Genomic DNA, 144,179 nt, shown 5'->3' with positions numbered 1-144,179 from the left:
TTTTGAGATAAGCCACACTTGGACCGTCCAAGGAAATAGCTTTTTTCTCAGAGGATCATGCCCCAGATACTGCATTGATACTGCCTGGTCACTCCCAGCACATTTACTACAGATGATACAAAACTTTAAGGAAAAGGAAGGCGAGTCATTTCTACCTGATATTGAAGCTAAATATTCTGTGGAACCTTTTTCTAGAGTGTCTAGACTTATGGATCATGAAAACACTGTACTTATAATTACTGTTTTATTATTATTACTTTTTTTTTTTTTTTTTTTTTAGGGAGAGAGAGAGTGCAAGCAGGGAGAGGGGCAGAGGGAGAGAGAGAGAGAATCTTAAGCAGGTTCCACACTCAGTGCAGAGCCCAATGCAGGACTCAATCCTATGACCATGGGATCATGACTTGAGCCGAAATTGAGAGTTGTACACTCAACTGACTGAGCCACGCAGGCACCCCTAATTACCATTTTATTATAAAGAATACAGATCAGGACCAGCCAAATGAAGAGACACATAGGGGAAGGTGTGGGAGTATATCCACCCCAGAGCTTCTGTGGCTTCTTCTAGTGAAATTAGGGCATGTTACCCTCTTGGCACATCGATGTGTTTACCAACCAGGAAGCTCTACTGAGCCTCAGTGTTTAAAGTTTTTATTGCTGCTTCACTCTGTGAGCACAACTGATTGAATCATTGGCTATGTAATTGAACTCACTCTCCAGCCCCCCTCCTACAACCTCTCTTCTCTGGAGAATGGACTGATATCACGTGGCTCAAAGCCCCAACCCTGGGACCACATGATTGATCTTTCTGGCATGAGCAGCCCCCAGCCTGAAGCTCTAGGGGCCCACCATATGTCACCTCATTAGCATAAACTCTGGTGTGCTTGAAGAGGGGTTCATGACTAATGAAGATACTTCTATCATTTGAGAAATTACAGAAGTCTTAGAATAGACATACCAGGAACCTGGGACAAAGATCAGACAAATTCATGCTTATACAATAAATGTTTATTCAGATTTTTTGCCTGTTTTTTGTTTTCTTAAGTTTATGTATTTATTTTGAGGTGGGGAGGGGCAGAGAGAGAGAGGAAGAGAAAGAATCCTAAGCAGGCTTTGCAGTGTCAGCATGGAGCCTGATACTGGGCTCGATATCACAAACTGAGATCACGACCTGAGCCGAAATCAAGAGTCGGACACTTAACTGACTGAGCCACCCAGCCGCCCCTCTTTTGCCTATTTTTTTTTTTTTATTATTTTTTTTTTTAAAAAAAAATTTTTTTTTCAACGTTTATTTATTTTTGGGACAGAGAGAGACAGAGCATGAACGGGGTAGGGGCAGAGAGAGAGGGAGACACAGAATCGGAAACAGGCTCCAGGCTCTGAGCCATCAGCCCAGAGCCTGACGCGGGGCTCGAACTCACGGACCGCGAGAACGTGACCTGGCTGAAGTCGGACGCTTAACCGACTGCGCCACCCAGGCGCCCCTCTTTTGCCTATTTTTTAACTGGGTTGTTTATTTTCTTTTTTAAAACTGTTTATTTATTTTTTGAGAGAGAGAGAGAGAGAGGATGTGCATGTACATGTGCATTGGGGAGGGGCAGAGACAGGGAGACAGAGGATCAGGAGCAGGCCCTGGCTGTCAGCGCAGAGCCTGACTCAGGACTCAAACTCATGAACCATGAGACCATGACCTGAGCCATGACCTGACCCAAAGTCAAATGCTTAACTGACTGACCCACCCAGGTGCCTTGGGTTATTATTTTCTTACTGTTGAGTTTTAAGTGTTCTTTGTATACTTTGATACAAATCCTTTATATGTCTTACAAATATTTTCTCCAAGCATGTGGCTTGTCTTTGTACTTTTAAGAGTGTCTTTTACAGAGCAGAATTTTTAATTTTAAAAGTCTGACTTACCAATTTTTTTAAAGTTTTTTTTTTTATGTTTATTTATTTTTGAGAGAGCTGTAGTGGGGGAGGGGCAGAGTGAGGGGTATAGGATCTGAAGGGGGCTCTGCGCTGACAGGCTGACAGCCGTGATGCCGATGATGCGGCTCGAACTCAAGAACTGTGAGATCATGACCTGAGCCAAAGTTGGACACTTAACCGACCGGACCTCCCAGGTGCCTCTTAAAGTTTTGTTTTGTTTTTTTAATGTTTATTTATTTCTTTTGAGAGAGAGAGAGAGAGAGAGAGAATATCCCAAGCAGGAGAGAGAGAGAGAGAGAGAGAGAGAGAGAGAGAGAGAGAGAGAGAGAGAATATCCCAAGCAGGCTCTGTGCTGTTAGCTCAGAGCCTGATGTGGGGCTTGATCCCACAAACCATGAGATCATGACCTGAGCCTAAATCAAGACTCAGACACTTAACCAGACTGAGCCACTTAATTTTTTTTTCATGGATCATGATTTTGATATTTCATGTAAAAATTCGTCACCGAATCAAGGTCACCTAAGATTTTCTCCTGTGTTTTCTTCTAGATGTTTTAGGGTTTTACTTTTTATATTTAGACCTATGGTCCATTTTGAGTTAATTCTTATGAAATTGTAAGGTCTTTGTTTAGGTTAATTTCTTTGCACGTCAGTGTCCAGTTGTTCGCTCGCATTTGTTGAAAAGACTAGCCTGAATCCACTGCATTGTCTGTGCTCTTTTGTCAAAGAGGAGTTGACTGTATTTGTGTGGATCTATTTAAGAGCTTTCTATACTGTTGCATTGATGTGTCTGTTTTACCGATATCATGCTGTTTTGATTTCTGTAGTTTTGCAGTAAATCTTGAAATTGGGTAGCGTAAGTCTTCCAGCTTTGTTCTTATTCATTGTGTTTTGGCTATTCTTGGTCTTTGCCTTTCTATGTGAATTTTAGAATCAGTTTGTTGATATCTCCAAAATAACTTGGTGTGGTTTAAATTGAGATTGCATAGATTCCATAGATCAAGTTGGGAAGAATTGGGAGGATAACAATATTGAGTTTCTTATTCCATGTACTTGCAATATCTGTTACTTGGATCTTTTAAAATTTATTTCATTGGAGTTTTATAGTTTTTGCTTATAGCTCCTGTACATATTTTGTTAGATTTATATCAAAGTATTTCATGTGAGGTATTGATTTTTCTAATTTTTCTAATTATTCACTGCTGACTTTTATACATTAACCTGATATCCTCCTGAAACCTTGCTATACTCACATATTTTGTTGATTCTTTGGGATTTTCCACATGGGCAATCATCTGTGAACAAAGACAGTTTTATTTCTTCCTTTCCAGTCTGTATACATTTTATTTCCTTTTCTTGTCTCATTACATTAGCTAGAGCTTCCAGTACGATGTTGAATAGGAATAGGGAGCAGACATCCTCTCCTTACTCCTGATCATAAAGGGAAAGTGTCTAGTTTCTCACAAGTGTGATGTTAGCTGTAGTTTTTTTTTTAATGTTCTTTATCAAGTTGAGGAAGTTCCTCTCTCTAGTTTGTTGAGAGTTTTTAATCGTGAATGGGTGTTGGACTTTGTCAAATGTCTTTTCTACATCATATAATAGTACCAAATGATTTTTCTTCTTTAGTCAGTTGATGTGCTGGATCACACTGATTGATTTTCAAATGTTGAACTGGCTTTGAATACTTGGAATAAATCTCATTTGATTGTGGTGTATAATTCTTTTTATATATTGTTGGATTTGTTTTGTTAATATTTTGTGGAGGATTTTTCCATCTCTGTTCATAAAAGATACTGGTCTAGAGATGCTTGGGTGGCTCAGTCAGTTAAGTGTCTGACTCTTGATCTCAGCTCAGGTCTTTATCTCAGGGTGGTGAGTTCAGGCCCTGCTTTGAGTTCTGTGTTGTATGTAGAGCCTACTTTAAAAAAAGATACTGGTCTACGGTTTTCCTTTCTTGTAATATCTTTATCTGGTTTTGGTTTTCACGTAATGTTGGCCTCGTAGAATGAGTTAGGAAGTGCTCCCTCTGCCTTGGCTTTGCTGGAAACTATTGTGGAGAATTTGTGTAATTCCTTCCTTAAATATTTGGCAGAAATTAAGTGTGAAGCCATCTGGTCCTGGCATTTTCATTTCTGGAAGGTTATTACTTACTGACTGAATTCCTTTAACAAATGTAGACCTACTTAGATGATCTGTGTCTCCTTGTGTGAGTTTTGGAAGTTTGTGTCTTTCAAGGAATTAGTCATTTCCATCTGAGATATCAATTTGTGGACAGAGTTGTTGGAGGTATTCTTTTATGGTCCTTTTAATGTCCATGGAGTCAGTGATGGTTTCTCTTCTATAAGTCATGTTAGTAATTTGTGTCCTCTCTCTTTTTCTTTGTGAGCCTGGCCAGAGGTTTATCCATTTTATTGATCTTTTGAAGAACCAACTTTTGGTTTCATTGATTGTTCTTTACCGTTTTCTAGTTGTAACAGTGTCATTGCTTTCCTGTTTACGCGGGATCATTGACTTGCTGGCTTCTTCTTATTTGTTCTATATTTCACTTTCTGTGGTCTCTAGTCAGAGCTGAAGGGACAAACTTGTGACCTGTGGGATTTGCCAAACTTACTGCTGGATGGTGGAGATGTTGTAACTGCTTTTCATTCTCTGCATTGCTATTTTTTTCATCATTGTTCTCTGTTTAGCATAGCTTCACAAGCAAATCACGTCATATTTTGCTTTGCCTGTAGTATTCTTTAAAATGTTTAGAGGCGCCTGGGTGGCTCAGTCAGTTAAGCATCATGATGTCAGCTCAGGTCATGATCTCGCAGTTTGTGAGATTGAGTCCCTGCGTCAGGCTCTGTGCTGACAGCATGGAGCTGCTTGGGATTCTCTCTCTCTCTCTCTCTCTCTCTCTCTCTCTCTCTCTCTCTCTCTGTGTGTGTGTGTCCCTCTCCAGCTTGTGCACCCATGTGCACTCTCTCTCTCTCAAAATAAATAAATAAACCTTAAAAAAATTGTTTTAATGTTTAATTCAGTGGCCCCTCAGTGTTTCTGATCCCGTGAGCCTGGCATTGGTTGATCCGGAGAGGGACGTCAGGAAAGTTGGCTTCTATTCCTCAATAAAAGGATTTGAATCAGAATTTTCATGAGGAACCTTAGAAGTTACCTGGTGTGAGCTTCCCACTTTATAAATAAAGAAATTTAGGCCCAGGAAAATAAATTTCCAAGATTATACAACTGGTTATTGGTGGGGCATCTTGTGATTCCTGGTCCTGTTTTTTCATCTTCTTACTACCCTCTTCTGATTTAGTATAACTTGATACTGCATTTTCCCCAACTCTAATCTAAAAAGTCATGGCTCCCCAGAGCACCTGGGTGGCTCAGGCGGTTGAGCATCAGACTTCAGTTCAGGTCACGATGTCACGTTTCAGGAGTTCAAGCTCAAGCTCGCTGCTGCCGAGGGAGGCACAGAATCAAGCAGGCTCCAGGCTCTGTCTGAGCCATCAGCCCAGAGCCCGATGTGGGGCTCGAACTCACGGACCGCAAGATTGTGACCTGAGCTGAAGACGGATGCTTAACCGACTGAGCCACCCAGGCGCCCCTCAACTTAATTTTTACTTTTGACATTAACCAAGATGAAATGTGATTCCTCTTTAAAAAAAGTTTTTTTTTAATGTTTATTTATTTTTGAGAGAGAGAGAGAGAGAGAGAGAGAGAGAGAGAGAGAGAGAGACACAGTGTGAGCAGGGGCAGGGGAGGGGCAAAGAGAGAGGGAGACATAGAACTGGAAGCAGGCTCCAGGCTCCACGCTGTCAGCACAGAGCACAACGTGGGGCTCAAACTCACAAACTGTGAGATCATGACCTGAGCCGAAGTTGGATGCTTAACCGACTGAGCCACCCGGGCGTCCTAAATGTGATTCCTTTTTAATGAACCAGCACTTAATAGTATGTATGGTTTATTTTGGCTATGTGCTTTTGTTTCAGACAGAACCAAGTTGTATTACTAGACACACTGGAACAAGAGATTTCAAAATTTAAAGAATGCCATTCTATGTTGGATATTAATGCTTTGGTAAGTATGATGTGAGTTGACATAGCTTAATGACATCTTGGCTTAGAAATAATTAGGTTTTTCCTGTGCGACGTTGTAGTTTGGTATGTTTAGGATCTTTTCCTCTAAATTTTTTTTTAACATTTTTTTAAAAGTTTATTTATTTATTTTGAGGCGGGGGGGGGCGGGGGGAGAGAATCCCAAGCAGGCTCTGCGCCAGCAGCACGGAGCCCAATGCAAGGCTTGAACCCACAACTGTGAGATCATGACCTGAGCCAAAACCAGGAGCTGGACACTTAACTGACTGAGTCACCCAGGCACCCATTTTCTCTAATTTTTAAATTTTAGAATTTGTCCTTTAATGGGAAACCTTGATTTACTTTACTAGAACTTCTGTTGTCTTGACTTGTTATCTTTCAGATGTTGAGCCTATAGTAGGAAAAGGAACTTATTTGTGACAGTCTGGAATAGATGTGCTCATAGTTAAAGACTTCTAAAAGGGAACTAAAAGTAAGGAACTTTTGGGGTACTGTTTTCCCTTAAGGAAAGTGCATCTTTCCTAATCAATTACATGGCTTTTTTAAAACCAGCATTTTGTTTAATTGTATGGCCCATTCATAATGCCATCACAAATTAATACTGAAATGGACTCTTTGGGGATCCTTTATAGACGCTTTATATCTTTCAGTATATATGATAGTAGTTGAGTTTCATCAGAAGCTTTATAGTTTTTTGATGAGAGGAACTGCTACTCTTTATTTTAAGAAACAGGGAATTGACAAAAATAAGGAACTTGTGGCTACCTTTCTCTTCACCTCAACGTGAAGCAGTAGCTTGGTTTGCATGATTTTGTAGACTTTTATATGAATGTCAAAAAATGAGCTTTCTGTTGGACAAATGTGGCTCATTAATTTTTCCCTTTATTATAATCAAAAACAAGTCTGTTTTCTCTTGCATTAGGCAGAAGCCTGGGGTAGTAAATGCAAAGTTTTCTGACTTGTGAAGGAGGTGGACAAGGCTACACTGACCTACTTGTGTCTTCCCCACTGAGTTCATATTGCAGCAGAATGAGTATTTGCTGAGTGAATGAATGATAAATGAATGAACCAAGCATATGTAATAGTGTTGCTTCAGTCTGAAGGGGCAGAAACTGTCTTCCTGTTTTTTCCTCTCTCAGCCCAAGTGGTTCGATTATCATTCAGGAACTGAAAACTCTGAGGCCCAGAGAGAGAGGGAGAGGGTCTGGAAGCTCTAGAGCTCATCAGACTAAGACTTTACTTGTAGATACATGAAGGCTGCTAATTTCTCTACTGACACTCCTCTTATTACCTGGTCTCTGTCTGTTACCCTTGGCTCCTGAGAATGAGGTGCTTTTTTCTTTCTCTCCCATCCCTGGCTGAGATGGAAAAGTCTATACATACCATGGCTTGGGAAGACAAGTGTCCTTACAGAGGTTGTTCTGCTTGGTCTCGCTTTAGAAGCCCCAGGAACATGACCAGATTTGTCCACAGCCCTCCCAGGATTCTCTGACCACAGCTTGGTTTTTCCTGATGGGCGGATACTTTACTTCAGTTGTCCTGTTCTCCTTTGTGAAGACAGTAGAGTGTTGTACTTTTTCTCAAATGAAACTCATAGCATTATTGGATAGTCTTACTAAAAGTTTAGGATTATATTGCATGTTTTTAAAGCACAGTGTTACCTGTACACAATATAAATGTCTATTTTATGTTTAGTAACTTTTTTTTTTATCAGTTTGAACTGAATCAAGTGTTATCAAATACCTACTAAAGGCTTAAATAAAATTTGAATTTTGGAATGAAAATGTGGAGATAATTAAGGCTTTAAAAAAATGTGGCCAATTTAGGCAGAGTGAACAGTAATTTATTATTCATCCATCTTACTCTTTCAGTCTATTTTTTTCCCCCCTTTTAAACAAACTTTGGCCTATTTGAACTTGACTTTTCATTTCCTTTTCCATATTTAGTTCACTGAAGCTAAACACTATCATGCCAAGTTGGTGAATATAAGAAAAGAGATGCTGATGCTTCATGAAAAGACATCGAAGTTAAAAGTGAGTTGAAAATTGTTTCACATTCTTTATAGAAGTGGAGGTTTAATTGTTTTTTCAAGTATTCATTTTCTGACTTCTTATGTACCCATATGCAATAACATAATTCATGGTACATTGTTTTCCTTTAAAACATACTCTTTTGAACCCCACTCTGGGCTTTTCTACTAATAGCTGGGCTGAGGAGCTCATATTTTCATTGTCACAGCAGTTCTCAGTCAGTAAGAGTTTGGAGTAAGAAATTAAATTTTGTGTGTGTGTTGAGGGGGACTTAAATTACCCAGAACAGGCTTAAAAGTTAAATATGAAACTCAGTAATGCCTATGGATTACCTCAAGTCAAAGCACTGCTACTTTTAAATTAGGCCATAACAGATAAGCTTTGATTGTTCTCTTGGTTTAAAATTTTTTTTGACATAGAAAAGAGCACTTAAACTGCAACAGAAGAGGCAAAAAGAAGAGTTGGAAAGGGAGCAGCAACGGGAGAAGGAATTTGAAAGAGAAAAGCAGTTAACCGCCAAACCAGCAAAGAGGACCTGAGAAGCTGAGTGTGTCTGTGTTCTTCCTCCCCCTGCCCCCCGTTACTTGCATGCAGGGCAGCCCAGGTGTGGGCTGGAGTGAAGGTAGTGCCTTACACCATCGGCCCGGCTCACGTTTGCAGTCCTTTTCCCGGGAGTGCTGTCTCCGGATCTTCATTTCCACCATCAAGGAGCTTTTTGCCCCAAGTAGAGGACAAAATGTCACTCGCTTTGAGTCTTTGAATGTAATTTTTCAACTTCTGTTTTGCATCATTTTTAAATTCCTTACTTTGGCTTTGCATCATTTATCAACGGGAAAATGGTTTGATTGCTTTAATAGTCTAGACTCTAAGTGATTAAAAACTAGTATTTTTTAGCTTCTTGAGAAGTGTGGATTGAAAAGATTCCATTTCTTTTATGACTTGCCTTTCTGGCAATATAGTGCTGGTTTTTGGTAATTGCTTTATCGTTGCTTGGTTCAGAAGAAATGCCAACCGTTTAAGCACATGTGCCCATGGAGAAGAGGTGGTGTAAGCCTTTGTGAAGAACACGATAGAGAAATGCATAATGGGAAATAATAGCATCTTAGACGTCGGACAGATGGGCAAGATTCCAGATAGATTCTGCTAACTGTATGCTCTGTCTGCTTCCTAGCGTTGTTGCTCTTTAGTTTTTACGTATTCTCTGCGTTCAGAGTCGATTCTCTCTACTTCTAAAGTTTGGCAAGGCTGGTAGAGCTGTCACACACACAAATATGCTGAAATATTTCGAATACTTAGTAAGAGTCATCACACACTGAGATACAGTTGCCAGATTGATAAGATACGAGTCCAGCTTTCCAAATGGAAGTTCTCGCTAGCTCTGTCCATCCACTGATTTGCTGTGTGGCCTTACATGTAGTTACTTTTTCTGTGCTTTAAAAAAAGTTCTTAAAGTAGAATGATATCTTTACCCACTACCCATGTTATAGATAATGACAAGAATGGTGGAAAATTAGCAAATAGCTTCTTCACAAGAGACAGCATGATACCTTTAGTATTTGCTAGATTTTCCCCCTCAGTAGTTTCAGTAGGAACTTATGTGAGGAAATATTAGGAAGTTTCATTTTCTAAAATTGAGAGTATATTATTAATTGTTTTAGTATTATTTAATATCCAACTGGTCTCCAATCTATATTACATAGAGACTGTACAGAACCTATAAAGGTGTATGCTTAGAATGTGTATCTTTTATAGTCTCTGTTACATTTTGGTAAGCTGGAATCACTACCTCTGATCTCATATCAGGCTAATTAATGATGGAGAGGGCATTAGATTTAAGCTGATTGCTAAAAACTGGTCTGTTTGAAGGTTTACAGTTTTGGGAAAGCTGTTCCCTTCTTTGATGAATGAATTATGATCTCACAATTTACTTGACTTTGACCTTATATTAAGAATATAAATACATTTTATTTTAAAAGGCTACATTTGTCCTCAAACACTAGCTAAAACTGCCTAGGGCAGGATTCATTAGCGCTTGTGGGAAAATGTCACTTAAATTGCTGAATGAACTCCTCTGTAAAGGCTGTGCACTGTTTCTCAGAGTGTTTTATGGGCCAGCTGCATTAAATGCTGGTTCCTGGACACCGCTCTCAATCTGCTGAAGCAAATCTGTTTGTTTTGTCTTTTTTTTTTTTAAGTTTCCCCACATGATTCTGATGTACCTTAAAAGTTGAGACCACTGGTCCAGTGGTCTAGGTCAGAGGTTCCCACACTAGACTGTATGCCACTGTCACCTGGGAACTTAAAACAGACATTCTGGAAGATTCTTACTCGTTAGTTCTGAGGTGGGGTCCATGCAAATTTTGAAGAGCTCCCACATAATTCTGATGCGGGGAACCACTGGTCTAGAATGTCTAGTGATTTATATTTATAAGAAATGAAATAGCTTAAAAGCTACCCAATAACTCTTGGGATTAATCTTATGAAATAAATTCTGAACTGCTTTTGATAGAAAGTTAGATTTAAGACTGAAATAGATAGCAGGCAGGAAATAGATATAGAATTCTGGTTAATTAATTGAACTTTTGCGACCTATGTTAAAATAAATCATGCTTATTGAATGAGTGACAAGGCACATATACTTTTAGAATTGTATTTAAGATTTGAAGTTTTTTTTTTTTAAATGTCAAGGACATATATTAGCAACCACTATTTTTAGGTCAGTTGTAAATCAAAAGTACTGTTACATTGGTAATTACAATCTAACACTTGAGCTGTATTTCAGTAGCATAGAAACATATCTTACTGACTAAACCTAAATGGAATCCTTCTAGTAGTCTTGCTGTATTTTTGCACAGTATAATGAATTGGTACTTGGGTTGGTTGTTTGGTTGAAAAAAATTGCCTTTGTTTTGAACTATATCACGTATGTACTGAACTAAAATGATGAGAGTTAATTTTGTATTTACTTTGCAGTAGGTAATATGTAAAGATGCAGACATTGAATGTAATATGGATTGTGTCTGCAGTGAGTTTTTGAGTGGGTACAGTTTATAAATATGCCAGTTATACACCCTTGTACATTTGTCTGATTTTGAACTTGTACAATGAGAACTACTTTTTACACATTTAATAAAAAAAAAAAAAAGTCTCTGAACTATCCCATGTCATTTATCCAGCACCGTTTTGTTCATAGCACTGTATACCTCCCTTTATGTTTCTTATTTTAAGCATTTCACTCCTTTGCTTTCCCCTCCTGTCATCTTTCTGTTAATGTTCTCTGTAGATTGTATCACAAAATGAGTGGTCCACTCATGGAATCCTTTTCAGAAAGGTGATAGAAAGTGTTGTGAAAAGAGTCTGGGTGAAACAACCCAACTTCATAAAGTTATTTACTATCTGAGAATAGAAATAATAACTACACATTTTAGTAATTTGGTAGGAAGTGCTTCATAAGGATCCCTGCATGAATCGCCTGTAAATAATGAAAATTTCTAGCTAATAGGATACCTGGGTGGCTCAGTAAGTTAAGCATCTAACTCTTGATTTTGGCTCAGGTCATGATCTCACGGTTCGTGGGTTTGAGCCCCACTCTGTACTGACAGCATGGAACCTGCTTTGGATTCTCTCTCTCTGTCTCCCTCCCTCCCTCTCTCTCTCTCTCTCTCTCTCTGTCCTGTCCCCCACTGCCCTCTCAAAAATATATAGATATTTAAATTTAAATTTGTGTAACCCGTGAGTCCGTGGACTTCTGTGGATGGCCTTTGGAGGGGACATGAACTCTCATGAATCCCTTGTAGAATTTTGTATGTGTTTCCCAGGATTGGGTCTGTAGATTTCATTAGATTCTCTTATGTACATGTAAAATTTCCTTCAAAGCAATGATCCTTAATCATTAAACCTCCAAACTTCACTGTGAATATTAAAAAAAAGTTACTTAGTTTCTAGGTTTTCCTTTTGGATGAAGATAGTTCAGTTTTTTTGTTTGTTTGTTTTTTGTTTTTCAAACTCACTCAAAACCCAGAGATCAAGAATTGCATGCACTACCAACTGAGACTGTCAGGCACCCCGATAGTTCCTGTATTATGTACTTGTTCAAAGACTGTGTTTATACGGATTAATCAGTTATTTGAGATTTGCTCTGTTGCACATTCATACTGTTTCAGCTCTGTTTTGCATGTATGTGGCCAGATGCCACCTAGTCTTCAGGTTAGCATTTGGGTGAGGGCAGGTTTATTTCAAAGCCATTGAGAGAGTGAAGAGAGTAGTCAAGGGAGACAGTTTTAACGGCTAGTTTAAAAAGCACTTAAAGCAAAAATTCCAAAAAACGCAATGTGAAGGAAGGGCAGTCAAAGAGAGGGTAGGGAAAATTTGGAGCAGTGTGGGAGTGGTAATCAAGAAAGATGGTTGTTTTTCAGTAGCTCGATGTCGGGAACTGGAAAAAAAAAAAAAGGAAAGGCAAGAGTGAAGTAGAAGGGGAGGCAATGTATCTTTTGTAGACCCGTGTATCCTGAAAATAAGGGAAGTTGATAGGCATGTACAGAATAATAAATTAGTAATATTCACCAATTTAGGATAAGGTCGCCCCCTACTGTCACTTCATTGTAAATTGGAGAGAAAGTTCTAGCCTGCTGTTCCTTCCGGTTTCGATCATGAAGACACTCTGTTCTCAATGTGTTTCAGGCCTGCAGTGCTCAAATCTGGATAAGGATGGGGCTGAAAATGTCTGAGTGCGTATGGGTGTTGCTCACTCCTATTCTAGGCTTGACTTTTATTCCAACTTTGGAAAAGACAGTCAAAAAGTATATTGAACACTGCAAGGGAATACTAAGTAACAAAATTGTGATGTGTGTTTAGACCTGAACATTCCTGGCCTCTGCTTTGATCCTAAAACTTTGCAGTATGTAGGGCCTTAGAAGTAGTCGTTAGGATTGTGGACTCTGAAGTCAGACTGCTGTGGTTTATATTTGGGCTTGGACTTGCCTGACCCCTGTGTACCTTACTTTCCTAAGCTGTAAGGTTGGGATAAATGTTTCTGGGTTTATAAGTTAGAAGATTTTACGATATCCACAGGAAAACAAACTAGTTAGAGCTCACGAACTGTTGGACGTTGTAGTATCTTGATGGCACATATCCACGTGGGGGTCTTGGTGCTTATTTTGCCCCTTTTTACATGTTTTTTGCTCACAGGGTTTCTGTTGCCTAGGATCCTTCATCCTCTAATGTTTATTACCTGTTGAGACACCTATTCATTCTTTGCAACTCAAATGTCATGGTTTTTCAAGCCACTTCCCAAAGACTTTCTTTTTTCTTTGTGTTCTGTAGTAGTTAATAATACATTTGGCATTTACATTATTAGTTATGTGCTCACAAGTCTCTTCAAGATCAAGGATACTTCATGGTCATCTTTTTATTCCATGGTGCAGTAGTGGACCATGGTCTACAGTTGGTGTATATTAGGGTTCTCCAGAGAAACAGAACCAATAGGATAGGTGTGTGTGTGTGTGTGTGTGTGTGTGTGTGTGGAGAGAGAGAGAGAGAGAGAGAGAGAGAGAGAGAGAGAAAGAGAGGAGAAAGAGATTTAAGGAATTGGTTCTTATGATTGTGGGGGCTGGTAATTCCAAAATCTGCAGGGCAGGCTGGAGACCCAGAGAAGAGCTGATGTTGCAGCTTGAGTTCAAGGGCAATCTGGAGGGAATTCTCTCTTCCTCAGAGGACCTCAGTGTTTCCCTCTTGAGGCTTTCAACTAATTAAGGGCCACCCACAGTAAGCAGGTACTCTTACATCTAGACTGGCATTTGACCAAATACCTAGATACCATGAACTAGCCAAGTTGCCACATAAAATTAACCTCAGTTAAGAGATTGACTTGAATCTAGTAAGAGAGAGATATACAGATATTAAAAGCAGCTATAATAAAAAGCTGGCTTGCAAGAATGTGAGATAAGGAATATTGCAATAGAAAGATCAAATTTCTGCAATTCAAACATGCCTCGGGAGCCTGTAATCCTTGGATAATCCATGGTACCTGCTTCCATTAATTCACTTAGACTAAAACAAGTGATAGCCAGTTTTAAGACCTTGGGAATCAAATGAGCTCAGAGATCATGAATGTACTGTTTAGATTTATACTTTCTCTATCAAGTACGGCTGTTTCAGTCTCTTAAGAATAGCTTCAAGGAAGGAGGTGGATGGTTTTAGAGCAGGCTCAACGGATGAGCACTTGCTTCGATTTCTAATCCGATGTGGCACAGATGGGATGATGCTGCCATCTTGTGGTACTTTTTGCTCCCCTAGTTCTATAAATTCTAGTATTGTCTGATGAAATTTGGCCTGTTTTCGACTATACTTTTAGGTAAGTCATGATTTTCTGTATGGTCTGAACTTTTGTTTGAACAGTGAGGTGTTTGAAAGTAATCTCTGTGAAGCAGCTGATAAAGTTTAAAATTACATTTTTCTAACTTTTTTGAGTCTTTTAGTTTTTGGGTTTTTTTTAAGATTTAAAAAAGAATTACTTTGACTACAATCCACCCCCCCTATATGGGGTTTGAACTCACGACCCCAACATCAAGAGTCACATGCTCTACTGGCTGAGCCAGCCAGGGACCCTGAGTCTTTTAGTTTGATGGTGGGCTTGAGGGCTTTTTTCTTCTTCAGTCATGTAATCTATCATCAACCATACTCAGCATCCTGTTCTAAGGCTAAAAAGATTTTGCTTTGGGAAATTTCTGTGTTTTTATTCCCCTGAGCCTCCCTCAGCTGATAGGATTTGGGGTGGGCACTTGACCCAAGGGCAGCCAACCTATAGGCCACTTGGTGAAAAATTAGCCTGGCATTAAAAACTTTACGTAAATGGGAATTACATAGACTCTCGTTGGTTTAGTTGATTATTGTCTTGGGACTATGTGTTAGAATACTCAGAATCAGCCCTTTAGTAATTGAAGGAGGAATAAAAAGACACATAGATGCAGACAGAGAACAGCTGAGTGTCAAATGAGGAGGAGTAGGGAACCATGAACTTCCACTTCTTGAAAGGGGTTGAGGTCATCAGACCCCTAACATGCCTTGGATCCTGAGAAGTTTTCCTGCAGAAGGCTCTGTGTGACTCACGTGCTGGACTTTTCTTGGGTTCCTACGGGATTTGATTCCTAAGCTAAGTTTACTATTTCCCACAGGGATCTTACAATACCACCCTCCCTCTCCTACCTTTCCCACTTATGAGGTAACCTTAACAAATCTCTATTTATTGCAACTAGAAGCCCCTAACACTGTCATTGTTTTTCAGGTTGTCCTAGCATTTTGTATTTTTCAAAGTGTTTTAATATGCATTATCTAATTTAATAATAAGGATGCTACTTAGGAGTGTATGTATCTCCCTGCCTACTTACCCAGGAATTCAAGGAAGAAGATGACGATGACCAGCACCCAGATGCGGTCCTACCATCAACCACACACCTGTTCTCATTGTTCATTGGGTTTTTTTTTTTCTTCTCTTGTTTTGTTCAATTTCTTAGAGTAGTGTCATCTCTGACTGGATTGCTGATCGTGCTATATTTGCAGCTCATTCTCAAGCCTAACATTCTGAGCCCCAGTTCCGTGGCACATCTGGTACATGCAGGTGCATTACTACACATGTTGTATAACCGCGGTAGTAGAAGGTGATCACCGTAACACTGTATTCTTATCACCGTGTTATAGATGAGGACAGGTGGTGGAGCTGGGATTTGGTTTGGAGGAACACCCAAAGCTACCCCATTGCTGGGGAACTTTCTTGGGCTGGAGACCCTAGAAACAGAGATTAAATGCTCTAACTTGAGAGTTTAACTCTTTTGATAAAACTATACCAGTGATGGGGAGTTACATGGATGTACCACTTCATCTGCTAATTCCCTTAATCGAGTCTGACAATACAGGAAGAACAGAAGTGGAAGAGGCATGCGTTCCTCCATTAGGAGAGAGCCGAGTGGGAGGAAGGCACAGAAGTCTTTGATTTTCCTCCAAGGCTGTTTTAATTCTAGACTGACCGTGAAGTTCCACACCTCTCGGAAAGAAACAAGCAACAGAGAGACGAACTGGGTGGGATGTGGTTCACAAGCCTTGCCTTGAGAGGATGACGAGGACGAGGATGGAGTTGACAGAAGACAAGTCACACTGCTAGGAGAAATGAACAACTCCTGTGTGGCCAGGACATTCCCGTTATGGCTGTTCTGAGACATGTCACCATCGCCACCTCAAGAAAGCTTTTTTTTTTTTTTTAACGTTTATTATTTTTGAGAGAGTGTGCACCAGCTGGGGAGGGGCAGAGAGAGAGGGAGATAGAGGATCTGAAGCGGGCTCTGTGCTGACCACAGACAGCCCGACGCGGGGCTCGAACTCATGCACCGTGATCGTGACCTGAGCTGAAGTTGGACGCTTAACTGACTGAGCCACCCAGGCGCCCCAAGAAAGCTATCTTTGATGTGGCCTTGCTGAGCCTGCATTTCTGGATCTTCAGCCTACCTCTCAGCTCCGTCTGTTCTGTACTTTAATAGCTTTGGGGGAAGAGCACAGCTAGAGTTAGAATCCCCGTTTTCTCACTGGGGGGGGCCCTAAGTACTTCAGTTTCCCTTGGGGGTAAACGTGCAGCCCGGAGGTGAACCCTAACACTTTTCCAACATTAATTAACATTATAAGACACCTCGTATTCTGTGGCTGTCAAGTAGCATTGACTCCTGGACTGTCGTTTTCACTCAATAATGACACCAGTGTATTTGTTCAGTGCGGTGGCAGCATCCAGGCAAATGAATTCATCTCAGATGAGATGTTTCTGGCTGTTAACTACCTCACAGTGTGGGCCTCACACAAATCCTGCGGTCCATAAGTTTACCCTCTCAGAACAGGGTGGGGAGGGAGGCAGAGAAGAGATTGCTTGTTTGCTTGTGACTGAGGGCGGATGCCCCTTTCCTGTCTGGATTATGATGGGATAAAAGTCTAATGGTAAGTACAGGAGGTGAGGCATGATGAGTCACCTCGCCTCTCTGCAGTCCACCCTGGAGTTTTCTTACCCTACTGACTCACCTCCTCTCCCCAGAGAGCTGTCACACTCAGCAGCAGCTTGTGGCACCTTACAAGTCAGACCTGATGTTAAGGATGGAGACTGGCAATTAAATCAGACTGTGCCACATCCACCTCAGTTGAGGGTTTCCATCGTGGCCATGAGAACATGCCTGGCACACCTCTACCTACAGGGACCATCACTGACCAAGGGCCCCCAGCTGTGGTTCTCCGAGACCCATCTGCATTTGCACTGAGGCGGGCTTCCCATGGGCTGCTCCTGGGAAAGACAGGACTTCTCTGACGGTCAGCTTTGGCTAAAGGACTCCCCATGGGTATCACTGAAGTTCTGCTCAGCAGTTTAGGATCCTCCCCTCCCCACCCCCCACAACTTCCTTCCTTTTCTTCTTCATTCTGGCAGGCAGTACAAGAAGGAATAAAGAGGTTGACGGAAGTAGACATGCTGGAAAGGCTGTATCATGTAAGGCCAAAAGATGCACCGGAGAATATGTGCCATGAGAGAGCACAGGACATATCACCAAGTCATCACAATGCGCTGGTGACAGGGCCACCAGCATCACTAAGAGGTTTTGCAGGCCAGGAATGGTGGAGTTTCTGAGAAGTGATTATAAACTGAGCATGTTAGCACATGGGAGGATTGATAGAGGCCAGGGGGGGGGGCTCTTAACTGCTGAAAGCCCCGAGGCCAGACTTCCCTTACTCACCAAAAGGCAAGGTTGGAGGGTAGTCCATGGGCTTTACGGCAGGGGGTTGTGGAGATGGTTAGTGGACCTTGGTGTCAATTTTGCATCAGGGGACAAAATAGGCAAATAGTCAACAAGGTGCCGCTTAGCATCCGTAACAGGGGTCAGCAACTTTGTAGGTAATGGGCTATATAGTAAATATTTTAGGTTTTGTAGGTCACATCAGCTGTTACAGTACAAAAGCACCCACAGACAATACGTAAACCAATGAGTGTAGCTATGCGTCAATAAAACTTCCTTTACAAAAACAGGCGGTTGTTTGATTTGGTCCATGGGCCATTGTTTGCTGATCCCTTATCTCTTTTTTTTTTTTTTTTTTTAAATCAAAATTAGAGGAGCAACAAGCTGGTGGCAGTCACTTCAATACGAAGTCATGATCTCTTGGGGCGCCTGGGTGGGACGGTTGAGCGTCTGACTTTGGCTCAGGTCATGATCTCACAGATCATGGGTTCAAGTCCCGTGTCGGGCTCTGTACTGATGGCTCAGAGTCTGAAGCCTGCTTCGGATTCTGTGTCTCCTCTCTCTGTCCCTTCCCCTACTTGTGTTCTCTCAAAAATAAATAAACATTAAAAAAAAAAAAAAAAAAGAAGTCATGATCTCTTGCTCAGTTCCCAGACTTGAGTCAGTTTTGAGATCTGGAGCCCACTGATTAAAGAGGTGTCTGGAGGAAGGACCCTGCAGCACTCTGGCTTGTACAGACTGTGACAATTCCCCCAGTCCTTCCTCAAAGGAACCCATGGCCATTTACTTAGGTGACTGTTCACTAGGACTGTTGGACAAAAGATTCTGAGTTGATCCTGATACATAGAGACCTAAAGAGGCATCATGGCCCCCCTGTTGGAAAGGGGGCCTATGAGGACCAAGTAAAAAATTAGGTCCTGCATGAAGTCCAGTTTACAATGGGTCCACTGGGGCCACAGCCTCATCCAGGGGCCACACTAGATCTTTTCCCATCATTGACACCCCTAACACAATGGGGGCAGCTAGCAGGGGTGACAGCACCGGGTTGAACCTTTTGCAACACCCTTTCCTGCTTCAGCTCCACTCAAAGCGGCAGCCTTCTGTGCCACCCAACATATGATCCAGAGGAATATCCCTGGGGTGGAAAGTGTTGCCTCTAGCACACAAAGAGGTCTACAAGGCACTGCACTTCCTTCTTTGTGACGGGATAGTATGATGTAGCAGTTTGTTTTCTATCTCAGAAGGGGATGTCCCAGAATACCCCTGGCCTCTGGAACTCTAAAAATGTCACTGAAATGGCCTGTTCCTGACTCTTCATAGAGTTTTCTCCCATCCTCTGAAGTGAATGCATCTTACTGAGACCTGTAGCATTTTAGCCTCTCTTACTCGACCTGTCAGTCAGCTGGATGTCATCAGTGAAATGGGTCAGTGTGCTCTTCTCTTACATGTCTAAGAAGCCCAGAGCTCTCAGACTGTATAATGATAGGAAGTGGGAGATTTTTTAAAAAATGTTTGTTTTTGAGAGAGAGAGAGAAGGAGCAGGGGTGGAGCAGAGAGAGAGGGGGACAAGGGATCTGAAGCAGGATCTGTGCTGACAGTAGACAGTCTGATGCGAGGCTTGAACTCACAATCCGTGAGATCATAACATGAGCCCAAGCCGGATGCTGAACTGACTGAGCCACCCAGGCACCCCGCAAATGGGAGAATTAACATAACCCTGAAGCAAACTGTAAATTGAATGTTGTCTATTTTCCCTGCCCACAGAGTCCCAGCCAACACTTGTCTCTGGGGGCTTAAGAAGTGTCTCATCCACAGGTCTGGAATCCCATTCAGCAGAGCATCGAACCAGGAGATCTACATCAAGTGAAGGAGGTGTAGGAGAGGGTCATAGCTATGAGATCCTCTGGCTGTGTCATGTACTGCACCACCCAGAAGTAACTGGTCTTACAGATTGTTGGAATGGCCTTCTAAAAGCCAACGGAAGCTCCATCTGTGAGAAAGCACTCTGAGAAGGTGGACTGATGTCCTTCAGGACATGGTGTATTTATTAAATTAGAGACCTCCACATGGTACTGTGTTCTCACTAAGAAGGATACAAGGGTCTGAAAACCAAGGGGTGGAAGCAGGAATGGCGTAACTTACCATCATACCTAATGACCCCCAGGGAATTTATGCTTCCTTTCCTTGAAACTCTGGGCTCTGCATGATTGGGGTTCCTGGTCCCAGAGCATGGGTCCTGGTCCCAAGTACTTCATGGTTGGAGCACCCTTCCCAGAGGCACAGTGAAGGTCCCACTGAATAAGAAGTTATGACTGCTGACTTTGGAGTTTTGTGTCCAGGGACAAGCAGGCAAGAGAGGAGCTGCTATACTAGCAGGAATAACTGACCCTGATCCTCAGGAGGAGGGGAGCTACTTTTACATAACAGGGGCCAGGAGGAATGTGTGTGGGACTCAGGTGGGCACCTCCTATGCTCCCTTGCCCAATTAGAACTGTGAATAGGACACATGCAGCAACCCAGCCTGAGAAGGGAAGGTATGATTATCGTGTTCAAACCCCTCAGGAATAAGGTCTGGTCACACCACCAGTGAAGCCCCAAGACCTGCTAAGGTGAAGCTGAGGCTGAAGGCGGTTTAGAATGGATGGTGGAGAAGGGAGAAGGTGAGTATTCACTGTGGCCTTGAGATCAATTGTGATGATCTTGGGGGTCTGTAGTTCATCCAGTAAAGGCCTTCTGAATTGTTTCACAGGAGGAGGGAGGTCAGGAGGCCCATGGTAGAGCTGCTCTCTGCACCTTTATGGAGAGGTAGATCTGTGTGGCCCAGGAGGTACACAGTGGGGCCAGGAGACCAGGCCTCACAGCCCGCCAACTATAGGGAGCATAACTGAACAAGGACCCCAACCACTTCACTCTGAATTCTAACACCACATTTTTGCTAAAGTATGCTTCCTTCCCATGGGCTGCTCCTAGTCAATGACTGAGTTCAGCAGGGATATTAAAGCAAGCCCAAGGCCTCTTGTTCAAATTTTGTTAAGAATTTCAAGACGGCGGGGCACCTGGGTGGCTCAGTCGGTTAAGTGTTTGACTCCTGATTTCTGCTCAGATCATGATCTCACGGTTCATGGGATCGAGCCCTGTGTATGGCTCTGTGCCGATAGTGCAGAGCGTGCTTGAGATTCTCTCTCTCCTTCTCTCTCTGCCCCTCCACCCTCAAAATAAATAAATAAACATTAAAAAAATAATTTTAAAACAACAGCAGCACAGCATTAAACCAGGTGTGGGTCCTGTGTGGCTACAGGTCATATTCTCATTAAGCTGGCTTTGCCTAGGAGATACAGGTATCCCCCAGGCTGACTTTGGCTTGATAACTTTGTTGAAACTTCTTTAGACTATACAGCTGTCTAGAAAGCTTCCATTCAACCTTCCTTCCCTCTCTTCTTCTATTAGGGTCAGACTTACATCATACTCTGATGGTTATCCCAACCTTCTCCAGCTTCCTCCTCATTTTTTCTCCCAAGAATTTCCTAATAAAATCCTTGCATGTTTAATTTAGTACTGGTATCTGCTTCTCGCAAGGCCTAGACTCACACAGCCTTTTAATCCTGCTATGCTATCACATATGTATGTAACAGACCCTTCAGCATGACTTTGAGGGTTTTCTTCCCAGCAATAAAAACAAGTCAGGCCCCCTGTCTCCTGGGTCACAGCTGGATGATACTGCTTATGCACAAAATGGCCTGCTTTCAGTATTTATTCATTTTTGAGAGACAGAGAGAGATAGAGTGTGAGCGGGGTAGGGGCAGAGAGAAGGAGACACAGAATCTGAAGCAGGCTCCAGGCTCTGAGCCGTCCGCACAGAGCCCCACGTGGGGCTCAAACCTACAAACCGCGAGATTGTGACCTGAGCCAAAGTCAAATGCTTAACCAAGTCACCCAGGCACCCCCAAAATGACCTGATTTCAAATGGGCAACACAGGTTATACAGAGGCTAAACTTTTTTTTTTATCCCATTTTCACCATGACTTCTCTCCTGTTTGACAAGGCTGACTGTATTCTGGGCATGAGTTTGTAGTAGAAGTTAAAACTCCTGCAGGAGAAAGAGATACCAGATAGAAAAGGGAGATATCAGTAACAGGAGAGAGGATGCATGTAAGAAACAAGGACAAAAGTAGGGAATAGTTGAGAGAGAAAACAAGGAAGCCTAAAAGTGGCATTTTCTAGAGAAAGACTCTGAACAGGGGTCCCCTTGGATCTTGGATGTTGGTATTCCCAGGGCCAATGTCATTGGCTGCTGGAAAGAGGCTGCTTGCTTTCACTCACTCACTGCTCTCTTCAGGTCCCCAGCCACTTTTTCAGGGTTGTGTCAATCGCCCAACTTTAACAGAGTTACCACAAACCAGGCCCAAGCTCATCCATTCTTCATGCTCCATCTGGAGCTATGGGAATCCCCCAGTCCTCCAGGGAAATGCCTGTTGCGACTTCATAGCCCCTAGAGCTCCCTTCTAAGATGGACTGTTCCTGTGTTACTCAAAACATGTGTAAAAAGTGGTAAGTGAACAACTAGGAGAATTGCTACCTGCTCCAGGGATCAGGAAGACCTTAGATTCCCATACTCCCCCCAGTCCTGAGCTTTTCATCAAATTCCTAGCCCTCCAGGTGCTTATCCATTGTGAGTTATAAGTTTACTGGATTTTTAACACTCCTTTGAGGCACCTGTTTGAACTGTTTTGGTGCTTCTACTCTTACCTAGAGACCATTCTGCTGAGCCCAACACACTTTTATTAGATAAAAGACATAGTGCTAAGCCCTGGGAACAAGAAGATGACACAGTTCCTGTCTTCAATGGGTTTATATTTTTCTTGGAGAGACACAGTTTGTCACATTATACATAACTGTATTCGTGGGAGCAGTAAGTAATGATGACTTAAAAAGTGTGAGAGGAACTGAGATGGGGAATGAGGAGACTCACTGCTTGGGGAGGCTTGGGGAGAAAAGGATCTTTGACAAGGAGCTAACCATCAACTCCATAGAAAAACACTCACTGCATGTATGTGCCCCTGAGGATGGACTGTGCCCCTTCCCCCCTTTTGCTTCGTCTCTTGGGAGTATCACTCCCACACTCAGGTTTAACTTTATGTCTAAGGGGCATTTTGGGTGCAGTATATCTGCCTGTAGAGCAAACAGTTAGCTTTTCCACGTCTCAAATCCCTCCCATCTTTGAGAAACTGGGTTTAATATTCATGCACCAGGGCAATGTTTGTACCGTTCCATTTGTCTTCAGGCAGGCACGTTGAACTTCTTTCTCTCCAGTACCCAGTATAACACCTGCCTGAACACTGGATAGCAACAATAAGAAAAACTATAATACTATAGTTACTTTAGTAATTACCACTTACAGAATACATATTCTATGCCACGTATGGTACCGATCACTTTATATGTATTAACTCTTTTAATTTTCGTAAGGATACCATGAGGTAGGCGCTTTAAAACATACCCATTTTACTGATACAGTTAACTGAGGTATATTAATACATTCTCTTTGAGACTGGTGGTGTACAAACCCAAAGTATATGGGTCCTCATAGTCCCACACACTCTTAAGTATTCATGGCCTAAGAGACACAATGTTTATTCTTCTTGTGTATCCTGGAGATAGGAGGGCAGGTTTTATCTCTATTTTATAAACAAGGAAGTTTGGGCAAAAAAGAATTGCCCCAAACTGAGTCTGAGACTAAGTCTCTGAGAAAGACTTCATTCCGGATCCAGTATTATTTTTCCATCCTAGGAGACTCCCATGGATGGAGAGTCTGATCCCGCCTGAGCCACACCTTCACGCCACAGCATTCGAACACAGGATTCAGCAGAACCCCTTGTTGCTGTAGGACTGTGGGTTTCCACTATCATACCACCTTGCTTATGTATGTAGAAGCCATCTATATTAATAAGATCTTATATTTGTGGAGCCGATAGTAAACAGCTTTTTTTTTGTTTTGTTTTGCTGCCCAGTATTCATCCCCTTTCCCCATGGCGGGGTGGGGTGGTGGTGGGGAGGCGGTGGGGGGAACGCCCAACATAAGAATACTTGTGGAATTCAGAGGGGCCGGATGTGCTCGCTCTCTGCTTTGATAGCTACAATGCTGGCCTTTGACATAGATTTGGTCAGTGGACACTCCCACCGAGGACTGGAATTCTCATTCCCTTTATATTTGTGTCATTTGTGAAAGCAGTTGGGAGCATTCATGTGGTGCCAGATGGTGTTGTGTTTTCTGGTTTTTTTTTTTTTTTTTTTTTTTTTTTTTGATTCTGCAGAGCTGTCTTGATTCCTGTCCACTTCTCCTGCCATTATTACTTCATCATTCTGGTAGTTCTATGAACCCCCCTGAGAGCCTTTATTTTTTATTTTATTTAAAAAAAATTTTAATGTTTATTTATTTTTGAGAGACAAAGTGCAGGGAGGGGCAGAGAGAGAGGGAGACACAGAGCCCGAAGCAGGCTCCTCTGAGCTGTGAGCACAGAGTCCTATGCAGGGCTCGAACCCAGGAACCACAAGGTCATGAACTGAAGTTGGGACGCTTAACCGACTGAACCACCGAGGTGCTCCCCTGGGAGCCCTTAATATCCCTTTTCTACACGAGGTCTCCTGCTTGTTACCAAGAATGTCGACTGAGATAGAGCCCTTTGTAGTGCGTGAAGTGCTTCTGGTCTGAAAAACAACTTCATCTTCTATGTAACCGATGAGGAATCTCTAGCTCTCCTGGAGCCTGATAGCAATTTTAGTTCTTATTTGACATGGAGGATGGCTCTGAGGAAAACAGCACATTTGGGAGAGGTGGGGGCAGCTTTTAAAAACTCAGCATGACTCTATCATTATGCCCTGTTTGCCGCTGTGGGTCTGTGGCTGCCCGGCGGCGGTCTGGCTGGATGATTGCTGTGTGTGCCGCTCTGTCCCAGCAGTGGAGACCCGGGAGGAACCCAGCCCCAGTTCCCCTATAAGTGTCACTGCAGGCCCTCAGAAGCTGACGTCACCTTCACCTCAGCCGGGCTGCTGTCTCAGCTAGGGAGGGTGTGCTGGGGCCAGGGAGTGAGCCTTTTCTCTAGCTACTCTTCCACCCAGGGAAGAGCGGGAAGGGACAGGGTGGGGCTTGCTGGGGAGCTGAGCGGGGCGTACTATTTACAGCTGCCTGTTTGCAGGACCGGCCTCCCTACGTGCCCTTCCTTCCCACCTTCCCTTTCTTGTTCTCCAGAGGCTCCCTTTCTCTGTTCCATTCCCTATTCCCGCCCATTCCCGTTGCTGGCCCTTCCTGCTCAGGAGCCTGCACTGTCTTCCCAGAGCCATGTCAGTTTGCTTTTCCTTCTCCTAAACGTTCCCGAATTGGGTTGAGTTCCTCTCGGTGTGAGTCCTTCTTCTTCCCACCTTTAATGATGCTTTTCCTAGACCCCCATCTCCACAAGTGCACTTTGACTACTTAGCGAGCCCCACGTGGGGAGGAACCAAGTCTGTTTTGTCAACAGCATATGACCAGGGAGCAGGCAGAAGGCTTGCTTGACACCTCGAAGGCAGGGACTGGGGAGTATCCATCATATGAAACAATGACTGCATGAGTGAGTGAGTAACCTCTTAGCTCCTTCCTGGCTGTCTGATGTTACAGTCGGTCACTGATCTTCTTGGAAGAAGGAAGGGTGTTAGGGGAGGCGTGATGCCTCCAACTTTATTCTTTTGTCTCAAGATTGCATTGAATATTCTGGGTCTTGTGGTTCCCTACAAATTTTAGGATTGTTTGTTTTATTTCTGTGAAAAAAGAAGTCATTGGAAGTTTTGTAAACATTGTATCGAACCTATAGATTGCTTTGGGTAGTATGGACATTTTAACATTAATCCTTTCAAGCCATGAGCATGGACTATGTTTCCATTTGTGTCTTCTTCTCTTTCATTCATCAGCGTCTTGCAGTTTTCAACGTCTTCTAGCTTCAAATTGCAGTAAGGCCTTGGGGACACCCCATATTTATCATGAAAAGGTGCCGCTCCATCTGATTTGGTGGAGGACCGCTCATCTACACTTTGCAACCCCCTTGAAAGAGCAGCCAACTGAAAATGTCCAGTTATGAAGGTAATATGGAAGACGGCGTGAAGGCTAGTGGCTGAAGCCAGCTGACCCCAGCCTGTGCCTTGAGGTGAGAGCGCGGCTCCGTCGTTTACCAGCGTTTACCAAAGCAAGCGGCTGGGCTTCTCTGAGCCACGGTGGCCTTATCTGTGAGGTGTGCGCGAGGGTAGCTGTTTTCCTGGGACGTCCTGGGAACCGGGCGGGAAGCACGCACCCTAAGTGCCTGGCTTCAGTCCACAGCCCTGCCTCCACCTTTGCCCCTCCCAGTTACGCAGTGCAGGTGGCACAGGCCGAGAGAGTGGGTGGGGAAGGAGGACTTGAGGGAAGGGGGGGGGCGGGAGTGACAGGTGGCCCCAGTGCCCTTCGCAGGCGCGCGCTAGGACGCCGGCCAGTTTCCAGAGCGCCCCAGGGGTAGGGGCGAGCGTGCCCCGCGGGCAGAGGTCTGGGCCCGCGGGACCCCGCGTTCCTGGCTCTGTCCTCTGGGCGCGCTCAAAGCCGGGGTCCTGTCTGCACTTGGCCTCGGCGTCAGGCTGCGGCGGCAGGCGGGGCAGCGGCAGGGCCTTTCCGGACCTTTCTTGCGGGGAGCCCTGCTCTCCCCGCCTCCAGCGTCCGCCCCGGGGCCGGGCAGGCGGGCGGGCGGGGCCCCAGCCGCGGCGCCCAGCCCGGGCAGGGATCCGCCGCTTTTGCTGCGCGGACACTGTGGCCGGAAGCTCCGCTCGCCCCTGGGTAAGAGGCCTCCCGCGGCCGATCTCGGGCCCTCGGCCAGGGGAGGGGGACCGGGCGGGGACACGGGTCACCCCAGAGGCTGGTTGTGGGCCCACCTCCGCCCACGCAGCTGGCACCGTGCGTCCCATCCCGCTTCACACCCTCTCCCCACCCGCGACCCCCGCCGCTCTCGCTGCCCTAGTCTGGAGCTCGGGGGTGGTGCTCACGCTTCCTTCCCGGAGCGTCAGGTTTCGGGGGCGCGGAGGGGCCAACCTGCGAGGGGAGGTTGAAAACTGGGATATCCGTGGGTTTGGTGTGTGGGAATTTCTGGCGCCTTCCACTTGTTGAATGTGCCACTTAGCACCGTCCCGGGACACCAATAAGTGCTCAGCCTCGGGGACCGGAGGTTGACAGCCCGTCTGAACGCAGCGGGGACCCATTTATCCTCTGACACTGCGCGTGGGACAGAGGGGGGACTCAAGGAATCAGCTTCGCCGGGAGCAAGCAGAGGAGAGCATTCAGGGCTCGTGCGGAACGGGAATTGGTGGAAAGGAGAGAAAAGTTCTTTGGTGGAATCGGGCGTCTTAGCATTTGCTCTTCATCTCTCTTAATTAGGAAAATCCCAGCCTAGCTTTTTGCTCAAAGACATCGGGAGAAGAGCCTCTGCGTCTGCCTCGGCTTCTTATTGCTGTAATGTAGGGTTCTGACCCACCTTTGTGCCATGTACCCCTTTGGCAGTTCTGGGGAGACTAAGGATGCCTTCTCAGAAAAATACTTTTTAAAAGTTAAAAAAATTTTTTAAAAAATATTTATTTATTTTGAGAGATAGAGCACAAGCTGGAGAGGGGCAGAGAGAAGGAGAGGCAGAATCCCAAGCAGGCTCCACATCATCAGTGCAGAGCCCGACTAGGAGCTCGAACTCACAAATTGTGAGATCACTATCTGAGCTGAAATCAAGAGTCAGATGCTTAACTGACTGAGCCACCCAGTCGCCCCTGAAAGGCCAAGCATTATAAAGAAAGCTATTTCCAAAGCTCTTGTCAAAATATTAAAAAGAATTTATAATGTAGTAATATATGTGCGTTTAAGAAAACCTAATGCATTGGGGCACCTGGGAGGCTCAGTCAGTTGAGCGTCTGACTTCAGCTCAAGTCATGATCTCACGGTTTATGGGTTCCAGTCGTTTGTGGGTTCGAGCCCTGCATGGGGCTCTGTGCTGACAGCTCAGAGCCTAGAGCCTGCTTCAGATCTATGTCTCCCTCTCTCTCTGCCCCTCCCCTGCTCGCGCTCTGTCTCTTTGTCTCTCTCTCTCAAACATAAAATGAACATCAAAAAAAATATACCCTAATGCATTAAAGATCTGGCCTCAGTCCACAGCTCTGCCTCCCCCTTTGCCCCCCCCCCCCCCGTTATGCAGTGCAGGTGGCACTGGCCGGGAGAGTGGGTGGGGAAGGAGGACTTGGGGGAAGGGGGGGCGGGAGTGACAGGTGGCCCCAGCGCCCTTCTGGGGATCTGACAGCTACCATAATTTTGAAGTAGTAATGAGCATAAACTGTATTTCAAGATATAGGCAACCCCTGTAATAAAAGAGAACATCTGCAGTTTCTTTTGGCGACAATCATAGGTATTGCTAATGCTGCTGTGGTTTTTGCCAACACGTACAATTGAAAAAAATGTTAAATTTCAGTTAGAGATTGGTGAAAGTAGAGATGTGATTTTTTTTTTTTTTCCATTCAAGTTCACACCTTAGGGTAAGATACCCCCCTGATAGTGGGAAGGACAGTGCCCAAGGTCAGGTGACATAGCTGTGGTCTTGACACTTCCATTGACCTAGCAGCATGACCTTGGCTTTGAACTTCTTTGCACCTTAGATTCTTCACTGCTCAGTGGGGATAATCATGTCTTCCTGCGTGTTTAGAGTACCCAGCACTGTACCTGACACAGAGATGTGAATGGTTACATTCGTTAGAACTTGTGTGTCTTCCTCACTGGACTACAAGTTTATGGCCGTCACCATTGGTATCACCAGTCCTGGTACATGGAAGGTACTCAGTAAATATTTATTGAATGAATAAGTGGGTTGGAAAGGGTTGCTTATGATTATATCTGAAAAAAACAAAATTCATCAAGGAGACAGCTGGTAGTTTGAGATATGTCTAAAATTTGGGCTTCTCCTCCTCCTCCTTCTTCTTTTACTGGTTGAACAAATATATAAACACATCTGGAGTTGGTGAGCTTGAGATATCATTCAGGACGATAGGTTGTGTGTGTGGGTCTGTGCGGCTGGTGTTCTACCAGAGAAAATGAAATTGAATGTTGATAGGAAACCAGGATTCCTCTGCAGAGCAGTTTCTCTTCCATCTTGCCTATGTCTAGGCCTGTTAATCCTATGTGTTGCAACACAGGAAATGTCTAATAGGGAACGGAGACAGACCCATGATGAGGCATTTCTGGGCATAGATACACATTTCTTTTTCCTCTTTGCTTCTTATCTTTCCCTGCCCACCACCCATTATGTACCTCCTCTGTGACCCTGAAGATTTGGTAAACAGCAGTAGAGGGGGTAAGTTGCTAGAAGCTGCCCAGACTAGGCCGGAAGCAAACTAGTTGCTGCTTAATTCCCAGCCTTAAAAGTCTATGTAGCAACAATTGTGGATGGTAACAGGAAGAAGAAAAGTAGGTCCAGCCAGCCCTGAGGTTTACTTTGTAAAAGTGCTAAATTGGGGCAGGAAGATGGGGAGAGAACTTTGAAAGGAAGAAGAAATTTAGACACACTATAGCTAACTATGTATGTAACTTTGGGAAGGGCAAATACTGGTGTTATGGACTGAATTGTGTCCCCTCAAAATTCGTGTGTCGAAGCGTTAATCCCCAGTGCCTTGGAATGTGACTCTATTTGGAGATAGGGCCCCTAAAAAGGTAATTAAGATTAGAGATGATAAGGGTAGGGCTTAATCCAATATGACTGATGTTCTTATAAGAGGAAGCGACACCAGGGCAGGCCTGGTTAATACCTTTGTCATTCTCTGCTGCAATAATTTACAGCACTGATCAATCTAAGGAGTTAGTACAACAAGTATTCCCATTTGAAATATCTTTTTTTTTTTTTTTTCTGAGAGGGAGTGGGGAGGGACAGAGAGAGAGAGAGGGAGGGGCAGAGAGAGGGAGACAGAGGATTGAAGTGGGCTCTGCGCTGACAGCAGAGAGCACAATGCAGGACTCAAACTCACAAGCGCCTGATTTCATGACCTGAGCCCAAGTCGGATGCTTAACTGAGGCACCCGGGCACCCCGCAAGTGTTCCCATTTGAGTATTGCTTGTGAACCTCCGTTTCCCTTTCCCCCTCGTTTAGAAGATCACAGCATTTTGGAAAAGGAAGGGACCTTTGAAGCTTCCAGTCCAGTCCTTTATCCTTTGCCGAAGAAAGTGTGGCCCAGAATGGTTAAGGACGAGCCCTGCCTGGCCCTGCCTGGAATGTGGACCCAGTCTCCCAACTCCCTGACTCCTGACACGCCCTCAGACAAAGCTTCACCAGGACGGGGAACTGTGCCATTGGTCAGACATAGGACAGACATGGGCTTAGGGAACCCGGCACACCTGTTACCCAGCCTACCCCTCATTCTGTTCTAACCAGTAAAGGATTGAGTTTGTCATCCCTTCACTCACATTCAAACAACAGATATATAACTTGTAATTAAAGAGTCTTTTCTCATTGCGTGAAGACCTCACACCCTGGATTCCAAGGAACAATATGAGAGATTAATTGGCCAGTCCCTGTTTGTAATGAAATTCCGTGTATGTGGGACTGAGCCAGAATCCCAGCACTCCTGAGGCTGATGAGTAATTTTATGGTGATCATTTAATAGACTCTGCCTAAGCTGACCCCCTGCTGTGTGACTAGGAGCAAATTAATTCCTCATCAGGCCTTCCTCCCCAGTGTGTCCCATCTACAGTCTGGGGATGGGCTCACACATGCATGTGCAGATGTTGAAAGGAAGCCTGCAATATACTTGACTAGAGGCCAACTGTGAGTGATGGACTTGAAGGAGAGCTAAATTATGACTATTTATACCCCAGAGCATGAGCCACACTCCCATTGGCTAATGCGAGCAGAAAAGCAAGGCACCCCCTGTCCCCCGCCCCATATAATTCAATCAAAACTTTTTACTTTCAGTTGAAATAATCCAGTTGACTGACTTATTTCTTCCTTTTCTGAAGCCAAAGTGTAAGAATTTTCCTTTTGTAAATAGAATTTTTATCTTCTGCGTAGCAAATATGAGGCTGGTGAAATTGTCAGTTCCTCCCCCCTTATTAGGCTTTCTTGATTGTAAAATGCACGTAGCCTAGGGAAACTTGTAGGACATTTTTCGGCAGCAAAGGGGGCCCAAGTCCTCATTAGTAACTCTTTTTCAGTAACTCTTCAAGGACATTTATTTTTTTAATGTTTATTTATCTTGAGACAGAGAGAGAGAGAGAGAGAGAGAGAGAGAGAGAGAGAGAGAGAATCTGAAGCAGATTCCATGCTCGGCACAGAGTCTGACACAGGGCTCCGTCTCTCCACTGGGGGATTGTGACCTGAGCTGAAATCATGAGCCGGACACTCAACCGACTGAGCCACCCAGGCGCCCCCAAAGACATTTCTTATGCTTTGTTCCTAAAGAGTTAGGGAACTAAAGAACCCCACTGTGGCTCTAACCCTTGAATCATCAGGAGCAGTACATGATATTTGTTTTCTGGATGATTTGCTCCTGGTCCACTACCAGAGCACTTGCTCCACAGCTTAATATTTAATGTTAAAATATTAAAATATTTAATTGTACAACTCTGTAGAGTTCCAACATGGTCCTGCAGGCCTAAGTGAAGATTGCTTAATTTTGTTCATTTGTTAACAATAAAGTAATCCAGTCCCTGAACGCACAGGCCGCGACAGCACCTCCATTACTCAAGAAGAGGTGTGCCAAGAGGAAGGGTGCGACCTGCATTACGCCTTTGCAGAACAGCGCTCACTGGACTTTTAGGGGGTGTGGTTTCCTTCTCTTCCACCTTGCTTTGGACCTTTACCGCTCTTTGACTAATCCGACACTGTCACTTACACCCTCTCTCATTGTATCCACCTGAGCAAGGTCATGTCCACCTCCTTCCTTCTTTATCCCCTGTGGCTAATTTGTCACAAAAATTCAGTAGGCATGTGTATTCACACCTCCATCTCTGTTGTCACCGTCTTTTCCAAGCACCACACCCCCCACCCCACCTGAGTTTCCGAAACAACCACTTAGGGGATCCTTATGCTCCTGGTCTCTCCTGTTAAAACAGACCACTCTTTTATCGTTGCCGTCTCCCCAGCATCTAGCTCAATGCTTGGCACATAGTAAACACGCGGAAATGCTGAACTCAATGGACTTGCTTCAATTTATCCTCTGTACTTCCCCCTGGGGATCTTCCAAGACATCAGTTGCATCGAGAACGGCCATTAGCAGGGACCATGAGTTCAAATGCACGCCAAGGCGGAGCAGGTGACACAAATGAGTAACATAGACCAGGTGGGGCTGGGGAGAACTGTAACCTTGTGTGGAGTATAGATGAGCAATGACTGCTCAGCTTCAGCTAAGGGTTGACATGAGAGAATGTGGGCCCAGTGTTGTAAGGCCAAAAATCTGGAGGTTTGTTTTGGTGTGATAACCAAAAATTTTACTGTTGGCATTAATTCAAAATTTGAGAAAACTCTGTGAGTTAACCCAAATACATCTCTGGTCTGCATTTCACCTGCACATTGCTGCTCTGTGACCCCTAGATGGGATTGCAACTGTCCGGGGTTAAGCTCCCAGCCGAAACTTCAGTCATGTATGCTTATCCAATCTTATTTCTCTCTTCCCAGTGGACATCTATCTGCTGTAGTCTGCCCTCTTCCTTGTTCACAGTTATATGATGCTCATTCTAGGTGATTCTGCTTGCCAAACCTCAAACCTAACTCCCTGAAACTACCCCAAACAGGCTCTTACCTTGCCCTCCATGTTTCCTGTTTCATAGAATTCTTTCTTCTGCCACTCGAATGTCAACTTTGCCTTTTTTTTTCCGCCCAGGGTGCCCTTCCCACCTCTCATTCAATCATTCCTTTTCCTCTACCTTGTTCTTATCTGATTCTTTATTTGCATTTCTAATGCCCGCCCCTAACCAGGCCCTTGTCATTCACACGTAGACCACTGCACTAGTCTCCAAAATGACTTCCAGAACTGGTTTGACGCTCCTCCTATTTAATTTGCTCCCTGACACCAGATTCATTTTCTCATAACTTCCCACAGTTCCCCATTTCTCAAAATGGATTTTCAGTAGAAAGCCTCAGTGTGGCCCTTTATTTTATCTTATTATTATTATTTTTTAATGTTTTTATTTATTTTTGAGACAGAGAGAGGCAGAGCATGAGCAGGGGAAGGGCAGAGAGAGAGACACACACACACAGAATCCGAAGCAGGCCCCAGGCTCCGAGCGCTCAGCACAAGAGCCCGACACAGGGCTCGAACTCACAGACTGTGAGATCATGATCTGAGCCCAAGTCGGACGTCCAACCGACTGAGCCACCCAGGCACCCCATCAGTGTGGCGCTTTAGAATCAGGCTGTGATATTTTTTTCTTGTCTACTTTTCTACTCCTCTGAACAGCAGCCAAATCTGGTTGGCCTTCCATCGCTCAAACACATTCTGGGCCTTTCCACCTTATCAGCCAGCATCTCTGGGAAACAGTTGGCACACTCAAACATGTTATTAAGAAGGATTTAATAAAATAACTATTTGTAAAGGTGTGGGCAAGGTTAACAGAAACCAACGAGAAGTGAAGCAATCGTATTGATTTGAGGCCTGAAAAAAGCAAAGAGAGGACGTGATTACCAGAACCCTGAGAAAGAGCTGTAGCTGAGGGCCACCCCACAGGAAGTCAAGGCTTTTGGCTGAGCAATACACCCAAGTCGAAGTTAGAAGACAAGAGAGGCGAGTTGATGCCTCACAGGTCAGCTCTCAGGTCTCTGAGCAGGGCAGAGAAGGTTGGAGTGAGGTGTGCAGGGAAGTCACCATATCATTGATTCATTTACTTCTGCTATTCCCTCCTCTTGGTGCACCCTCCCGTAGTGTTTCCACTTGTCAAAATGTTGCCAGTCTTTTGCCTCCTGCTCAGATTCTGTCTGTCCCACAAACTTTCATTGATTACTCTTTCATCAAAATACCTAAGGTGTTTGGCTTGTACTGATTACATTGCACTATAGTCACTGAAGTTAAGGGTAGTAAGAAGTGTGCACGCCATTCTCTTACTAGCTTGGGAAGGGATACAGGCTAGAACTTTGCGTTTTTCTCCACACTCAGTAAATTTTTTTTGGAATGAATTGTCTCACCTTCATTCATTGTGTGTGCATCTGGCATATAAGGGTATTGAATAAATCTGCTCATCTCTTAATTCATTTTTTAAAGCAAATATTACTGCTGTGGTTTGAATGTCTGTGTTCCCTCCAAAACTTATCTGTTGAAATCCTGGCCCCCAAAAGTGATGGTATTAGTTGGTGGGGTCGTTGGGAGGTGATTAAGTCATTAGCCTTCAGGAATGGGATTATTGCCTTATCAAAAAGGGTCCAAAGAGATCTAGAGCCTCTTCTAACATGTGAGGACATGGGAAAAAGGTCCTCACTCACCATGCTGGTGCCTTGATCTTGGACTTCCCAGCCTCCAGAACCGTGAGAAATAAATTTCTATTTATAGGCCACCCTGTCTCTGGTATTTCATAGTAGTCTGGAAGGACTAAGGCAATTACTGAGATCCTTCATTGTGGCAGGTGCTGTGCTAGGTGCTGGGACTAAAACAATGAGCATGTTACATGAGGTGTTTGTACTGACAGGGCTTACTTTCCAGGGGAATGGAGTACATGGTATTCCTTTGTCCCCTTATTATATTATACCCTCCTGAAATGCCCTGCTCAACGTCCAGCCCAGGTCCTAGCTGCTCTAGTCCCTTCAGCCCAAGTCGATTCTGTAAGTCATGTTGCCTTCCTTGCCCTTCTCGGAACTTTCTTGTGGTCACTCAGTCATTTGTTGGCATTTTGATGCATCTTTTTTCCCAGAGAGATTGAAACCTCCTGGTGGTTTTGGACTCTGGTGCTAGACTCTGGTCTTATCTATCCCCACTGGACCATTCCTGTCATCCTCTGGGATGGTCAGGATAGTTGGTGGTAGCAGGCAGCAAACCTCTGTAGTCTACCAAGAGGGTAGCACTAAACTCTCTGGCCACCTCCGTAGGAACAGTTGCCAAAAAATTTGGTACCTTTATTTTCTACACGTCCACCATCTCTGGGTTAGTGGAAGGAGTGTTAGGATTGACTTCCAAAAATCTAGGTTTATATTCAAGTTCTTGGATTTAACTAGAATGTTACTTAAACTTCTCTGAACCTCATTTTCAGCATCTATAAATGGGAATAACAACACCTTCCTCTTGACATGGTTGTGATGATTAAGTAAGAGGATGCATTAGTTTCCTATTGCTGCTATAGCAGATTCCCATGGACTTGGTGGTTTAAACAATACAAATTTCTGTTCCTACAGTACTGTAGTCCAGAAGTCCAACATGGGTCTCACCATAAATCTAAGTGCCAGCAGGGCCACATTCATTTTGGAAGCTCCAAGGGAGAATCTGTTTTGCTCTGTTTTGTTTTTCTTTTCCAGCTTCTAGATGTTGCCCACATCTTTGGTTCATGAACCCCTTCTTCCATCTTCAGAGCCAGCAACTTTGTATCTCTCTGACCTTTCTTCCAAGAGTCATGCCTGCCCTCTGGCCACAGCTAGGAAAGGTTCTTCACTCTTGAGGATCCATCCTATTCATACATGGGCCCACCTGTATAACAATGCAGACCACTTTCCCCATCTCAATATCCTTACGTTAATCGCATCTGCAAAGTCCCCTTTGCCTGCAATGTAACATATTCATAGATTCCAGGGAATCTTTGGTGGGGGGGGGGGTTATTCTGCCTGCCGCAGCTCATACTCTGGCTCCCCAAAATTCAGACTTATCCCATATACAAAATATATTCCCTCCAAGGTCCCTAAATAGGTCCCCTATTAGAGTATTAACTATGGCACAAAATCCAATTTGAGTCTCATTAGCTCCGAAGCCTCAATTTCATCTACTGAATAATCTAAATTACGTGTGAGGGAGGCTCTAGGGATGATCCATCCTAGGGTTCAATTCCTGTTCATCTGTGCGCCTATGAAACTAACGAAACAAGTTATCTGCTCCCAAAATACAGCGGTGGGGTAGGCATAGGATAAAAGTTATATAGGCATAGGATAAAGGTTCTTTTTGAAAAAGGGAAAAAGTGGAAGGGAAGAAAGGAGTCACTGGTTCCAAGAAATTTTAGAAATCCAGTTGGACAGGGGCCCCTGGGCGGCTCAATTGGTTGGGTGTTCGACTTCAGCTCAGGTCATGATCTCACAGGTGGAGTTTGAGCCCTATGTCGGGTTCTGTGCTGACAGCTCAGAGCCTGGAGCCTGCTTCGTATCCTGTGTCTCCCTCTCCCTGCCCCTCCCCCACTCGCACTTTGTCTCTCTCTCTCTCTCTCTCTCTCTCTCTCTCTCTCTCTGTCTCAAAAATAAAATAAACGTTAGAAAAATAAAAATAAAATCCAGTTGGACAAATTACATTCGGTTTCAAGGCCTGGGAATAATCCCTGCGGCTCTAGGCTCCACCCACTGGGCCATCCTTGATTTGTCACCAAATATAGTGTGTGGTTGCCAGTAAGTAGTCCTAGTTCATTTTTGCTGAACAATTCTTCCTTTAGTTTATCTTTTTTCTTTCACATTTTCCTAAAGGAGCAAGAAGAAATCTGGCTGCACCTTCAACACTTTGCTTGGGAATTGCCTCAGCTAAATGTTCAATTTTCTCTCTTACAAATTCTCCTTCTCACATAACTGTAGGACAGAATTATCTTAAGCTTTGTGCCCCTCTATAACAAGGATCCTTTTTCTCCAGTGTTCAGTAATATGTTCCTCACTTCATTCTAAGCCCTCACCATCAGAGCCTTTAATGTTTATATTTCTACTAATTGTCTGTTCCTGGTGCTCTAGGCGGTCTCTAAGATGATTTGTTTTTTTTCTCTACTGTGTTCCTTACTTCTTTCTGAATCTTACCCAGCATGGTGGTAATTGTGGTACACTAAGAAAGATTTTTTTAAAAAATATTACTCAGCAATGATGCCAATGGTCCACTTAAAATTTCTTCTAGCTTGGGGTGCCTGGGCGGCTCAGTTGGTTAAGCATCCACCTCCTGATTTCGGCTCAGGTCATGGTCTCACAGTTCATGGGTTTGAGCCCCGTGTAGGGCTCTACTCTGACAGCATGGAACCTGCTTGGGATTCTCTCTCCCCCCCTTTCTCTCTCCGTCCCTCCCGTGTTCACTCTCTCTCAAGATAAATAGATAAATTAAAAAAAAAAAATTCTTCTAGCTTTTTCATGGCTTATTTTTAACATTCTAATATTTAAATTAGACCATATCATATCAAAAGAAAAAACTATCCCCTGGAATTTGGCTCACCCTTATTCTTGGCCTACCTTATAATTAGGTGGCAAAGCTGTGCTGTTCTGCCCTTAGCACCTGAAGCTAATAGACTGGGACCAGGACCAGGACTGGGGTGGGGAGGTGTCTGTCCAGCAGCACAGGTCCTGGTGTGTAGTAGATTCTCAATAAGCACTTGTGGAAACAGTCTTAGCATCATATAGATTTCATGTAACTCTACTCTTTCCATAAAGATATACTTACACATTTAGCACAGCTAAATATAATTTAATTTGCAGACCTGTTGTGCGGGAAATAAATCTGTAAATAAAAAGGTAGCTTAGATTATGTTTCCTGATTTTTGGCTCTGCAAATTTAGCCACTGCATGATTGAGACAAATTTAGTATAGGTGTGAATGTGCACATGTATTTCTATCCTGTAGAAAACTTGTTCCTTAAACCCCTTTCTGAGCAACTCTGGCTAATGACACTTACCCTCTATCAAGAGTAAAAGGACAAAAAGGATGGGAAGACTTTCCTTGGTGGAGAAGATCGCTCGTTTTGGTAGAGCAGGTGATAAATATATGACAAAGGAAAGGAAGGTCCAGTGCTCTATTCTTCTGGAGTAATTATTGCATTAAAAAATTATACTGTAGCTATGTTATTTACTTGTAAAAATTTGACCCAATCACCCACATAATTATAACATTCCACAGTAATATATAATTAAATTGCTTTTTAGGGGAGCCTGGGTGGCTCAGTCGGTTAAGCGGCCGACTTCGGCTCAGGTCATGATTTCGCGGTCCGTGAGTTCGAGCCCCGCGTCAGGCTCTGTGCTGACAGCTCAGAGCCTGGAGCCTGTTTCAGATTCTGTGTCTCCCTCTCTCTGACCCTCCCCCATTCATGGCTCTGTCTCTCTCTGTCTCAAAAATAAATAAACGTTAAAAAAAAATTAAAAAATAATTCTCCTCTCCCTCCCTGTCTCCCTCCCTCTCTCCCTCTGTCTCTCCCTCCCTGTCTTCCTCCCTGCCACGTGCCACCTGACAGTTAAATGCCTGCCACCTGACAGTTCAACGGATATGTAAGGAGGAGCAGAGAAAAAAAATTTGTTACACATATAAAATCTTCCAACACATCAGGAGATGACCGCTATGAAGGAAGAAATTGTTCCTCAGAGTTCCCTGGGAACAGGAGCAAGATACCCCCCATTGGGCCACACGGGGAAGCACCTGGTGGGTCAGTAGGCAGGAAAATTGAGGGGAAAGCATGGGCAAAATCTATATTTTTTATTATTTATTATTTTTTATTTTTAAAAAAGTTTTTTATTTTTTATTTTTAAAAAGCACTTTATTTTTAAAAAATGTTTATTTGTGAAAGGGAGAGAAAGAGAGTGCGTGTGTGCACGCAGGGGAGGGGCAGAGAGCGACGGGGACAGAGCATCTGAAGCAGGCAGCCAATGTGGGGCTCAAACTTTTGAACCAGGGGATCATGACTTGAGCCAAAGTCCGATGCATAACCGACTGAGCCACCCAAGGCCCCACAAACCTATATCGTAGTTTTTGTGAGGCAGGGGGAACGAGATGACCAGGTTTGGGGTTGGCTAATTTGAATAAATTTTAGTGGGCTTTGGGGTATAGGGGCTACCCCAGTTGTCTGATGTCTGGTGGTAGAATAATTAGGGCAGAAGGATACTGCTTTCTGAAGTGTACAGCCAGATGGGGGAGGTGGTTGGGAGTATGGGCTCCCTATGGGTTGGTTTACATAATAGAGGGGTGCTCCCAGACAAGTTATTTACTGTCTTAAGGAGTTAGCTAGCACTGGAGGGGCAGTCTCTCTAGGATTAGCAAGATCCCCCAGATGTCAAACAATCTTAAAATACAAAAAATTAAAAACATTGTTAATACAGTAGGACTCAAAACACCTCCAGAAAGATTTCATGAAGTGTCTAATCCAGTGCCTTTGATATGTACCACAAATATGACTGCATCATTTACTTGAATGCCCTTCAGATTAAGATGAGATCATATTAAGGAACCACAGTATTTATGAGACAATGTTTGGCATTTTCTTGAGACCCAAAAGTGGTACTAATACAATCGTAGTAACAGTTTCTTTCCTAAGATTTTTCTAGATTTGGATTTGCCGTTTTATAGGTTAAGTCAGAGGGTATGATAGGTAACTTTATGTGTCAACTTGCCTGGGCCACAGGGTGCCCGCACATTTGGTCAGACATCACTCCCGTGTCTATGAGGGTGTTTTCTTGAGGAATCCTTATGCAGATTGCCCTTCCAATGTGGGTAGCCTCATCCAATCAGGTGAAGATCTGAATAGAACCAACAGGCTGACCCTCCCACTAACAGAGAATCTTTCCTACCTGATTGCCTTGAGCGGGAACGTTAGTTTTCTCCTGCCTATACTTGGAACTGAAACGTGAGCTCTTCCTGGGTCTTGAGCCTGCTGACCTTTGGACAGAAACTGCACCATTGGCTGTCCTAGGTCTCCAGCTTGCTGACTGAAGATCTTGGACTTGTCTGCTTTCATAATTGTGTAAGCCAGTTCCCAGGAGTATTCTCCATGTCATAGGGAAAATGATGATGTTTGCTTTCATTCTCTTCCTTACTCTTTTCCGTCTCCTCTGGTTGAATCCTGATTCTATTCTATTTTATTTTGTAATTTAATTTAATTTAACTTAATTTACTTATTGGCTGTGTGCCCTTGAGAATGTAATCTATCTTCTACAACTTTTTTCAGTTGTAAAATGAGGATAATGTGTCCACCTCAAGGGCCCAGCACAGTGCCTGGCACTCAGGAATGTGCTGTAGGGCAGTGATGGACCAGTTTTACATTAGGGATCCGGATGTAGCTTCAGATTGTTCAGAGAAGCCGTGTTGTGTTGGGAAGGGGTGGGAGGGGGATTGGCAAAACTCAGAACTGGTAAAACGAAAGGTTGGCAAGTTGTGAGTCCCAGGCAGGTGGGTGGGCAGTGTGCCCTAAAGAAGTGCTGTAGGCACTAGATGTGGATTTACCCAGAAGCAAATGGAGTTCAAGCTTCAGGGGCCATCTCTTGTATAGGTCCACCTGCATGCAGAGCGGGGGGTTCCAGGAGGGGAGGGGTAGCCAGGCTGTAACCAGGAATTATTTCTATGCTTGTATTTCTGATAAGTTGCCTCAAAGACAGATCAGAAGAAAGAGTCCTGAGTCACCAAGAATCCAGACATTTATTGTGATTTATTTTCTCATTCAAAGTTAACATTAACTATCATATCTAATTTTGTATTTGTAACTTCAGTCCCTAAATTGTATAGGCTTCGATGGCCATAAAACCAGGACTGGAGTCCTGCCCCTCTGGGAGATGGTATGTGTGGCCATTTGGGGGTGCAGGATTCTTCTGCCCTGCCCTACCCAACCCGCACAGAGGCTGTCCCGGGATCTGGAGCCCGGAGAAGGTCCCTCTTCTCCTCTGAACTGTGAGCTCTGGCTAATGCCTGCCTTTGTACCCCAGGGGATATTCAGAAAAAGTTGTTGTTCACATAAAGTATTCATCATGGCTCCAGCCCTGATGCGGATTCATTGTGTGAGTTTTGGAGGATCACCTTGCCTCTCTGATCCTCAGTTTGCCCATTTGTAAAGTGGTATCCATACCTCCCATGCAGGTTCCGGTGTGGGCCCTGTGAATTGTACAGCTCTGTGCACGTGGGAGGGAAGTATGATTATAATTATGTTGCTGTTACCTGTATTTCTGTTATCTTGCTATTACTTGAAATATGCCCACAACTTACCATTTCAGGAACTAAAGAGCAAAGTCACTGCCCACTCTGACACACCGGTGTTTTTATTTATTTATTTATTTATTTATTTATTTATTTATTTTATTTTTTATTTTTTTAATTTTTTTATAAACATTTATTTATTATTAAGAGACAGAGAGAGACAGAGCATGAGCATGGGAGGGGAAGAGAGAGGAGGAGACACAGAATCCGAAGCAGGCTCCAGGCTCTGAGCTGTCAGCACAGAGCCCGACGGGGGGCTCGAACTCACAAACTGCGAGATCATGACCTGAGCCGAAGTCGGACGCTCAATGGACTGAGCCACCCAGGCGCCCCTGACACACTGGTTTTTAATTTTTGTTTTTTGCTGTTTCTTCTTCTTTTTTTTTTTTTAAGTTTATTTATTTATTTTGAGAGAGAGAGAGACAGACTGAGAGAGGGAGAGGGAGAATCCCAAGCAGGCTCTGTGTTGTCAGGTTAGAGCATGATGTGGGGCTCCAACTCATGAACCATGAGATCACAACCTAACCTGAAACCAAGAGTCAGATAGGCAACTGACTGAGATACCCAGGTGCCCATTTTTTATTGTGGAAACTTTTCAATATGTACAAAAATACACTACCATGGGGAATGCCCTCATATATCCGTAGTTGGCTTCAAATTATTATCAACTCATGGCCAATCTTGTGTCTTCTAAGCCCCTACCCACTCCGCCTTAAGCAAATTCCAAATCATTTCAACTGTAAGAATTTCAGTATGTATTTATAAAAGATAAGGGCTCTTTAAAAATTATATCAGTATTATTGTTGTATCTCACCCCTCTCCAAGAAATGTGATTTTTTTACTTTTAATTTTGTAGATTACTTCCCACCCCTCTCCATGGGGCAGAAGTTACTTTAAATTTGAACATAAATAGAATTCAGCTGTGAGGCATGTTCCCTCAACTATCTCTTAGGTCTAAAACTGTGAGAACATCCAACTGAAGAGTTAGTTTGAATTAAACTCTGCGGCTTAAATTAGTGCTATAACCTTAGGTAAGTTCTCTAACCTTATACTAAACCTCAATGTTCTTATCTGTAAAATGGGGATACTAACATCTCTTTTTATAAAGTTATTTTAAGGAGTCTCTGAGACGGTGTCAGTAAAGTACAACCAGTAAATACTCAGTAAATGTTAGCTATTATTTATTTTTATTTTTTTATTTTTTTTTTTAAAATTTTTTTTTTTTCAACGTTTATTTATTTTTGGGACAGAGAGAGACAGAGCATGAACGGGGGAGGGGCAGAGAGAGAGGGAGACACAGAATCGGAAACAGGCTCCAGGCTCTGAGCCATCAGCCCAGAGCCCGACGCGGGGCTCGAACTCCCGGACCGCGAGATCGTGACCTGGCTGAAGTCGGACGCTTAACCGACTGCGCCACCCAGGCGCCCCTAGCTATTATTATTATGACAGTTTCTCCCCACTTCTTCCTATCAAATCCTGTCTTCTGGGAGTAATTGGTTGAGAGCTGTAACTGATGATAGATAGCCTAAGGGCTGACTTAAGTAAATAAGCCTAGAGAGCCCAAGGGGGAGGAGCAGATGGGAGAGGAGGAACCTTCCAGGAGTCCTACCACCTGGGCACTAGGGGAAAGCCCCACCTGTGCTGCGTGGACAAGGCTCACTTGTGTCTCGGAGACTGGGACCCACAGGGATTCAGACCATCAGGACATAACAGCTCGGAGTAAGTTTGGCCCAGGGAAGCTGGAGGCCGAGAGGTAGGGTGGGAGGAACAGAGTGGGTGACCAGAGCTGGAGGCTGTTCGTTATCTATTTTTTGCTTTGATTTTGGAAGTGTTCTACAAAGCCGACAAGTTGAAGGTTGGCTTTGTGGTTATTGAAACCCGAAGCAAGGAGGGCCCTGCTTGATGTCGGCTTGAGGTAAAATAATTGTGAACCATACAAAGACCCACTGTTTCCTCAAGAGCAAAAGTAGCCGAAAGGTTAAGTACAAGTCTTGCTGGCCCCATGGATCTTTCATTAAGAATGCTCTGAATAATCCTTACTTAGAGGCCCGCTCTGTTTGAACTCAGCCAGGTGTCCTGACACCCAGCGAGTGTCATGTCATGTGCCATGAGATTAAGGAGATTTTGACACAGGCGATCTGCACTGCCTGTGCAAGAAGGGCCAGCAGTGGGAAGGCGTGGAGGCCCAAAGACTTGTCTGGACCGTGGCCCAGAGCCCACAGTCAGGGATGTAAGTAGGAGATGCCGAGGAGACCGACTTCTCCTTTCAGGCAGCAGGGATTTTACTTTGCTAGTTAGGCTACAGATACAGCAAAGCATTTATTTTGATCCCTTAAAGGAGGCACTCGATTTAGGATTCACTGAAGACTGTTTATCTAACTTCAAATAATGAAATTATTTAATTATAAAATCTATTGCATGCACATGTTAAATGAAAGTTAAGTTTGCCTTATTTATTTTTTAAATTTTTTTTTTTCAACGTTTTTTATTTATTTTTGGGACAGAGAGAGACAGAGCATGAACGGGGGAGGGGCAGAGAGAGAGGGAGACACAGAATCGGAAACAGGCTCCAGGCTCCGAGCCATCAGCCCAGAGCCCGACGCGGGGCTCGAACTCACGGACCGCGAGATCGTGACCTGGCTGATGTCGGACGCTTAACCGACTGCGCCACCCAGGCGCCCCGCCTTATTTATTTTTTAAAAGTGTGTGTTTCACCTCTTAAGAATGTAGAGATAAAGTGGCTGTATTCTTCTGTATCATTGGTAGTTAATTCTGGTTTCTTTTTTTTAATTAAAAAATTATTTATTTTAGAGACAGAGAGAGTGTGCACATGTTGGGGGAGGGGCAGAGGGGAGAGAAAGAGAAAGGGGGAGAGAGAGAGAGAAAGAGAGAGAGAGAGAGAGAGAGAGAGAGAGAGAGAGAGAGAGAGAGAGAATCTTAAGCAGGCTCCACTCAGGGCTTGATCCCATGACCCTGGGATCATGACCTGAGCCAAAATCAAGAGTCAGATGCTCAACCAACTGAGCCCCCCAAATGCCCCTTAAAAAATTTTTTTTTGTCATTTTATTTATTTTAGAGAGAGAGAGAGAGAGAGAGAGTTAATTCTTATTTCTTAACCTCACCAGTTTCAGGGTACCTTTTCAAGAGACTATGTATGAAATCGTGTAAGATTTATGCTTCTTAGTTATTTGGTTGACAGAAATTATCTGTTTCTTTTCTGATCTGATCCAATGACTGTCATAAAAGGCCAGGTCAGGCCTGGCCTTTCTTTTCTGTTTGCTTTCTGGTTAAGATTGTGTGACCGTTGCTTCCTTCGATTGTCTGGTTGTTTTGGTTGTTGCTATAGACTTGATTTAGGTCAATGTCAGACCTTCTTATTGGTTCCTGTGTAATGTTTTCTGACACCACTTCTAGCACCAAATATATGGTTTTTCCAACACCAATCAGTTCTCTGATACCAAGTGGGTGTCCAAAAATTCAATTCTGATGTTAATTCCCAGAATTAAATCAGACCCCACAGGTTAAGGGCTCAGCCACATAAGACTGCCCCCACCTCAGATGTCAGCTGCAAATGGGGGTCCCAGGGGACCCACACTTCTGCCTGGCTGACTAAAGTTTGGGGTCTCCCATGATCCCCACTCCTTAAGTTTTGACAGTTCACGAAAATGATACACGGAACTCAGGAAAACACTTTACTTATGCTTACCAGTTTGTTATAAAGTTTGTTTCAACATGGAAACAGCCAGGTTGAAGACAGCATAGGTACCAGGGTTGGGTGGGGGCTAGGAGCCAGGTAGCGACCCCCGCCCCCAGCACTTCCACGTGTTCACTAACACAGAAGTTCTCAGAATCTTGTTGAAGAGTTTTTATAGAATCAGTCCCCACGACATTCTGTTTGATGACTGTTATTAATGAAGCTGATAAAACTGTTTGAGAGGACTTTGCGTTTATAAATATCGAATCCAGAAACAGCCTATGGGTAGCTGCTGAAATAAAACAGAACTAGCTTTCTTGGCTGAATGAGGGAAATATTTGCGTGGACTCTTCCTCTTTCAAGAGAAAAACCATGGCGTGTTAGGCTGGAAGGGAATGAGGAGGTTAAATGATGTTGGATGGAGTGGCTGGAAACCAGGAACTTAGCCAGGCCTCCTCCTCGATCGCTATTGTTCAACCCTTTCCAGGAGGTTTTAAGATGTAGTGTCAAGACCATGAAAAAATGGTTTCTCTTTCTGGGAAGTGAAGGGTTTTGCTGTGATTCTGTCATTTTGTGGATAATAGGAAAAGGCAGAATGTGACAACTGTCTGTTCACCATAAAACATCCTCTTTCCCTACCAAACAGCAACATCCAACTTGGTGGTTTCCTCCGCTCCTCAGTCATTTAAAAAAAAAAATCAAATTGAGTGATTTTTAAAATTTAAAAATCTAGAGTTCATTAAAGAACACTTGAGAAAAGCACACAGAAAGAAGAGGAAAAAGCCAATTATAGTTATATCAAAACATTAATATTGAGGTGTCAGTACCATAAAAAAATAGTTTGCCTTCTCTGGGAAGTATGGAAAATATATGTCTGGATTTTTTTCCTTTAACATCATCGCATAGGCAGTGTTTTGTTGCTGTTGATAAAGATCACAGAGACAGTAGAGTACAGTGGTGGTTTAAAACAGAGGCTGTGGCACCAAAGTGCCTGGGTTCAAAATCATGGCCACCCCTTACGGGCTATATCATCTTGAGGAAGTCACTTACCAGCTCCCTGGCTCGATTTTATCATCTGTAAAATGGAGATGATAATGGCATCCAGGTCACAAATTAAATGCTTGTGTAAAGGACTTAATAAATGTTACTTATCAAAATAAAGATTTTATTATAACATTAACATATGTATGTAGTAGACACTTTATAAAACACAGAAAAGCGGAAGAAATCAAAATCACCCATTATCTTACATAACCATACTTAACCTTTCTCCCTGATGTTTTGACGTTCAGACTGCTATTCCCTGCCCCTCCCTACCACATTAAATTGAGTCAGTCATAAATTCACGTTAGTTAAAACTGGGCCCCGAGCCTTCTCTGGCCAATGTGGAGTCCGTAGTTTTTTCTGTAACCAGGATGTAATCAGAGCCAGTCCACAAGCCACTTAACTGAGGGTTCACCATATTAGGAATAAATATGTGAGATATACTTGTGTAAAGGTTTTTTTTCTTTAGCATTATTAGTTATTTCCTTAGTCTGGAATCCCAGAAATGGAAATGCAGGGGCAACGGCTGAGAAATGTTACTTTCTAGAAGGGTCACACTGATTTTAAACTTCTAGCTACAGTTTATGAGCCTGCCCCACTTACTGTGGGCACCCAAATCCGCCCACCTCCCTCGCTTGGAAGTTGTGTGTTTGTGGGGGGCGGGGAGGGGGTGGTGGTGGGGTGGGTACCGAAACCCTGGAAGAGTTAATTCTAATTAAAATCAGCACTTGGCTCCTCCTTCCTACTAGGTTGATTCTGCCTCCTCCAGAGCCTTTCTTGCTTCCTTTTACATCCTTTCCCCCTCTTGGCTTTGTTTAGTAGCCTTCTTCTTCTTTTGTTGGGGGAAAATCATATCATTAAATCGTTCCTAGTAAGAAGTTAGTGACCTCAGCAGCTGGAAGTGTTATCTCTCAGCTGTGTTTGCATTTTAATAAAGGGTTGTTGAACCCAGAGGACTAAACTTGATGGCCGAAATTTGGGCCTCGGAATACCCAGAGGAGGTGATATTTTTGAGTCTGGGCCCTTCACCTATTGGTAAGTAGGTGGCATCCAAGGTGTAGGGCCCCTTCTGTGGATGGGGTGAAGCCAGGGCCAGTTTCTGAGAAGCTTTCACTTTCTCACTGCCACTGCACTAACGGCTCAGCAAAGAGACACCTTTGCCTAAAGGTAAAGTGTGTCTCTGGGGGGAACTGGGAAGGAGAGATTGTTTACTGAATTGGATATAATAAAAGACCAGTCAGCAGCATGTGCAGATTCTTTACATAAAATATAACTTTATGATACCAGGCAGGGCTCCTTTTATGGCCTTTTAATCATCGGGTTGCAATTACCAAGGGTGTGGAGGGCTTTTGCTTATGTGCAGCCAGTGATTTGATTACACTGCATGTCCGTGAGCAGGCGGAGCCACGAGGCCTCTGAGTGGGGCCAACAGCCCTAGTTACCTTGCTCTGAACTCCAAGTTGTAGAAGGTGGGTTTCTTCTGGACTGTTTCTGTTTCATCAAGATCTGGGGTGCCCTTTATGGCAGGGAATGGTACAGGTGTCTCTTCGTGGACTCCTACATCTTTGATGGGCTCAAAGGTCAAAGAAACAGTTGTAGTTGGGGCGCCTGGGTGGCGCAGTCGGTTAAGCGTCCGACTTCAGCCAGGTCACGATCTCGCCGTCCCTGAGTTCGAGCCCCGCGTCAGGCTCTGGGCTGATGGCTCAGAGCCTGGAGCCTGTTTCTGATTCTGTGTCTCCCTCTCTCTCTGCCCCTCCCCCGTTCATGCTCTGTCTCTCTCTGCCCAAAAATAAATAAATGTTGAAAAAAAAATTAAAAAAATAACAAACAAACAAACAAAAAAAACAAAAAAAAAAAAACAGTTGTAGAGTGTGCCTGAGAGGAGAATGGGTGACACCCTAGGTTTATGGATGGACAAGGATAAGCGTTGGCTAATTATTATTATGATTATTATTATTTTAAGTTTATTTATTTATCTTGAGAGAGAGCAAAGGAGCAGGGGAGGGGCAGAGAAAGAGAGGGAAAGAGAGAATCCCAAGCAGGCTCCATGCTGTCAGTACAGAACCCAATGTGGGGCTCCATCTCATGAAATGTGAGATCATGACCTGAGCCAAAACCATGAATCAGACACTTAACTGACTGAGCCAGCCAGGCGCCCCAGTGTAGGCAAATTATTAGAACTTAAAAGGTAAGTTCTAGTTCAAACAAAAGTCCTAGGGGTCCTGAAAGAAGGAGGGAGAATAATAGAAAGCTTAGCCAATTATTAGCTATCAGTGGAGTGTTCCCAGGAGACTTCTGACCACAGCTGGATGGGAATATAAGGGTCTTGAGAATAGACAGTGGGAACCAACTAGAGCTGGTCAGACGCCAGCCCCCCCTTCCTGCCTGAAAGAAAATGTTTTAGTCCCATAGGGTCCCTACCTTACGCACAGCCTTGTCTGCTCCTTTCCAGCCTGAAGATGACCCCATTGGCCACTGTGGTGTCTGGCCCCCGGGCCCGGCTCTTTGCCTGCTTCCTCAGGCTGGGTACTCAGCAAGCTGGCCCACTTCGGCTGCACACAGGGGCCAGCCTTGCAGCCAAGAACCACTATGAAGTGCTGGTACTGGGTGGGGGCAGTGGCGGGATCACCATGGCTGCCCGCATGAAGAGGAGAGTGGGTGCAGAGAATGTGGCCGTTGTCGAGCCCAGTGAGGTAAGTGTCCTTGTTCTGAGTACGTGAGTGTGTGTGCACGTGCACCTGTGTGTTCAGGGGTAGGTCATGGATGGCTGTCAGGCACTGTGTCGTCACGTTCCCAGATTAGTGCTTCTCCTTCTGGGCACAAAAAGCAGGCTGTCTAAAAGGACTGGGAGAAGGTGGAGAGAGGGAGGGAGGGAGAAAGAGAAAGAGAGAGAGAGACAGAGAGAGAGGACAGATCTCTGGGCTGTTATGGTCTTCTTTGTATTAGTTTCTGAGCATTGCTATAACAAATTATCACAAACTTTGTGGCTTAAAACAATAGATTTATTTGTTCAGAGTTCTGGAGGCTAAGGTGTTAGTAGGGTGATGCTCCCTCTGAAGGCTGTGGAGGGGAGAGGGAGTCAGTCCCAGGCCTCTCTCCTAGCTTCTGGTGGTTGTGGACCATCCTTGGCATGCTTTGGCTTGTAGCTGCTTCATTCCAGTCTCTTCCTCCGTCTTTGCGTGGCCTTCTCTCTGTCTGTCTTTAGTGTCTTCGTCTGACCTTATTATAAGGACACCAGTCTTTGGATTTAGGGCCTATTCTAATCCAGTTTGACCTCATCTTAACTTGATTACATCTGCAAAGTCCCTATTTCCAAATAAGATCACATTCACAGGCACTGGAGGGAGGACTTGAACATATCTTTTTGAGAGAGACAGTTCAACCCACAAAAGCTTCCCAATTCCAACCTAGCATCCAGAGGAAAATCAGTGACCATTGTACTTTCCTTTCTCTGTTCTAGTCTGGAGAACGGGTGATGAGTTGAGCAGCAGGGAGCCCTCTGGGAAAGGTGTTAGTGGGTTTGGGAAATTTAAATGCGAAGGTTTACAAATAGATAATAAAGCAGAAAAAGGTAGAGATACCAGAAAGGAAGTTGGGAAGTGTTTGTATGGCACTATTTCATGCACAACATTTTAAGGTGGTCCTCAAAGCTTCAGCAAAGCTTCAGCAAAATGATTCCAGAGTTTTGGGGGTTTGACTAAGGTTTCCTAAGGTACTAGGTATGTACCCATTGGGGCCTGTGCCCTTGGGAGGGAAGCAAAATGGATCCAATGCCTGTTTGGTGGGGAGGGTAGGTCAAGAAAAGCACACACCTTTTCAAGAAGTCTCCCCAGTTCCTCATGCACTGCCTAGGGCTTTGTTGTAATCTCTGTTGTAATCACTGTATGCTGTGATCTGAGAGTAGAGTAGAGGGGGTGTGCCCTACCATTTTCCTTTCTAAAGTGATTGATTCAGGATCCATGTTAAAAAAAAAATTTTTTTTAAATGTTTATTTTGAGAGAGAGAGAGAGAGAGAGCAAGCTGGGGAGGGACAGAGAGAGAGGGAGACAGAGGATCCAAAGCAGCCTCTGTGCTGTCAGTGTAGAGAGGGACGTTGGGCTCCCACAAACTGTGGGATTGTGACCTGAGCTGAAGTTGGCCACTTAACTGACTGAGCCTCTCAGGCACCCCTGGATCCGTGTTTTAAATGACAGTGATCTGAGAGCTCTGTCAGGGGCCTGTGGTGTATTATAGCTAAGCCATGGGCAGGTCTCCCATTGGGGTTACTCTTTGTATGAGGGCTCTTCTGAAGCAATGGGCACAATTTAGGAGGCCAGAATCCTGGCCTCCTGGTCCTTCCCCATGAGGAAGTTTGGGACAGGAGTCTTTCAAAGGTGCTGCCAGGGGCTCAGGGGTTTGGTACTTTCCCTCCTGTGTCCTGTGTTGTGATTGGTGGAGCTGATGCTTGTGTGTAGTCTGAAAAAGAGTCTGGGCTTCTATTTTTATTCCTTTTTCTGTTCAAGATGGAGTTGAAATGAGTAAGTTCTCACCATTGGAGGCGTCTGCCCCCCTCGTCTTTGATCACATCCATTACTGGCTGTAGGGAGATTGCAAAGCCATTTGTCATATCCTCTTTACTGCTCTGTGGCTGGCAACTCTGTCCAGCCAGATTAAGGCGTTTTGACAGTGTTGAGAGTTCTTGGTCCCCCAGGCCACTCCATGAGTGTATTGGGATTCTCAGAAGCCATTAGATCAATCTGTCCTTTGCCCATGAGTCTAGAACTTTCGAAACTAACTTATATCAAGAGAGGAACATCTGAAGCAGGAGAATTCCAGGACACAGTGGGAATTTGGCATTATAAGGTAGAATCTGGTGCCTACCGGCTTCAGGTGTAAAGCCTCAGAGAGAAGAGGAGGGTGTACTGGGGCTGATAGGGAATGTATGTAGTCTTCCATGGGCTTGGGAAACACAGTTGGAAGTTAAAGAAGTTTTGAGGGGCATCTGGGTGGCTAAGTCGGTTAAGTGTCTGACCTCAGCTCAGATCATGATCTCGTGGTTCACGAGTTCGAGCCCCACATTGGGCTCTGTGCTGACAGCTCGGAGCCTGGAGACTGCTTCGGATTCTGTGTTTCCATCTATCTCTGCCCCTCCCCCACTCGCACTCTGTCTCTCTCTTAAAAATAAATAAATACTAAAATTTTTTTGTAATTAAAAAAAAAAAAGAAGTTTTGAGACTCCTCAAAAATGGTTATAAACTTTCCAGACTTACTCTAGTCTCCAGATGCTTCTAAGGAACCATATTTAGGATTCTAGGCTTGATTTTCCTTTATGTCTGTATGCGTAAATGTATCCATCATGTATATGTATGTATGCATGTATATATAACATGTACGTGTTAAGCACCATGTCAACTTTGAGCAATAAATAATACAATGGTCATGAAACATAGTTGATGGCTTTTTTTTTTTAATGTTCTTGGCAGAATTCTTATGTTGGGTGACTGCCTTTCAGAGCTTAGCATAATGGGAGACACCAATGGAGGGAGGAGGCTAAACTTCTAATACTTCTACTTGTGATGATCCAAGGGTTGGAAGGGAGTAACTGAGAGTCTAGCTCATGTGCCTTTAATTTTAACCCTTTTGAATCGCTGAATACTTTGCTTCTCAGAGACATTTCTACCAGCCAATCTGGACGCTGGTGGGTGCAGGTGCCAAACAGTTATCCTCGTCAGGCCGTCCCACCGCGAGTGTGATACCATCTGGAGTAGAATGGATCAAAGCCAGAGTGATTGAGCTGAACCCGGACAAGAACTGCATCCACACGGACAATGGCAAGGAGGTAACCACTGGGGGCCTTTGGCTTTTGTTAATCAGGGCTTGTGTTAATGCACAACAGTTACCAAGCTAGACAGCTTCGTGGAGAGAGAGCAACATATATGAATGTGTGTTCATGGATGTATGTGTGTTGATACAGCATGAGGTGGGAAAGCATGTGGTGATTGGAGGATGGGGTAGACAAAAGGACTGAGTGATGCTGAATAAATGAACAACTAAGACATGTGTTTGTTGAACACCCACTGTTGCTCTGTCGCCTGGTACGGTATCTTGCATCTGAATGTTTATTCAACAAATACTACTGCTATGTGTTAAAATAGCAGGCACCTCCCTTCTTTCACCTTTGAAACAGCCAGCTTCTTTACCTGATGGCTGACCTCCCAGAGGAAGGAGATGTGGGAAAATATCCATCCCAGTTACACCAGGGGTTGCTATGCCAGAGTGATGAGGGACTGTGTGAGTCTGGATTGTACCAGGGCTAAGAAGATTTTCTGCGGCTAGAGCTTGAGGCTCTCAAGTGTTCAGTACCATTTAGAGTCTCCTCCCATCACCCAGAGATCAAAGCCCCTGTGTTTGACTGAGGGGATGAGGGCGGATGGTGAGATGATGGGCTCAGGAGGCATCTGCAGTGTCATGTCCTCTTGTCTGTTGCCACGCTCATGGCTGTGGCAGGCGGTGCACTCTGGCATTTTCACAGAGCTGTAGAATCTGGAAGTGGGTGGGGATCTGAAGGGTTTCAAGTCCAATCCCTTCCTCTAAGCAGGGGCTCATTGGTGACAAGCATTTGTAACCCTTCCTTGGGTCATGGATTTTTCTGAACACCTGAAAATAAGCCCTGTCTAGAAAATTCACATACATACCAAATTTTGCATTTAATTTCACTGAGTTCAGAGATTCTTTGTAGCTTTTTTCTAAACCCAGATCAGGAGTACCTGCCTTATAGCGTTATTGATCTTTGGCTCTCTAGCCAGCCAGCCAGCCTGCTTGTCTGTCTGCCTGCCTGCCTGCCTTCCTCTTCCCACAAATAATTATTAAGTATATTTTCTACTTTGAGAGAGAGACTGTGAGCATGATTGTGTGTAAGCAAGAGGGGGAGGGGCAGAGAGAGGGGGGTGGGGAGAGAGAATCCCTAGCAGGCTCTGTGCTCAGCACAGAGTCTGACTCGGGGCTCAATGATGACCTGAGCTGATATCAAGAGTTGAAAGCTTAACTGACTGAGCCACCCAGGTGCCTCTTTCCCTTCCCTCTCCTTCTCTCCCCTCCCCTTCTTCTTTCATAAGCTCTATGCCCAATGTGGGGTCAAACTCATGACTCTGAGATCAAGAGTTGCGTGCTCTACTGACTGAGCCAGCCAGGTACCCCTATTAAGCATCTTCTATAAGCTAGATACAGATTTAGGCATGAGTGAACAAAAAGAAACAAAAATCCTTACTGTCCTTGATTTTATATTCAAGTGGGGAAGGGCATCCGATAACTAATAGACATAGTAAATTATGTAGTGTGTTAGAAGGTGATGAGTATTAATGAAAATAAATAGAGCAGAGTAACTGAGATTGGGGCACGTGGGGGAGGGATTGAATTTAAAATGGGCTGGTATTTACATGTCCCAGGGTCAAGGAGCTCTCTGATAACAAGTGATCCCTCTCCATTTTTTAGACAGACAGACAGACAGACAGACAGACAGACAGACAGACATGTTATGTGAAATTTTTGCCTTTACTGAGTCAGAATCCATTTCTGTAACTACTTTCATACTCTTTGTTAGACCCCCAGGGTGTTATTGGCCTCAATAATTTCTTGTCCCTTGTTTTATCCTGTAGCCTGGCCAAGAATATCTTTTCTTTTCTGTGGGAGAATCCTTCAACTATTTGAAGATGGCTCTTATCATCTGTGTAAATCTATTCTTCAGGTAGATTTGTGCCCCGTCTCCACTTTCCTCAATTCTTTCTCCTGTTTTGTGGTCTCTGATCCTCTCACTGTTCTCTCTACCCTGCTTTGGACATCATCTGGCTAGTTAGTGCCCCCATGAAAAACGTTGCCTGGAAGAATAGGCAACTTTACAGAATAGCCCAGAATAGAGTGAGATCATTCTCTCCCACAACTGGATATAGCCTAAGTTAGCATTTGCCTTTTTAGCAGGCAGTTACCACAATGCTGATTCATGCTGGGCTTGAGGTCAGTTCAAACTTCTGGGTGTTTTTCTCATATGAACCAATGTCAAGTCAGGCTATATATATATATATATATATATATATATACACACACACACACACACACATACATAAATGTGCATATATTTACATACATATATGTACATGTATGTATATATATGTAGAAAGCCATATATGGATATGGAAATATGTAATGGATTAGAATATATATGTTCTATGTATTACAAATATATATATCATATTCTATACATAATATATATATGCATACATACTTAAAATTATTTATCTCTCCCTGTTGATGAACTTATTTTCTCCAGCGTCTCTAAGAGAACAGACAGAATTAAACGGAAGATTATTCATAGTTCACAAGTTTGAGCTTTGGGGCTCATTTCCTCTGCCAGTTCACTGCTTGTGGGGCCAGGGCACCTGTCCCTGACAACATATATCATCTCTTTGGTACAGCAGTGCTTGCCTCCTTGATTAGACCCCTCCATATTACATGTATGGCTCAGAGTCCTCTGTGGTTGGATTTGTGCATATCTTAAGAATCATAAACTTGTCCCATGTCTTAAGAATGAAAGGCACTGGTAGGTGTTCTCACTTCTGAGCCTTAGACATGTAAAGCTCAGACTCTTAGGAAAGTTGCAGGGTTTTGTTTTAGGGCTGGGGAAGAAATTGCCGTGAGCTGGCAGAACTTTCTTCCAAGATTTTATTAAGTATGTTAGCCAGATATCAGAGATCTGCATAAAACATCTCATGGGGGAGATGTTGTCTTGTTGGTTTTAGTTCCTCTTCCCAACTTGCCTGGATCTTTTGGATTTGTGACTCTGTCATCCGATTAACATTTTTCCCCTAGCCATTATCTATGATAGATTCATTTAAGTTCAGGGTTTTAATCTGGTAAAACCAAATCTCTGTCTCTAGAGAGCTTTTTCTAGCTCGCATAAATGAATCAACATTCTTCAGCAAATATTTTTTGCTAAAAATTTACCAAAATTATTCCATTCTTAGTTTACACTTCACTATTTTTTCAAGACTGAGTTGAAGGGATTGCTGAAATCCAGCCTCGTTGTGTCTCTGACTCTTCCCTGATGGAAGGGTCTCTGTCTGGAATGTGTCCCTTAGGCTCTGTGTGGGCTGGCCCTTGTCCTTCTCCAGACTTAACTTGATTCTGGTTCTATTCTCTGTCTCATTTCTGCTCCAGTAGATTTTCCTTTCATTTCACATGCCTTGGCCTCCTTCTTCCCTAGGACATTTTCACATGCTGAGTTTATCTCTTTCCCTAGCTAACTCCTACTTAGCTTTACCTTAGCTGCACCCCTTCAGGAAAGCCTTCTTTAACCTACTGGACTGGGTCAGGTATCCCCTGGACACGCTATCACAGCATTCTGTGATTTAGTAACTATTTGTGTGATTATCTGGTAATACCTATCTCACCCACTAGGCTGAGTTCTTGGAGGGGTAGGAAATGTATCTTTCTTGTTCGGTGTTATCTGTCCAGGACCTAGCACAAGATCTGTCACATAGAAGGTGCTCCATAAATATTTGTGAACAAATTGTGTCTCAGTTTCTTTATCTGTATAAAATGGGACTAGTAATACCACCTCCACCTCATTGGGTTATTTTGAGGATTAAACGGATTAAGACATGTGAAGGATTAAAAAAATTTGTTTTAATGTTTAATGTTTGTTTATTGTGTGTGTGTGTGTGTATGTGAAAGAGAGAGAGAGAGAGAGAGAGAGAGAGAGAGAGAGAGAGAGAGAGAGAAAGCATGAGTGAGGCGGGGACAGAGAGAGAGAATCCGAATCCAAAACAGAATCTAAAACAGTCTCCAGACTCTGAGCTGTCAGCACAGAGCACCACATGGGACTCAAACTCATGAACCAGGAGATCATGTCCTGAGCTGAAGTCAGATGCTTAACTGACTGAGCCACCGAAGCACCCCAAAACATGTGAAGGATTTAGAGCAGTGCCCTGCACAGAGTGCATGCTCAAGAAATTGTTACTGTTATTATTTTTTAAAGAATACCTGAAAAAAAGGAACAGGAAATTCTTATTAAGTACCTACTGTGTGCCAGCATAGTTCTTGACTGCTGACTGACTGAAAGCAGTTTACAATCTGTGAACCTGTGTTGGAGCTCTTTTCCCAAATCACTAAGAGACATTTGCTTAGCAAATGAGCCTAGAATTTTGCAATGGAGGACATCCTATCTACTAAGTTATTAGTATCAGAGTTACTGCCCCCATTCCCCTGTATAAAATTAGAACATTTGCCTGTATTTAGCCTTCTGGCATTGTCTAGACTGTTCTCTGTCATTGCTCAAAAGTCTACAAGTTTTTGAAATTCCTTAGAATTTAGATCATCTGGCCTCAAAACTTGAATTCATTCAGAAGGCTTGAGGCTTTCTTTTTGTTCTTTGCTCTCTTAGGGTTTATTCTCCCTTAATGATTTTTTTTTTTCATAATCTTAAACTTGACAGTTACTAGTCCTTAAAAATAATCAATATTATGCTCTTATTAGACAGTCAGGGCAGACACAAACCAAAGGTTTTTCTTGTTGATAGTGTTCAAGTTTTGCCTGTAGATCGTCACCTCCCGCTCCGACCCCATGTCCCATCTGACCTCACATACCCTGAAGACTCAACATAGTTCAGTCAGGTAGTTAATGGGCCTGGTACACTTCCCTACAGAACAAGGAGTTTCAGGGCACAGCTGTCATGAATAGACAAATCATATGGAGGAAGATGTGTATATTATCCACTTTGAAAAATCATATATTTCTTTTTTTTTTTTTTTTACATTTTTTTAAATTTATTTTTGGGACAGAGAGAGACAGAGCATGAACGGGGGAGGGGCAGGGAGAGAGGGAGACACAGAATCGGAAACAGGCTCCAGGCTCTGAGCCATCAGCCCAGAGCCTGACGCGGGGCTCGAACTCCCGGACCGCGAGACCATGACCCGGCCGAAGTCGGACGCTCAACCGACTGTGCCACCCAGGTGCCCCATGAAAAATCATATATTTCATAAACAACTGAAACCATCCATCCATCCATCCACCCATCAAACATTACTGAGTTCCTCACTTTAATTTAGTGGCTGTGCTAGATTCTAGGAATATAAAGAATAAGACCTAACCTTTATCTTCTGGGAGTCGTCAATGTAGTGGAAGGAGACATTACTCCTATATAATAGCACCAGTGCTATAATGCATCATGTACACCACACTAAGAGAGCTCCCAGAAGGAGTCAGTGGGGAGGAATCATTGGAAGGCCTCACTGTAGAGGTGACCTTGGAGCTGAGCCTCCTGGATCCCAGGGCAAGACCTCTGCAGAAGCTTGCTGCCCATGGCTCCCCAGCCTGAGCCAAGCACTCTCTGGTCTTGGAGTTCTCTCTCTTCAATTGTGACCTGCTCCGCTCGCTGCTCTGCTTCTCCATTTAGTACAAGATTGTGATAATTAATTACAATCCATTTCTCCTTTCTGGGCTCCTGACTTTCATTACAATCCTTCTCCACCTCTAGTTTTCAGGGCAAGTCCCATTTCTTTCTTTCTTTCTTTCTTTCTTTCTTTCTTTCTTTCTTTCTTTCTTTTTCTTTTATGTTTATTTATTTATTTTGAGAGACAGAGAGACAGAGAGAAAGGGAGAGAGAGAATTCCAAGCAAGTTCTGTGTTGTCAGCACAGAGCTGGAGGTGGGGCTCGATCTCACGAACCATAAGATCATGACCTGAGCCAAAATCAAGAGTTGGATACTTAACCGACTGAGCCACCCAGCTACCCCTGCAAGGGTTCTTTATATCCTTTTTACTTACACTCTTCTGGCCTCAACTTGTCTTCCTTCTGATCTTAAACCCACATTTCCATCATGATAAATATGGATACTTTGCCCTTGGCATGAGTGATCACAATACCCATGTTTAAAGAGGGAGATTTTAGGTTATAAATAGACCATTAAGTAAGATCAGGTACATTATATCACATTTTTTTCCATGGCCCTCAAAAGAGCAGTTTCTCACAATGTTGGTCCAATCCACATGACCGGTCAGATTTGCTTGGGATTCACACATCACTCCATAGATTTTAAGGAAAGTTGATTGTCTTTTTTTTTTTTTTTTTTAATTTTTTTTCAATGTTTTATTTATTTTTGGGACAGAGAGAGACAGAGCATGAACGGGGGAGGGGCAGAGAGAGAGGGAGACACAGAATCGGAAACAGGCTCCAGGCTCCGAGCCATCAGCCCAGAGCCTGACGCGGGGCTCGAGACCTGGCTGAAGTCGGACCGCGAGATCGTGACCTGGCTGAAGTCGGATGCTTAACCGACTGCGCCACCCAGGCGTCCCGGTTGTCTTTTAAGATGAGGAAGTGATTCTCCCACCCCTCAGCATGAGAAAGTGTTAACACAGGCACCATACAAATAATTGTGACTTCTTTGTATCGCTGTCCACTATGTAAAAATACAGGAGTCTCAAGCCCTGGGGGGGGGGGGTGGTTATACAATACAGTACTTGCGAAACACTGAGGTGTGAGGTGACAGAGAATGGCAGACATGATGGCAAACTGGAGTGTGCCTCCCTCCCTGTGCCCTGCCCATCACCCACAGCCTCAAGGCATACACATTAAAAAATGGAAACATGATGGTGGCCACACAGGGGTGGGGCTGAGGGCTGCCGCTCCTGGGATCCTGGTCTAAAATATTACTGTTTTGTGTTGCAGATCTCCTACAAATATCTTATTATTGCTCTTGGAATCCAGCTGGACTATGAGAAGGTACTATTTTAAGATTTATTTATTGACTTTTGAGAGAGAGAGAGAGAGAGAGAGAGAACACAGGGGAGGGGCAGAGGGACAGGGAGAAAGGGAGAGAGAATCCCAAGCAAGCTCTGCCCTGACAGTGTGGAGCCCACCACAGGTCTTGAACTCAAGAACTGTGGGATGATGACCTGAGCTGAAATCAAGAGTCCGACGCTTAATGGACTGAGCTACCCAGGCACCTGAGAAGGTACTGTTTTAAACTACTTCTGTGTTACACTGGCTTACTTATGCTAAGATCAAATGCTGTATTTAGTTGCTTTGTATTCGTTTTGACAAGAAACAGTTCTAAGGGATCCTTTTAGTTTTGTTTTTTTTCTTCTCAGTGGTCGTTTTATGGTTTTTGAAAAATCATCTCTAAGATTCTGTCAGTGATAATGATATATTTTAGCTTTAAGCTTTAATCTGAGTTTAGTGTGTCCATCCCTAATGGCAGTTCTTGCAAAACAGCAGGCTTTTTCACACTCACAGGAAAACTACCTTGCTGTGTAGGACTGAGTTGCCTCTTCCCCTCCCAAGCTCCATGGAGTCCCTGCAGTGTGAGGTCCTGCTCCCTGGCCAGCTCGGCCAAAGGGGGAGTGAGGTCTCCTCTCTTTCTGTGACTCTCCCTGCCCCTCTCTGCTCCCGAGTTCCCAGGGAAGCAACTTGAATTGGACGAGGAGTCATAAACGGCCCTTTGTGACCAGTCTCCCTAAAATAAACCTGGTTACCACTTTGTGGCACCTTTTTCCTTGACAACAATGTCTTCGAACTAGAGAAAAGTGATGAGGGAGATAAAAGATCAGCTGTTTGTTTGTCTCTTGGATAGTGCGTTTTGCTTTGGGAACCAGGAAGTATGGAGGTCGTGTGAGAAGAACCCTAGGCAGTGGTCAGGAGCCTCGGCATCTGGTTCTGTAAGATTCTAGGTGGGTCTCTCAACCTTGCTCTCCTCAGTTTCCTTGTCTGTGCCTAGGAGCCAGTACTGTTTTCCCACCTGCCTCAGAGGCGTGCAGCGAATATCCACTGTTAGCATGGGGTGAAACTTCAGAAACATTAAAATACAAGGTGATCCTATAATAATAATGATAATCATAATGATGATGATTGTTGAGACTGCTGATATTAAAACTACTTAAACTGCAGCAGGAGATATGATCGGAGAAATGGTTGCTTTTTACACTGAGGAGGAGACCATAGCCCTCTGTTTCCTTGAGAGCTGAGGGATGGGTGTCGAGTGGTGGCCCTATGGCCTGGAGAGCAGCCTGGCAGGGTTCTGAAGGACCAGTGCATCTTGATGACTGTTGTTTGACAGTTCTCTGCTCTTGCTGGAAGAACTGGTGCCTGAGTCTCAACTCAATCTATTCCATCTTCATTGTCCTCTATCAACCTCCTAACATTTAGGACAAGCGCCCAGGTAATCTTCCTGGCAGGAATACACTAACACTTATGGAGCACTTACTGTGTGGGTGTTATTTTCCCAAGCGCTTTCCATGCATGGTTTCACATACTTCTGCCAACAACCCTCCAAAGCAGTTACTTTTATCCCCATTTTACAGGTGAGGAACATAAACTTCTTGGTGTTCATTAGAACCACCCAGAGATCCTGTTAAAACAGGTTTCTGGGCTTGTCCCTGAGTTTCTGAATCAGTAGGTCTGGGTAGGGCCTGATAATTTGCATTTCTAGGAAGTTCCCGGGTACCATACTTTGAAACCCCACTGGCTCAGGGATATTAGGTAATTTACCCAGGGTCATAACACTTGTAAGTAGAAAAGCTGGGACTCAAGCCAGATCTGTGGGGTTCCCAAGTCCATGTTTTTAATTACCTGCCCTTACTGCCTTTGCCAAGAGTCTGATATGGTACAACCTTCGATAATGGGTAGTTGACATTTGCGATTATTGACAGTATGGCTCTTGGTTCTGTCTGTCATTCTTCTTCTTCCCAGGATGGCAGCTCGTTCTCCAAAAGGGAAGTATGGCTGGCTTCTTGTCCTCCCTGTGATGGTGGGAAGAGGTCTGTCCAAATCATGGTCTCAAGGCCAGGGAGGCGAAGGGGTTCCCTGGGGCTGGGCCCATTCTGCAGGTTGACAGTTGACTTCAGGCCCCACAGCCCTGGTCTTAGCAGATCCCTCACCCACCTACCTACCTGCTCTTATGTGTGTGTGAATACTGGGGGCTAATAATTGGACTGAAATACTTGAGAGGTTATGGAAACGGCAGAGAACAAAGGCTCTAAACAAGAGTTTTTGCACTTTGGTCAAAAAATTTACACTCCTGTGAATTTGCGCTTTTGTTAAAAAACTAGTTTCTTGGTGTGCTTTCTTGCAGATTAAAGGCTTACCTGAAGGTTTTGAGCATCCCAAAATCGGGTCCAATTATTCGGTGAAGACAGTAGAGAAGACGTGGAAAGCTTTGCAGGACTTCAAGGAGGGCAATGCCATCTTCACCTTCCCGAATACCCCTGTAAAGTGTGCTGGGGCCCCCCAGAAGATCATGTATTTGTCAGAAGCCTATTTCAGGAAGGTATGCTTCCTGTCCAGGGACAGAGACAAGGAGGGCAGACGGTGCTAATAAAGAGATGCCAGGATTCCATTTTGTCCTTGTCACAATACCATTCTGATTTCTAAATTTTTATTACATATGTACAAAATTATATAACTGGTGGCTTATAAACTAGAAAAAAAGGAAGTCCCTATAATCCAATTACTCTGATATAGCTGCTGTTATCAATTTGACACATCCTTCTATTTTTTTTCCTGTACATTTTTTAACATGGTTACAATCATACCATGCAAATTTAGATGTACTCCTTGTTATTAAATAGTCTTTGTAACATACTTTCTAATGTGTATATAGAAATCTACTGGGGAGCCGTGTTAGACATTGTTTAAATATTTCCATATAGTTGGACAATTTGTTGTACATTGTTTGTTCTTACACATACGGTATCCTCAATTGCTCCCGCTTAAGTTCAAGGTTATGTATATTTTCAGGTTCTTAATAAACATCATTGAGAATACAGTAGGCAAATGCCAATTCTAAAGACAAAAAAAAAAAAAAAATGTTGACCTAGAACTTCAAACCTTAGTGGAAAGAGGTATTTGGGTGGGGACACTCCCAGCATTCCTCAAAGATACATGTCAGAGCCAGTGTCCACAGCTTGAGTATACCTGGCATGAAGCTCCGGGAAGCTGCTCTCGCCCTCCGGCCCTTGTGTGACATGTCACATGTGGTTTACCACAGCATGGTCTGACTTGAGGCAGTGTCAGGATTCAAAGCAGTCTGTGGTTCTGTAAAGGGACAGATGAGAGAAGGGGAGAGAAGGGAAGGGGCAGGTGGCACCAAAGAACCTTTGGACGTGTGCTTGGAACCACACTGGGAAGCCTTCATCTGAGTTATGCAAACCTGCGCCAACCCCCCCGGGGAATTAAGCAACAGTCGGACTCATCATTTCTCTTTCTTTTTTTAAATGTTTTTATTTTTTATTTTTTTTAAATATGAAATTTATTGTCAAATTGGTTTCCATACAACACCCAGTGCTCATCCCAACAGGTGCACTCCTCAATACCCTTCACCCACCCTCCCCTCCCTCCCACACCCCGTAAACCTTCAGTTTGTTCTCAGTTTTTAAGAGTCTCTTATGTTTTGGCTCCCTCCCTTTCTAACCTTTTTTTTTTTCCTTCCCCTCCCCCATGGTCTTCTGTTAAGTTTCTAAGGATCCACATAGGAGTGAAACCATATGGTATCTGTCTTTCTCTGTACGACTTATTTCACTTAGCATAACACTCTCCAGTTCCATCCACGTTGCTACAAAAGGCCAGATTTCATTCTTTCTCATCTTTTCTATTTCTAAGAACTGGCCTTCTGATTCAAGAGAATTCCTGGATGGCACAGCCTTTGGAGGTTTTCACCCACCTCACTTCTTTCAAATAGTATGATTCAGCTGAGCAAATCTGAAAAGAAACTGAACAAAGGAAAAGGGGAGGAGACGAGTTGTTTCTTCCTTCCTGGAATTGTCTCTGCAAAACTCTTTTCTTCTAAGTCTTGGACAGCTGAGAGGAAGTTTCTCTTTCAGGCACCATAAGATCTTAGGCATCTGGGAGAATATTAGCCTCTGAAACATACGAAGAATTCTAGTGTGTATGAGCCAGTGGGACGGGAACTTTGTTCACTACTGTTCCTGCAGCACCTAGAACAGTGCCTGACCAGCTCTAGGACCTCATTAAGTATTTATTGAGTGAATGAACAAATGAGTATATGAATGAACAGTTCAGCCCATCTTTCCCTGGACTTGACCTTCATCTCTGGCCTGCAAATAAGCAGTGCCCTCTTAACCCCCCAACTCAAATGTGCCCTTAGTTGCTGTGTCACTGGCAGAAAGTAAGAAGGAGGCCTCGTCCCACCGGTGCCTAGTGATAGAGAAAGCTGGTGAGCTCTCTTGTAAGGGTTTTAATTCTTGTGTAAGTTAAAAAATGAAGTGGCTGAAGTAATGCTTTGGTGTCGGCTGTTTCTGTCCTTTCCTTTTTTCCCAGACAGGGAAGCGATCCAAGGCCAATATCATCTTCAACACTTCCCTCGGAGCAATTTTTGGGGTTAAGAAGTACGCTGCTGCACTGCAGGAGATCATCCAGGAGAGGGACCTCACTGTTAACTACAAGCAAAACCTCATCGAAGTCCGAGCCGATAGACAAGAGGCCGTTTTTGAGAATCTGGACAAACCTGGAGAGACCCAAGTGATTTCAGTGAGTGGTGAGGTCCAGCTGTCAGCGAAACACTGCCCTAGATGCCGACAACACTGTGGCTCCCTCCTCCCTGTAGCCCGTTGCATGCTGGGGGAGGCTGGTTACAATGAGCATATTAGGGCAGTAATAGGAGAGAAGGTGGACTAGAATGGATGGGGAAGAGAAAGAGGGGGGCTGCATGCATGGGAGCTGAGGAGGGTTTATCTACTGGTTTCAAGTGAATTTATATCCTATTTTGTATCTCCACTTTTCTTCTACTGAGTCACTTGAAGCAGCCAAAAAGATTTGATGACTTCAGGTCTGCCTAGAATTCAGGAAGGGCTTCCTTAAATGGAGGATTTGGTGATTTCTCTATTTATGCTGTGTGAGAAACAGCCCTGTTTGTGGGTAGTTTACAGGTGACAGGGGTGTCTTTCCCCTGTGGAAGAGAATGTCTTTAAACATCTTTCACTGGTGGGGCGCCTGGGTGGCTCACTCGGTTAAGCGTCACACTTCAGCTCAGGTCATGATCTTGCGGTCCGTGAGTTCAAGCCCCGCGTCCGGCTCTGGGCTGATGGCTCAGAGCCTGGAGCCTGCTTCCGATTCTGTGTCTCCCTCTCTCTCTGCCCCCTCCTCCATTCATGCTCTGTCTCTCTCTGTCTCAAAAATAAATAAACTTAAAAAAAAAAAAAGCATCTTTCACTGGTGCACAAAAGGAAGCACTTCAAAATCCTTGAAAGGTGTTTTGGAGCCATACCCTAACTTGGGAAGATTGAGCCTCTGTATATGGGCTTGGATCCTGTGTGTTTCTTCTTCTTCTGCTGTGTAGCAGGAATAGTACTTTTGTAGAGGCTTATGAGGATTAAGAACAAGATGTAAAGGCATCTGGAGAAGCATACATGGGAGAATCGTTTGTTTATATCACTCTGGCAAGAGCCGTTAGCAACGAGAAAACAGCGCATAGTGACATTTTATTCATTCAGCAATTTTAGAGGAATGAAGGGTTCCATAAAAAGGGAATTTTGAAGTGAACCAACAACTAATCTTCCAAACATCAAAACTTCATGTTTTAGGCTTTTTAGTGCAGGCTTTTTCTAAAATGTATTCCACACATCTTTCCTTTCTTAAATGGTATGTATTGACTATCATTTAAGGTGTTACTGATGATTCAAAGTCATAATTTAAACTTTTATTTGCAAATAATCTTAGAGAAGCTGCAAAAAATGCAAACAGTATGAAGAAAACTGTATACTGTGTAGCCTTTACCTAGATTCATTTATTTTCGTTTTACCCAATTGGCTTTATCATTTGATCTCTCCCTCCCTCCACATATAATGTAATGTAGTATGATGTGATATGATATAATATTCCCAAAGCATCTAAAGGTAAGTTATATACATCCTACTTCATGGCCATGTACCTAAATTCTTTGCTGTAAATCTGTTGAGAGATCCCTCTTCTCTTGCATAACCGTAGTACAGTTATCAGTTTGGTAATTTAGCATGGATACAATATTTTAATCTACCATTTGTATTTGTTTTGTTGATTGACCCAATAGCACTTGTAGCATGCTTCTCCCTCCAGGGCAGAACCCAGTCAACAAGCAGGTATTGCATTTATTTGTGATGTCTCTTGAACATCCTTTGATCTGGAACATTTCCATAGCCTTTTCTGGTGGATATTTTGGAATAATACAGCCCCCCTCTCCGCTTTTATTTTTTAATAGCACGTTCCTCATTTGGGGTTTGTTTATATTCTCTTGTGATCAGTTTCAGGCTCTGCATTTTAAGTTTATTTATTTATTTTTGCTTTAAGAGAGCAAGCGGGAGGGGGCAGAGAGAGAGGGGGACAGAGGATCTGAAGCGGGTTTTGTGCTGACAGCAGAGAGCCTGATGTGGGGCTCGAACTCACGAATTGCAAGATCATGACCTGAGCTGAAACCAAGAGTCGGATGCTTAACTGACTGAGCTACCAGGTGCCCCTCAGGCTCTACATTTTTAGACGGAAATGCTGTTTTTTTTTTTTATTTTTTTTTTTAAATTTTTTTTTTTCAACGTTTTTATTTTATTTTTGGGACAGAGAGAGACAGAGCATGAACGGGGGAGGGGCAGAGAGAGAGGGAGACACAGAATCGGAAACAGGCTCCAGGCTCTGAGCCATCAGCCCAGAGCCCGACGCGGGGCTCGAACTCACGGACCGCGAGATCGTGACCTGGCTGAAGTCGGACGCTTAACCGACTGCGCCACCCAGGCGCCCCTAGACTGAAATGCTGTTTAAGCAATGTCGTGTCTTTCTAGTGTATCACATTTGAAAGCACATGATGGTCACCTGCCCCTCATTAATGATATTTATTTTGATCACCAGTCAAAAGATGGCCCAATTTCTCCACTGTATATTGTTATTCTTTTCCTCCTTTGCTACTAATAAGTCTGGGGGGGGGGTAGACACTTTAAGACCAAGCAAATACCCTACTCCCTCCTCATTAGGTTTCCCACTGGATTTATCATCCACTGATAATTTTTGCCTAGTCTGGTCTTTATTATGGTGGTTGCAAAATGATGATTTTTCCAATCAAGCATTCTGTCCACCTTTAACAGTAAGCTGTTGGCATTCTGTCTGCAAAAGCCCTCCTTTCTCTCAGTTCATTAGTTATAGGTATAAATTCATGAATTCTTTTTTTTGCCTCCAATGGTTTGTAATTTATTACTGTCCTTAACTCATTACTGTCCTTTTGGCACTCAAACTGTGCCAGATTTGGCCAGTAGGAGTCCTTTCAAGATGGCTATGTCCTTGTGACATGTCGCCATCATATTTTGAGCACGTTCTTGCTTTCTGGTGTCACAGGATGTCCTAGACTCACCTAGTATGCACTTGCCCCAGCTCAGGGTCATTATTTTGAATAGCTTTTATAAAGTTATGCTCCTAGAGCCTCCTAGGGCTAGTTATCACTTTATAAAAGGGCCTCAAAGTACTCTGCTATTTGATTTTGTATGTATCCTTTTTGTGGCTTTCCAGTTTTCTTCTTTCTTGGCTGTCAGGCAATCGTGAGTGACGTTAGAAGGTCCCTGCCACTTCAGCTCCTTTAAGCTGCTGCTGTTAATTCTTTATTGGCTGGAAAATGAGATAGCCAAACTTGTTTGATTTTATGTAAAGTAACAGCGAGTGGGCTACAAGTGAGGGCCCACTACATACTTTTCTGAGCAAACTATACGGGCTTGAGTGCATGAACTTCATTTTGTTATTTGGTCTTTTTCACTTTGGTTCTCAGCTGTGCTGTGGATTGTTGAAGTTGCAGATAGAAACTTGGATATGTAAATGGTTATTGTTCTTCTAAAGGGTTTATAAAGAAAAGAGATATTTGTGTCTGCTTTAAATGATAGGATGTCAGGTCAGAATTTCTTTCCAGACCCAATTCCACTCTTAAAATATGAATTTCAAAAAATCTACCAAAAGGCGTTAAAGTAGCGGCTCTCAGCCCTGGCTGCACATTGGAATCACCTGGGGAGCTTTTAAACACTCTGATGTCTGGGTCTAACCCCCAGATTTTGATTAATTAGTTTGGGGGTGTGGACTGATGATTGGGCGTTTCAAAAGTTCCTCTAATAATTCTCATGTACAATCAGGATTGAGAACTACTACTGTAAGGAATTAAAAAAAAAAGAAAAGAAAAAGAAAGCCTATAGCCTAACCCCCGCAGTGTTCAATGGTCAACTGTGATGTATTTCTTTTTTTTGTTGTTGTTTTATTTATTTTGAAAGAGAGAGAGAGAGAGAGAGCCTGAGAGAGAGCATGAGCAGGGAAGGGGCAGAAAGAAAGGGAGAGAGCGGATCCCCAGCAGGCTCAGAGTGGAGCCTGATGCGTGGCTCGAACTCATGAACTGTGAGATCATGACCTGAGCTGAGATTAAGAGTTAGATGCTTAATGACTGAGCTACCCAGGGATCCCTGTAATGCATTTCTTTATAGGTAAACAAATGGAAGGTAAAGTGACTTACCATATAATAACATTCTGTTTTTCCTTGTAAATGGACCTGTTCCTTCAAGCCAGAGCTTCTAAGACTGTCACCTACAGGTTTCATGTGTCAGAATCGGTAGGAGATTTTGTTAAAGTGCAGATTCCTATGCCTCACCCAGACCTACTGGATTGGGATCGTGGGGTGGTGGGGCCCAAGAATCTGCATTTCCCACAGGTCTCCCAAATGCTGCTTATAAACATTAAAGTTTGAAAACCACTACCCTGAATAGATTATTTATGTTAATGAAGGAGAACCAAGTTATCCGTCACATACAGTTTGTGGAAATAGTGGATAAAGAGCAAGTTACAACTAAATGCCAATGTTACTTTTAAATAAATCTATAAAGCAGACCCTAGTATATCTTTTGTAGGATATTAGTTTGAGTAAAACTTCATGCTTTTATGATGATTGTGTGGAAATATTTAACTTTTCTTCTAGCAAAGATGTGTGGAATTCATGTGTGCTTGTGAAATTTAAGCACATTAATGCCAGTAGGTAGATATGACTCTGGTAAGACTTAGCCCTCAGCTAAAAAAAAAGTGGTTCTACTTAACTATAGAAAAACAGACATAGCCTTTATAATTTGGTGGCTGATGGCTGTTGGATTCCATACATTATCCTGCAGACATGTGCTCAGTCTCCATGTTCATTAGCACAGCCAGCCTCAGGAACCCATGCCCTTAAAGAACCCAAGATGACCTTGCAGAGGAGCAGAGCCTATTGACAGCTCTCCTTTACTTTAAGGTTAATTAAGCTTATAATTGTTTGGGAGGAGGAATACATACAAGTCACCTCCTTACCTCCCTCTGCTGTCAAGGACTGACCAGCCCTGACAAGGGCTGGGCCTCCTCAGAGAAACCAGGGGCTATGGACTGCCACAAGGTGGGGATTGTCTTAAGACACTAAAGTTTTCTCCTTAGTGAAATGTTTTGGAGCTCTTAAATCAGTTTGAAATTGCTAGATGGAGTTTGCGAACAATAATAAAAAGAATAGGAAGGATAAACCACAAAAATATTACATAAGCAAATAACTACTACATAAACAAAACATTAAATGAGCCATCCAAATTGATCAGGGTGGGTTAGTGCACTGCTACCAAGGGTAACGTTGATACAGGTTTTCTGGGAAAAATACACAGACAAACCATCCTACCCCCCCTAGACAGTTCAGTAAACCTATTACTGAATCAGATCACTCTCTCCTCCAAAATGCTAGCCGATATTCTTACCACCATTTATGTCATATTTTTTTTTATTAAAAATTTTTTAAATGTTTATTATTTATTTTTTAGAGAGAGAGACAGATAGAGCATGAGGAGGGGAGGGGCAGAGAGAGAGGAAGTCACAGAATCCAAAGCGGGCTCCAGGCTCCGAGCTGTCAGCACAGAGTCTGATGTACAGCTCGAACTCACAAACCATGCAATCATGACCTGAACCGAAGTTGGATGCTCAACTGACTGAGCCACCCAGGCGCTCCCTTTTATGTCATCTTAAGTTGGTGTTCCAATGGTTTCCTTTATGTGTTTTGAGAGTTGATCCATGTTTGAAAATGGTGCTCACTTACCAGCCCCGAACATGACCTTTGTGGGTTTCAGCGACTCTGAGCACCACTTTGCAGAATAAAACGGAAGTAACGGACTTTACAAGTAGTCAGCTGAGGGTCAGGCAGAGAGCAACCGAGAAACACCACTTCCTTTGTTTTAGTAATAATAGAAACATCAGTGGGTTCTTTCAGAATGTGAATGAGGTTCATTCCAGTGTTTCTGATTTCCCCACGCCTCTGGCCAAAAGGATCATGTTGACTCTGTATGGGGAAACAACATCAACTGAGCGAGTGGTTAGTTGTTTTATCACCACGCTGCATGGAAGCATGGAAAACCTCGGAGGGGGGTGTGGATTAGGACAGCCACTGAGTATACAGTGTGCCATGCAGCCATAGTATGGTGTATGGGTAAGGGAGATCAGGGGACAGCTGTGGGGCTATAGAAATACTGCAATAAACACAAGTTTGGATGCTTTCCTTTTTTTGTAGTATGAAATGCTTCACGTGACTCCACCAATGAGCCCGCCAGATGTCCTCAAGACAAGTCCCGTGGCTGACGCTGCTGGTTGGGTGGATGTGGATAAAGAAACTCTGCAGCACAAGAAATACCCAAATGTGTTTGGGATTGGGGACTGCACTAACCTTCCGACATCAAAGACCGCTGCTGCAGTAGGTAAGAGAACGAATGAGCTATGTTCCGACTCTCTCAGAATGATGTCACCCTAAGGGACCATCATAACAAAAACCAAAGCCTGGCACAAATAGCATTCCATTCATAAGGAAACTTTTGTGGCCTCAAAATGACTTCAACCTCCCTGACACAGAGGCTAGCTGTTGATGAACGTGGTGTCATATGAAGAATAAAGAGTAGCATCACCTCCCCTGCCCTTTGTAGGTCAGGGTGGTTGTTTACAGAGGAGGGGGCATTAGAGAGAGGGTACCACTCTTCCAGCTCTGCAATTCTTTTACTTCTCATACTGCCATACTCATATCCTTGGCCTTTTTTTGGCCTGTGACCCTAGGCAGGTTGGCTATTTTTCCTTCTGCTTGAAACACCATAAAGCTAGGGAAGCGTTTGTTTCCACAGAAAACACATGCAAGTTATTGAAAGCTTGCAGACCAGAAAATTGTCCTGTTAGGACAAATACAGTGGAGCATGCCCTGATTGGTACACGACTGAGGCCTCAGCCTGGAAAACGAAATTCTTTACCTCCATGTTCTGCACTAGCAGTGATGAGGAGAATTGCCTTTTAGATGCTGTCCTCTGTAGATAGGAATGGTCTTCTCCACATGCTATAAAACACAGACATCCCTGCTGGTGGGGATGGTGGTGTGTTTGTGCGAATCGCATACCTGCGGAACATGTTGTGTTACTGTCACTATTTCAACCTATTTCCTTTCTAGGAAACCCGCTGAATATCTTTTTCATTATTAAAAATAACTTCCTCCCAATTTTTATTTTAAAAATCTCAGACCTATGACAAATTTGAAAGAAAGCACAATGAATTTCATAGGCCCCTCAGATATTAACCAATTATTATCTTTTGTAGTATTTGCTTTATTACTCTATGTACATTTTTTGCTGAGTCATTTGAAAGCAAGTTAAAAAAAATATATTTTTTAAAAAAAAAATTTTTTTTTTCAACGTTTATTTTTATTTTTGGGACAGAGAGAGACAGAGCATGAACGGGGGAGGGGCAGAGAGAGAGGGAGACACAGAATCGGAAACAGGCTCCAGGCTCTGAGCCATCAGCCCAGAGCCCGACGCGGGGCTCGAACTCCCGGACCGCGAGATCGTGACCTGGCTGAAGTCGGACGCTTAACCGACTGCGCCACCCAGGCGCCCCCCAAAAAAATATTTTTAATGTTTATTTATTTTTGAGAGAGAGAGAGGGAGACAGAGTGTGAGCAGGGGAGGGGCAGAGAGAGAAGGAGGCACAGAATCTGAAGCAAGCTCCAGTCTCTGAGCTGTCAGCACAGAGCCCGACCTGGGGCTTGAACTCATGAGCCATGTGATCGTGACCTGAGCCAAAGTGGGATGCTCAACCGACTGAGCCACACAGGTGCCCCCTGAAAGCAATTTTTGACAATAATACCTCACCCCCAAATACTATTGTATTTCTTAAGAAAAAGGACTTTCTCCTCGATATCCACAAGGCCATTATCATGTCCAAGGAATTGAACACTGTATTATCTGATATATAATCATCTCATATACAATCCAGTTCAGATTTCTCCAGTTCTCCTTTATTTCCCCCACCCCTACCCTCCCTTAAATCCATGAGTCAGTTAAGGGCCATACACTGCACTGGATGTCGTGTCTTTTTGGTTTCCTTTAATCTGGAACAGGCCCTTGGACATTTTTTTACTTTCATGACATTGGCATTTTTGGAGACCAGGTTGGTTGTCTTGTAGAACATACATAATTTAGAGTTGTCTGGTGGTTTTCTTTCTTTCTTTTTTTTTTAAAGTTTATTTTTTATTTATTTTGAGAGGGAGAGAGAGAGAGCAGGAGGGGCAGAGAAAGAAAGGGAGAGAGACAGAATTTGAAGCAGGTTCTGTGCTATCAGCACAGAGCCCAATGTGGGGCTTGAACTCATGAACTGTGAGATTATGACCTGAGCTGAAATCAGGAATCAGACACCTAACTGACTGAGCCACCCAGGTGCCCCTTTCAGGTGCCCCTTTCTGGTTCCCCTTTCTGTTGGTTTTCTTCTTTCTTTCTTTCTTCCTTTTTTTTTTTTTTTTTAAGTTTCTTTATTTTTGAGAGAGAGAGAGAGACAGGCTGTGAACAGGGGAGGGGCAGAGAGAGAGGGAGACACAGAATCCAAAGCTGGCTCCAGGTTCTGAGCTGTCAGCACAGAGCCCCATGTGGGGCTCAAACTCAAGAGCCATGTGATAATGACCTGAGCAGAAGTCAGATGCTTAACTGACTGAGCCACCCAGGCGCCCCTGGTGGCTTTCTTAAAATTAGATTCAGGTTATCCATTTGGTAAGACCCTCTGTACATGAGGTTGTGTGCCTCCCACTGCATCACCTTGGGAGCCTCTTGTTAGTTAGCATGTCTTGTCCTTGGTGAGGCTAGATTTCATCACTGGGTGAAGGAGTGACCGTTAGTTCTCTCCACCGTAAAGGTATCTTTTCTCTTTGTGACTTATAGGTAGACTGTGAGACAATGCTTTCCATTTGCTTTTATCTTCTTGTAAGTCTGCTGAATTTATGTGGTGAAAATACCTGTGGGTGGCTCAGTCCATTAAGCGTCTGACCTCAGCTCAGGTCATGATCTCACGGTTCGTGAGTTTGAGCCCCACATGGGGCTCTGTGCTGACAGCTCAGAGCCTGGAACCTGCTTTGGATTCTGTCTTCCTCTCCCTCTGCCCTTCCCCCACTCGTGCTCTGTCTCTCTCTCTCTCTCTCTCTCAAAAATAAATAAACATTAAAAAAATTTTTTTTTAAAGAAAATACCTGTGGATGCATATGAGGCCCAGATTAGCCAGTCTGTGGCCTACTTCAAACAAACACATGTCATTCATCGTTCTGAATAGATAATATTAAATTTGATTAAATGGAAAGTTATAAGTGAAAAATCTTGCTCCCCGCCCTGTCTTGCATCTATCTGCTCTGCTTCTTTGTTCCCCTTGACCATGTAGAGAGCATCCCCATTGTTTTTACCTGTTATTTTCCAGTCTGTATTCTCTTGCATGGTTGCTCCAGAATTTATTTAATGAGTCTACTCGTAATTTATATTTACATTGTTTCCAATCCATTTGTATTTCAGACAGTGCTGTAGTGAATGCTTTTTTTTTTAAATGTCATTTCACATTTCAGCAAGTAAATAACAGACGTCCCAGTGTTCCCCAAGAGGATCTATGTTTTTCACTAGATTCCCTTCCTTGGGTCCTCTCAGTATGCCTGGCAATGCTCTCACCAGTTCTACTAATCCATCCTTAGCTTTACTCGCTACCCAGACAGGTGTTTTACCTCATTCCAGATCACTATGCTACTGTGGGTGACACCCCATCTTGCTACATTGAAACCAGCTTCCTGTGGCTCATGCCTCTTTCTCTTTCCCAAGATTCTCCCTTAATTACCCACAGCACAGCCAAGACCAGGATGTGGCATTAACAAAAGTTAAATGAAGGTTTGGGCATAGCCAAAGGGGATTATAATACACGAAAAAAGTGCACAACAATTCACATACCCTTTCATACACACATACCTGGACAGAGTGACTGCTTCCTGGGTCCCAACCTCTTGGCAACTGGTACCCACCTGACATCTTCTCTCCTCTTCGTTGATCTTGATGCCCTGCTGCAGGCACCTCTTTGGAACTTCTCAGTTAAGATTCTGAACTCTGTACGGCCCTCAGAGGGGAACAAAGTTTTCCAAAAGGGAAATAAGATCTTTAGAGATGTTAAGACAATGAGGACAGCCAGTTAATATTTTTAAAGCGGAATCATTTACTCCTCATTTTTTTGAAACTGCTCATTCGAGAAAAAAAATTATTGATCTTTTGATTTGGGCATCAGTAAACTACATTCTGTGGGCCAAATGCAACCTGCTTCCTGTTTTTGTACAACTGGCTAGGAATGATTTCTACTGGTTAACATTTATAATCAATTTATGATAGGGAGCATTGAGGTTCAGAAAAAAGAATTTCATTCTTCTTACTAGTAGACCTGTATTACAGAAAATTATTGTTATGTTTTGGATTTTGTTAATAAACTTTTTTTTTTCTCTCTTGTTACTTAATATCTTTGATATTTGCCTCTTGGCCCACAAGGTGTAAAATTTTCCTTTACAGAAAAAGCTTGTTGACTCCTGATTTTGGGGATTGCAAAACAACCGCTTTAATGAGTATTATACAGTATAAACCTAATCAATCTTTCCTCAAAAGCAAATCCAGTTTTCTACCTCGAGAGACACAAACTGCTTGTATTTTTAAAAGGGCAGTCTTAATTATTCAAAATTGAGCACAGACTGGGATTAGATGGTATTAAGGAATTATTGCTAATAATTCAGGTATATTGAATTGCGTTTGTATTTAAAAATTGCTGTTGTGTTTGTATTTAAAAAGTTCCTCATATATTGGAGGTATACACAGAAATATTTCTGGGTAAATTGTTGTGATGTTTGCTCTGAAAATACTCCAGAAAGTAAAAGTAGCATCTGTGATGGGATAGATGAAACAAGAAAGATAAGAGTTTGAATATTTTCATAGTAAAAACAGTAGTGTCCCACTCTTACCATCAAAAACGAAAACATCCGTCTACCTATCTAATTGTCTATATTTGGTCCAGCCTTAGCTGGGATGCTCTAGTACAGAGGAAAGCTCACTGTGTTACCTAATTGAATATACGTGGGGTAATCTAGGCTGTCTGAACAAGAACAAAGGAACGTATGAAAGTCTAGGGGATGACAACTATTGACAACTATTGACCAAGTTGACAACTATTGACCCCTAGGAGTAGGGGGTCTGCGGTTGGGATAGGGCCACCCTAACAGTTTTCTTGTTTGGAGAGAGCTGGCTCTTGAGTTTCAACCTTAGAGAGGCATCTGTGTAGGCTTTTGATGAATTGAAGAACCCCTCCTGGTAGCAAGAACTTCAAGTGGTAAGATGAGTCATGTTCTAGTTAAAATTTAGAGGGATAGGGGTGCCTGGGTGCCCAATCAGTTAAGCATCTGGCTCAGGTCATGATCTCATGGTCATGAGTTCAAACTCCACATCAGGCTTTGTCCGCACTGACAGTGTGGAGCCTGCTTGGGATTCTCTCTCTCTGTCTCTCTCTCTGTCTGTCTCTTTCAAAAATAAATAAATAAACTTTAAAAAAGTTAAACATAATAAAACAATGAAAAAATCTAGAGGGATAGGGAATGGAGGCTTCTTAATTTGTCTACATTTATTTGCAAATTAGTTTTCTTGGAAAACCTAGATGCTTATACTTTTCTGACTTTTCCATTTCTCTTATAGCTGCCCAGTCAGGAATACTGGACAGAACAATTTCTCTGGTTATGAAGAATCAAACACCAACAAAGAAGGTTTGTATGCCTTGTAAGAACCACTGTCTGAATTATCATCTCTTATTCTGCCTGAAAGCAGTGTTTTCCCACAATTCTGCCACTTCCTTAATAGGTTTCTCTAATATGGGCACTTTAATTTTTGTCCTCAGTATATTTTTGTTATATAATTTCCATTTTTTCACTGTACAAAAATTTTCAAAAACATAAAACCATAATTACTTAGAGTAAATAATAAATTCTGAAGTATTATATAATGCCAGATAAAGAGCCACTTTCCAACTCAGTCTCACATGCAAATTTAGTATGATGGCTACACCTCGTGTCCACTGGTGACTGGCTACAACCGTGTGATTCTTGCGGAGTTTGACTACAACGCTCAGCCGCTGGAAACCTTCCCCTTTGACCAGAGCAAAGAGCGACTTTCCATGTACCTCATGAAGGCCGACCTGATGCCTTTCCTGTATTGGAACATGATGCTAAGGTAAGGTCATCGCCTAGGGTAGAGAGACACGCCTTTTGGCATATTGCACCGCCTTGTGCAGGGTGGTTGTCTCAAGGAAGCCTTCAAGCTACAGGAGACATCATGACCCAAGGCAGAAATGGCACAGGGGATCTGCTTTGCTGTGTTGTTTCTTAGGGATTTGTGATGGCAGACTATGAAGGATCTGAAACCTTAGCTGTGTTCTCTTGCTACTGGATTAATAACAACAACAACAACAATAATAATAATAATAGTAAATCAATTTCACATGTCAAGTACTTTTACATCTGACACCTTCTGTGTGTGTGTGTGTGTGTGTGTGTGTGTGTGTGTTCTAGGAAAAATAAAACATAGTGATTCAGAGCAAAAACTTTGGAGTCAGACCTGTGCCCTGAGTCCTGCTTCTGCCATTTACTAGCTGTGTGTCCTAGGGCAAGTTGCTTAACTACTCTCATCCAGAAAATGAACTTAACATTGCCTACCTCACAGGATGAAGATCAATGAGATGACATATAAAAAGCTACATAGTAGGCATTCAATAAGTAAATAGAGTAATAAAAACTAAGATTCTCTTGGTCCAAAAAATGACAATCTCATTTCACTTGTCCAAACCCTTAAGAGATAGTTAAGTCAGGATATGTATATCAGTGATTTTGTCTTCAAGGGGACATTTGGCAATATCAGGAGACATGTTTGATTGTCACAACTGAAGGGGATGCTTGTGAGTATCTAGTGGATAGAGGCCAGAGATGCTGCTAACCATCTTAAAATGCACATGTCAGTCCCACAACAAAGAAATATCTGGCCCAAATTGTCAGTAGGGCCGTGATTGAGAAACCCTGAACTATACTTAATTTACAAGCAAATGAGAGTAGAAAGGATTGCAGTTTGCATGTAGCAGAGGCTTCATACAGGTTTGCTGAGTTGAGTCTGCGTGTCCAGGCTCACATAGCAAGTCAGTGTCAAAGCCAGGATCCAAAGTATGTTGTCCCCTCCTGATCATGGGATCTTTCTACCTCACTAGACAAGTCTTGCTTTATGTGCTGAGAAGCAAGCTGTGTGAGCAACTTGGCTTCCCTTTCAACATTCTGCTGCTGAAGTCACCCCCATCTTTTCTGAAACAAATAATCTTCTGTATGTCATTTCTTACAGGGGTTATTGGGGAGGACCAGCCATTCTGCGGAAGTTGTTCCATCTGGGTATGAGTTAAGGATGGCTCAACCCTTGCTCTCCTTGGATGGCTTCTGAACCCGAATCACAGTCGTTGATTGACCAAGAGCAGCATGAAGAACTTAAAACCTAAAACTGTGCAAAGAGTTTACTGCTGGGTGATGGTGACCAAATGCCTCCTTTTTCAGTGCCTCTGGACAGCTACCATGTGATATGCCCAGGATGAGTTTGATTCTTCAGAAATATTCAAATGAAAGATTAGATTTCTATTTTTTAAATAAAAGCTTGCCATTGATTGAGATTCTATGAGACAATTTTATCTTGCTGGTAGAACGAAAAGTTACAGCAGTTGGGAGCGAAAGTTGCTGGTGGGAGCTTACCTGTTACCTACTGTGAGTGTTCTATTGATGGCTGATGCATTTTCGCCAGACCCTGTTTGGATTCACACAAAGTCACTCCAGGGAGAGTATTATTTCAAGTGGTGTGTGTGTGCGAGCCCTGAACATGTGATGCTTAGGATTCCTCAGCAGGGTCATAGTGGTTGTTGCCCTCTCCTTGGCCGCCATGTTTGTGCTGAGGCCATACCTCCTCCTGGTTAATGACTGATGTGATGCTGGCACATTCCTGTAGAATGTGGGACTCTTCTACTTGGCAGCTGGCTCCAAGTTATTCCCCATCAACCTGGCTGAAGCTTTCTTAGAACTGTGTCATCAGAGATTCTCTTTCCCTGACCCTCCTACCTACCCCCCTTCCTCTCCCAGGTGTCCCGCCTGCATCATGGTCTGAAAGCCCTCCATGCTTCTCCTGTTTCTGTTCCTTTTTCTTTAGACTTTGCAGACCTTTGCCCCACTGAACCTCTTGCAAATCTTACTCTCTCATGGCACCTGCTTCTCAGGGAACTTATGCACAGTGAGGATGGGACTAGAGGAATTCTGATGTGTGTGATGAGCATTTGCTTGATTCAGTCCCAAATTTGGCCAGTAAAATTTTGAATGAGTTCACATTGGAAATATTGCAGGAAGTAGTTCATTTATTTGAAGTTGAGCAGTGGCTTCAAAATCATTTGTTTCCAATTGGTTTACTTGTGGAAACTTAGTTCAGTCTGGTATTTATTTTTATATTATTATTTTATTTTATTTTATTTCATTTCATTTCATTTTTAAAATGTTTATTTATTTTTGAGAGAGAGAGAGAGAGAGAGAGAGAGAAACAGAGAGAAAGGGGGACAGAAAATCCAAACCAAGCTCTGTGCTAACAGCAGAGGGTCCAATGTGAGGCTCGAACTCATGAACTGTGAGATCATGACCTGAGCTGAAGTCAGAGGCTTAAACAACTAAGCCACCCAGGCACCCCCAGTCTGGTATTTTAAAGCTTTGTACACTTTATATTTATTTACAAACTCCACCAAAAGGAAATGCATAGCAGTCTATGCAAAACCTTAGATTTTTACAACAGTTCAGAGTTCAAACCTAAACAGCTACCTACTTTAGGCAACAGTGTTATCTGGAATTGCCAAGTCTCTCTGGTTTCCTGGAGTTCTGCTGATGACTTGAGAAACTGCTCAGCCATTCGTGAATTAACCCAACAAGTATTTACTGAGCACCTACTACCTGCCGAGCACTATTTTGGCCCAGGGGATGCAGTGGTGAACCAGACAGAGAGGGCTTTGCCCACACTTTTGTGGTTCATGTGATAGTTCCCTCTTCTCTTGTGGGATGCCAGGGGGTTGCTGGATGAGGCCTTGGTTGATTTGGAAAGTAGACTTTCCTCAGTGGCACAAGTTCTGAAGAAAGAGAACAGGGTGCCACTCCCTCAGCAGAGCCTGGGCAATAGGAGTGGAAGATGTTTTCTGTGGTAGCCACACATCTGGTTTGTCTGCAATATTCCTATTTAACATCTGTTATCTTGCCAGTGCCCCTTTCATTCCAAAATGTCCTGTCTGGACAATATATTGACCATGCTCCTGGGAACACTCTCCCCACCGAGCCCTGCCCCAGTCCTAGAATGGGAGAGGAGAGCCACAAAAGCTACGTTCACATCGTGCTTGTGAAAACAGGCAGTGGTGGGATTATTCTGCCCTGTACTCTGAGTCCTGGCCTGAGGTGGCCGCAGCTTGGCTCCTGGTGGGCTGCCCAATCTCACAAGGCATGCAAGTTAGGGAGAGCTGGGGGCTATTCATCCCACATGACCTTCTTCTGCAATGCCCAAGAGGTCCTGGGAAGAGCCAACCATTACTTTCTCCCTGGTTGTAGACAAACATGCTGGTGAAGACGGTTTCTGCGTTTTTAGCAATGGGCTGGGATTCTGGGAATAGCTGAGGCTTTAGGTCAAGTCTCTTTGAAATCTCTTGCAACGTGAACTGGGGCCTCCTGGGTCTGTTTATGATCATGCATTCTGAATAAACCTCTAAGCACCAGGGGATTTCTTCTGGATTCGCATTAGCTGGGCAGAATTTATTGCCAAGGCTGGAGGGAGCAGTAACCACTATTGGCCAGAAGTCCAGGAAAACTTGGCCTTTGAAGACTATCTCAACCACAAACGTGGGGTTGGCCAAGGGAGGGATCTGCCCTTTCGACTGCCTCCAGTTATTGGGATCAGGCAGCAGGGGGGTAAGACCAGGATAGAGACGAGGGTGTGTGGTTTCTCCACTGGTGGGGCCTCTGACTCAGAGGCTGATGCCTTTCGGGCTAGGACCAATGACTTGAGAAATCTCTCCTTAGTCCCCTCCCCTTGTTCCTGGAGCTTCTTCTAGGGAATTGAAATTCCTGCCCTGGGTGAGCTATGGGTGTAATAATAGAGCTGGAGTGGCAGCTTAGGGACCACTGGGGTAGAGGGAGGGAAATGAGACTTAAGTCACCAGGGGGAACATGGTTTCAGATTTAGTAGATGTTTTTGGTATTAAAGACATTTTTAGTGCTTTTTTTCTTATGCCTAACTTTTGTAGAAAATTTGGAGAACAGAGATAAACAAAAATAATAAAAATTAGCCCAAATCCATCTTCCAGTGATAACAACTAATAATGTCTTAGTGTCTTTTTCTCTGTTGCTCTAATATTACCACATATAAAGTTGCTGAAAACAAAAAGAATCACACTCCAAAGTACTGTTTGTGTTTTATACTTCATATGTGTTGAAGACCTAGAGATTGATTACAGAGAGGAGTAGGAGATTGGTGAGTAATTAATTACTCAAGGAGCACAGATCATTTGTGTTGGCTAAGAAAATTGCTAATTAATTAATTAATGTAATAAATCTATGTGCCATGCCCAGTAGGGTATTGGGCTATAGTCAGCCCTAGATACTTTTCTCACATAATCCTACAATAATCCTATGCACAAAATTATCAAAAACATGAAATAGTACTCTTTTTGAGGAAGGTGGCTTTTGTAACCCAATATTTAAGAATAGCTTCTCTGATTGTTTTCATGCACTGGATAACTCCAGTCTCATTTTTTTAAATGTTTATTTATTTATTTTTGAGAGAGAGATAGAAGGAGGGGCAGAGAGAGAGAGGGAGAGAGAGAGAATCCCAAGATGGCTCTGCACTGTCAGCACAGAGCCCGATGCAGGGCTGGAACTCATCAACAGTGACATTGAGCTGAAATCAAGAGTTGGACACTTAACTTACTGAGCCACCTAGGTGCCCCCACTCCAGTCTGATTTTAAAATAGTGTCTTCCATTCATCCCTAAGACCACACTTGGAGCTTTCAGTCAGGGAAGGATCATCTCAGGGAAGGAAGGAACAAGAGAAATGCTTTGGATAAGATTAGCCTTTTTGGATGGATTAGTGAAAACCAAGTCTCTCTAGTTAGGTTCTTTTTTTTAATGTTTTTTTTTTTGTTTTCAAAGAGAGAAAGAGAGAGAGAAAGAGAGAGAGAGAGACAGGGCATGAGTGGGGAAGGGGCAGAGAGAAGAAGGGGACAGAGGATCCAAAGTGGGCTCTGTCCTGACAGCAGAAAGCCGGATGTGAGGCTCAACTTCAGGAGCCTCATGACCTGAGATCATGACCTGAGCTGAAGTCAATTCACTCAACTGACTGAGCCACCCAGGTACCCCTCTAGTTAGGTTAACTGCCAATTAGCTAAGGAGATAGCTTGTCCGTATGCTGGAGAAAGTGAAGGTTAATACTTTGCAACAGATAGATAGAAAGATAACAAAAGACAGTTGAGAAAGATGGATGGTGAAATACTGGGCAGTTTTCCCTCTCTCAATATTGATTTTTAAAATTAACTTCCTTGGAGAAGAGAATGCTTCAAACGACCCTAAATTAAGTTATGGCTTTCCATGTTTGCACGCGGTAAAACTCCTTCGATTGCATCGCTCAGGTACAATCTGGGGCGCCTTACAGGCCAACAGTGGGGCAGAAGCTGCAGAAAGGCAGGCTCTCTGGTGCTGCCCTGGCACAAGCTGGCTTCAGATCTTCTCGAAGGACAGCCCAGTGGAACGCAGGACTTGGAACCACAGACCTGGATTTGGGTCTTGGCCCTCCCATTCACTGGCCCTCCCATTCAGTGTCTCAGCATTCAACTCAAGCTGCTGCTGCTGCTGCTGCTTCTTTTCTTCTTCTTTTAATGTTTATCTATTTATTTTGAAGAGAAGGAGTGTGCTGGGGGCGGGGGGGGGGCGGGGAGAGAGAGAGAAAAAAAGAGAGAGAGAGTCTCAAGCAGGCTCCACACTGTCAGCACAGAGCCCGGTGCAGGGCTTGATCTCATGAACTGTGAGATCACGACCCGGGCCAAAATGAAGAGTCGGATGCTTAATGACTGGGCTACCCAAATGCTGTAGCAGGATTCTTTCTGACACTGAGGCTTTTCTTTCCAGGAAGTAACTTTATTCCTGCCAGCACCGCTCAGTTGGGTTCGTACCTGGAGAACTGAGCCCCGAACGCCACGTGGTGTAGTTTTCTACCTATTTTTTACTTCTTTGTCTCCCATATATGGTAACACACAAACATGCGGTCTGATTAAGTGGTCTCACGTTACACGGTCATGAGGGATGTTGTCACGCATGCCTACAGCCAGGTTGCCTTGAGGTTTGTTTGTTTTTTTCTTTCCTTAGGGCCGGGAACCCTACCACAGTGCCCTCCAACTCAGCTTTTAAATCACCATTTTGTCACCTGTAGAGTGGGTGGTAACACCTACTTCACAGAATTGATGTAAGCACTAAAAGAATCAAGGTACAGCTTTTGGCAGTTTGGCGTATGGCCCGAAGCTATTATTATTGTCGTTAACTCTGGTAGTTGAATGAAGCACTCGGAAATCGCTTTGCCTTAGACTAGGAATTCCTGCCTGCCTGGGAGAAGTGGGGTTTTCCATGACACTTGTTGACATTTGTTATTGTCTTTTGATAGTAGCCATTCTGGCTCGCGTGAGGTAATATCACATTGTGGTTTTAATTTGCATTTCCCTGATGACTAGTCAGGTCGAGCAACTTGTCATGTGTCTGTCGGACATTCATACGTCTTCTTTAGAAGAATGTCTATTCAGATCCTCTGCCCATTTTTAAACTGGATTTTCTCTCTTTCTGTTGCTATTGAGTTGTATGAGTTGTTTATGTATTTTGCATATGAACTCCTTATCGTATTTATGACTTGCAGATATCTTCTCCCATTCAGTATGATACCTTTTCATTTTGTCGATGGTTTCCTTTGCTGTGCAGAACCTTCTGGGTTGATGTTGTCCCACTTGTTGTTTGTGCTTTTGGCGCCTTTGCTTTTAATGTCAAATCCAAAAAATCATCACCAAGACTGGTGTGAAGGAGCTTGTTGCCTATGTTTTCTTCTAGGAGTTTTATGATTTTGGGCCTCCCATTCAAGTCTTTAATCCATTTTGAATTAATTTTTGTGTGTGGTGTATGATAGTGGTCTAGTTTCATTCTTTTGTATATGGCTGTCCGGTTTTCCCAACATCGTTTATTGATGAGACTGTTCTTTCCCCATTGTACATTTTTGGCTGCTTTGTTGATATTTAATGATATGTGTGTGGGTTTATTTCTGGGCTCCCTATTTTGTTGCACTGTGTCTGTTTTTATGCCAATGCCACACTATTTTGATTACTATAGCTTTGAAATACAGTTTGAAATCACCAAGCACAATGCCTCCAGCTTTGTTCTTTTTCCTTGGGATTGCTTTGGCTATTCAGGGTTTTTTTTTTGTGGTTCCATACACATTTTGGGATTGTTTATTCTAGCTCTGTGACAGGGCTGGGATTTTTTTTTTCCTTTTATGTTTCTATTTAAATTCTAGTTAGTTAACATATATGGTAAAATTGGTTTCTGGTGTAGAATTTAGTGATTCATCACTTGCATATAACACCCAGTGTTCATCACAAGCTGGGATTCCCTGTGTTGCTTTCTGTTCCTCCAGCTCCACCCTTCACCTCTGCACCCCATCCTCTGCCCTAGGAGACTGGGTGGCATGGGTTGTGTGAAAAGTCTCTCCTGCTGCCTGGTTTCTGGTTGGTTTTGGCCAGTGAAGGTTGTTGGTAGGGAATGAGAGAGAGGGAGGAAAGTAAGGTTGGGAGTTAATTCCTCTGGCTCCCTCTCTGCAGGGTTGTCTTGGCCCCATGATGAGGTAATAACAGAAATTGAGAGTAAGAGTTTATAAACTTTCATAGCAATTTGACAGGGACATTTTATATCTGTTGAATCTAATAACAAAAAATTGAGCTTGTACTTTATGTGTTTTCAAATATCCTATTTTCTTCTAATAAATTTTCATTGCATTTTATAAAAGTACTAGTCTGAGAAGAGTTAGGTTAAGAAAAATCAACATGGAAACAAAAACTCCAAACCTGGTCTTTCTGAACGACTCTCTTTTTGCATTCTGAGGATCACTCCTGCACAGTCCCCACGGGCCTAAAGGTGGAAACACCCACCCCTATGGATACAAACCCCAAATGACTCCACTGTGCCTGTGGCTCCCCTAATCCAGGCCACCTTTGTAAATGAGCCTATCTTGAATGATCCTAACTAAACCTTGTCATCTGATTCCTATTGGGACCCTGACTGACACAAGGTAAACTAAAAGGAGTGGGGAGACATTGAAGGAGTTTACATAGGAATGGCAGGGAATTAATTGTAGCAGCATGAGTGAGGTATGGATGGAGAAGAAGATTCCAGATGACGTGACCAAAGCCAGGGTCAACTAGATTTAACAAGAGATGAAGACGGCTTGAATTAAGGCACTAAGGAAGGAGTGTATTCATGGATATTTAGGGAACTGCATTAGACAAACAGAAACCACTGTATAAATAGTTCAGGCAGAAAGAAATTGAAGATGGCAGAGGCCGGCAAACTAGGATCTGTGCACCAAATTCAGTCCACTGTTTGTTGTTATAAATAAAGTTTTAGTGGAACACAGTCACACTCCTCTGTGTATGTATTGTTCAGGACTGCTTTTGCACTACAGTGGCAGAGTTGAGCACTTGTGACAGAGACTGCACGTGGCCCTCAAAGCCTAAAATGTTTACCATCTGGCTTTTCACAGAAAGTTTGGTGCCTCCTGGAACATTGGGAAGTAGGTATATACAGAACTGTAGGAATAGATGGGGAAACAAACGTCATGGAAAATTACTGCTGGTTTTTAGGCGATCAGGAGGCTGAAGAAATTGCAGGAAATACTGGCTCCATTGATCTCAGCTGTCCGACACATCAGACTAGGTGGTTGCCTACAAATCTCTGCAAGTCTCACGTATGCAGACACACATGCCCCCTACTGCCAGAGGGGAAAGGGCTTCTTTTCTTTTGTTTTTCAGTCTGATGCAAGTGCCCCTCACTCACTGGCAGACTCTAAATGAAACTAGTTGTCTTTTCCCAGCTTGCTTCTTTAATACAGAGGTCAGTATGAGAGGGGCTGGATTCACAAGCCCAGAGCTTTGAGATGACTAGTAAGGGGTAAGGAAATATGGAGGACGGGATGACTCCCAGGCTTGGGTGACTGTGATGGATGGTAATGCCGTCATGGAGAAGGAGAAGAGCTGAAGAGAAGGTTCTGGACAGGAAGAGAGGCATTGCCAAGAGGTTAGATCCCCAAGCCCCTGCCAACCGTGGAGTCACAGCCATCTTCCCCAATGGGATTTTACTCAGACTCCCTCAGTCAGTGACATTCATGGAATAAAACCACAAAGTATTTTTGACATAAAAAATTAGTATTCCAAACCTGGGATTAACATATCTTTCCACAGCTGATGAATATCCAGCCTTCGGGCTAAAGCGGTTATAAATCTTCTTTTGGTAGGTTTATGGGAGACCTTCTAGGACTGGGAAATGTTGGCAATCTCTTCTGCCCAAGGACCCTGTTTTCATGCCTAGTACTGTGAATGGTAGAGAGAGGCCTGAAGCAAAGCAAAGCAGTGAGAGGAGCAGACTGGAGGAAGAGGTCACGAGGCAAAGGATGGAGAGGAGAGAAAGTGGCTGACCTGGGGATGGGTCTCGTCAAAATGATGAGAGGTCATCAATCCCCATACAGGACAATGGGAGGACGTGAGGAAGGGGTGTTGGGACAACTGCTGACCAGCCTTACACCTCTGTCTTCACCTCATTTCCTGTCTCAGTTGTCAGCCAGGGCGCTTCCTCCTGGAGTCCATGCTATGCTGTTGACTGGGGACCATACTCTGAAATTTAACAAGACTGATATAAAACTCTCTTTACCCTACCCCTTTCTTATCTGAGCAAATGGAAGCCATGAGACGCAAGGACTTCACTGTGTGCCATTTTGCTCCAGCAAAGCTCATTTTATTAGCTTGCTTCCTCCAAATCGGTAATAGTCCAACTTGTAAATACATCCTTATGTCCTACCTTAGATCTGACTAATTAGTGGCTGTCTTCTGAGGAATGCCTTCTAATGGTTTCTATATGCAAATACAATAGGTGCTTAAACATCAGTAATTGTAAACACACAGTAATTTGAACGGTTATGGTTAAGATAAAAGTTTTGAGTCCAATTTGTAAATATAGAAATGGGTCGTCATCTGTGACTAGGAACTCTGTGGTCATTGTCAAAAGGCCTGAGAGATTTTCAAGATCTCATAACAAATGAGAAGCCTAACAGGGATCGGCACCTGTCCGTTCTCACAGTGTCTTGGAAAAATTGTTGATATTAGGATTACTTTGGAAGGCTTCTCCTGGTTCAGCCCTGTGATATTTCTGGTTGGGAGTAAAAGAAAATGGAGAAATGTATTAGTCCAAATTCTCTTATTTTCCAAGTAGCAAAAAAGCAATTTATTGGCTTATACATCTATAAACCTGAGAAGGAGTTCAGGCATGGCCAGATCCAGAGGCTCAAGGTGTTCCTCTCCCATTCTGGCTTGCCTTTCTTTGTTTTGGTTTCCTCACAAGCAGACTAAGAGGCCCCAGGCAGCATCAGGCTTACCTACTCCTTAAAGCAACAGTCCCTCTTTTCTGACTGTGAAGATGGTAAAAATCTGCTAAGAGATTTGATGGTCCAAGCTGGGGTTGACTTTTCTTGAACCAGTCATGTGCCCACTCTTAGGGAAGAGGACTGTGTCAGCTCTGTGTAAGTTGATTTGGGAGGGGAGAGGATTGATTCTCCAAGCAGATGCTAAGGTTAAAAACCTAGTTTTATTACAAGGATAACAAGGTGGACACATCCTGTGTTCTACTCCATCATCAACTTTATTCATTCATTCATTCTGCAAACACATATGCATGTGGCCTGGCCAGCTGCGGGGGTCACCAGGTGAGTAAGATGGGTTCCTGTCCTCTTAAATCTAAGGGAGGAGCTTGAATCTAAGGGATCCTGAGTTCCTAGGGAGGATCCTCTTGGTTACTTGCAAAGCATCCTACTGACTAGGAAGGGGGAACCGCAGCTCCTCCAGGAAGCCTGCTGACACCGGGGGTTCCTGCCAGCACCTGCCAATAACGGCCCTTTCAGCTTCATGGGGCTCCTCAGTGGGTTCTGTGACCCAACCAATTCAGTAATGGCTGGTGGAGAGCGAAAGGGGAGCGCGCTGCTGGCTCTCCTTCTGCCTGGGCTGTGGGCGCCCCATGCAGGAGGACTGGAGCACTTACGCGCCGCGGACACCTGCGGGTCTGCGCTGGCTTCTTTCCTTCCTGATCTGGTAACAAACTGGGCCTAGCAACGCTTGGTTTGAAGCGATGCCAAGCTGTGTATGTTTACCACCTGCGCCTCATTAACTGGCGGCGCCATAAGCGCCTTGTAAAGGAGCCCAAACTGACGTCACGTGGAACCCGGGCCAGTCTCTCCAGCCACTTGGCCCACCAGGGCGCCGCGCTCCCTGGCCTTGACACTTTCCTGCTCAGGTGAGTTTGCTCAGCCACGGTCATAGTCACAGTCCTCATCAAAATAGTTATCAACTAGACACCCGGCTAGGCGCTCTGCATCCAATTTCTTGTTTAATATTCACAATCACCGTACCCGAGAGCGTTTTACCGACGACAGAGGCTTGAAGAGAAGCAACTGGCCCAGCTCACGTGGTTAGGAAGCGACAGGGTCAGGCCAGAGCCACAAGAGGGCGCGCTCCTCATTTTTCCATATTGTTCTACGGTTTCGCTTTTCCTGGGGGAAACCGACGTTGTATTTTGACTCCGGTAAAAATCCACGTGAACACCGTACGCATGTGTGTATGCGTATGTATGTATATGTATGCATGTATGTATTGGAAGGACAGGGCGGCATTGGGAAACGGGCTGCAGGTACTGTGAGCACATTTCTGGAACAGAACATTATGCTGCATCTGTTGTGACAGGAGGCAGAATTTTTGCATTAGGCGTCATGTACCATTTGGGAGGTTGGTCATCAGTACCATATGGGGCGAAACTGTAAAGCTACCGGAGGCTTTTGTGAGTTATGGCTGGCAAGCCACATCGTGTGTGTATGCATGCAAACTTCCACACTTTTCTAGATCTTCCTTTCATGTTAGTCCTGGGCACTCCCTTGCCTTGGTAACATTTGGAATTAAAGTCTGGAGAGGCTGTTTTCCTCTGCCTGAGGTAATCTAAAGGCTCCAGTCTTCCTTTTTTTCCACCGCTCTCTCGCCCCTCCCCGCCTTTCCCCTTGTTCCCAACTCTTGGTCTGACTGAAGCTTCCGTTCTGTACGTTTAAGTTGTACTTACTCTTTTTTTTTTAAAAAAAATTGAGTGTGTAAATATTTATTTTGCATACCCTCTGCTTTTATCAATAATAACACAAAGGAATATATAGACATATGCAATCTGCCCTTAAAAATATTTCTTAATTAATTTTTTTATTGAAGTATAGTTGACACATGATGTTACATTTGTTTTAGGTGTACAATGTAGTGATTTGACAACTCTGTGCCTTATGCTGTGCTTTCCACAAGTGTAGTTACTGTTTCATTAAATTATTATTAAACTACTATTACTGTAATTATTATTAAATATTACAAAATACCATTGACTATATTCTTTATGCTATACCTTTCATCTGAGTACCTCCCACCCCCCACCTTCACCCAGTTTGCCCACCCCCCAGCACCCTCCTTTCTGGCGACTACCAGTTTGTTTTCTTTTTTTGTTTGTTTGTTTTTAATTTTTTAAATGTTTATTCATTTTTGATATAGAGACAGAGTGTGGGCAGGGGAGGGTAAGAGAGGGAGACACAGAATCCGAAGCAGGCTCCAGGTTCTGAGCTGTCAACACAGAGCCTGACGCGGAGCTCAAACTCACAGACTGTGAGATCATGACCTGAGTCCAAGACAGATGCTTAACTGACTGAGCCACTCAGGCGCCCCTACCAGTTTGTTTTCTGAATTTATGGGTCTATTTCTGCTTTGTTCCTTTTTTTTTTAATTCCACATATAAGTATAATCATGTGGTATTTTTCTTTCTCTGTAGGGTTTATTTCACTTAGCATAACATCCTCTATGTCCATCCATGTTGTCATAAATGGCAAGATCTCGTGCTTTTTTTATGGCTAATATTCCATTGTGGGTATGTATATCCCTATATATATATATATATATATACACCACATCCTCTTCATTCATCTGTTGATGGACACTTGGGTTGCTTCCATATCTTGGCTACTGTAAATAATGTTGCAAAAAACATAGGTATATATTTTTTGAATTAGTGTTTTTGTTTTCTCTGGGTAAATATCCAACAGTGGAATTACTGGATCATATGGTATTTCTGTTTTTAATATTTTGAGGAACCTCCATACCCTCCATACTATTTCCCATTATGCCCATACCAGTTTACATCCCCACCAACAGTGCACGAAGGTTCCTTTTTCTCCACATCCTCACCAACGCTTGTTATTGTCTTTTTGACACTAGCCAGTCTGACAGGTATGAGGTGATATCTCATTGAGGTTTTGATTTGCATTTCCCTGATGATTAGTGATGTTGAGCGTCTTTTCAGGCATCTTTTGGCCATCTGTATATCTTTGGGAAAATGGCTATTCAGGTTTTCTATCCATTTTTGAATTGGATTATTTGTTTTCTTGGTGTTGAGTTGGATAAGTTCTTTATATATTTTGGATATTAACTCCTTTATTGGATATATGACTTGCAAATATCTTCTCCCATTCGATAGGCCTTTTCATTTTGTTGATGGTTTCCTTTGCTGTGCAGAAGCTTTTTATTAGGTGTAGTCCCAATAGTTTATTTTTTAATTTTTTTAATTAATTTTTTTAAACATATATTTATTTTTGAGAGACAGAGTATGAATGGGGGGAGGGGCAGAGAGAGAGAGAGAGGGAGACACAGAATCTGAAGCAGGCTCCAGTCTCTGAACTGTCAGCACAGAACCCGATGTGGGGCTTGAACCCACAAACCATGAGATCATGACCTGAGCTGAAGTTGGATGTTTAACCGACTGAACCACCTAGGTGCCCCCAATAGTTTATTTTTGCTTTTGTTTTTCTTGACTGAGGAGATGTATGTAGAAAATGTTGTGAAGGCTGATGTCAAGGAAATTACTGCCTATGTTTTCTTTTAGGAGTTTTATGGTTTTGGGTCTCACATTTAGGTCTTTAATCCATTTTGAGTTTATTTTTGTGAAGTTCTACTTATTCTTCACAGAGGGGAATATTGGTGTTGGGAAAGGCCATTTCTGATTGCCTCATTTCAATAGGCCCTTTCTGATTATAAGTATTGCAATCTAGTCTCTAATTATCAATTGATTTAAAGTGACAGTTTTTAAACCTTCATTAAAGAGGTTTGTATACACTGATCCCCCCCCAACACCCCTTGCCCTGACACCAGACTTGAGGCTTCTGGAGGGCAAAGACCCTGTCTACTTTATGCATTGAAGCCTTACCGTATAGCTGTGTTCGGTGTTGACACCAGGTAAGTGCATATCTGTGGTTTCCAAACCTGGTGGTACCTCAGAATCAACTTTTTCTCTTTTTAAAAGGCTTTGCTTGGGGATTATGCCAAGATCAGTTTGGGCCGAAGCCTGGCAATCTGTGTTACCTGAAAAAGTGGTCCGCATCCCTGTGGCATCCATCCCTGCCGCACTGATGTCTCCCTCCGGCTTGCATCATGGCTTCATGAGGTGGGATGGGGTGCGGGGTTCTCTATGACACTGGGAGAAGAGCTTGAGTCTGTGGGTAGGGGGTTGAACATGGATTGCTGTCACACTACTGCTCCACTCAGAAGTGGACCCTGTGGTGAGAGAAATCCTTCTGATGGGCTGAGCTGTGAGCAGTACCCTTGTTGGTCTATTTTGTATGGAAGGAGAGATGGCCTGAGGTACTTTACACAGACTCCTAGGAAGTGGTGAATACTTTGGTTAGTGTGGAAGGAGTAGGTGTGGAAGATCTGAGGCCAGGATTCGGGAGAAGCCTTTGATTGAACCAGAGGAGTGGTCACAAAGCATGTAGATCTTTATGTTGACCATCAAGACCCAGCAGAAGGGTCACTCCACAACCAGGTAGACGAGGTGACTCACCTGGTAGATGTCTGTCAGCCTCTGCCCTTGGTCACCGCAGTGCTCACAGGATGGGTCCATGGATGGTGGAACTTCGGTAGCAGGGATAGAGGCTCTGCATGGGTTCCTTCTGACCCAAACTGGTCCAGTTACTGTCACTGCTGAATATCCAAAGTGTTGGTGGCAGAGACCAAAAATGAGCCTTCAGTGCGGTACTACTTCTTAAGGAGTCCAGCTAGATTTGCTGGCAAGTTGATGCCACCCCAGGCCTTTATCACACTGCAGGGGACAGTGATCCATCATCCTTTATGGAACTGATTCCCTCAGATACCGGTTTTCTTTTCCTGTGCCTCTGCTAGTATCATCAAGGGTTCACAGAGTGCCTGCTTACTGACATGGGATCCCATGTTACGGCTTTTCATACCAGGGGCCTGTTTTTACAGTGAAGGAGGTGTGATAATGAGCATATAAGCACAGAATCATCATATGCCATATCACATAGGAGCCAAATAGAAGATTGGAATGGCCTGTGGTGCCTTTTACCCTTCAGCTGGAATCAGCTGGCCACAGATCTCACTTATGTCGTTGAGATAAAGCCTCCAAGGGACCCAGGGACTCTGGATGCTTATGTTTCCATAGAGAAGGCCATAGGCTAGAGGGGCCAGATGAGTAGGGGCAGTGGTCTGGGAGGGTGTCTTCAGCGGCATGCCAGATAGCTAGGAGTAGGGGCAATGGAAGAGCTTCATGGCGGCAGAAGAGGGTGGCAGACAACCAAACAAAACCCAGAAATAGGTGTCCGTATCCCCTCTCTGGTGGTTCTGACCAATGAAGCTGAGGGAGGACTTGGGAGTCTGTACTTTAAAAAACTCTTGAGGTGAGTAGGGTGCTCACCCAGGTTTGGAAACCACGTAAGTGTGGAAAGGGGTTTGAACATGGAGCAGAAAGAGGCAGATGTGAGTCCTGGCTTCCCCAGTTGCCCAGGGTGACCTCCCTTCATACAGGGTTACTGATTTGCTCATTTATACCCTTTTCTCATTTATAAAATTGGGCTTATGATATCAAATGGGATAACAGTGTGTGAACCATTATTAAATGAGTTAGTACACATAAGGCACGCAGAGCAGTGTGTGATTAGCACCAGAGTGCTATTAAAGCATCAGCTATTTAAATGTGCACAGAAAAGAGACTGATCAGGGCCAAAGACAGACCTGAATTTTTCCTGTCTATTATTAGCTCTTCCAGAATCCAGCAGTGGGGGCCCAGGCTACCATTTCTTTCTTTCTCCTCCCCCTAATTTTTCTTTGGAAATAACTTCAAACTTACAAAATGTTGCAAATATGAAATAGTGCAAGGAGCCCCTATATACCCTTTACTCAGATTCACCTATCAGGAAATTTTGCTCCTGTTTATCATTTGTGTGTGTGTGTGTGTGTGTGTGTGTGTGTGTGTTTTGGTATTTTATTTATTTTTTTAATTGACATCCAAGTTAGTTAGCATATAGTGCAACAATGATTTCAGGAGTAGATTCCTTGATGCCCCTTACCCATTTAGCCCATCCCACTCCCACAACCTCTCCAGTAACCCTCAGTTTGTTCTCCATATTTATGGAGAGTCTCTTATGTTTTGTCCCCCTCCCTGTTTTTATATTATTTTTGTTTCCCTTCCCTTATGTTCATCCCTTATATGAGTGAAGTCATATGATTTTTGTCTTTCTCTGACTGACTTATTTCACTTAGCATAATACCCTCCAGTTCCATCCACATAGTAGCAAATGGCAAGATTTCATTCTTTTTGATTGCTGAGTAATACTCCATTGTATATATATACCACATCTTTTTTTTTTTTTTAATTTTTTTTTTTCAACGTTTATTTATTTTTGGGACAGAGAGAGACAGAGCATGAACGGGGGAGGGGCAGAGAGAGAGGGAGACACAGAATCGGAAACAGGCTCCAGGCTCTGAGCCATCAGCCCAGAGCCTGACGCGGGGCTCGAACTCACGGACCGCGAGATCGTGACCTGGCTGAAGTCGGACGCTTAACCGACTGCGCCACCCAGGCGCCCCTATACCACATCTTCTTTATTCATTCATCCATCGATGGACATTTGGGCTCTTTCCATACTTTGGCTATTGTTGATAATGCTGCTATAAACATTGGGGTGTATGTGTCCCTTCGAAACAGCACACCTGTATCCCGTGGATAAATGCCTAGTAGTGCAATTGCTGGGTCGTAGGGTAGTTTTATTTTTAGTTTTTTGAGGAGCCTCCATACTGTTTTCCAGAGTGGCTGCACCAGCTTGCATTCCCAACAATGCAAAAGAGATCCTCTTTCTCTGCATCCTCACCAACATCTGCTGTTGCCTGAATTGTTAATGTTAGCTGTTCTGACAGGTGTGAAGTGGTATCTCATTGTGGCTTTGATTTATGTTTCCCTGATGATGAGTGATGTGGAGCATTTTTTCATGTGTCAGTTGGCCATCTGGATGTCTTCTTTGAAGAAGTGTCCATTCGTGTCTTTTGCCTGTTTCTTCACTGGATGATTTGTTTTTGGATGTTGAGTTTGATCAGTTCTTTATAGATTTTGGGTACTAACCCTTTATCTAATATGTCGTTTGCAAATATCTTCTCCCATTCCGTCGGTTGCCTTTTAGTTTTACTGATTGTTTCCTTTTCTGTGCAGAAGCTTTTTATTTTGATGAGGTCCCAATAGTTCATTTTTGCTTATTTGTGTTATCTTTCTTCCTCTCTCTCTAAATATATGGAATATTTGTATGTACACATTTATATATACATACATACATTTATATATGTATACATATTATATATATATGTGTGTATATACATTTTTTGAATAATTTAAGGTAAATTACATGTATCATGGCCTTTAACCCTAAATACTGCATTATACTAAGTACTAAAGTATAGTACTAGGTGTACTAAATACTGCAATATGGGTAGTCTCTGACATAACTATGGTACAGTTATCAACCTCACAAATTTTCACTGATACAATATTTTGCCTAGTCTAGAGTTCATATTCTACTTTTATTACTGATCTAATGATCTCCTCTCAAGCACTTCCCTCTTTTAGTATAGGATCCAGTGTCATGGGGGGTATTACGTTTAGTTGTCATGTCTCTTTAGCTTTCTTTAATCTGGAACATTTCCATAGCCTTTGTTTGTCTTTTATGACATTGACATTTTCCCCAGCTTTATTGAGATATAATTGACTTGTATATTGCAAATTGATGACCACCCTAGCATTAGCTAACACTTGCATCATGTCCTGTAATTACCATTTCTTTTTTTGTGGGAAGAACATCTAAGATCTACTCTTTTAGCAACTTTCAAGTATATGATATAGTAATATTAACTATAATCAGTATGCTGCACATTAGATCCAGAGAACTTACTCATCTTCTAACTGTTGCAGAGGTAGAAACCATATACTGGGGGTCATAGGGCCCATTTTCAGGAATGTTAAGATCAGGCTGGACCAGATCCAGAGTGAGTACACAATTATAGTGTTTTCTTTTGGGTCCTGAGAGATGCCTCTGTGGTCCACAGAATATTAGGCTATTATATAGCCTAATATGAGTGCATGCAAGTTATGAGTATAATCTTGCTTCTCTCCCTGAAAAGGTAAACCATCATTTTAATTATTATTTATTTAGCCCTACTCTGAGGTCTCTGAACTGCCATTTCTTCATAATAATAACTGTAATAATAGTATAAAAAACCAGCAACAATAATGATAATTGCCTGTCTCCCTGGGGTACTGTGAGGATAAAATGAGATAATGAACTCAAAAGTGCTTTGTAATCCAAAAAGAACTATCATTATACTGTGTGTTGTTAAATACCTGTTATTAGCACTTCTCTCTTAGGGTGGGCCTCCCCCCTTGTAAGTTGGAGAGTTTATGTGATGTCTTTATTTTGAACAGAGTGTGTCAACACAGCCTTAGCATTTTCTCCCTCTTTCTTGTGGGAGACAACTAACTTGTAATGAGAGTCTACCATGTGTAAGGTGCTTTATATATACCATCTTATAGTAATTAAAAACAAAACCTTGTTATGATACAGAATCATTGTTATCACTCTTTTTTTTCTCAACTATTTAAGAGCAAGTTGCAGATACGAAAACTCTACACCTCTAAGTACTACATGGATCTTTCCCCCCAAATAGTACTTTCCTTATAGCCACCAATCAATCCTCCAAATGAAAAAAATCATTATTAATACATTTCTACCCAAGTTTTTCCAACTCTCCCAACAATGCCATCCCCATCCCCCTCCCCCCAGCCCCGGCCTTTCTGGTTTAGGATTCAGCCGAGGATCTCACTATATTTCATTGTCATGTCTCTTTAGTCTCCATCAGTCTGGAGTAGTTCCTCAGTATTTCCTTGTCTTGCATGGACTGGAAACATTTACAGAGTACTGACCTTTCCATTCTGAAGGCTGACCTTCAACCTGGGTCTGTCTGATGTGTTCTCATGACCAGACTCACGCCGTACATTCTTGGCAGGAATTCCAAAGAGAGGATGCTGTGCTCTTGGTGCATCATACCAGCGGGCAACTGATAGTAACTCTTCCCATTAATATCTGGTGATATTAATCCTGACCACCTTGTAAAGTTGGTTTCTTTCAGATTTCTAAACCAGTAAAGCCACCATATTTTCCCCATTGTGATTAGCAAATATTTGGTGGGGAGATAGTCTGAAATCAGCAATATCCTGTTCCTCATTAAACCTCTACTCATGTGCCTTAGCAATTATCAATAACTCTCTCCATTATGGTTGCCAAATGGTGTTTTTTTTTAAGTTTATTTATTTTGAGAGAGAGAGAGAGAGAGAGAGAGCGAGCACAAGTGGAGGAGGGGCAGAGAGAGAGAGAATCCTAAGCAGGCTCTGCACTGTCAATGCAGAGCCTGATATGGGGCCTGAACCCATGACCTGTGAGATCATGACCTGAACCAAAATCAAGAGTCAGATGCTGAACTGACTGAACCACCCAGGTGCCCCCCAAATGGTGATTTTCTATGTCCATCATTCCATCTTCATTTATTAGCTGGCATTCTACTGTAAGGAATGGCTTTGCCTCCCCCCCCCCCTTATTTATTTATCCATTTTTACCTTTAAAGTCTTAAGGACTCTCATTTTATTCAGTGAGCTATAAGCCATCACTGTCATTTATTTTAGAGTTTAAAATGTTCAGGTTTAGCTAGTGGGACCCCCTTTAAGCTGACTCCTTAGTCCTTTTGACATGTCTTCATTAACCTCTGAGTGTTCCTCACTTCCTGACACAGCAGGATATTCCAGATTCATCTTGGACTTGTACTCCTTTATTTGTTTATATCTTTAAGGTCTTATAGATTCCCATTTTATTCAATGGTTGTAACCCATAACTATTATTATTTATTTCATGGTAACTGCTCCTTTCACCTCCATTTTGTCTCCCCTCAAATTCATCCTATACTTTCACCGGATCAATCTTCTAAAAGCTAAGCTACTGTCATTATCTCTTGAACAACCTGTCAGCTTTGATGAGGTAGAAAAAAATCAAAGCTTCTCACCTGGCATTTAAGACACCTCATACTATGTCCTCATCATCCCTAATATCTAATTTCCCAAGATCTTCCTCATTTGCTTCTCAGCGGGTGTCCTAAGTACCTCCCCTCCTCCTATTCTTCCCTCCCTCCTCTCTTCCTTGCATCCTTCCTTCCTTCCTTCCTTCCTTCCTTCCTTCCTTCCTTCCTGTCTCCCTCCCTCTCTTCCTCCCTCCCTCTCTTCTTCCCTCCCTTCCTTCCTCCCTCCCTTCCTCCCTCCCTCCTTTCCTTCCTTCCTGTCTCCCTCCCTCTCTTCCTCCCTCCCTCCCTTCCTCCCTCCCTCCCTTCTTCCCTCCCTCCCTTCCTTCCTCCCTCCCTTTTTCCCTCCCTCTTTTCCTTCCTTCCTTCCTTCCTTCCTTCCTTCCTTCCTTCCTTCCTTCCTTCCTTCATAGTTATATAGAAGCTATAATGCGCCAGGCTTGGTACCAAGAACACAGCAGTGAATGAAACAGAGTTCTTGCTGTTGTGTAGCTTGTCATGGAGACAGAAAGTAATCACAGAAATACATATAAATCAGGTGATAATAAATGTGAGAGAGAGCAAAGCAGGATAACGAGACAGATAATGAGAGTAGATTTTGTGTGAGTGAAGGTGTTATCTGTCCCTCTTTCGACCTATGTGTGTGTGTGTGTGTGTGTGTGTGTGCACAGTTGTGAGTGCTGTTTTATGGAGGGCACATCTAGTACCTCCATGACTTTGCTTGTGCCATTCTATTTCACAGACCGTCTCCTGTTGACATTTGAGCTTGAATTTGAAGAGGTAAGATTTTCCCCTCTGCATGAAGTTTTCCTTGCTTGCCCAAACACAGTGACCTTTCCTCTTCCAAGCAAATAAAACTTGGTAGAAAACATGGATCTGTATATTAAAGCACTTTATATTAAAGTGGTAAAATTATACCAGGCAGTATAAATAGGGCAAGTTTTTTTTTTAAGGTTTATTTATTTTTGAGAGAGAGAGAGAGAAACAGAGTGTGAGTGGGGGAGGGGCAGAGAGAGAGGGAGATACAGAATCCAAAGTGGGCTGCAGGCTCCGAGCTGTCAGCACAGAGCCCGACGTGGGGCTCGAACCCATGAACTGTGAGATCATGACTTGAGCCAAAGCTGGATGCTTAACTGACTGAGCCACCCAGGTACCTGTAAATGGCATAAGTTTTCAAGGTTAAGAGCTAATCTCGTCTTTATATTTGTTTTTCTCTCTCCCTGGAGCACGTGGTAGATTCTTAACCAGTTAACCAATTAAACATGACCAATTAACCAATTAAACTAATCTTAACCAATTAAAACATAAATAGAATCAGTGAAAATGGATTCAAAAGAAGAGGAAGATGGTAGACTTTCAGGAGTTAGCGGGAAAGTGATTGTAGCAGCCCTTTCCAGAGTTCTGAGCTAAGATCACATCTAATTCTAGCTTCTGTAGGTTTGAACTCTGGAGCCTCTTCTACTAGGATTTTATTTTCTGAATTTCACAGATGGCAGATGATTGACTGAATGTTGCAGATCAGATTTCAGGGTGAGCTGCTCTTGACAGTTATTTCTGATTGATCTAACTTTCTGGTAAATCCTTGCAACAAACCTTAGGGGAAAAAAACCACGTCAGAATTCAATGCTGTTAGCTTAAAGCAAGCAAGAAAGCAAACAGAGAAGCCTATAATCAATTAGCCCAAACACCTCCATATTATTGGAGTTTTCTAATTTTTCCACCCTTAAATAAACATATAAACTGCCAAGTTTAAAGTTTAGGTTAGATACTTTCTGCCCTGTGTAGGTACCTGAAGTGTTTCCCAGATTGTTTCTGCTTTTCCCCCCGTGCTGCTTTTGAAGAGGGCCAAGATGAATTGCACCGATAGTGCTGTAGGTGGCGCTGTGTACTCAACGCGTGGTGGTCCCCGCGTCTCCAAGATTTTCATTTGGAGATGGCGTCTGGCATCTTTTTAGTTAAACTTGATCTATCTGCTCAGCTTCTGTGGAGCAAGTCTGAGAAACAGATTAGCCGATTTCTGACCCTAAACGGAAGGTCAGCCGTTTTGTGCTCAAATGTAGCATTCACCCCAGGCTGGATCATGTCCCGCGCTGGGCTTTGGAATTACGCCCATAAGCTATGAAAATGACCCTGAGGTGTTTCTTCCTAGCCTCTGCCTAGCCGTCTTTTCTGGGTTTTGTACTCGGAAGCAGAGAGTGCATTAGAGTCACATTCTACATTAGAGTCACATTCTAAGCCCGTGAGGATGGAGGAGTTGGGTTGAACATAACTCATCAGCTTTCTTTTAAGCAGCAAGGCTGCTGCTTGGTGTTTTAGGTGGCATAGCTCAATTTCTAAATCCAATATTGCCCTTTAAAGGGGGCACCTTAATCAAATGAGGCCTTTATTGCTCCAGCCTTGCTCCCAAGTCCTGTAGCTTGTTGTTTGTTGTTAAAAACCCTCATGACCAATCAGGAAACTCAGTCTCAGATGTTATGCATGCTCTGTGATTGTATACGCAGAGCACCTAATAACAGGGTGCTGAGTGTATCATTTGTCAGCCAAGCTGCAGGATCTCAAATTCCTTAATTAAACTTGCAGGTTTCAGGTTTCAGAAAATGAACCCGTGTCTTATTTTTATAGAATTTGAACATGTAGAACTGAGAGAATTGGAAAGCACCTTAGAACCATGTGCTAGATGACCTTCTAGTATATTACAGTTCTAATTCCCTAAACACATTCACTAAAGGCATGTGTAACTTTAAGTGTCTCTTATATTTTTTTTGCACTGAAGGGAATGAGGTGACACTTCCTGCCACATTTCTATAATGAAGTTATTAAAGTCGAATTTGATTATTTTTATTTTTTCCTGTTTATTGTTTTCCGATGACTTCTCTTTTCACTTGTCACCAGTAGATGGCTCTATGGCACTCCTTGAATTGACAGGACTTAGTTTGGTGCCATTAAAATATGAGGTTAATTCACTTCTGCCCTGGCCAGTGGGGAAATCTTGAGCTGTGTCATTCAGTCCCACAGGTGAGGAGAATGGCAGATGAAGGCTTCCCACCCCTGAGCCCCCATCACCATCTCTACCCTCTGTGTCTGGATTTTTGGGGCCTCAGGTTGTGTGTGTGTGTAGAGTGGAGTGGTGCACTGGAGCAGTCAGATATTAAGTCTGGTGCACCTGGGCAGCAGTCCTTCTGGATGGTCAGTGGGCAGTGTGCAGGCTGCTGTTGATTACAGATCACCCCCAGATGGCAGAGGACAGGATGGTTAGCATGGCTGCTCTAACCTGGGTGTAGAGTGCCTACATGAATGGAAAAAATTCTGGGCCATTTGTGAGCATGAACTCCGCTTCCATTGGTTTTCCTGGTGCTGCTTGAATGCAGGGGACCACGGGGGCACATCTCTGGATGTTTCCTGTGCTTCTGTCCACAAGTATCTCCAAGTGAGGGCCCTTTGTCAGTTCCCCACATCACTTCCCTTTCATCACCTTTCCCTCCTCCTTCCCCATCGCTCACTCTGCTGTTGGAGAGGACTCACCCTACGGGTGTTTGTGCCCAGTCACAGGTTTTTCTAAATCTTTTTGTTTTACTCTTGTGAAGTGGAGATTACTGGTGCTCCCTCACACCTGGCCTTTCTATCCTTCCTGAGCACATGGGAAGGTGAAGCTTTCTAGCCTCTCTTATAGTTAGGTGGGGCCATGCGACTTGTTCTGACAAAAAAATAGGAATGGAAATGGCACTTAACTGGTTCCAGGCAGTATGGACTGAGGCATGTACCGACCAATCCCCCATCCCTATTCGTATGTTGAAATCTTAACACTCCAGTGCCTTAAAATGTGACTCTATTTGGAGATGGGACCTTTAAAAGGATAATTATGGTTGGGACACCTGAGTGGATCTTTTGGTTAAGTATCCCACTCTTGGTTTTTGCTCAGGTCACAATCTCATTGTTCGAGCCCTGCATTGGGCTCTGTGCTGAGTGTGGAGCCTGCTTGGGATTCTCTCTCTCTCTCTCTCTCTCTCTCTCTCTCTCTCTCTCTCTCTCTTTCTCTGCTCCCCCCCCCTTCACACATGCACACAAACACACTCTCTCTCTCAAAATAAATAAATAAGTAACTTAAAAAATGATAATTATGGTCAAATGAGATTGTAAGGGTGGGGCCCTAATCCAGTATGAATTCTTGTAAGAAGAGCAAGAGAGACCAGGGATGTGCACGTATACAGGAAAGATCATAAGGAGGACACAACAAGAAGGTGGCCATTTGCGAGCCAAGAAGAGAGGCCTCAGGAGACACCAAACCTGCTGACAGCTTGATATTAGATTTCCAGCCTCCAGAACTTTGAAAAATAAATTTCTGTTGTTTGAGCTACCCAGTCTGTGGTATTTTGTTATGGCAGCTCGAGCAGTCTAATACACAGGCTGAGGAATTTTAAATTGAATAATTTTTTTTTAATGTTTATTTATTTTTTTTAGAGGGGAGGGGGGAGAGGCAGAGAGAGAGGGAGACACAGAATCCGAAGCAAGCTCCAGGCTCTGAGCTGTCAGTGCAGAGCCTGACATGGGGCATGGACCCATGGACTGTGAGATCATGACCTGAGCTGAAGTTGGACACCCAACTGACTGAGCCACCCAGGTGCCCCTAAATTGAATTTTAATTTTAAAGTGAACTCCCCATTCTCTCCATTCTTTTGCTGCACTGACCTTCAAGATTGTGCGTTCCAGATGATGGAAGGCCCAACCCAAATAAGTTTTCTTGTGCCAAGCCACTGATATTTCTGGTTCGGTTTTGCTGTGGGATAGCCTAATATTAATCAGGGAGACTGATTCAATCTGGACCTTGCCTTTTGAATACAAAAGCTGAGCATCTGACCCTTTGGATCTGCAGTTCTAGGGGATGAATCCTCCTTGAGGCAGCGGATGCTTTGTGTCTGAATGCATGAATGGGGCTGAGCTCACAGGGTAATTGGGAATATGGAGGTGAAAAGAATTGGTTAATGCATCAAAATATTCTGCTGCTGCAATTATATAGGCCCTCAATGGACCAAAGAGGGTTCCTCTTAGTGTTCAAGCTGTACCCTCCAGGGTTCAGAGATTTGCTAAGATGCTTTTGGTGGGCGTCACAGGCAAGGTGAGCCTCTGGCTTTTTTTCTTTAATTAGAGCAACGCTACTTTTATCTGTTCTCGGTTCTGTGTGAGACTTAATTTAAATGAAGAGTTCTGTTGCTAAAGAAATTTAAAAAATCACTGTGGTAGTTCCAAACAGTTAAATAATTACAGATTTTATGAGTATATGCAGTCTTTGTAGCTTGGAGTTTTGTTGGATTCAGGCAGAACACTATATGGATGGGTTCAAGGTCATGGTTCTCGGTTTAGCTAACTTACTCCATCCTCTGGGTGTCAAAAAAAAAATCTCTGACTCACGGAAACAGATTTGTACAAAGGAGAAGATTTACTTATTGTGGGCCTTCATGTATTATTTTATGTTTAAAAAGGTATTTATGGGGGGCACCTGGGTGGCTCAGTTGGTTGATTGCCCGACTTCAACTCAGGTCATGATCTCACGGTCATGAGTTCAAGCCCTGCATTGGGCTTGCTGCTGTCAGCTCGGAGCCTGGAGCCTGCTTTGGATCCTCTGTTCCCCTCTCTCTCTGCATCTCCCCCACTCTCTCTCACTCTCTCTCAAAAATAAATAACTTATGACCTCCCAGACGCTAAGTCGCGCTTGCTGTCGGAACACAGTCCGTCAGGCCCCTCCGCTTTTGCAAGCCGGACTCGGGGGCTCTGCTTGGCCGGCGAGCCGCCCCTCCGCCCCGGCTCCCTCCCGCCAGTCCGTGGAGCGCGCACCGCCTCGCCGCCCTTCCTACCCTCTTCCGTGGGCCTCTCGTCGGCACTTGGGTCCGGTGACTCCGTTCTGCTAATCCTCTGGCGGTTTTCTGGGTTATTTAGGCAGGTGTAGGTGGAATCTAAGTGATCAGCAGGACGCGCGGTGAGCCCAGCGTCCTCCTACGCCGCCATCTTCCTCCTAAGCTCTCTCAAAAATAAATAAACATAAAAAAAAAGATATTTATGGAAGACACCAATGGCACATAGTGCTGCAGCAGTGATACTAAAGCCTGGAATATATGGATTACACATGCCGTTGTCACTCCCCATCCTGTGCTTACAGCAGACATTGCTAATTGATCACAGAACTAATTGCTGAGAGTCTAGATTTAGTCCTGCAGTTCTTCTCAACACAGTGCTCGAGGCAGCCTCTTCCAACTAACTGGTGTTAGCACATGAAATCAGACCTCTTTTACCATCTTTATGCATAGTCAGTAATGATTGGGATTCATTATCTATGTCTTTGAATGCTGGGTTTTAGAGTTGTAATAAGGTTGGTACCTGAGCGGTCAGTACTTCTGGAAGCCCACAGTGGCCATGCTGATTTAAATTTATTTTTAAAAAAAATTTTTTTTTTCAACGTTTATTTATTTTTGGGACAGAGAGAGACAGAGCATGAACGGGTGAGGGGCAGAGAGAGAGGGAGACACAGAATCGGAAACAGGCTCCAGGCTCTGAGCCATCAGCCCAGAGCCCGACGCGGGGCTCGAACTCACGGACCGCGAGATCGTGACCTGGCTGAAGTCGGACGCCCAACCGACTGCGCCACCCAGGCGCCCCATGCTGATTTAAATTTAAATTTGAGGGGCGCCTGGGTGGCTCAGTCGTTTAAGCATCCGACTTCGGCTTAGGTCATGATCTCACGGTCCGTGAGTTCGAGCCCCGCGTCGGGCTCTGTGCTGACAGCTCAGAGCCTGGAGCCTGTTTTGGATTCTGTGTCTCCCTCTCTCTCTGACCGCCCCCCCCCCCCCCCCGTTCATGCTCTGTCTCTCTCTGTCTCAAAAATAAATAAACATTAAAAAAATTTTTTTTAAAAATTTAAATTTGAAATGTGTTCTAGGTAAAGGTCCTGTTGGGTTTAAGTATTTGAAATGAGAATGTATGGGTCAAGATCCTGGCTGGTAACAGGCACATACGCAAAGTGATGACGCTGCAGAGAATTTACTGAAGGGGCTATGACAGACTTCAGGGTGGCATCAAGGAACCTGAGAGGGATGGTGAAGCATCCAGGTACATTCCCAGGTACGAGGGAAAATAAATTCTCGTCTGGCCTGAATGCAAACAGAAGGGACGCTGTTCAAAGATCCTGGGAGGAACTGGAGACCTGGAAGAGGTCCAGGCCTTAAGCTGAGGGGCACAAGTGGGGGAGATGGAGCAGAGAGGCAGCTGGGGGAGCAGACATCCTGACCCTTCTCTCTTTCTGCCATTAAAAAAAAGTTTATTTATTTATTCTGAGAGACAGAGAGAGAGAATGAGCAGGGGAGGGTCAGAGAGGGAGGGAGAGACACAGAATCCTAAGCAGGCTCCAGGCTGTTAGTGCAGAGCCCGATGCGGGGCCTGATCTCACAGACTATGAGATCATGATCTGACCCTAGATCAAGAGTTGGGCGGTTAATTGACTGAGCCACCTATATGCGCCCCTCCTTCTGCCATATGATCTTTCAGTGCCTTCTAGTGTGCGAGCCCAATTTACTGAACAGACCTTTTCCATAAATTCTTTGCAGTTTAATGAGAAAGCCAGAGATTGAGGAGCTCAGGTGATGGAGGTCAGGCCCCAGGGTACAGAGAAAGGAGGAGAATGCTTCTGGTGGGTGGGCTGAAGAGTAGTCAGCATGGGGAAGTATCTGCAAGAGCTCCACGAGAGCAGGGACTCGATCTGACATGTTCATTGCTGTATCTCTAACACCTGGAATGGCGGGAATGTGCTGGACACATAGTAAGTACTCAACACTTATCTGTTGAGTGAATGAATAAATATCCTGAATACTGGACATACGGCCTTTTTACCAAAATGCCCAACTCAGAATTTAGGAATTACTGAGGAGTTCTCTGGAAGTGTGAGACATGGCCTTTGTTCACCGGCAAATTGACTTTTAACATATGACTAAGACAATGTGTTTAATTTGATTCTACTCACCTATAAAGAGTTGGTTTGAGGATCCAGTGAGGTTGTATATGTTTTACAAAGAACTTCCATTTCTGTTTCAGTTATCTATTACCATATAACAAATCACCTCAGAACTTAGCGACTTAAAACAACTATTTTATTTTGCTCACAATTTTTCAGGTCAGGAATTCCAGAAGGACCGGCTGAGTGCCAGCTGGGTTGCTGGGGGCTAGGAGGATCCATTTCCAAAATGGCTTTACACTCTCATATCTGGTATCCTAGGGGCGCCTTAGCCTCTTCTTTCTCCATGTGGCTTCATCCTCCAGGGCCTCTCTACAGGTCTTGGGATTCATAGAGTATGTTGATCTCAGGGTAATAGCACTTTTTAATGGTGGCTGGTCCCCTGAAGGGAAGAAGCAGAAGCTTCTGGAAAAGCTAAGGGCTGTGCCTAGAATGGACACAATCACTTCTGCTATATTTTATTGGTCACAGCAATCACAGGGCCCAGATTCAAGGTGTGGGGGACACAGGCTTCCCCTCATGATGGGGGAGTTGCAAGTTCACACAGCAGAAGAGCAGGAGGAATGGAAAATGTTGCCAATTTTAGAAAATACAATCAGTTTATTCAGTTTATTGTTCCAGTTCTTTCTCAGGCCTCTCTCTGGATTTTAGCTACAATTTGCTAAGCAAATTGTATGCTAGGGGCTGTACTCCATACTCCTATGTATTATCTCCATTTGATTCTCAGAGTCACCCATGAGTCGTTTCCGTTTCACAGATGAGGAAGATGAGGTACGGAGAGAACAGTGATCTTGCCTAAGGTCACTCTGGTATTGCTCAAACTGGCTTTGTTTTAGAAAGGATTTATGATGCTTTAAAATACATATAACACCACAAAATAGAGTAAAATAAGTAGGTTAGAACATTGTGGGTGAGAGAAAGGTAGAATGAAACAGGTGGGAGGTTAGTGTGCACTGGGCCGCCCTCAGAGTCTGGGAACTTGCCTAAGTTAGGCCACACATTTAGCACTGAGACTCCCGAGGGCCGCTGGGGGCTCAGTCAGTTGAGCGTCCAACTCTTGATTTCTGCTCTGGACATGATCTCACGGTTTGTGACTTCCAGCCCTGCATCTGGCTCTGCGCTGACAATGGGAGCCTGCTTGGGATTCTGTCTCTCTCTCTTCTCTCTGCACCTCGCCCACTCTTGCATACATGCACTCTCCCTCTCTCTCTCTGTCTCTCAATTTAAATAAATAAGCTAAAAAAAAGAGACTTCTAGTACCCAACACAATGAGGGGAACGTGAACAGTGCATACAAAGAGAGAGGAGCTGGTGTTACTATTTGTATTCTTTTTCTTTTCTTTTCTTTTTTTTTTAGAGAGAGCGAGAGGGAGTGCCTGAGGGAGGTAGGGTTTCTCTCTCACTACTACTCCTGCTGGTGATTCTAAACCAAGTCATAAAATAAATAAAAACATAGGAAAAGAAAGAAAGGAGAGAAAACTTAGGTAAAATAATAAAAGCAGAGTAGAAAGCTAAGAGAACATTAAAATAAGAACATTGAGACTTGGTAAGATAAAGTTGAAAGAAAAAGAGTAAAATAAATATTTCAATAGGAGAATAAGAGCCCAATACAGTAAAAGCTTAAGACTTAAAAATAGTCATGAGAGATAGATTAAATAATGTTTAAGATAAAGTAAATAGAGGAACAGAATCATTGAAAGAAAGCGAGAGGAGAAAAAAAAAGCCAAAATCAGATTGAATTAAAAAAAATTAGCAAGCTATGAATAAAAATTAAAAACAAGTAATGATGAGATAAATCCGATGTAAGATAAAAGATACAATAACATAAATCAACAAGGTCAATAGGTGAGAGGGTAAAAACATCAAAGTAAAAGAGATAAAATATTGAGACAATAACAGACTAACAATGGAAAAACATGCTATGAACACAATGTTAAAAAGAAAATTAGATGGGTTTGAAGCTTACCTACAAAATAAGGAATTAAGAATTCTCTCTTGAATATTAATACTTTAACAAAGAGGATTAAGAGAAAATTTTTTAAAAAGGAAATAAAGGATGCTTGAACTGAAAGAGATAGATAATAAAGTAAGACTAAAGGCAAAGAAAATTTTAATTAGCACAAATCAAGACGACAAAATTCTTAGCAGTAATAACAAAGAAAAAAAAAGCTAAAAAGCTATGTAATAAACCCAGAATTTTTGCCTTATAGGCAAATAGCTAACAAAAACAGCATCTATCTATTACTAATTCCCATGCTAGGGCTGGGTATCTGTACTGGAGTATCAGCTGTTTTGATAGCTGGGACATTTATGAAGATGAAAAAGGCAGAATAGGTATGAGATGCCCTTTACTTTTTGCCTAGATGTTGCACTCTTGGCCTTCAACCCTTTCTTTTGCAGTCACAACATGGCAGTTGCTCTGTAACTCAGCCAGCTGGGGCTGTGGTGGGGCACAAGCAGTGGCCAGTCCAAACTGTGCAAATATCTTGAGCAGAAACTATATGGGAAAGGAATTCCACAGCGGGTTGGGTGGAGAGAGATGAGGGTACATAGGAGGAGGACTTAAATTAGCTCTACTTAGACATACAGATGGCCAACATGTACATGAAAAGGTGTTCAGCATTACTAATCATCAGGGAAATGCAAGTCAAAACCACAATGAGATATCACCTCACACCTGTTAGAATGGCTTTTATTAAAAAGACAAGAAACAACAAGTGTTGATGAGGATGTGGAGAAAAAGGAATGCTCATGCATTGGTGGGAATGCAGACTGGTGCAGCCACTATGGAAAATAGTATGGCAATTCCTCAAAAAATAAAAAATAGATATACTATATGATCCATCAATTCTACTTCTGACTATATATCTGAAGGAAACAAAATCACTATCTTTTTTAATTTTTTAATTTTTTATCTTAGAGAAAGAGAGCAGGTGAGGGGCAGAGAAAGAGGGAGAGAGAGAATCTTAAGCAGGCTCCTCAGAACCCCACATGGGGCTCAATCTCAGGACTCTGAGATCATGACCCAAGCCGAAATCAAGAGTTGGATGCTTAACCAACTGAGCACTCAGGTGCCCCGAACTCACTATCTTGAAAGGATATATGCATCCCAATGTTTATTGTAGCATTATTCACATTAACCAAGATATGAAAGTGGTCTATTGATGGATTAATGGCTAAAGAAGATGTGATATATATGTGCCACATAAAAAAGAATGAGCTCTTTCATACCATAAAAAAAGAATGATTCTTGCCATTTGGGGATGGACCTTGAGGGCATTATGCTAAGTGAAATAATTCAGATAGAGAAAGGCAAATACTGTACGAGCTCACTTTTTATGTCAAATGTAAAATACCAGACTTGGAGAAACAGAGAGAAGATTGAAAGGGTGAAATGGGTGAAGGTTGTGAAAAAGTACAAACTTTCAGTTATGAGATAAATATGTTCTGGGGATGTAAAATACAGAATGGTGACTATAGTTAATAAGACTGTATTGTATATTTAAGAGTCACCAAGAAGGTAGATTTTAAAAGTTCTCCTCCCAAGAAAAAAATGTTTTAACTGTGTGAGTTGATGGATGTTTACTAAGCTTATTGTGGTGATCATTTTGCAGTATATACATATATCAAATCATAATGTTGTGCACCTAAAATTAGTACAATGTCAGCTGTTAATTATATCACACTAAAACTGGAACTAACTTTCTTAAAAGTAGCTCTATTCAATGAGATGAGAATTGAGATTATCTTCTGAACGTTAGAGGGTGGGACCAAGGATGAGTAGGGTGAAAATGATTGGGTGCAGCTGAAGGGTGGGGAATAGCCCAGTAACTCAATACTTCACCCCCAGTCAGGGGCCAGCTATGGTTGAACTGTCTGACTCTGCATAACGTTGCTGTGACATTACACTTCCATGCTGATTCTCTTACAGTGTGAGGTCATCCAGGTGTGTGAATAGGCAGGTGGGTGGAAGGTGAAGAGCAGCCAAATCCTGGGGTGTTGGTAGAACCCAGGTGAAGTGCTTGAGCCTGGGGACTAAGTAGTCCAGATTGGACTGGTTGAGAGGAAAACGGGACTGAAATGTTTTCATGAGGGCAGAGAGCAGCCTAATGAGAAAGGGGACTGGGGGTCTTAGGGGAGAGATAGCAGTCAGATGGGACTTTCACACCAACAGCACTTACCTTGATGTTTTGTAGATAAAACAGGTCCTTGCTCACACAGTGCATGAGGGTGTTTGTTTGAAGGAAAGGGGGAAGGGCGCTGGGTGTTTAAAGAGCATGGATGATGTTCACATCTCTGAGGATGATGGAAGGAGATACTGACTACAAGGATGGAAACGAGGTTGGAAAGTCCCTGAGGAAAATTGTTTGGAGAGGATGTGAGTGGAGCTGGTGATGTAGAGTATGGAAGGAGGAATATGTGGATCCTTCCTTCTGGGTCTGAGTTGGAGTGAGTAGGGGAAGCAGTGGTCTTCCTTGGAGTATCGCAAGGGAGGCAAGTGTGCATCAGTTAAAGAGATGAAGTGGCATAGAAGAAAAAGTGGAGGATGAGTGGCAGATGGACTCAAAGAGCTGCTCTTCTGATTGGAACATGGTGGAAGAGAAGAAAAGCCTTGATTCAGTCTAGGGGAGGGAGAGTAGAGTTGCATGGAGCTCAAAGAAGTGTGAATGAAAAATGTGCAGTTACTTGAGCCTAGGATAGTAATTGTGGGTCGCTGGGGCAAAGAGGAGGGCCCTGCTAGTGTTGTGGGGAGGAATACAAATGTGGGAAATGTTGAGAGGAATTTGTTTGTTTGCCATTGGATGAGTTAGTATAGTTTGTCCCATTCCAAGGTTTTAATATGAAGGATTCTACATGCACAGGTAACATAAAGCACAGGGCTTTCATTGGTATTTTTAAGGGGGAGGTGTGTTACTAATAGAGTCAGGGAGGTGGTCTATTTAATATCCACTCCCAAGTTTTGATGGGTCAGAAATACGGTTGCAACCAACTATGAAGAGTGAAATGTTAGGACTTGAGAGTAATTGGGAAAGGTACTGATTTGAGACTCAAGGCACCAAAAAGGTTATTATAGATTGTTGCATTGCTAATACTGCTGCTAAAGTACCTTTGATTCCTGGCATATTAGACAATAGATATAAAATACTCCTGTGTGCTTGAAAAAATTTTCTGGGGCAATTGCTGCTGGCAACTCTTCCATAGGTAATTACAACACAAATTCTCACACATCTGCTTAGTGGATGTCCTATCAGTGATGCTTAATGATGATGATTTGTTTCTGGTTGGTTGTGTTAAATTGTCAGCTATCAAAAATTTTATGTGTGAGACTGCTGGGAATAATGAGATTGCAAGAGCTTTTCTGAAGCATACCCTCCACAGGAACATCTCTGCATCCTGTGCACCTTCCAGCACCTGTTTTTGTGAGGAAGAAAGAACCTGGACCATCAATTTGAATACCAATTAAATGGGTTAAAAATATCTTGGTAAATACATTGATCCTGGGTAATCTGGCCCAACAAAAAAGCCTTTGGCTAACAGTGCCTGGCGCAGAATTAGTTCTCAATAAATATTAGCTAGCTATTGTTGGTCCAGCCACAGTGATACCAACATTCATTGAAAATGTGCCAGGCACTGCTATAAGCACAGTTCATACATTCATTATCAGAAGGTTCCTTGCTATAAAAGAAAGATAATATGGAAGACTTGGAAATATATTCTAAGCATTACATATAAAGATTAAGGGTAAAAATTAATTATTAAGTGAAATTATATTAGCTTGCCCAAGAAAACATAAAATATGCATCTGGGAGTTAGGTGACAAAAAAAAAAAAAAAGAGAGGATGTACAGAATTTAGAGAAATACAAAGGTTATCAAGGTTACCTATACTGAGGGAGGGGAATTCTAGTTTCTAAAAAAAAGTCCTATATGGTATCCCCCACGTTTTGAAAGCTCAGCATCTCAATGTCAAGCCATCATAGCTTTGAATTGTGTCCGTGAGGATCCATACTTTATCTCAATTTATTTTGTGGCATCCATTAGCAAGATGTGTTCTAAGGTATCAGAAAAGTCTATGAGAGGTTATTTTTGAATAGCAGGGGAAACCTTTAATGGGGTCCTAGTCTCCTTAGCCCTTGGAAGCTCCTGGAAACCGATCCCAAATGTTCCCAGATTAAATGTTTGGTCCTTGAAAGAAGAACAGATAGATGCTCATCTAAGTAGAGAAATTATTGTCTGTCCATTATGGCCTCAAAGTTTAATTCCATAACTTAAACAGACTGCATGGAGTTTTCTTTCCAAGCCAGTCAAGAGAACATAGTAATTAAAAAAAATTTTTTTTAATGTTTATTTATTTTTGGGAGAGAGACAGAGCATGTATGGGGGAGGGGCAGAGAGAGAGGGAGACACAGAATCTGAAGCAGGCTCAAGCTCTGAGCTGTTAGCACAGAGCCTGACTTGGGGCTGGAACTTGTGAACCATGACATCATGACCTGAGCTGAAATTACCGCTTAACCGACTGAGCCACCCAGGTGCCCCGAACTTAGTAATTATAACAAAAACCATAAAATATATTATAATTATAGATACAGTGTTTTAGCATGTATCATGACAGGCACCTTAGATATTCAATCTAATTTAATACTCAAACAACAAATTGCCAGTCATTTCTTTACCACATTTTATCATGAACAAACGGAAACCCAGAAAGTTATTTATCCAAAGGTATACCTGTTAACCTTAAAAATAAAACTTCTGGTTATTTTATCAGCAAAAGAGGGTCTTATTTGGGAATAGTAGAGAGTTTCAATCTGGGACAAGCAAGGTAGTGACAAAACCATAGGCAAATGCAGAGAACAAAGGAGAGGAACCCTCTATAAAGAAAGTGGGAAACTGGGAAGGGCTATAGTAAATAGAAAGTCCATTGGAGTAAACTGGGGGCTGGAAGTATAGTGGCTTTTTGTTGGCTAAGTTGTGACTCTCTCTCATTGGCTGAGCTATTGGAGGGGTGTGAGAATATCCTTTCTTCCTTTTGCTGAGATCGTAAAGCAGCATCCATGTGCAAAGTCTGTGTCTTCCTGTTGGATTTGTAATTGAGAACAAATGGGAGAGCATGAGAGCCCCCTCTACCAAACTTCTGACTCCTAAGGTTGCCCTTTATTAATTTTTGCATTTCTCCCTTTTGATCAAAATCTTCCTTTGAATATTTTTTTTGATGTTTATTTCTTTTTGAGATAGAGAGAGACAGAGTGTGAGCTGCGGAAGGGGCAGAGAGAAAGGGAGACACAGAATCCAAAGGAGGCTCCAGTCTCTGAGCTGTCAGCACAGAGCACGACACGGGGCTCGAACCCACAAACTGCAAGATCATGACCTGAGCCGAAGTCGGACGCTTAACCGACTGAGCCAGCCAGGCACCCCCAAAATCTTCCTTTGAAAGCATCACTGATCAATAGTCAGGTTCTTTACATTTAGTGGTTTAGTGGTTTAGTGGCAGGAAGGACCTTTTCTGGTTGTCATGTTCTATGTCAGAGGGAAAATGCATAGCAGTTGGAAACCACTTCAGGGCACTTTGGAGTAACAAGGAAGACTAGGAGGGAAAACTCTCAGGCACTTGTTATCTACATCTTCTGGAGGTTGTGAGCATCTACCCACCATCACCCTATTGGGTACATCCTTTTTATAAGAGAATGATAGGCAACAAGTACAGAGACAAAAACATAATAATTCTAAACTGTATGTTGGTTCTAAACCGAGACCCTATGTCTGAAAATAGCCAGCTGAAAATATTTACTGGCACTTATTTGGACTTAGGGAAGAAAGATTTCTCCCTGTGAAGGCAAACCAGGAGTCATGTATGGAAGTCCTCTCTTAAACTTGGCTATGAAGTGAAATAGTGAAATACTGCAAGAATGCACTGAATGAAATAACCAAACACATTTGGGAAGATACAGAACAAGGATAAACATGAAGCAATAGTTATTGAATTTTTACAAGAATAGCAAAACTTCAAAGCTGTAGTAAAGAAAAATATTGTTATCTCAAAAGAATTGTTTTTAAAACAAATATTATCAAATAACATAGTCTGTAATGTTGTAAATTCAGAGACCATGAGTTTGGATAAAAGTCCAACATCCGTTAATAGTTTAAATTTTTGAAAAAATGACTCTTTATGAATACTGAACCTTCTAACTCTTTAGAAAAAGTAAGTGAAAATTGACTTGTTCCAGGATCATAATGGCACCTGTTCCTGAAAGGTCAAAATCAAAAGAAGAGTTTTCTGCTTTTTGCGAGGGCTTGGGAAATACAGACAGGGGCACTGTTTTCCTACAAAAGAGAGAAGTAGCAACAGTAAGAAAATGGTATACAGGCCTGGTCCAGACATCTTGGGAAAGCTGTCTCATCAGATGTCTTCTGCTTCAATTCCAGGAAATCTGTACTTTCAGATCGCCAGATTGTGTACAGGTCCACTCAGGGTATGGTGCCTTCTTTAGATGTGTCACGTGAATCCAAGAGTCTATTCCATGGAGTTTGATGGCATTTACAGTTCTTGATAAGGGCCTTTCCAGTGAGGTTGAAGAGTCTTTCCGGAGGTGTCTTTTCCAACAGATGAAATCTCCAGGTTGCAAGGTGTGATACTTAAGGTAATTGTCTCCTGGGAATGCACTGTAAAAAGATTGCTCTACCAAAGCATTTATTTTTAATAGAAGCAATTAGGCCTTTATGTTATAGTAGTAAATCTCCTTTTATCACCTGGAGGTGAGAGGAGGCAGTTTCCAAGTGCATTGGACATTCTATGACTGTCTCAAAGGGTGAGAGCCTGTGAATTCCCAATGGGGTGGAGCTGAGATTTGGAAGGACCAATAGCAATGCTTGAAGCCAAAGTATTTAGAGAGTCTCACAGATTTTTCCAGTTGAGTCTCAGTGCCATTACTGCATTTTACTCATCTTGAAGATTGAGGATGATATGCACAATGAAAGTGTTATAAAACTGGCCAAACAGCATAGAGTTTTCAAAGCACCTGACTAGTACAATGGGTTCCCCAATTGCTATGAGGCTCAAAAGGGGTTCCCCAGGTAGGGATAATCTTTTCTAACAGAAGTAGCAGTGCTGGTCTACAAGAGAAAGCTTTGGTCCAGTGAGAAAACATACAGGCAATGACTAAAACAAATTTGTCCATGAGAGGGCGAAGCTGTATGAAATCCATTTGTACAAACTGGTTAACAGGTTTCTCTCAATTATACTTTGGACAGGTGGGACTAGTGAGGTAGGCACCTTTTGCAGCCTTACGTACCTTTCCCCACCAATACTGGTTCATGAAGACTATCATTTTGTCAGTAGACCAATGGTTTAATGCATTTATAGTTGTAAGTAGTGGGGATTTTAGAATTTTTGATAGCACTGGCTTGTTATTTGGTCCAAACCAAAGTTCTCTTTCTATCAAACCAAATATTACTAGATTTCCAATAGTGTTTCTCCTTTTCTGGGGCCCATTGTTGGGAATCTCTGGTCAAACTGTCCAAATTGTTATTTGGGAGATCATCCCTTTGGAACCCGACAGAGGATGCCAACAGAGGTTTGTCCATCAGTCTTCTGAGAGCATCAATTTGACAGAAATATCAGTAAGGTGGTTTCCTATGGCTTCCAGGTAGTCAAGTCTGGAATGTCCAGGAATCTTAATACTAGCTAGAGCTACTGGCAAAAGTATGGCACTTAACAAATTTTGAGCGTAGGCATTTTAAATTTTATCCCCATTGGAGATAAGGAAACCTTGTTGTTTCCATTACATTCCCAAATCATGAGCTACTCCAAAGGCATATACAGACTATACATATAGATGTTTGGTACAAGCCTGAGTAAGGGCATAGAACTCAGCCTGTTGGGCTGAAGTAGCCAGAGGTAAAGGTACTGTTTCAATAACTTCAGAGGGGGCTGCACTAGCATACCCAGTATGATATTTACTATTTTTATCCTTTAAATAAGAACCATGAGTAAACCATGAGAAATCTGGATTGGTTAGAAGAGTTTCCTGTAAATTGTCACAAGGAGTCAAAAGGTGATCTGTCAATCTTAAGCAGTTATGAGGGGTCTCATCTATGAAGACGGGAAGAATGGTGGGAGGGTTAAGGTTATTGCAGTGGGAAGGAGTTAGGTGAGGAGTGAGCAGAAGATTTCATAGACTGTGAGATAACTGACTATAAAGTGTTGAGTGTGATGAGAATTTAGGAGGGCTTTCATTGCATGGAGTACAAGGATGGTTAAAGGGGACCCCATGATTATTTCTTCAGTGGCCTTAAGTAAAAGGATAGTGGCAGTAAGGGCTCTGAGGCAAGGGGGGTATTGCCATACTAGTTGTTGGCTATAATACTCTATGGCTCGATGATGGCTTCCATGTTTTTGGGTGAGCACTCCAAGGGCATTTTCTTCCCTCTCACATACAAAAAGGTGGGGGTGGGTGGGAAGGAAAGTTAATAATTAGAATGTCTAAGGGCAAGGGGCTTTTAAGCTTTTCTTAAAAGTCTCAAAGGCTATATCATCCCCCTCTTTCCAAATAATAGGGTTAAGATTTTGTTTTTTAGTAAGCATATAAAGGTTGAGTCATAAGAGAGAAGTTTGGAATCCAATTTTGACAGTAGCCAGTCAGTCCAAGAAAGCCTTGTAACTGGCACTTAGTTCTAGGTTTTGGGAAATTCAGGATGCCGCAAAGCCTACCTGGTTCCAAATCTAGTCTTTGTTCAGAGATCAGGTGCCCTAAATATTGAACCTGAGTGTGAGAAAATTGCAATTTTTCTCTGGGGATTTTATGTCAAGATCAAAAGTTTTAACAGGTGGATGCTATCTTTCTGTGGAGAGGTTTGAGAAGGGGAACAGGGAAGGAAATCATGTACATATTATAACAAGGGAGAGCCTGCAGAAAACTTTGCCATCCAAATCTGCCTTAAGGTTTGTGAAAAGTAAGAAGGACTCTGTATAGCCCTGGGGCATTGCTGTCCAGGTGTATTGCTATTCTTCCCAAGTAGTGACAAGAGCAAATAGATATTGGCTATCCTTATTAACTAGAGTACTAAAAATTTCCTGCATAAATTAATTACAGTGAAAACTTTGCCTTCAATGGGAATGGATATCAGTAGCATATGGGAGTTAGAAACAACAGAGTGCTAAGGGATAAAAATGGTATTTATTGCTAAGAGGTCCTGGACAAACCTCCATTCATGGCCACTGGGTTTTCTCACAGGTAAAATAGGGGTATATGTTACAGGCATTAGTGTAGGGGATAACAAGGCCCTTCTAGTATGGGCTTGGTGCCTTAAAAGGCTTCTTTACTTATAGGGCATTAATTGGGAAGAGGTTTTGAGAGATCTAGTTGAATCTTGATGGTAGGCATACTGTGAATTCTGCCAACATCATTTGAGGATTTTGCCCATAAAGAGGATTGTAGATGAACCAACAGGAATAAATGATCAGTACCCCCAGACTCAGCTATAATGCCATCAGAATCAGCATAGAAAAGATGCTGAAGGGTCATTTATTTACCCTTGTTGGCGATTTTGGTTACTATTGTCAAATTCTAGAATTGCTTTGCCCTTTTGGGAGCAATTCTGGCATGATATTTTTTTTCTAAGAAATCTTGGCCCAATAAATGAATAGGGGTAGAGGAACTAAGGAGAAAGAGTGTGTATTTCTCAAAGAATGCAGACAAAATAAAATAGGCTTCGGGATAGGAATCTATTGAGGTTTCTTAGAGACTCCCACTCTTTGAACTGTTTTAGTACTCTGACATAGGGGCTGCTTTACAGCATGGGGTTAAACACAGACAGTGTAGCTCCAATGTCAGGACAGAGAGATTCATTCTCAATCTGGAGAGTAGTTTCTCTGAGCCAGTGAAGAGGGAGGATTGGGAAGAGCCTTTGAATTTCCTTGAAGCCCTGTCATTGGCAATTAGGAGGACATTGGAAAGTTGGCTAGAGGTCTGAAAGCATCTGGGGTGCTTAAATTTCTAACAATATTTTTTCCCAAAGTGCTGGTTCATTGTAATAATAGCAGAAACTAAGTATCTGATTTTGTTTGGGGCCCTTCATTTGTTGGAATTGAACACAACATTTTAGCGGTCTTTCCTCTAGGTGACTCATCTAGGGTGCGAGTGAACTGGTTTTAATTAATTAAATTTGGAATGGACATAATTCCCATTCGATCTTGGTCCTTTTAAAAAAAATTTAAATCCAAGTTAGTTAACATATAGTGTAATAATAATTTCAGGAATAGAATTTAGTGATTCATCACTTACATATAATATCCAGTGCTCATCCCAACAAGTGTCCTCCTTAATGCCCCTCACCCTTTAGCCCTTCCCCCAACCCAAAACCCCACCAGCAACCTTCAGTTTGTTCTCTGTATTTAAGAGTCTCTTGTGGTTTGTCCCCCTCCCTATTTTTATATTAGTTTTGCTTCCCTTCCCTTATGTTCATCTGTTTCGTATCTTAAATTCCAACTATGAGTGAAATCATATGATATTTGTTTTTCCCTGACTGACTTATTTCACTTACCATAATACACTCTAGTTCCATCCATATTGTTGCAAATGGCAAGATTTCATTCGTTGTGATTGCTGAGTAATACTCCATTGTATGTATATACCACATCTTCTTTATCCATTCATCAGTTGGTGGACATTTGGGCTCTTTCCATACTTTGGCTATTGTTGATAGTGCTGCTGTAAACATTGGGGTACAAGTGCCCCTTCAAATCAGCACTCCTGTATCCTTTGGATAGATAACTAGTAGTGCAATTGCTGGGTTGTAGGGTAGTTCTATTTTTACTTTTAACTAAAAGAGAAAGATCCAGGTTCAGCTTATTAATAAACATAGAGTTATTATATGCTACCAGATGGATTCAACATTCAAGGAAGACTAGAATCTTCTTAAAAGACAATTTGGAGTTGATTGTAATAATCATGAACAGATTCATCAGACTTTTGTGTACAAGCCTGAATTTTGTCCCATTCAACAAGCTTAGGAAAAGCTATTATTATTGCTCAGTTGAGATTCCAGTGAGTTTTCCAGCGTATTGTCAAAAGTTAGGGGTCTGTTTTTCTAAATTACTTTTGGGATGTTCCCTTCTGGCTAGTTTCACCCAGTGTTTGGCCTGGTCCTCACCAGCAAGCATGTGGATTTATTGATATAAACTTGAGAAATCAAGATGGTAAGTTTGAATAACTATGTGAAATTCTTCAGCAAACTTATGGGGGTCCTCAGTCACTTTAAGAAACTCTTTAACTATGGCTCATAATTTAAAAAATGTTTGTATGTTTATTTTGAGAGAGAGTGTGCACATGAATTGGGGAGGGGCAGAGAGAAAAGAGAGAGAATCCCAAGCAGGCTCCATGCTCAGAGAGGAGCCCTATGTGGGGTTCGATCCTATGACCCTGGGGTCATGAACCCTTAACTGACTGAGCCACCCAGGCATCCAGGGCTCATAATTTGACCTTAGTCTGAGGAATATAGGAAATTTGAGGTTTATTTAGATCCTCAGAAGATTTGTTTAAAATGTTTATCTATGTTTGAGAGAGAGAGAGAGAGAGAGAGAGTGAGAGGCAGGCAGAGAGAGGAGGACAGAGGATCAGAAGTAGGCTCTGTGCTTACAGAAGTGAGCCCAATGAAGGGCCGGAACTCATGAAGAGAGATTATGACCTGGGCCAAAGTCAGACGCTTAACCGACTGAGCTACCCAGGTGCCCCTAGATCCTCAGAAGATTTAACTTTAAACAAGAAAGTTGTTTTTTTTTTTAATGTTTACTTATTTATTTTGAGAGAGAGAGAGAGAGAGAGAGAATGTGTGAATGTGCAAGCGTGAGTGAGGAAGGGGCAGAGAAAGAGGGAGAGAGAGAGAGAGTCCCAATCAGGCTCTGCTATGTCAGTGCAGAGCCCAATGAGGGCTTGATCTCACAAACTGTGAGATCATGACCTGAGCTGAAATCAAGAGTCAGACGCTTAATTGACTGAGCCACCCAGGCACCCCTAAAAAGTCAGGTTTTAATAGATTCGGGAGAAGAAGGAGTAGGGGGAGATTTGGGGGAAAAGGGAAAGCCAGCAAAGAGAATAGAGGAAAATGATGCCAGAGACGGCCCTGAGCACAAGGTGGCCACCACATGTCTGAAGATAGAGAAGATGGGGGAGGGGAAAAAGAAGCCTCAGAAGCCATTTTGACTTCTTTCAGTTATTTGCCTCAGCTAATTTAGACATAGTACTTTGCAAAGAGACAAACCTAGAATCCTGAAAACATCTGGAAGTCTCAAGGTACCATTTAAAATAGGCATCCCATTCAGTTTTTTTTTTTTTTTTCCTTTTTTTGTTTCTTTTCAGGGCCATGGATTTCTTTTAATTTTAAGTAAAACAAGTTTGGGGAGATTGAAAGTTCCCCATACTGGCCATTGAAGTTTTGAATTACTTTTGGCTAAGGCAGTCCACTTATTTATAAATGTGTATGCTGAGGGACCATAGATTTTAAATATAAAACCAGCCAGAGTCCCAGTAGGGAGGTGCACCCTCAAAGCATTTTCATAACCGGGATCCCATTTCTTAGAGATTTTTCAGGAACAGCCTGGTTCCAGAAGCAATCAGACCAAAGGCTAGCACAGTTCTACTACGAATAGCCTGGTTGCCAAGGAATTGGACTGAAGGCTGGCCCAGTTCCAATAAGAATAGTCCAGTCCACAAAGAAGTCAGACCAAATCAACTGGAATGTTTGCAAAGAGAACAGTCCCATCCCAAAAGGGAGCCGGACCAAAGGCCAACACAGTTCAGACTGGCCCAGTTCCAACAAGAACAGTCTGGTTCCAAAAAGGAGTCAGACGGAAGGCTAGCTCAGTTCAATAGAAATAGTCCAGTTCCACACAGGACTCAGACTTGAAGGCCTGCACGTTTCTATCAGCAGCAGTCGGATTCCAAAAAGGTGTTGCACTGAAGGCCAAATGAGTACTCTCACAGAGAAGAACAAAAACCAAGGCCTTGAAACAGATCCTGAAAAAAGCCTGAAGAGCTCAAACATAAAGTGTGGAACTCCAAATCCAGGAGAAAATTTACCCTCAAACCCTAGGGTTGGTGAGAAAGCAGTGAGCCCAACGGGCTCTGTAGGTGCTCGTACCTATTTGCTCACCCGTCTGCGTCGTTGGTGGTCTTCCCTGCATCCCCCATACAAGCCACTGAGTGATGTTAACCTTAAAAATAAGACTTCCAGTTATTTTACCAACAAAAGATGGGTTTATCTGGGAATAGCAGAGAATTGCAATCCAGGACATGCAAGCTATTGCAAAACTGTAGGCAAGTCCATAGAACAAAAGAGAGGGATGCTTTTTTTAAAATGACAGTGGAAAGTTGGGAAGGCTGTTAAAAAGTCTTGGGGCGCCTGGGTGGCTCAGTTGGTTGAGTGGCCGACTTCGGCTCAGGTCATGATCTCGCAGTCCGTGAGTTCGAGGCCCGTGTCGGGCTCTGTGCTGACAGCTCGGAGCCTGGAGCCTGTTTCGGATTCTGTGTCTCCCTCTCTCTGACCCTCCCCCGTTCATGCTCTGTCTCTCTCTGTCTCAAAAATAAATAAACGTTAAAAAAAAAAATTAAAAAAAAAAAAGTCTTGGAGCACTTGGGTGGCTCGGTCAGTTAAGCCTATGACTTTGGCTCAGGTCATGATCTCACGGTTCATGAGTTTGAGCTCCGTGCCTGGCTCTGTGCTGACAGCTCAGAGCCTGGAGCCTGCTTTGGAGTCTGTGTCTCCCTCTCTTTCTGCTCCTCCCCTGCTCATGCTCTGTCTCTCTCTCTGTCTCTCTGTCTCTGTCTCTGTCTGTCTCTCTCAAAAATAAATAAACATTAAAAAACATTAAAAAGCCCAAAAAACAAAAAGTCCTTTGGAGTAAACTGGGAGCTGGACGTATAGTGGCGTTTCACTGGCTGAGGTGGCTGAGTTGCTCCATGCAGGGTGAGGGGGCGGGGCATGAAAAAAGGCTTTCTCCTTCCTGCTGGGATAGTAAAGCAGTATCCATGTGCAAAGTCTGTGTTTTCCTGTTGGATTTGCAATTGAGGACAAATGGTACACCATGAGCGCTCCCTCTCTGACTCCACTGTAGTGGGGTTTCCCTTTGTTAATTTTACACATACAAGCTAAATTGTATGGTGTTGATTATATATGATGTATTGGTTTTAAAATATGTGAGAGGTAAGGGAGATTCATTTTCAGAAATACCAAATAAAAGCTGTGCTGTCTAGTTAATAGTAGGTTTACAACCTATTGGAAATATGTGTGAACCGCCCCCCTACCCCCAAATGGAGTCTCCAAACCTTTAGACACTTCACTTCCTTGTTCTTCTTCCCCTTTCTGTTTCACCGGCTTATTTGTGTGGCCTTTGCAATGAGCATGCACCAAAGAACAAAGGGAGGAGGGACTAAAAGTCTCTGCATCACCTCTTGGAATGTACATTTGTTCCAATCAGACTACTTTTTGCCTTACACGGGCATAGCTGATGTTAGGCTGGAACCTCTGTAGTTCTTAGCCAATGAGGAACCAGGGGAGGGACTTCCATGCTAGGAGATAAATTGTTTGCTGTACCTGCCTTGAGTGTGCCTGTCTATCAGATACCCGCTCTTGCAAGAATGTTGACTAAAGCCTCGCTTCACTGTGCTCTGAGTCTTTGTGTCCCTCCTTTGATTGGGTCAATGGCTTATTTATAACAAATAGAACCCATTTCTTTAGAAATCAGCTTTCATTTCAGAATATTCATTAATAATGAGATTACTCTATACCTACATTTGGAATTGTCCCTGTCATTTTATAAGAGGCCTGATACTTCACAGCACAATTCTTGGGGTTATTAGTAGCCTGGCTCCTGCTACTGTGTGGTCCTACAAAGTATTGAATCACTTAGTGCTTCAGTTTAATGAACAAATTAAAATCATATCCATGCAACAAAACAAAACAAACAAAACAAAACAAACAAAAACCTTCGGCTACTGTGGGAATTTGAATGCACCGACAGCAGTGACCCATTGACCAGGGTGCCAGGGTGCCCTGGGGTGTGTGAAAATAGGACAAATGACTTCTTTTGATCTTGGGTCCTCATTTGGTGTTCGGAGACTGATTTTCAATGGGTAGAGGGAGAGATTTCCTACACAACACCAAGTGATTCTCCAACACTAGCTGGGTGTCCTCTAATTCAATTCAGTTCTGACAGTATTTATCTGGAGATAGCATCAGAATCTCAATCAGAATACAAGACTGCTCCCCCCACCCCCATTTCGGATGCCAGTCACAAGCCCAGGTTGTTACCTGGGCTTCCAACCGGCTGGTTATAAATCAGAGGTTCCCAAGACTCTTTCCTTGAGGTTTTATTAATTTGCTAGAGTGGCTCACAGAGCTTAGAGAAACATTTTACTTTCCAGATTACTAGTTTATTACAAAAGGATATATATACTCAGGGACAGCCAGGTGGAAGGGATGCATAAGGCAAGGTATGGGGAAAGGGCATGGAGACTCCATGCCCTCTCCAGGGCTGCCACTCTCCCAGCATCTCCATGTGTTCACCAACCCAGACGCTCTCCAAACTCTCTTCTTGGGTTTTTATTGAGGCTTGATTACATAGCCATGATTGATTAATTCACTGGCCATCAGCAATTGAGTCAACTTCTAGACCCCCTCCCCTCGGAGTTGGGGAAGGGGGTGGGGTGGAAGGAAGGGGACACTGAAAGTTCAGACCTTCTGTTCCTTAAGTGGAGTCCAAAAGTCACCTCACTGACATAACAAGTGACTGTTGTCACTCTTTTTTTTTTTAAATATTTTTTTAATGTTTATTTTTGAGAGAGCACAAGTGGGAGAGGGGCAGAGAGAGAGGGAGACACAGAATTTGAAGCAAGCTCTAGGCTCTGAGCTGTCAGCACAGAGTCCGATGTGGGGCTAGAACCCACGAACTCTGAGATCATGACCCGAGCTGAAGTTGGATGCTTAACCAACTGAGCCACCCAAGCTCCCCTATTGCTCTTAATATCTAGGAAATTCCGAAGAGTTCTGGAAGCTATGAGCAGGAAACTGGATGAAGAACAAATATATATGAGAGCTATATTTGGGTCATCTGAATGCCCAAATATACATTTCCTTCTTTCTTTTTAAAAAAAAAATTTTTATTTTTTTGAAAGTTTATTTATTTATTTAGAGAGAGAGACAGAGCGAGCACACAAGTGGAGGAGGGACAGAGAGAGAGAGAGAATTCGAGGCAGGCTCTACACTGTCAGCACGGAGCACGGGGCTGGAACTCACAAAACATCAGGTCATGACCTGAGCTGAAATCAACAGTTGGATGTTCAACCAACTGAGCCACTCAGACACCCCCCAAATATATATTTCTTATAAATTACAATATGGTGTAGGCCCCTAAGGGAGGGGTAGTGAGAATACTCTTAGGAATGGAGTGGACAGAGGCCTTTTTCTTTCTCTTTTTATCTTTTGGTAGGTGAAGAAAGGTTAACTAATGTGCCAGAGGTCATGCAGTTAAGCCATGTCAAAGGCAACACTTGAACTCAGATCTCTTGTCTGACATTTAAAGGGCCTTTTCTTTTCACCACTTTTATGAGGTTAATTCTTTAAGGATGTTACTCAGTCTACATTGAAAAAAATGAGAAAATTTTGTCTTTTTTTTGTGTGTGTCTGCTCACTCTACATGTGTCTGTGTATTTTCCCATTACTCTATTATGATGAAGCAAAGATGATCACGGAATATTACAGGGTGAAACAACAGTGTTGTTTCAACAAAAGCAAAAGCCCACCTCCTGTGGAATTGGTCCTGCTAGTGTTCCTGTGCACTATCCAGGGCTGAGTGGGGGCTGCTGTTCATAGAGTGAGGGTGGGAAAGAGCCATCCTAAAGCCTGACCTGAAGACTTCTGTTATACCAAGTCCAATGACACTGGGTTAGGCAGCTTCTGAGCTGGCTTCCAGTGAGCCCCAAGTCCTGGCATTCAGGCCCTTGGGTGATCCCTCCCCTTGAGTGTGGGCTGGACATAACGATTCACTTCTGATAGAATGATGATAGATGAAGAAGGATGATGGCGCAGCACATTTCAGATCAGGTTACAGAAAGTCTCTCTGGCTTCTCTCTTTCTCCCCCTTTTGGCTCTCTCTTGCCTGCTCATTCTGAGGGAAGCCAGATGCCATGCTGTAAGCTGCCCTGTGGAGAGGCCCACTTAGCTAGTAACTAAGGGAGGGAGGCCTCCAGTCAACAGCCAGTGGGGAACTGAGGCCCTCAGTCCAACACCCCTCAGGGAACTGAATCCTGCCATCACCTGTGTGAGTGAGGCTGGAAGTGGTCATCTTCCCATTGTGATTGCAGCCTGTGAGAGACCCTGAGCCAGGGAACCTAAGATTCCTTGACCCCAGAAACCAGGAAATAATAATGTGCATTTTTAAAGAACTGCTAAATATTGGGTGATTTGTTACACAGCAATAGATAATGAATGCACACACACTTGTTCACCTTCACTGAAGTGTAGTTGTTAGAAGGCTGTAGTGGAGTATTCTATCTTGCCATCCCGTGTTAGTGTTTTTAGAACTGTTTGGGGCACCTGGGTGGCTCAGTCGGTTAAGCATCTGACTTCAGCTCAGGTCATGATCTCATGGTCCGTGAGTTCGAGCCCCACATTGTGCTCTGTGCTGACAGCTTGGAGCCTGGAGCCTGTTTCAGATTCTGTGTCTTCCTCTCTCTCTGCCCCTGCCCCACTCACACTCTGTCTCTCAAAAATGAATAAATGTTAAAAAAAAAATTTAGCACTGCAAGCTACTGCCTGGTACAAGAGTATTCTTTGCCACAGGTGTGAATTAATCTTTGGACAGCTTTACTGCTTCACATTTAGCACTCATGAGATTCTGATAGTCCACAACCTTCACAGCATCAGCCATAGCCTTGTATCACTAGCATTCTGAGGTGATAAAATGTTTACAGACAAGCATCTGAAGCACGTTGAGAATAATGATTTTTTTCCCCAAAGCTTCCAACATTAATAGGTTTCCTTCACCATCAAGCATGGCCTACTTATTTTGCAACCCACAATAAGACTTGGAGCACATGTAAGTTCTATGTGAGATCCCATGAATTTCCACATGGTTTTGGGCTTTTAGGATACTCAGCATCTTCTTCCATTTGAGATCCATTCACTAAGACATTTGGAAGCAATCTGTCCCACACTCTCTCTTCTGCTCTGTTATGTGAAGTGCAGGTTTAGGCAGGGATTATGCACTGTGGCGGGGGGTGGGGGAAGGCTCAGCCTTGGTGACCAGGACTATCTGTAATAGTATTCACATCCAAAGATTGTTTCTAAGGTTAGTGCTAAGGAAATATATGAGCTGTCACCAGAACTTATTAATTGCTTGTAAGAGTTGGGAATTATGTAACAAAAGGGATATCAAAGCTGTTGTCTTTGAGTATATCTGCTAAACAAACATGAGACATCATGGGAAGGCTGAGTAGAAATAGCAAAGACTTGGGAATTAGATGGATTTGAGCTCAAATTTTGACATCACTGCTTACTAGCATGTGCCCTGGGGCATATATCACTTATTCTTTTGAACCTCAGTTTCATTGTTTATAAAGTGGGAATAATAATACCTGATTTGAAGGATTGTTATGATTTGTTTAATTAGGTAAAACATAAACTGCCTAGTGTATATATGGTACTCAAAAAAAGAATAACTCTTCATGTTACCTGTTGAGGTCCCGCTGTGAGTCTCCTAGGGTCAGACAGACAGTATAGAACTCTGGTTCTGCACATGCTGATAGACCAAAGGGAAATAAATAAAACCACCATTACTCTTGGGTGCTTGCTGTGAAGGAGTTTGCATCTCTATGTTGTTTTCCTTGTATTTATAGGAAGCAGTTGGGTGTATAGATGTGGTGGGGGGGGACCCGCTTTGGACATGCTGATTCCAAATCTGGTTTGGGGTGTGTTTCCAGCTCCCCAGGTGTGTGTGTACCTGGAGGGCCTCTGGCCTCAGAGAAGTGTTTCAACAGCACAAATCTCAGAGCACTGCTTTGGTTTGGATTGCTCAGATACTGTTTCTGTGAGTAAGAGTACACTGAGGTTAGAAAGCCCTTACCAAAGGCTTTCTTCTTTTTTGAGAGAGTGGTAGTATACTTGATTTATTTTTCCAACTACCAATTAAAAGTAATCTTCCTTGCCATTTAAAACCTTTTTATTTTGAAATAGTTTCAAACATACAGAAAAGTTGTAACCCACAGAACAGAAAGTTGCATGAAGAATTCGTGTATATCCTTCACCCAGATTCTCCCATTGTTAGTATTTTGCCACACTGGCTTTCTCTCTCTCTCTCTCTTCTCTCTCAAGTCTACTTACCTATATAAAATAATTGTTTTTTCTGAACCATTTGATAGTAAGCTGCAGACATGATGCCACTTTACCTCTAAATATTTCAGTGCAGATTTCCTAAGAACAAGGATACTGTTACATAACTCAGCACAATGATCAAATTTAGAAAATTTAACATTGCAATAATACTGTGGTCTAATACACATCCCATATTCAAACTTCACCAACTGTCCTAGTAACGTCTTTCATGGCTATTATTTTCTCTGGTCCAGGCTTTAATACAGGATCACGTATTGCATTTCATTGTCATGTCTTTTTAGTCCTTTAATCTGGGACAGTCCTTCAGCCTTTCTTTGTCTTTTATGACACTGAAATATTTGAAGAGTACAGGCCAGTTACTTTGTAAAATGTCCTTCAATTTGGATTTGTCTGATGTTTCTTCATAATTAGATTCAGTTATGCATTTTTGGCAGGAATATAATAGAAACCCATCACATCAGGAGGTACTTGATGTCAGATTGTCTCATTATTGGTGATATTAACATTGATCACTTGGTAAGGTGGTGTCTCTCAGGGTTTTCTCCTGTGAAGTTACTCTTTTCCTGTTTGTAATTAATGAATATTTTAAGGAGATATTTCCTTGCCATTTTCTGAGCACTTACTAAATCCAGGCTGTATTAGGTACTTCACATACTATACCTTATCTATTTATTAATTTAATTTAATTTAATTTTTTTCTATACCTCATTTAATCCTTATGAAAGGATTGAAACTATGAAGAAGTTTTTTTTTTTTTTAATTTATTGCTTTATCCCCTTCCCCTCCTCTCACGTTTTACAGATGACAAAACTGAGGGCTGTCTAAGGTCATACAACACGGTTGTCTGTGACTCCAAAGTCCATACTTGCACAGACGTATAGTGTGTTCCAGGAATAGTCAAGCAACCAGAAGTCTCATTGCCCAGATGGAGCACAGCGTTCACCCCAGGTAAGCATGTCTTTAGTAGGAGCTAAAGGTCTGTACCATAGGGGATTGGTTGAAGGAACACAAAATACTTGCTCTAGCTAGCCATTTAGATAAGAATAGACTGGGTTGGTCAGTGGACCCAGGTCTGTCCCTACATATTTATAATGCAGAACACTCTATGATTTACAAAATGAAACTGATTCTTTGTGCTGTGCTATGAGGATGTACGTATGTCCTGGCCATTCTCCATGATTAGAGGACTTAACAAATCACGACTCAAGTGACAATACCAAGAAGAGGTCTTGCCTGTCATGCTATTATACTTTTTTTTTTTTTTTTTTTAAAGAGTGGATCTATGACACAGTAGAGTTCAGAACAAAGGAAGTTATCAGGGATAGAAGGGCATTATATAATGATAAAGGGATCAATTCTTTAAGAAGATGTAACAGTCCTTAATGTGTGTGCACCTAACAACAGAGAGTCAAAATATCTGAGGCGAAAACTGATAGAACTATAAGGAAAAATACATAAATCCACTATTATATTTGGAGACTTCAATGCATCTCTATCAGAAATGGACAGATCCAGGGGGCAGGAATCACTAAGGACATAGCTGAACAGTAGCACATCTGTGGAATGGTTCATTCAATAACAGCAGAATACATACTCCTCAAGTTCACCTGGAACATCCATCAAAGTGGACCACATTCTGGGTTATAAGATACAACTTAACAAATCTAAATGAGTAGAAATCATACAATATCTGCTGTCAGACACAGTGGCATTAAAATAGAAATAAACAGAAAGATAGCTGAAAAATACTCGAAGATTAAATAACATACTTCTAAAGAACATATGAGTCAAAGAGTAAATCTCAAGAAAATTAAAAAAAATGTTTTGAACTAATCAAAATGAAAACACAACTTATCAGAATTTGTGGGATTCAGTGAAAGCAGTGCTTAAAGAGAAATTTATAGAATTGAATGCATATATTAGAAAAGAAGAAAAATCTAAAATTAATCATCTAAGCTTTCATCTTAAGAAACTAGGAAAATAAGACTATATTAAATCCAAATTAAGAAGGGAAGGGAAATAATAAAAAATTAGAGTAGAAATCAAGGAAATTGAAGATAGGAAATCAATAGAGAAAATTAATGCAACCAAAAAGTGGTTCTTTGAAAAGGTCAATAAAATTGATAAGCCCATAGCCAGGCTAACTAAGAAAAAGAGAAAGGATACAAATTACTAATATCAGAAATGAAAGAAGGACATCACTACAGATTCTGTGGATATTAAAAGGATAATAAAGGAATATTATGAACAACTTTATGCTGACAAATTTGATAACCTAGATGAAACAGACCCAATTCCTTGAAAGGCACCCTCTACTAAAACTCACACAAGAAATAGACAATCCAAAAAGGCCTAGATATATTAAGTAAATTGAATCAATGATTAATAAACTTCTAAAACAAACAACATCAGACCCAGATGGTTCACCGATGAATTCTACCAAACATTTAAGGACAAAATTATAACCAATTCTCTCTTATCTCTTTCAAAAGATACAAGCATAGGAAATGCTTCCTAAATTATTCTGAGGCCAGCATTACCCTAAAACCAAAACCAGACAAAGACATTACAAGAAAAGGAAACTGTACACCAGTATCTCTCAGGAACATAGGTGCAAATATCCTCAACAAAATACCAAAAAATCAAATTAAACAATGTGTAAAAAGAATTACATACCACAACCAAGTGAGATTTATCCCAGGTATGCAAGGATTGTTCAAAATTTGAAAATCAATTAATGTAATCCATTACATCAACAGGCTAAAGAAGAAAAATCACATAATCACATTGATAGGTGCAGAAAAAGTATTTGACAAAATTTGACACCCATTCATGGTAAGAACTCTTAGTATATGAGGAATAGAGGGGGAACTTCCTCAACTTGATAAAGAAAATCTGCAACAATCTACACTTAACACCATATACTTAGTGAAGAGAAATTCAAAGCTCTCCCTCTAAATTAGGAACAAGGCAAAGATGTTCCCTCTCACCACTCCTTTTTAACATTGTATTGGGAGTCCTAGCTAATGCAGTGAGACCAGGAAAAAAAAAAGTATATTGTTGAAAAGAAAGAAATAAAACTTTGTTTTAAAGTGATATGATTGTTTACATAGAAAATCTAAAAGAATTGACAAGTTGTTGTTGTTTTAATTGTAATGCAAGTGCCTGACTTAAGCTTTTCATGGTTAAGGCATCCACTTCAAAGATGGCTGGCTGCCTTGAATAAACACATTTTGAGCCACAGGACAGGACAAAGAGTCAGGCCAACCCTCCCCCCCCACTCCCAATTTCACCCTGTATTAGAGACTGTCAGTTGACTTAAATAATTCACCATTTGGCCTCCTGTTTTTCCCTTCTCACATATTGGTTCCCACTCCTATGTTTTAAATTCATCGATAAGAAATGAACTCGTAAAACCCTAGGCCCTCACTCTCCACCCTGATAAAAGGACAACCCTAAGTCCACACTCTTTTTCTCTACCCATGATCTCACTGCATGGCCCCAGGTGTGCTGCTTGCTATCCAAGACTTGTGAGTAATAACCTTGTCTTTCAAATTTCCAGATGATTATTGTTGAGTGTCTTGGAATCATAATAAAAACCACAAGGGCCAGTCCAGCCACTACCTTGGTTCTAAAAGGAGACCTAGGGCTCAGGTGAGTGCCCCCAGACATTTCTAACCAATAGCATTACTAACCATAGGCTGAGACCCACACCAAACCAAACAAAAAAACCTGGGACTAATAAGTGATCCTAGGAAGGTTATCAGATACAAAATTAATATACAAAAGTCAATTGCTTTCCTATATACCAGCAATGAATAAGAATTTGAAATTAAACACACAATACCATTTATATTAGCATCTTAAAAATGAAATACTTAGATATAAATCTAACAAAATATGTATGAGATCTATATGAGGAAAACAAACAGACTGATGAAAGATGTCAAAGAATGAAATAATGGAGAGGTAGATAGTTTATGTTGATGGGCAGGAAGACTCAATATTGTCAGAAATCAGTTCTTCCCAACTTGATCTGTAGATTCAATGGAGCCACAATCAAAATCCCAGCAAATTATTTTGCGAATATTGACAATCTGATTCTAAAGTTTATATAGAGAAGAAAAAGACCCAGGATAGCCAACTCAATATTGAAAGAAAAGAGCAAAGTCAGAGGTTGGCTTCAAGATTTATTATAAAGCTACATTAATCAAGATAGTGGGGTACTGATAAGAGTAGACAAATAGATCAATGGAACGAACGGAACAGAGAACCCAGAAATACACTCACATAGATATCATTAACTGATATTTGAAAAAGGAGCAAAGGCAATAAAATGGGGCAAAAACAGTCTTCTGAACAAGTGATTCTGGAACAACTGGACATCCACATGCAAAAAAAAATTACTGTAGACACAGACCTTGCACTCTTTACCAAAATTAACCTAAAATGGATCATAGACCTAAATGTAAACCACAGAATTATTCCTACAAGATAACATAAGAGAAAATATAGATGACCTTGGGTTTGGTAATGACTTTTAGATACAATACCAAGGCATGATCATTGAAAAAATTGATAAGATGGACTTCATTAAAATAAAAAATCTCTCTCTCTGAAAGACACCATCAGAATGAAAAGTCAAGCCACAGAGTGGTAGAAAACATTTGCAAAAGACTGATCTGATAAAGGATTACTAACCAAAATATACAAAGAACTCTTAACAGTCAACAATAAGAAAATGAACAACCCAGTTAGGAAAAAAACCTGCACAGATACCTCACCAAAGAAGATATGTAGATTGTAAATAAGCATATGAAAAGATGCTCCATATCATATGCCATTAGGGAAATGCAAATTGAAACAATAATGAGATGATACCACAAGCCTATTAGAATGGCCAAAATTCAGAACACTGTCAACACCAAATGCTGGCAAAGATGTCAAGCAACAGGTATTCTCATTCATTACTGGTGGGTACGCAGTATGGTATAGTCATTTTGGAAGACAGTTTGGGAGTTTTGTAGAAAACTAAATGTGCTCTTAGTGGATGATCCAGCAATTCTGCTCCTTGGTATTTACCCAAAGGATTTGAAAACTTATGTCCACACAAAACCTGCACATGGATGTGTATAGCAGCTTTATTCATAACTGCCCAAACTTGGAAGCAACCAATTTATCCTTAAGTAGGTAAGTGGATAAATTAACTCTGATACATCTAGATAATGGAAAATTATTCAGTTCAAAAAAGCAGTGAGCTAGCAAGGCATGAAAAGACATGGAGGAAACATAACTGAAAGAAGCCAATCTGAAAAGTCTACATACTATACGATTCCAACTATGTGACATTCTTTTTTATTTTTTTTTCTTTTAGAGACAGAATACGAATGGGGGAGAGGGCAGAGGTGGAAAGAGAGAGAGAGAGAGAGAGAGAGAGAGAGAGAGAGAGAGAGAGAAAGAGAATTCCAAGCAGGCTCCACGCTCAGAGCAGAGCCTGAGGCAGAACTTGATCCCATGACCCAGGGATCATGATCTGAGCCAAAATCAAGAGTTGGATGCTAAACTGAGTCACCTAGGTGCCCCATGACATTCTAAAAAAGGCAAAACTTGAGTCAGTGAAGAGATCAATGGTTGCTGGGGCTTGTTGAGGAGGATGGGATGAAGAGGTGGAGCACAAAGGATTTTTAGGTCAGGGAAGCTATTCTGTATGATACTATAATGGTGGATACAGATCATTATACATTTGTCCGAGCCCACAGAATATATAACTCCAAGAATGAATCCTAAGGTAAACTATGGGCTTTGGGTGATGGTAATGTGTCAGTGTAGGTTCATCAACTGTTAAAATGTACCACTCTGGTAGGGGATGTTGATAATGGAGGCATCTCTTGCATTTGTGGGGGGAGAGCTATATGGGAATCTCTACCTGTCATCCATTTTTTCCATGAACCTAAAACTGCTCTAAAAAATAGTCTATTAAAAAAAGTGGATCCTGATACAGGTCAGTGTTTTTATTTTCCTTAATGACTGTAATTAATTATCTTAAGGTGTCTCACATTAGTGACGATGTATATGCTTTGCTTTTATTAAATTCAGTGATTATTGTTGAAGGAGAGAGATGGGAAAGAAAAGGAATAGAGGAAACTGAGAAGGAAAAATTATAAAGAGATACAGAGTGTGGGTCTGGAATATGCATGCGTGTGTGTGTGTGTGTGTGTGTGTGTGTGAGAATTAGGAGAGTGGCACAGAAAGAAAAACACATATGCTTCTATGGCTTTTTCTGATAACAACATTTTGCATTTTCAACTACAGGCATAAAAGGGAATGACTCACTCTTTGATTCTTGCCCCAGGGCAGTCTGGGCTGACGAAGGATGCACCGCCTTTGAGAGTAAAAGGTTCTTCCTGATCCCATAAACTGCCTGTCAAGGCCCACACGGGCCCTGAGGTCTGCTCCTTGCCATTGTTTTCAGTTCAGTTTTCAGCCTCGACCATCTGACTCCACCTGCAACCAGCTTCAAGAAGCAGCTGGGAATCAGGCCAGCTGCAGAGAGTGACCCTTAGCCCTCCATGTGACACCCATATGAAAATGACAGATGAGGACATTGAGGAAAACCACCTTCCCTTTGAAGTCACAACATTTAGTAAGGAAGGGATGAAAAGAAATGGTAATAGTTTCTCTAGGTATCAAATGGTATTTTATAAGTAGGCTGGAAACAAGTTATCCTCATGGAAGAAAGAGGCCGGTGCTGATGTTTAAGTTGTACAGTTTGAGGCTCCTTGTGACACTAGAGAAGGCTGAGTGACAGGATTGCCTTGGGGGATGGCCAGCTTGTCACTTACTGCAGAGACACGCAATAGTGGAATCAGCCAAAGAATTGGACTAGACACCTTGAGAAAAGTCTCTTCTAACCTGAGCTTCTCAGACAAGATGAAAGAGGAGGGAAAGAGAGCTGAAGCAAGAGAAAAGTAGGGGATGGAGGAAGAGGAAAATGAAAAAGAAAAAGAGAACCCAGTAACAAGGAAGAAGGCTTTACACTTTCAAAACCAGTCTCCTTAAAGTTCTTGACCAAGACATTTATTTTTTAAAAGTTTATTTATTTATTTTGAGAGAGAGTGGGTGGGGAGGGGCAGAGAGAGAGGGAGAGAGAGAGGGAGAATCCCATGCAGGCTTCGCACAGTCAGCTCAGAGCCCCATGTGGGGCTCATACTCATGAACCACAAGATTTTACTAACATCCCTGATCTGAGCTGAAATCAAGAGTCAGATGCTTAACCGATTGAGTCACCCAGGTGTCCCTTGACCAAGATATTTTACATTAAAGGACAGGATCAGGCAGTTCACCCACTTAAGGAATCATTAAGCTTTGATAGAAAACATCTATGTATAGGTGGATAAATTTAAAAATAGGTAACAGGAACAATTGAGAATGTGGCTGATAAGTTTGGGTTTGTGTCTTAGTAACATATTCATTTATCAAAGTATCTGTCACCCTGAAGAAGTTTTTAGAGATGGGGTAAATTACACCAGCCCGTGTCTTCCTGATACCAACCAGGGCATGGGGGGCTGTGCTTGTTTACATGCTTTCCCCTGTCCCTACCTGTCTTACTTTGTTCAGGCTGCCAAGAAAGAATACCATAGACTGGGTGGCCATAAATTGGGTAGGAAGTCCAAGATCAAGGCACCAGCAGATTTGGTGTCTGGTGAGGCCTGATTCCTATTTCGTAGATGGTGGTGCTATAACCTCACAATGAAGAAGGGGCAAGAAAGCTCTCTGGAGTCTCTTTTAGAAGGGTGGAGCTGTTGTGGCCTAATCACTTCCCAAAGGTTCCATATCCAAATACCATCACATTGGGGATGACATTTCAGCATATGCGTTTTGGTGGGGGACACAAACATTCAGTCCTTGGCATCACCCAGTGTCTCCCAGGTATTCCCTGACTATCTTAGGTTTGGATAACTATGAAAGAGTGCTAGAAATTGTAAATTACTAGGTACATGTGAGGAATGTATTATTGTTCTAATCTTGTTTTATAGCATCAATGACAGGATTATATAAAATCATTTCTGTTCTGCACAGGAAGAAAGTGATGTTCAATGACATAAGTGATTCACCTGGAGCCAGGTGAGAGGTGGAAGCAGGTGGTGATCCTAGGTAACCATGGTGGTCCTGTCTTTCATTCTTAGTTCTGCTCCATAGGCCCAGTTCACCGATTTATGTTATGGCTAGATCTCCCTACTGTCTACCACCTTTGAGGAAGGTGTTAAAACAATACCGGATTGGGCCTGACCCTAGACTAATTCACCTAGAACCCAGGATGGGCACTCAGCCTTGGTTTTTATTAAAAGCTCCTCAGGGTTGCCTGGGTGGCGCAGTCGGTTAAGCGTCCGACTTCAGCCAGGTCACGATCTCGTGGTCCGTGAGTTCGAGCCCCTCGTCAGGCTCTGGGCTGATGGCTCAGAGCCTGGAGCCTGTTTCCGATTCTGTGTCTCCCTCTATCTCTGCCCCTCCCCCGTTCATGCTCTGTCTCTCTCTGTCCCAAAAATAAATAAACGTTGAAAAAAAATTTTTTTAAAGCTCCTCAGGTGGTTCTTTTTTTTTTTTCAAGTTTATTTATTTTGAGAGAGAGCATGTGCACCAGCGAGCACTTAAGGAGGGGGAGGGGCAGAGAGGGAGAGAGAGAGAGAGAGAGAATTTCAAGCAGTCTCTGCAGTGACAGCGTGGAGCCTGACAGGGGGCTTGATCTCACCAATGTGAGATCATGACCTGAGCTGATATCAAGTCAGATGTTTAAGTGACTGAGCCACCCAGGTGCCTCATAAAATCTCCTCAGGTGGTTCGAATGAGTGAGGGTGGAGAGCCTCTGATGTGAGCTGTCTTGAATGATTGGACTTTGGTTTTGTCAGGGACAACCAAGTAACATTTGAGGGAGCTGTGAGGCTGGAGTAGGGGTGCCCTCCTCCTGCAATGGTAATTGGCCCCAGCCAGCTCTGTTCCCCTGTCCCCTAGACTGATCACCTTCAGGGGTCAGCAGTTTGATAGAGAGCCAGGCAGTCCCAAGGGGTACATCCCTGGTGACAAACCTGAGAGGGGAGCTGAACCAGTAAAGAGGCTTCATATGGCCATGAACTGGCCGTGCTGCTTGGACAGAGGGCCCTGGTGAGAAAACAGGACTGCTGGGGGAGGCAGAGCTCCAGAGGGAGGTCGGAAAGATGGAGGGTATGGAAGAACAGATTTAAGTGGGTAAGCAGGAATAGCCTGGTGGGTAGAGATGGAGAGGTGGTATGGGGCTCAGGGCTCTGGTATTGGTGGCCTGGACTTGTAGTAGTCAAAATTGTGCCACAGCCAAGTCAGCCATATAGAACTCAAGGTGAGTCCATTAGGTCAGAGTTAGGAACTCACCCCTGGGGAGGAAGAGCCCCAGCAGTGGGGTCCCAGGAGGAAGATGCAGACACAGGGATGAATATGCAGGTTTGGAGAAATGGGGGCCCCTGAACTGCCCTCCTGCCAGTGTAGGCTGCATAAGGAGGGTCCTCCCTGCGTGCCCAGTTAACCTGCTCCTGGCCATAAAGTTACTGGGACCTGGTGCAGAATGAAAATGTGAGGCCTCTTGTTCAAAAAGCAGGAAATAATTATGTTAAAGTACTAAAATACAAAGCTTTTTCTTTTCTCTGATGTCTCTCTCACTTGTCATGATGATTTAATTTAGTTTTTATTTTCTGATGACTTTTTGTTTGCCATTTGATGTTTTTTTTTAAGTCATGTCAAGTTGAAATTTGAGATTATTAGCACAGATTTTACTGTTTGACTTCATGTTATGCAACGCCAGTTTTAAATGCAAATATAAGAGCATTCAGCTCATGTGTAGAACCACCAAAATTCCACAATTTGTATTTCATGCAAAATACATGCATATGTATTTTGTTCTGTCCGGAACAGTGGGATGACTACACAGAACTAACTCAACTGTTTCTATTTCACTTTTTGGTATGTGCACATTCTACCAACATGCTCTCCCTCTTCCTTACTAAGTAGGAAGAGGAAGGGAACTATGGATTGCCCTATCTTTTCTTTTTCTTTTCTGTCACCATTTTCTCTTTTTATTTTATGTCATCATTTTCAGTGGGAGTTGGATGTTACTGGCAGGAATGCAAGTAACACAAATAAGAAAAGATGTGATAGGGTTCCTTGGTGGTTCCTCTTTCCCGGAGCATCCTTGTCTTCTTTCTGGGTTCAAAGCAAGTTCTGGTGTGAATGAAACATGTGGCCTGTCTGGGCTGTGGGTGGATGCCCCCACATACTCAGTTGTAGACGTAACATGTACCTTGTAGTCACTTTGAGTCTCGCTGGTGCATCATGGGTCCACACAAATTCCGCCTTCACGGAGCATCAGGAATGCTCTGTGCTGATGGGGTGGCAAAGACCCATAGAGGATATGCAGATCAAGCCCAGTGCCTCTGCTCAGGCGCATGCCCCATTGTCCCATTAGGCTTCACTTTCAAAACACAAGTTCAAAGGTAAAACTAAGAATTTCTAGGCAGGGACAGCAGAGCATTAAACCAAGTGCAGTGTCTTTCTGTGGGTGGGGCCCTGAGTGATTGCTCAGGTTGTATGTCCAAGCTGCCCTGCTGGAAAGGACAAGTTGTCCTGTCAGAAGTGCTCCCAAGAGCTGGGAACTGGGGCTGTGGTTTGTAACGAAAAATGATTTCCTTCTGGTTTTATTTTAACTTGGATTTTTAAAATTGAGTAGCTCATTTTTGTTTAGAAACGTTATCACTTCTGTAATTAACCTCACATTACAAGCCAAATCAGCTCCTGCCTAGATTAATTTGAGCAGGGGAGTACCGAGCTGGGTGAGGAGCAGGATTAGCAGCTGGGGAAGTCAGAAATCCCTGAAAAGCTGTCAGTCAGGCTTGTTGGATGGAGCAGAGGGAAAAGCTAAATGCCTAGTTATCAGATCTGAGAAGCCTTTGTAAGAATGGACCAGCCCTGGAGGCTGGGAGACACAGCTGGGTGGGGCAGGTGAGGAGGAGACCAGTCAAAACAGCCCTTGGGGGGTTTCAGCAGAGGATATCAGGTACCTTGGTGGGTGGCCTGGGGGGCCTCAGGAGGGCCATGGCAGGTATTCAGGCTGGTGCATTACAGAGTCTGACCTCACTATTGGCAGTAGGTTTAAAGGATGAGACACCAGTTTCTGGGGAACAGGCAAGGCTGATTCTAGCTCCTGGAGAACTAGAGAAGAAAGGCAAGGATTCAGGAGTTCTGGGGACAACATGGACATTGATAGATATAAGGCAGGTTTTTGTTGTAAGAAGCAAGGCAAGAAGAAGGTTGGGGCAGGAGCAGGGGTATATGTGAGTCCCTGAGCTCCAGCGGTCCTTTTATTTCTGTGACTTCAGGGTCGATTCCAGTGCCTGAGGAAGGGCCAAGGGGTCCCAGTTGGGGGTTTGGAAACTGGCAGGACTGGGGAGCCAGAGAAGTTGTTACCTCTGTGTACCATATCAGCTGGAAAGCGCTGGTTTGCTCCCTGATTTATATTTTGTATATTGGATAAAGCAACACTTTAATCCGCCTTTCCCCAAAGAGAATGTGGTTGCAAATCATCCTGAAACCATACACCTGTGTTAGTCTGTTAAGCAATTCCGGGCACTCAGAGTTCACCTGATCCTGTGCTGGTCTTTTCCAACCAGGACTCCTAGTGCTTTGAGCATTACACATATGAAACACAAACACATAGACAGAAATTCAGAAGGCAAATTGCTTAAAATTGGCAAACTGCAAATCGGTCGATCAGTCTATGGATTGGAATCAGTTAGCCAACATTAAATATTAATTTCCAACCTGCAGCCTGTGACCAATGCTTAGTGTGCTCAATGAAATGCCACACTCCTTAGCTGGCCTGTTTACACTTCCAGCAGCTCTGACAGAGGCCAAGGTGTTGTGATTCCCCATCACTGGAGGCCAGGGTCACTTCAGGATTCACTGCAGTTTTGGAATGCTCCAAGCTACAGAAAATTGCACTTCCTCTGAGCCAGGAATCCAAGGGTATCTTGTCACAGGGCACATGGCTGCTGTGTGTGGGTTTGTGGGGATGTGTGATTAGGGAGCCTACATTTCCAGAAACGATTTCATCATTTTCTGACTATAGTTAGTGACTGCATTGCATCTTAATTATTAACATATTGTCCCTTGGCTTCCAAATCACGACTCCTGCATCTGTTTCTAGCTTCTTCCTTTCCATAATCCATGAGTTTTGCAGATCTTTGGGAAACCCAAATAACATCTCTAGTATAGGAAAAGAGAAAGGCAGGTGGTTTGAATTCTTTGGCATTTCCCTGAAGTGGACTGTAGATCTGATCTAGTGACTTAGTTCCCCATGTATAATTAATTGGGAGCATGTTCACAGCTCCTACTAAGCTGCCTGATTTACATTGTGTAGCTAGCAGATGCCAGGCTGGCCTGTTAGCCAATCAGAATTCCCGAGGACAGACAAGACAAGGTCACGAATGAAGATTGTGTCTTGACAAGCCTTGAAGGGAAGTGAAAATAACCAGGCTTTGATCTGCACCCATGGTCACTGCCGACTCCAAAAGATGTCATTTTTAGATATTTCCTGTGTTTTCTTTCAGAGTCACAATACGTCAGGCTCAGCTAAATGAAGAACTAAATTAAAACTGTCATTTCAGCTCATAAATAACAGATGTCTAATGCATTTAATTATTTATAGCCTTGAATCTTTCAAAAATGAAAATGACTATACACATTTTTAATGCAGTTCCTGGTAATTTGCCGCCTGACTGATAAGATTTGCCAACAATCCTGGCTTGCAAACATGAAAAATAAAACTGAGACTGACTCGTTTATTTTACAAGACTGCTTCTGTGCTCCCTTGTGGCTTTAACAAAATCTAAATTAAAGTGAAATCTAATCAAAACAAAATGATGTTCATATACTGATATTAATAATTGGGTTTTCTGAGATCATGCGGTAGGTACCTGGTTGCCAGAGACTTTAGCATTGCCTAGAAAATCAGTGCTTTATCCTTTTCCGTACTCTTTGTCAGGAGGTTGTGACTGCCCTGATCAGGGATTAAGAGAGAAAACTTCACATAGCCCCTAAGCATGCCTCCCAGATCATATCTGCAAGCTTGGCAAAGACTTAAGTATGGTTAAAAATGGCTAATGTGGCTTTAGTGACACCAGGAAGTGCCCTTCTTCCCTATTAATCTCCTTTCGTTTGGGTGAAAAATCTTTCCCCATTTTTCCATCAGAACTGGAGTCCATTGAGACTCCAGAATGACTTAAAATGATATGAAGGTATAACTGGCCTATATCAGCTCCTGAGAGTAATTTTTATTAAGAGGAGAAAGGAAACTGTTGAAATATCTCAATTGAGGATTACTTTCTGGGTGGGCAAAGGTAAACATTTGCTTTTGGTCTAGTGCTGTAATGAAAAGTGAATTAATTTGGGGGTCCTAAAAGACTAAGTTTTTTTTAAGCTTATTTATCTTGAGAGAGAGAGAGAGAGAGAGCGCGCGTGTGCATGCACATGAGCAAGTGGGGGAGGGGCAGAGAGAGAGAGAGAGAGAGAGAGAGAGGGAGGGAGAGACAGAATCTCAAGAAGGCTCCACACTGTCAGCAGAGAACCCGATGCAGGGCTCCAATTCACGAATAGAGAGATCATGACCTGAGCCGAAATCAAGAGTCAGATGCTTAACTGACTGAGCCATCCAGATGCCCCCATAAAAGCCTAAGTTTGAATCTCATGTATAATAATTGTAAGCTAATATCCTTGAGTAAGTTATTTAAAATCTCTAGGGCTCAGTTTCTTCATTTCTAAAATCGACATAATAATACCTGCCTCCCAGAGATGTTGTAAATAGTAAATGAGGCGACATATGTGAAACACCTGTACTTAGTAGGTATACTATAAATTTTAGGGATGTTTGTGTCTGGCTGGGAGAAGAGCAGCAGACTTCTCATTAGTGAAAATAATTACATTAGTAGTTCCCAGAGGTTGTTTTCAGCTAGGAGTACCTGCATCCATTGCTCCCCAACATCGTTATTTCACTCATGCAAAACCCCTCACTGACTTCTCAGTTCTGCTCAGTGCTTGCTTTTGGGATTTCCCTGGGTCATTTTACTAGTCATTATTGCTCAGACATGTGCTTTGGAGCAAGGTTGTCAACTCTCCCTGCACAGAAAGACTAGTTTGTCCCTACTGTGTCACCGTCATGTGTAACCCCAGTGTGTCACTGGTACATCTCAGAATTCCTGGCAGGTACCCCAGAGGTGGTAGCCATAGCCTGTGTCTCACTTCCAAATGCTGGCAGGGACCATGTGGAGGTCCCAGGAGAATATGGGGATTGGTGAGATGGAGAGATCACGTCTGCCTAAAAATGGGGCAATGGCTTTGTCTTTAGCTCAAGACAATTTTCACCATGCATGACTGTGGCCCAGTGTTTCCAGGTCTTTAGACTGGTCAGAGGAAGACAGATACAAGGGTATTTACCTGAAAACTTCCAAGTTTTAATGGTTGCAAGCTACTCATATTAAGCACAAGAAAATAAAGCCTATGAAGATCAATGCTGTGCCATCTAAACAAAGCAGGCCTGTGGCTCTCCAGGTCTGACCTATGGACTTACCGTGTCTCATCGGCCAGCCTCCTTGGTGCCATTTATCTCTCTGAGGTCTTAGACCTCCTGGGAGCAGCCACAATTTCTCCTTTAGTAGCTATAAAGATTTCCTTCTTTCTTTCATGGGGTTCGTGACATTTTGAAATAGCCATTTGGTTGCTGTAGTGATATTCATATCTATTTGTGACCATAAAAAAATAGCTATTGAACTTAAAAATATGAAGTGATGTCTTTAACCCTCACTCCATCTGTGACTTTTACACCTCCATCCTCCTCCTGTCCCTGAATCTTACCCCAAGAGCCTCTAGAGGTTAGAGGAGCTTAGACATGAGAGAATAATGTTTATAGTGTATGAATCTTGGTGATAAAAAGGCTTGCATTTTAATGGTTTAAATTTTAGCCCTTTTGAGATGACCTAATGTTAAAACAATATGTTGCTTAAGATCTTAAAGAAATGAGGATTGTAGCCCAAATTCCTCCTGGCAGAGATTGTTTCTCAAAGGCTGATATTAAAGTTTGTTTATTTTTTATTTATTTTGAGAAAGTGAGAGAGAGAGAAAGAGAAAGAATCCCAAGCAGGCTCTACTCTGTAAGTGCAGAGCCTTAAGTGGGGCTCAGACTCATGAATTGTAAGATCATGACCTGAGCTGAAATCAAGGGTCAGATGCTTAACTGACTGAGCCAGCCAGGGGCCCCAGAAACTGGGATATTATAGGCTTACATCTCTTTCCCCAAAACTTGGGGCAGATAGATTTCAGAATTTGGAATTGTTTGACTTTTGGAAATATATATTATGGAATACTTTCAGTTCCATTTGGGAGAGCACCTAATAATCTCAAACATACCCATATTCTATAGCAAAATGTGAATAGTCACACTAAGCAAGGTAAACAAAGACTGTAAATAGCCCCATGTCAGTCAGGTCAGGATCTGATGCCAAATGAATTGCAGAAAAGGTCCTGGTTTTGGATGTCAGAATTATGGGTGAGGGATGCTGTCTGGTGGCAATCTCCTTAGCATGGCCTCAAGAGAAACCCCATTTGGATCATTATACTAGTCTATGCCTCCTTATCTTATTGAATCTATAGACTTACATACGGCTATTTTCATTTTCTCTATTTTCTGAATTCCTACAGAGAATATATATTTGTAATTGAAAAATGTATTAATAATTTCGCTTGAAATTTTATAAAGTTGAGGCAGTAGGATGTCCATACCCACTGTGTGTATGTGTGTGTGTGTGTGTTGCTGAAAACAATTTCGGTTTTGCTTTTCACCGCTGTAGCATGAAGCTCTGCCGTCTGTGGTTATTTCATTAGGAAGAAGTGGAAGGAAATCCCTCCTTGCTCACCAGCCTTGTCTTCCTCTCTTCACCCCACACTCCCACAGGGATAAACAGGCCTCTGAGCTTCTACAATCTTATTAAGGTAATGGCAGAACACTTTGGTTTGAAGGGGATGAAAAGGTGCCCTCGGGAGAGGAGGAGCAAGTCCTACAAAGATGGATGGGTGGGTGGGTGCTGGACTCAGGCTGGCATTATCACTTCTTCTGAGGCAGCGGGATCTCCGAGAAGGACCACTTGGGCTCTACGTGGGTTGATAACTGATCGTGGTGGTGTTTGGAGTCCAGCTTGCTCATTGTGGAGGAAATGGAGGTGGCATCTGCTTAAGCAAAGCTGTACAGACCTGCAGTGTCTGAAGAAGGCTCTACAGCACCACTGAGAGGCAGAGAAAAGCAAGGGCAGGTAAGGCAACTGGAACAGACACCAGGGTCCTCCCTGCCCAGAAAGGAAGTGGGAGGGGCTTGCTTTCTGAGCTGTGTAAGCTCCTGGGGGCCTTAAACCAACCACAGGAGAATGGGGAGCTCTGGAAGGTAATGCTGGACTTGGACTGATCTTGAGAAAAACTAAAATGTGACATTCCTTGTACCTGAATACTGAGACACTGTCTGTAATTATTGTAAATGAAAAAAACAGGATTATAATATAGAAAACAATCATATCCAGGTTTTAAGAATTTGAGTGTCTCTTGTATTATTCTATAGTGTTATTTGACCTATGTAATAGTGTTATCCAAAAGGAAAAAGAATGAACTGATCAAGGTTCTGACATGGTAGGGAGATACTAGATAACTGTAGGATTGTTGGGAGGCAGATGACAGAAAGGGAAAAAGCCATAGAAACTGGGGATTGCAGGTAACCCCTCTGTAGGTTTACCAGGGGTCAGGCTGCTTCTAGACAAAATCAGAGTTAATCAGTGGTTTCCACCCTAGGATCTTTTGACCTAGAGGTCAGTGCTATTGTACTGTGACTCTATGAACTTTTTTTTTTTTTTTTTAATCTCTGAAAGTCAGATAGAAATCATGCATTGCTCTCTGAAATGGCTGTATATGGGCTGGCAAGAACACATGCCTCTTTGCTTTTGCTTAGAATTCTATTGCTTGAGTGTGGGCACAGTGAATATCTAACATGGATCAGAGCCGTGTATGGTCCTAAGGTATATCAATAATTAACAGAAAAATGGGAGAAACGAATAGTCATGTTTAGTTTGTTTGGTGATTAAAGCTATTGCCAAAACACATGATTGGGTAGGGGGATTTATAAAAGAAGTCCTTAGGGAAAGGTCAGGTATCCCTGTGGACACAGTGTCTCCCCCATTCTCTGAGACCAGGTAGCCGGTCATTGCGGGTGCCTCACTGTCCTGCTAAATGGCATCTATCCCTATGGGCTATGCTGATGAGTGGCAGCTGACTGCCTCCCAATGGAGCTGTTCTTTACATCATTAAATCAAGAGGGAGACCTGTTTTTAGAGGGAGTAGAAGATTTTAATTTTCCTTGTTGATGAACATTTAATCATTCAGGTTCTCATTAAGTGAACTTGGACCAGTCTCCTTGCAGCTTTGTTGACACAGGATTCTTTGAGTCTCTTGACTTTTTTCTTCATCATCTTCATTTACCATCTGCTTCATTATCCTGCTGTCTGTGGGTACTCTGCTCTTCTCCCTCCACGTACGACTTCCGTGGCTCCTGCCGCTGTGCCTCCCCACCACCCCCTCCAGCTCTGGTCTGTTGGTATTTCTCCTTTATGTGGTTGTATTATCATAGACCTTCTGCTACATTTTAGGTACTATGCTGGTACCTGTGCAAAGTTCCCTGCAGAGACTGGTTGCTATGTAAACGTTTACCTCTTTCTACCTTTCGCACTGACTTCTCATGCAGAATAAATCTTATTTCACCCTTTCTGTGTGAGGCCATGTTATTAGGACACAGGAAAATCTCATAGCTACCCGTAATGGTGGAGTTGTGTGGGGAAGAACACGCACATATACCCTTGTAGATCTGTTCCAAGAATTCCAAAAGGTACCTGTTCACAGGGGAGTGTGTGGCAGTGTATGGTTGGGATTCTGCGGGGAGTCTAGCTCTCCTGTGGGGATCGTGGAGTCTCCCCCTGGATCCCTTGGTCCAGTGCGTGTAGGGGAGGACTCCCACATGCTGGTGATCTAGAAGTTAGAAAGAGGAAAGGGAAACCCTTCCTCCAAACCTGGGTTTGCACTGCAACCTGTATCATTCTCAGACTACTGCTGTGGCTGTTTAATTGCAGTCTTCACTTGGCTGAAAGAGCCGGCCTTCTTCACTTGTGCCTGACCCTGATTGTAGGGACTGTAGGGTTTGTTAGTGGCTACCCTCAGCACACGTAATCAGGCTAGGGATAGTCTGGCCCAATCCTCCCAAATTGGAGGGGACATAAAAGTACAAGTCCCTTACATACAAAGGGGGCTGTATTAGTTCCTAAGGGCTTCCATTCACATGCCCACGGACCAAGTAGCTTAAAACAGTAGAATGGGTTCTCTCACAGTTGAGGAGGGCGGAAGTCAGAAATCAGGTTGTTGGCAGGGCTGATTCCTTCTGGAGGCTGTGATGGACAAACAGCTCCAGGCTCCCTCCTTGCTTCCGGTACTTACCCCAATCTTTGGTGTTCTCTGGCTTGTAGATACATCACTTCAATCCCTGCTTCCCTGTTCACACCACCTTCTTCTCTGTGTCTCTGTGTCCTTTCTGGTTCTCATTAGGACATACTCATGTCTCATGGATTCAGGGTGAACTCCAATCCAGTGTGATCCCATCTCCATCCTGACCGTAATTACATCTGCAAAGAGCTTATTTCCATTCTGAGGTCCTTGGTGCTCATAGATTTGGGGGACACTGTTCAACCCACTGTAGTGGTCAACATACCATCACCCTCCTTTCCTCTGAAAGTCAGTTCCTCATTCACTTGGCAATAATCGCCGTGCTTTATAAGATACCTTACTGTTTGCAAGTGCCTTTACATCTGACATTAATTTATGCCCCTATCTGTGAGACAACTGGAGTGG

General features: G+C 42.9%; 2 protein-coding genes across 2 annotated transcripts in view; both read left to right on the top strand.

Moving 5' to 3' along the window:
- BLOC1S6 (biogenesis of lysosomal organelles complex 1 subunit 6) overlaps positions 1–11,182 on the top strand; it is a 19,794-nt gene extending 8,612 nt beyond the window's left edge. The window contains exons 3-5 of the mRNA XM_030318295.2: positions 5,894–5,981; positions 7,945–8,031; positions 8,448–11,182. Of these exons, the coding sequence (XP_030174155.1) occupies positions 5,894–5,981; positions 7,945–8,031; positions 8,448–8,567 (295 nt within the window). The 3' untranslated portion in view covers positions 8,568–11,182. The remainder of the gene's footprint in view (positions 1–5,893; positions 5,982–7,944; positions 8,032–8,447) is intronic.
- A 15,333-nt stretch (positions 11,183–26,515) lies between these two features.
- Positions 26,516–76,641, top strand: SQOR (sulfide quinone oxidoreductase). The gene is made up of 10 exons (XM_030318265.1): positions 26,516–26,613; positions 48,073–48,313; positions 51,268–51,438; positions 58,318–58,371; positions 60,719–60,913; positions 62,923–63,132; positions 69,158–69,341; positions 74,640–74,707; positions 74,992–75,170; positions 76,323–76,641. Exons 2-10 carry the CDS (start codon positions 48,080–48,082, stop codon positions 76,378–76,380), a joined length of 1,353 nt encoding a protein of 450 aa, XP_030174125.1. The 5' UTR covers positions 26,516–26,613; positions 48,073–48,079; the 3' UTR covers positions 76,381–76,641.
- The last annotated feature ends 67,538 nt before the right edge of the window (positions 76,642–144,179 follow it).

This window comes from Lynx canadensis, chromosome B3 (assembly GCF_007474595.2).
Source record: "Lynx canadensis isolate LIC74 chromosome B3, mLynCan4.pri.v2, whole genome shotgun sequence".
NCBI lineage: Eukaryota > Metazoa > Chordata > Mammalia > Carnivora > Felidae > Lynx > Lynx canadensis.
The sequence above is the reverse complement of the archived record's forward strand: the minus strand, read 5'-3'. Positions and strand labels throughout refer to the sequence as shown.

Coding starts and splice junctions, on each gene's coding strand:
- SQOR (XM_030318265.1), top strand. CDS start 48,080: ATGACCCCATTGGCCACTGTGGTGTCTGGCCCCCGGGCCCGGCTCTTT. Junction 51,439..58,317: donor ACACGGACAATGGCAAGGAG/GTAACCACTGGG, acceptor TTTGTGTTGCAG/ATCTCCTACAAATATCTTAT. Junction 63,133..69,157: donor GAGAGACCCAAGTGATTTCA/GTGAGTGGTGAG, acceptor CTTTTTTTGTAG/TATGAAATGCTTCACGTGAC.